This window comes from Salvelinus namaycush, chromosome 23 (genome assembly GCF_016432855.1).
Source record: "Salvelinus namaycush isolate Seneca chromosome 23, SaNama_1.0, whole genome shotgun sequence".
Classification (NCBI taxonomy): domain Eukaryota; kingdom Metazoa; phylum Chordata; class Actinopteri; order Salmoniformes; family Salmonidae; genus Salvelinus; species Salvelinus namaycush.
In genome coordinates, this window is record NC_052329.1 from 38,244,547 (window position 1) to 38,388,725 (window position 144,179).

General features: G+C 44.6%; 3 protein-coding genes across 3 annotated transcripts; 1 reads left to right on the forward strand and 2 right to left on the reverse strand.

The window, feature by feature from the left end:
• Positions 1–15,268: 15,268 nt before the first annotated feature.
• arhgap35a (Rho GTPase activating protein 35a) lies at positions 15,269–103,246 on the reverse strand. The gene is made up of 7 exons (XM_038961581.1): positions 102,587–103,246; positions 40,417–44,232; positions 36,932–37,070; positions 26,603–26,680; positions 22,069–22,200; positions 19,415–19,520; positions 15,269–19,129 (listed from the first exon to the last, which is right to left on the reverse strand). Exons 2-7 carry the CDS (start codon positions 44,131–44,133, stop codon positions 18,682–18,684), a joined length of 4,620 nt encoding a protein of 1,539 aa, XP_038817509.1. The 5' UTR covers positions 44,134–44,232; positions 102,587–103,246; the 3' UTR covers positions 15,269–18,681.
• Positions 103,247–108,743: 5,497 nt separating this feature from the next.
• Positions 108,744–114,555, forward strand: ap2s1 (adaptor related protein complex 2 subunit sigma 1). The gene is made up of 5 exons (XM_038961582.1): positions 108,744–108,923; positions 109,900–110,049; positions 110,812–110,925; positions 112,286–112,345; positions 113,023–114,555. Exons 1-5 carry the CDS (start codon positions 108,921–108,923, stop codon positions 113,122–113,124), a joined length of 429 nt encoding a protein of 142 aa, XP_038817510.1. The 5' UTR covers positions 108,744–108,920; the 3' UTR covers positions 113,125–114,555.
• A 395-nt stretch (positions 114,556–114,950) lies between these two features.
• rab4b (RAB4B, member RAS oncogene family) lies at positions 114,951–131,870 on the reverse strand. Its single transcript, XM_038961583.1, has 8 exons — positions 131,693–131,870; positions 123,813–123,893; positions 123,153–123,267; positions 122,969–123,031; positions 121,813–121,967; positions 121,196–121,291; positions 117,348–117,524; positions 114,951–117,265 (listed from the first exon to the last, which is right to left on the reverse strand). Exons 1-7 carry the CDS (start codon positions 131,706–131,708, stop codon positions 117,409–117,411), a joined length of 642 nt encoding a protein of 213 aa, XP_038817511.1. The 5' UTR covers positions 131,709–131,870; the 3' UTR covers positions 114,951–117,265; positions 117,348–117,408.
• Positions 131,871–144,179: the final 12,309 nt, after the last annotated feature.

Consider the following 144,179-nt stretch of genomic DNA (forward strand, 5'->3'; position numbering starts at 1 on the left):
AATGAATTTATTTGCAAATTATGGTGGAAAATAAGTATTTGGTCAATAACAAAAGTTTCTCAATACTTTGTTATATACCCTTTGTTGGCAATGACAGAGGTCAAACGTTTTCTGTAAGTCTTCACAAGGTTTTCACACACTGTTGCTGGTATTTTGGCCCATTCCTCCATGCAGATCTCTTCTAGAGCAGTGATGTTTTGGGGCTGTTGCTGGGCAACACGGACTTTCAACTCCCTCCAAAGATTTTCTATGGGGTTGAGATCTGGAGACTGGCTAGGCCACTCCAGGACCTTGAAATGCTTCTTACGAAGCCACTCCTTCGTTGCCCGGGATCATTGTCATGCTGAAAGACCCAGCCACGTTTCATCTTCAATGCCCTTGCTGATGGAAGGAGGTTTTCACTCAAAATCTCACGATACATGGCCCCATTCATTCTTTCCTTTACACGGATCAGTCGTCCTAGTCCCTTTGCAGAAAAACAGCCCCAAAGCATGATGTTTCCACCCCCATGCTTCACAGTAGGTATGGTGTTCTTTGGATGCAACTCAGCATTCTTTGTCCTCCAAACACGACAAGTTGAGTTTTTACCAAAAAGTTATATTTTGGTTTCATCTGACCATATGACATTCTCCCAATCTTCTTCTGGATCATCCAAATGCTCTCTAGCAAACTTCAGACGGGCCTGGACATGTACTGGCTTAAGCAGGGGGACACGTCTGGCACTGCAGGATTTGAGTCCCTGGCAGCGTAGTGTGTTACTGATGGTAGGCTTTGTTACTTTGGTCCCAGCTCTCTGCAGGTCATTCACTAGGTCCCCCCGTGTGTTCTGGGATTTTTGCTCACCGTTCTTGTGATCATTTTGACCCCACGGGGTGAGATCTTGCGTGGAGCCCCAGATCGAGGGAGATTATCAGTGGTCTTGTATGTCTTCCATCTTCCATATGTCTTACCTATTGCAGATTCAGTCTTCCCAGCCTGGTGCAGGTCTACAATTTTGTTTCTGGTGTCATTTGACAGCTCTTTGGTCTTGGCCATAGTGGAGTTTGGAGTGTGACTGTTTGAGGTTGTGGACAGGTGTCTTTTATACTGATAACAAGTTCAAACAGGTGCCATTTAATACAGGTAACGAGTGGAGGACAGAGGAGCCTCTTAAAGAAGAAGATACAGGTCTGTGAGAGCCAGAAATCTTGCTTGTTTGTAGGTGACCAAATACTTATTTTCCACCATAATTTGCAAATAAATTCATTAAAAATCCTACAATGTGATTTTCTGGATTTTTTTTCTCATTTTGTCTGTCATAGTTGAAAATTACAGGCCTCTCACATCTTTTTAAGTGGGAGAACTTGCACAATTGGTGGCTGACTAAATACTTTTTTGCCCCACTGTACACTTAGGTTGGAGTCATTAAACTCGTTTCAACCACTCCACAAATTTCTTGTTGACGAACTATAGTTTTGGCAAGTCGGTTAGGACATCTACTTTGTGCATGAAACAAGTAATTTTTCCAACAATTATTTACAGACAGATTATTTCACTTATAATTCACTGTATCATAATTCCAGTGGGTCAGAAGTTTACATACACTAAGTTGACTGTGCCTTTAAACAGCTTGGAAAATTCCAGAAAATTATGTCATGGCTTTAGAAGCTTCTGATTGGCTAATTGACATCATTTGAGTCAATTGGAGGTGTACCTGTGGATCTATTTCAAGGCCTACCTTCAAATTCAGTGCCTCTTTGCTTGACATCATGGGAAAATCAAAAGAAATCAGCCAAGACCTCAGAAAAAAAACTGTAGACCTCCACAAGTCTGGTTCATCATTGGGAGAAATTTCCAAACGCCTGAAGGTACCACGTTCATCTGTAGAAACAATAGTACGCAAGTATAAACATAATGGGACCGCGCAGCCATCATACCGCTCAGGAAGAAGATGCGTTCTGTCTCCTAGAGATTAACGTACTTTGGTGCGATAAGTGCAAATCAATCCCAGAACAACCACAAACAACCTTGTGAAGATGCTGGAGGAAACGGGTACAAACGTATTTATATCCACAGTAAACAGTAAACCCCAAGCATACTTCCAAAGTTGTGGCAAAATGGCTAAAGGACAACAAAGTCAAGGTATTGGAGTGGCCATCACAAAGCCCTGACCTCAATACGATAGAACATTTGTGGGCAGAACTGAAAAAGCGTATGCGAGCAAGGAGGCCTACAAACCTGACTCAGTTACACCAGCTCTGTCAAGAGGAATGGGCCAAAATTCACCCAACTTATTATGGGAAGCTTGTGGAAGGCTACCTTAAATGTTTTACCTAAATTAAACAATTTTAAAAGGCAATGCTACCAAATACTAATTGAGTGTATGTAAACTTCTGACCCACTGGGAATGTGATGAAATAAATAAAAGCTGAAATAAATCATTCTCCCGACTTCAACTGTATGCTGAGCAGTTGTTGGCTGCTTTTCCTTCACTCTGCGGTCCAACTCATCCCAAACCATCTCAATTGGGTTGAGGTCGGGTGATTGTGGAGGCCAGGTCATCTGATGCAGCACGCCATCACACTCCTTTTTGGTCAAAGGAGGTGTGTTTTGGGTCATTGTCCTGTTGAAAAACAAGTGATAGTCCCACTAAGCGCAAACCAGATGGGATGGTGTATCGCTGCAGAGTGCTTTGGTAGTCATGCTGGTTAAGTGTGCTTGAATTCTAAATAAATCACAGACAGTGTCACCAGCAAAGCACCCCCACATCATCACACATCCTCCTCCATGCTTCACGGTGGGAACCACATGCGGAGAACATCCGTTCACCTATTCTGCATCTCACAAAGAAACGGTGGTTGGAACCAAAAATCTCAAATTTGGACTCATCAGACCAAAGGACAGATTTCCACCGATCTAATGTCCATTGCTCAAGTTTCTTGGCCCAAGCAAGTCTCTTCTTATTTTTGGTGTGCTTTAGTAGTGGTTTCTTTGCAGTATTTCGACCATGAAGGCCTGATTCACCTACTCTCCTCTGAACAGTTGATGTTGAGATGTGTCTGTTACTTGAACTATAGAAGGTTAGCATCCCAGAGTAGCCTCTTCACTGTTGACGTTGAGACTGGCGTTTTGCGGGTACTATTTAATCAAGCTGCCAGTTGAGGACTGGTGAGGCGTCTGTTTCTCAAACTAGACACTCTAATGTACTTGCCCTCTTGCTCAGTTGTGCACCGGGGCCTCCCACTCATCTTTCTATTCTGGTTAGAGCCCGTTTGCGCTGTTCTGTGAAGGGAGTAGTACACAGCGTTGTACGAGATCTTCAGTTTCTTGGCAATTTCTCGCATGGAATAGCCATCTTTTCTCAGAACAAGAATAGACTGACGAGTTTCAGAAGAAAGTACTTTGTTTCTGGCCATTTTGAGCCTGTAATCGAACCCACAAATGCTGATGCTCCAGATACTCAACTAGTCTAAAGAAGGACAGTTTTATTGCTTCTTTAATGAGCACAACAGTTTTCAGCTGTGCTAACATAATTGCAAAAAGATTTTTTAATGATCAATTAGCCTTTTAAAATTATAAACTTGGATTAGCTAACACAACGTGCCATTGGAACACAGGAGTGATGGTTGCTGATAATGGGCCTCTGTACGCCTATGTAGATATTCCATAAAAAAATCTGCCGTTTCCAGCTACAATACTCATTTACAACATTAACGTCTACACAATGTCTACACTGTATTTCTGATCAATTTGATGTTATTTTAATGGACAAAAAATGTGCTTTTTTTTCAAAAACAAGTACATTTCCAAGTGGCCCGAAACGATAGTGTGTGTGTGTGTATATATATATATATATATATATATATTCAGAGCTATATCCCAGTAATGCTCAGAGAAGATCTCATGTCAAGTGTTAATGAAGTATTGTGGCTGCAGGTTCACCTGCCTCATCTAAAACCTATTATTTTGGGGTGTTGCTATTGGCAACCAAGTGCTAACAGTCAGTATTTAAATAATGTGTGTGAAATGCTCTCTGATGTAAACAGAGAGGTCTACTTTCTTGGGAACCTGAATATTGACTGGTTTTCATCAAGCTCAAGAGGAAGCTTCTCACTGTAACCAGTGCCTGTAATCTAGTTCAGGTTATTAATCAACCTACCAGGGTGTTTACAAACACTACAGGAACAAGATCATCCACATGTATTGATCACATGTTTAATAATACTGTAGAACTCCGTTCTGAAGCTGTATCCGTACCCATTGGATGCAGTGATCACAATATAGTGGCTATATCTAGAAGAACCAAAGTTCCAAAAGCTGGGTCTAAAATAGTGTATATGAGATCATACAAAAGTTTTTGCTGTGACTCTTGTGGTTGATGTAAAAAATATTTGTTGGTCAGATGTGATCAATAAGGAGCATCCAGATGCTGCACTTGATTAATTTATGAAATTGCTTCTTCCAATTATTGATAAACATGCATCTGTTAAGAAACTGACTGTTAGAACTGTTAAGGCTCCATGGATTGATGAGAAATTGAAAAATGGTATGGTTGAAAGAGATGGGGCAAAAGGAGTGGCTAATAAATCTGGCTGCACATCTGACTGGCTGATTTACTGCATATTTATACGTTATGTGACTAAACTTAACAAAAAGAAGAAGAAACTGTATTATGAAGCCAAGATCAATGATATCAAGAATGATGGAGAAAAAAACTTTGATGTACAAATTCAACTCTATCTTTCATCGAATCAGATGGCTTATTCATCACAAAACCATTTGATATTGGCAATTATTTTTATGATGACTTAATTGGCAAAGTGGGCAAACTTAAGCAAGAAATGCCAACAATGAACAATAAGCCACGGTATTCATGCATTGTTCATTTACTGTCATATCTTTAATCTGAGTCTAGAGGAAGGTGTTTGTCCTCAGGCCTGGAGGGAAGCCAAAGTCATTCCGCTACCCAAGCAAAGTTGATAGAGAAAGGCCGATAGCCGACAGACTAGAAAAGGCCGATATCGGCCCAATATATCGGCTCGGACGATTATCGGTCATTCTCTAACACATATGCCACATCACATTCCAGTCCCAAAATAGAATAGGGCTTATGGTGCAAACAGCTAGGCCCACAGTTTGTAACGGTTCTGATTTGAAAAGACGTGTTGTTTCGCAGCAATGGGTCTTCGCTATTTTGATTATTGATCACCTGAAAATAAAATTGTTTAGCCTATGAGAGTTTGAGATGCATGTCTGAGAGTTTATGGTCGCATTCACCGATATTGGTTTTGGCGCTAAACCTTTGTTTGGGCTCATTAGATATTCCTACTCCTTTTCCATTCTTGCATTTGTTAATTAAAAGTTACAACTACGATGTGACTATGTTTAACATTTAAATCATTGAGCTACATTTCCCTTGGAATTGAGATTCGTCATGTTTCCGGCCGCAGTTTGACAGGCAAACTGAAGTGCATTTGAGGGTAGGTTTATCCAGTGTTGCTGGTCAGGCTAATGTTTTCAATTCCCAGGGAGGGCATGTTTCTATCCTTATGTTCTATTTTTGCTTATGGTTAATTAGGAAATTGGTATGCTCTGGTTGCATTCTGGGTAAGGGGTGTCTTATTTAAACCTGGTCATTACCGTCTTGGCCTGACAAGGGGACATGTCAGCATGCCGGTGCATATTTAAAGCCTATGTCTTCTTTTGAAAGAGCGCTAGCCTACTTCTATTTTGACTCAGTTCAGTTTATGTCCCTTTCATCATTCTGCTTGTGATTTTCGTTGAACAAGCCTATACTAAATACCGTTTTTGCCGGGCTTTATATCTTCAAATTTACTGTTAACAAAAGCCCCATCCTGGGCAATCACACCATAGGCTACCATCATTGTCTGTCATCTCACTCCAACATCCACCGCGACGACCTACCTCACACAGCTGAAGATGCTAATATCGGTTGCCTGTGGTTACTGTTTGAATCTGTTGCAGACACAACCCTGGAAGAGGAGAGCCTCTGATCACAACTATAGATAATTGCAAGACACCATCCGCACCTGCCAGAAATGTACAATGACTGTTCCAACGACACAATATTAAACAAGGCAACAATAAACGTGTCGTACCCCACGAATGACGCAACGGCCATTTAAAAAAATCTGCAAAACCTTTTACCCTTTCTCTATGTCTATCTCTCTCTCCTTCTCTTTCACTTTCTGGGAGCAAGTGGTAGGGTCGGGGAGTGTGTCTGTGCTGTGGAGTGGAGGCTTGCTGTGCCCTGGAGGAAATTCTCAGGGCGATCGATGGGGCGGATTAGGACCGGCTTTGGGGCTCAGAGGCCTGGATCTGAACAGTACTCTCAGGAGGGACCAGGGAGAGCCAGAGGGGAGAACCAGGGGGAGAGAAAGGGGGAGAGTCATGGGTAGAGAGGGGAGAACCAGGGGGAGAGAGAGGGGAGTCAGGGGAAGAGAGGGGAAAGGCTAACTTGTAACTGTCAGCAGGCAGCGTGAGGGGCGGCCAGCCTGGGAATGGTAGGGGTAGGTTGATGTGAGTGGCACTCTGTGTCCCCCACATAAGTATTAAGTATTTTTTCATGACTTGAGGGAAGGTGTGGATAAAGATACAAGCCTATGTTTGTTCTGACTTTACGAGAGCCACACCACAGATGCCGTAATGTTGCCTCACAACATGATGAGCCAGGTCATTTTTGGTCTATCTGTGTGTAGAAAGTCTGTTTCTCATGATCGGTCAGCTCATTTGCTTTCACGCCATTCTCCCCTGGGTGGGCACGGTTGGAGCCATGATTGATTTCGGAATGGAGAAAGGGAGAGAGGGAGAAGAAACAGTAGAAGACCATGGGGAAATTACGGCAGAGCTTGGTGGACCTAGAATTAAACAGCATAATTAATCACGCAAAAAACAAGCACGTACTGTAGCTCATACATTTATTATTAGCATTTTTTCCACTTCAGGAAAATGCAATCAGCGCACATGTTGGGACCAACTAAAACACGCATACGACAGTTAGGCCAGCCACCCATTTTGATGGACCACTGACCCCTAAAGGTGTCCCTGTATCAGTTCGACTTAATGGTTTATTATTCACATTATCCTCTTCACTCTCCCCCCCCTCATGACATGAATGTAACTACCAGCACAAGTCCCAAAAACGTGTTGTTTGGTCTTTACTATTATGTTACGTTCCATTTGCACATTTTACACACAATGGCATTGGCCTATTAGAAAACAGTGGAGGTTCTTCAGAGGAGGACGCAAGGGCCATCCTAATCGGTGAATTTCATAAAAATAAAAATTGTGAAACATAAAAAAAGTTATCCTTTTTAGATAAAACTATACTAAATATATTCACATCAACAAATAACTGATTAAAACACACTGTTCTGCATCAAAGGTCTACAGTAGCTTCAACAGCACCCTCTAGGGTAGCACCATTATGTACCCGGAGGACAGCTATTTTCCGGCCTCTTCTGGGTACATGGGTCATGGTCCTCACACCCTTCCATAAACTTACACAGTAATTATGACGACTTCCGGAGGACGTCCTCTAACCTATCAGAGCTCTTGCAGCATGAACTGACATGTCCATCCAATCAAAGCATCAGAGAATTAATTTAGTACTGAAAGCATAAGCTACAGCTAGCTAGCACTGCAGTGTATAAAGTGTGGTGAGTTAGTTGACTCAAAGAGAAAGACAATAGTTGAACAGTTTTGAACATATTCATTTCTTCAAAAATTAAGGAGAAGCAGGAGAGAGATAGCTATATTTCGTTGTATTTTGTTCTTCTTCTTAGTTCACCTTTCAGTTACTTAGCTAATGCAGCTAATTTAGCCTACTCAACAACCTGAATCAAACAGAATGGAACGCTATTCATGTTAGCTAGCTGGCTAAGGCTATCCAACACTGGAACTCCTCCAAGTCAAGGTAAGCTTTCGGTTTTATTAATTTATTGCCACCTGGTCAATAACTGCTAAACTGCTTGCTGTACACTGCATGATTGTAAACATGGACTGGATTATGGGTTTACTAACGTGTTCGTTCTAATAACGAGCTATGCTGACTATGACGTTAGCTAATATCGTGACAATGATGTTGCGGTTAGAGGTTGTGGTATGAAGGTTTGGCTTGGAGAGGTTTTTCCACCTGGTCAGAGACAGCTGAAGTCCACAAGCGAAGGGAAAAGGTGAGAGGAGGAGAGCGCGTAAATGCGAGAAGGAATTATGCAACGGGCAAAGTGATGATGCTGTATGTGGCTGCTATGAAAATGAACTGTGTGTGCAGGTGATCAGGGGTGTAGTCCGCCGATTCTGTTGCAAAACGTTTCATAAATGGAAACAAACAGAATGAAACTGGGATGGACCAACCTGAATTTGTCCAAAAGAAACTCGTTTTAGTTGCAAAACGGAATGCTTTGCAAGTGTTTGGACTAATGATTACACCCCAGATCAGCTAGATGCAGGCAAGTGTTCAAGATGGTATTGAATGTAGAGTTGAAGTCAGAAGTTTACATACACCTTAGCCAAGTACAGTTAAACTCCGTTTTTCACAATTCCTGACATATAATCCCAGTAAAAATTATTTGTTTTAGGTCAGTTAGGATCACCACTTTATTTTAAGAATGTGAAATGTCAGAATAATAAAAGAGAGAATGATTTATTTCAGCTTTTATTTATTTCATCACATTCCCAGTGAGTCAGAAGTTTACATACACTCAATTAGTATTTACCAGCATTGCCTTTAAATTGTTTAACTTGGGTCAAACATTTCGGGTAGCCTTCCACAAGCTTCCCACAATACGTTGGGTGAATTTTGGCCCATTCCTCCTGACAAAGCTGGTGTAACCGGGTCAGGTTTGTAGGCCTCCTTGCTCGCACATGCTTTTTCAGTTCTGCCCACACATTTTCTATCGGATTGAGGTCAGGGCTTTGTGATGGCCACTCCAATACCTTGACTTTGTTGTCCTTAAGCCATTTTGCCACAACTTTGGAAGTATGCTTGGGGTCATTGTCCATTTGGAAGACACATTTGCGACCAAGCTTTAACTTCCTGACTGATGTCTTGAGATGTTGCTTCAATATATCCACATACATTTCCTCCCTCATGATGCCATCTATTTTGTGACGTTCACCAGTCCCTCCTGCAGCAAAGCACCCCCACAACATGATGCTGCCACCCCCGTGCGTCACAGTTGGGATGGTGTTCTTCGGCTTGCAAGTCTCCCCCTTTTTCCTCCAAACATAATGATGGTCATTATGGCCAAACAGTTCTGTTTTTTGTTTCATCAGACCAGAGGACATTTCTCCAAAAAGTATGATTTTTGTCCCCATGTGCAGTTGCAAACCGTAGTCTGGCTTTTTTATGGTGGTTTTGGAGCAGTGGCTTCTTCCTTGCTGAGCGGCTTATCAGGTGATGTTGATATAGGACTTGTTTTACTGTGGATATAGATACTTTTGTACCTGTTTCCTCCAGCATCTTCACAACGTTTTTTGCTGTTGTTCTGGGATTGATTTGCACTTTTCGCACCAAAGTACGTTAATCTCCAGGAGACAGAACGCGTCTCCTTCCTGAGCGGTATGACGCCTGCGTGGTCCCATGGTGTTTATACTTGTGTACTATTGTTTGTACAGATGAACGTGGTACCTTCAGGCGTTTGGAAATTGCTCCCAAGGATGAACCAGACTTGTGGAGGTCTACAATTTTTTGGCTGATTTCTTTTGATTTTCCCATGATGTCAAACAGAGGCACTGAGTTTGAAGGTAGGCCTTGAAATACATCCACAGGTACACCTCCAATTGACTCAAATGATGTCACTTAGCCTATCAGAAGCATCTAAAGCCATGACATCATTTTCTGGAATTTTCCAAGCTGTTAAAGTCCTAACCGACTTGCCAAAACGATTGTTTGTTATTAACAAGAAATTTGTGGAGTGGTTGAAAAACGAGTTTTAATGCTTCCAACCTAAGTGTATGTAAACTTCCGACTTCAACTGTTTCACTGTCTGTAACTTTGATTAGTCAAATTTGTCTCTAGACATGTGCACCTACTTTATACATTTTAAACTAGGCTAGGTTGTAGCAACCTCATTATGGGTAGGCCTATAGGGCAAATCCATGTATTATTTAGTAGCCTAAACATATTGATGTTACATTGAGCTGGGTGAATGGAATATGAATGACAGTCATCCAATATGCTGTAATAGAAATGTGTCCATCCTCCTTAATCTTAATCGGCACTGACTGCCACTGGAATTTGACAAGTGTCCATGACCCCTCTTGCTGCCACCACATATAAACCCTCAACTCCCATTAACGTGTACATCCATCCAACCATCTCACTTTCAGCTGGTCAATAGGGCCCGTTCCCAGCGAGCGCCGTCATCAATCGAGGTATCAATACCGAAATACCACAGTGACCCAGACAATCAATGCCCACCTCGGGGAGAGAGAGGGCACCAAAATGCATCAATGAGAGTGATCGGCCCCAAGTCAGGCACGGACAGCGGTATTGATAAGACCATTTCCACCTGTAGGGATGGGAGCGCGTGAGCCGGAGAGGGCCGCATCTGAATTCAATACCCTCAGCAGCTTCGAGTGAGCTCCAGAAAGACACGGATGAACGGAGATACGTGCCTCGACTGATCATAAGAGCAGCCGGACCAGAACGAAGAATCTTCTCTCTGTTTCTCCTCCACTTTCCCCAGAACTTTTCAATCACACCTTGTGACATAAAACAACGGTACGTATGCTTATACAATGACTGTCTTTTTGTTGTATTTTAAAGTAGGTTAAGTATTCTTTACCATCTCTGGAGTGAGCATTGTGCAAAGGGCCTATCTGCTGCTTTTGCAGTTTTCTGGGTTGAACTTCACGTTTCATGCTGTGAGAGAAGTAGTCGAGGTTTAACGTCAAGATTATAAATCTGATATGGGCCGTATTAAATTATATTGATCCCAATGTGCGGTATAAAGCGTTGTCTAAGAGTTAACACCCAAACATCGGCCCACGCGCTCCTGTCTCATGCTCAGAAGCAATGGGACAGACTATCTAAACGTGTGACAAGGAAGCCGCCCAATGGTAGTCTTGTGTAAGCACAGCACAGCCTGGTAGTGAGCGTAGACCAATTACCGGTATATATACCTGTGGTGCGCGGGTCAGCTGTTTGTTCATCCGCAACCGCGGGACTATTATAAAATGAATATCTGACGCCAGCTGTAGCCTGCAATCAAAGACGGCGAAACGATTTTTTCACAGGGGGTGCAGGATTTTTGGCATGATTTAGATATGTTTCGGCTTAGAATTTCCGACATTTTGGTAGGCTGTGTGTTAGTCAATTTAGATACATTAGTTTAGTCTATAATTAGATACATGCAGCTTCTCTTCTGTTACTCTAGAATACGAAATAAACCCTTGTAAAATTTTCTCTGTCATCTTCTTTTGCGGATTAAAGACGTTTAGGGACCGGGAAAAAAATGAAATGACCCCCCCCCAAAAAATACATTAAAAAAAGAAAAGATTTTCGGTGCAAAATGTCCTCAATAATTCAGCTTGACTGGTTGTAAGGAAATACAAAGCTCTGTAAATGACCCAACATGTTTCTGATAAGATTTCAGTTTGGCCTGGAAGCATATTTTATGTGGTTGAAATACCATCAGCTTTTATGATGCCGATAAAGATAGCACCTCTACAGATGGTATCGAACTGAGCATTTGCATTCTCTCAAGATGCTGAAATAAAAATCATATTTCTCCACACCTCTTCCTGAGTAAACATTTTGCCTACATTTGGTGTATAATTTTACTGCAAGAAATGCTGAATTCTGATGGAGTTAAAATGAAGGCTATCTGAAAGGTTAAAGACCTACAGTCAGTGTCCAGATTTTTAACCCATATGAACTGTAAGCTACAGATACCTTGATGTGCCATAGGCCTATTTGAGGTCTTGTGACTGTCGAATTTGTATAGCGCCTCACAATCACCACACATAACATCGCCGGCACTGCTATCATCCTCTTTCACCACTTCACCAAATCTTTCCCATTACTTTTCTGATCCTCCCTTCTCTTTATTTTAAACTCTCCTTTTGCAGCTTGTGTATGTGGCTGCTATGAAAGTGAACTGTGTTTGCAGGTGATTTTATCCAATAGAAACTCTCGTTTGCAACTGCAGGACTAATGATTACACCCGAGATTAGCTAGATGCAGGCAAGAGTGTACAACTGAATGCCTTCAACTGAATGTTGTCTTCCACATTTAACTCCTCTGAATCAGAGAGGTGAATGACAGTCATCCAATATGCTGAAATAAAAATGATCTTATCTTAAATGGCACCGACCGCCACTGACTCCAACATTGTCCTTTTTGTCTCCGTGGATTGACATGAACTTTTTCTGCCTGTTACCAACAGCATTTGGCGATTGGCTTGTAGGCTATTTGGGCATGTACAGTTAGGCCCTAAAGCTTATGCACTAATGCCAGATAGCCTAAAATAATGAAAGAAACCCCTCAATGTAGCCTATAGATATAAATTGCACAATAATTATACATTTATGGATTTTTTTAAGGCATTGTTTTCTCTTTATTCAACCTGCCCGCCAGCCGCCCTTCATCCACACAATATTTAATGTCCTTAAAACCTGGCTGCCCAGCGTATAAAACCCTGGGTTATGAGTCAACCTGTGCATCACTAATATATAAATCATTGGTGTGTAGGCCAACAGATGGGTAGGTATCAGCTGTTTTCCTTTTGAATGTGGCAAAATACACGTACTTTACTCTCAAAATCTAACTATACTGAACAAAAATATAAACGCAACATGCAACCATTTCAACGATTTTACAGAGTTACAGTTCATATAAGGAAACCAGTCAATTGAAATACATTCATTAGGCCCTAATCTATGGATTTCACATGACTGGGCAGGGGTGCAGCCATGGGTGGGCCTGGGAGGGCATAGGCCCACCCTCTGGGAAGCCAGTCCCAGCCAATCAGAAGGAGTTTTACCCCATAAAAGGGCATAAATACTCCTCAGTTTCATCAGCTGTCCGGTTGACTGGTCTCAGATGATCCTGCAGGTGAAGGAGCCGAATGTGGAGGTCCTGGCCTGGCTTGGTTACACGTAGTCTGCGGTTGTCTGGCCGGTTGGACAAACTGCCAAATTCTCTAAAACGACATTGGAGGCGTCTTATGGTAGAGAAATGAACATTCAATGCTCTGGCAACAGCTCTGGTGGACATTCCTGAGTCAGAATGCCAATTGTGCGCTCCCTCAAAATGTAGATATCTGTGGCATTGTGTTGTGTGACAAAACTGCACATTTAAGAGTGGCCTTTTATTGTATCCAGCACAAGATGCAACTGTAATTATCATGCTGTTTAATCAGTTTCTTGATATGCCACACCTGTCAATTTGATGGATTATCTTGGCAAAGGAGAAATGCTCACGAACAGGGATGTAAAATTTGAGCAAAATAAGCTTTTTGCGCATATGGAAAAATTCTGGGATCTTTTATTTCAGCTCATTAAAACATGGGACCAACACTTTACATGTTGTGTTTATATTTTTGTTCAGTATACATTCAATCTAAATTATATTTCCTGCTGATAAGTGGTCTAGGTAAGAAACCTTAGCATCACTGTCCTTGTCTCTCTTTGTGATGACTTGATTGGTTGAAACCAAAATGATTAAGTCCTATCCAGACATCCAAAAATGAGGAGGGGAGTACTAGACACCACCTCTATTCTAACCGAGTCCCTATACCCTGATCATTAATGCGATGGTGGCTCCACCTCAAGGTCATCAAACCATCCACGGCTCCCCCTTGACACCCCCTAAAGGTCAGAGGTCAGTCTTCCTGTGTGCTCATGAGGCTGCCCTTTTCAGTCCCAATCAGCAGCTCTTTTTCCCAGCGCCCGAATGAAGAGACGCGTGACAAAGGTCATGGAAATGGATTTCCTTTGCATTTGACTGGATGAAAAGGTCAGAGGAAGGGCACCCCAAAATGGCACACAACCCTGCAACCTCACGGGAACTATGGGAATTGCTGTGCCACTGTGACCTCCAAACAGACCCATCATAGGAAGAGACCAGTGGTGGAAAAAGTACCAAATGGTCATACTTGAGTAAAAGTAAAGATACCTTAATAGAAAATGACTCAAGTAAAAGTGAAAGTCACCCAGTAAAATACTACTTGAGTAAAAGTCTAAAAGTATTTGGTTTTAACTATACTTAAGTATCAAAAGTAAATGTAATTGCTAAAATATACTTAAGTATCAAAAGTAAGAGTACAAATCATTTCAAATGATATTAAGCAAACCAGACGGCACTATTTTCTTGTTTTTTAAATTTACGGATAGCCAGGAGCACACTCCTACAAACGAAGCATGTGTGTTTAGTGAGTCTGACAGATCAGAGGCAGTAGAGATGACCAGGGTGATCTGTTGATAAGTGTGTGAATTGGACCATTTTCCTGTCCTGCTAAGTATTCAAAATGTAACGAGTACTTTTGGGTGTCAGGGAAAATGTATGGTGTAAAAAGTACATTATTTTCTTCAGGAATGTAGTAAAGTAAAAGTTGTCAAAAAATATAAATAGTAAAGTACATAGTACAGCTATTCTAGTGTTCTAGGCAGTTTTCATTGGGAAAAGTCACTTGACTACACTAGAAGTTAATAATGATTAAACACCTGTCAACTGTAGAAAACGAATTACTCAGGCCCAACGCCCCATGAGGAGCATAGGCCATCAATGACGCCGGCTTCTCCTGCGAACTCGACATTGGGCAGTTTTCTGAATTTCATTCCAGGAGTAGCCAATCTTTCTGTGGAAATAAGTTGTATTAATTCCTTTCATTCATTAATTCGTTCATTCATTTCCAGAAAGCCGTGGATGGTTTGATGAGTCGGTGGGTTTGCACAGACAGACAGGAGGCAGGTTTTACAAGATTGATTTATTAACTATAATACAGGTCATGTAAGGCCTTGCTGTATACACCATTCCTATTGAGACAAATTACCATACTCTTAGCAAATAATGACAGCATTTTTTTTTGTGTTGATGTATTTTTTCAGTTTACTTTTTAACTTTTTTTTCTCAATCTTTTATACAGGTTTAATTTTTTTCCATCATTTTTATTTTATTTTTAATCTTCTTGTCTTAAATACTGAGAGTGGTCGAGCCCCCTCCCTTGCCTGGGCAAAAATCATGCACTATACTGGGCTGGTCTCTTCACCATTCACAAAATTGTTAAAAAACGTTTTATTTTATTTTTTATTATTAAAAGAAAAAAGAAAAACAATTCTATCACCATTGACTAAAGGGCAAAGTGTTAGACCCCCTAACATACAAATAAACAACCATTTGAATATAGTTTGCTTGTTTCTCATTTTAACTTAACAGACCACCTGTCACCATTGTTGCAAAGAATAAAATAAGAAATGATGCAGCCACATAAGATCGCAGAACCAAAGTCACATTTTTAATACGATTGCTTTTTTCTTCTCTCCATTTGTCGCTTTGCTTCCTCTCTCCCCCACCCTTTTTTTGCACAGTCTTTGGCTGCCTCACAGTCTGTTCAGTATTAACACATTGATATACACAGGGAATGCCACTGGCCGGCATTCAAAAGTACCAAAGTTTCCCCCCCCCCCCCCCCCATTCTCCATCTCCCAAATATTGATCCCATTCACATCTCTCTCGCTCTCTCTCTCTCTCTCTCACTCACTCACTCTCCATCTGTGAAAAGTAAACCTATAGGTAACTAAGGGGATAACTGTGGTCAGGTCCATGTTACATTAAGTGGGGTAATGACCGTGAGGATAAATGCAGTCTCCACTGTAAGCGACATGGTCTTTCTTTAGGGTTGAGTTACACAGCTCAAATGACATCAGTCCCTAACACAGACATGTCATATAGGTAGTGTATACTGACAAGAGATCATTGGGTTGGCGTCAGGGTATAACTTCAGTGATTTGCAGGGAGGCCTGTCAGTCAAGACGATGGGAGCTGGAGAGACGTGGAGACAGGCATGAGTGTGTAAAGCCGAGGGTCAAAATGAAACCAATTTCATGACCTTGGTTTCACTCTTTCTAATGTGTGCGGACACACACACACACACTAACGATCAAACAGGTTTCTATGACAACCACAGACAGGACCATGGAATTCCGCAGTCATCAACACAGATGAATAGACTGTCTGTTCTGCTCCATCCCGGAGCGTCTCTCTGGACCAGGGAACAGAGCCGTGTCAAAAGAGGGCAGGGATACCAAGTGGTGCCAACCAGGAAGTGGGATACCAATAAACATAGGATGGCACTGAGGGACTATCAACACCATTGGCTGCGTTTCAATACACTAAACTTGCTTCCTCATCTCCTTTCCTTCGTGTGCATCCCGGTCACACTCAGCTGAATGGATGTGAACAGCTATCCTGAGCCAGCCTCAGTACAAAAACACATGACTACACATCACCAAGTACTGCCAACTAGCAGTTGCACAGCTGGACACTGGACTAGTCACTGGACTGTCTGCATCATGGACAGCTGACATGAACATCTATGTTGCCATACACTTCCTCAACACCACACTCTGGAGAGTATATATCTGGAGCAAAGTGCTGGCAGCCTAGCAACACAACAGATATGATCATCCACAGGCTAATCTCAACGCAGTTAAAATGGCTTTCATAGTATAGACTCTCCATCTATGTTATATACAAAGAATTCCTATTGGGCTCAATATGTCCATTTGACTTGACATTCAACAGATAAATATGGGGGATTATGCATATGGAAAGATCTGTTACACACAAGGGGGGGGGGGGGGTAGTGTTCCGCCCATGCAGTGGTGGGTGAGGTCATAGCTGCAGTAACTATGTTGTCCACCAGATGGCAATGGTGTGTTCTCAGAGAGGTGGCTACATGACTTCACAACGCATTAAACGTGGTGAGAAAGTGTTTTGTCGCACTTCTCACTAAAAGGGCTCCCAAAAGTGCTCTGCAGTCTCTCAATCTCAATAAACTTCAGAGAGCTCTACACTAATGATTCTCGCGCTCTCTACCATATTAGAAGCATGTGCACGCACACACACACACACACACACACAGGTCATGCTCCCATGTCTCTCCAGGCTTTCAAACCCCTCATGGGTAACAGGAGGAAGAGGGAATTCCCTGCCACCACTTCCCAATGCCTCCTGGGATCCTTAAGGGAATCGTTATGGCTGTTCCTCTCTGCATTCCGTGTCGAAGAGCCCTAAATGCTTTTCAGAGTCCGTAAAGTGCATCCCTGAATCCCACCCCTTCCCGATCCCTATCCTTATCCCTCCTAATTCTCCCTGTCAGTTATTCCCGCCCTTCACAGAAAGCAGAAGGGCCAATGAGAAGTAAGCATGGACATCTGACAGGAGGGACTTGCTGTGTGAGAGTGCATGCTGATCGGTCAGTCATCAACGGAGCACTCTCCAAAACTGATCCACAGTTTGAAAATCTAAATGGAAGCATAAGGGGGAAAGAGAAAGGAAGGGGTGGAACAACATTAAACATCCGGAAGAAATGGGAGTAAAGATATCCTCTTTAATCAAAAGAAAAACGTCTCTCAGCGTTGCTTGGAGGCTCGGGGGCATGGGGTCAGAGGAGACAGAAATGAACGGAGGAGATCTCCCAAGATGCTGAGGGTGTGAGAGCACCCATCGTTCCGTGCTCCAGCCTCCCTGCAGATCCAGTTAGTTGAGACTTTTGTTCTTGGCGTTATCTCTGGTTGTAATGGACACTGAAGCGGAGGGGGTTGGGGGGGGGGGGGGTTTAGGAATGAGTCTATTGAAGTGGAAGCTAGTCCATGTGGGAGAGGTGAAGCCTGCCTCTAGTCCATTTCCTGGTAACAATGGTCAAATAAACGCTGAGAAGCTACTGGTTAGGTCCTCCCTCCACATTGACCCAGGATCAACCTGGGGGGGACAGGGCAGTCGCTGGCAATCCACAGCCCCATCGCGGTGAGTGGCGGTGAGGCGAGGAAGGTGGGGCACTGGGGAGTGGTTTTAGAGTCCAGCTAGAAGGTCCATATAGTTCATGCTCTTCCCACACTTCCCCCAAAGATACCCTGCCTAGCTACGGTCAGAAGTTCTGAAGGTTTTTTTATGTTTGGGGAGGGACATGACACATGGTGTTTCCCTGGGTGTTACTCCCTCACTGAGCCCAAATGACACGGGCTGACGACACAGGGGTGTCCGGGCGAGGCTCCAGTGGGAGGGCAGCAAAGTGTGTGTTGGAGGGGGAGGTACTCTCTAAGGCAGTGGAGAAGGGGGCAGAAGAAGTGGTAGAGAAGAGAGACGAGTCAAGAGACTACAGTGGTATGGGAGGACAAGTCGTGGCTCTTGTGGCTCAAAAGTTCCTCTTTCCCACCCCCTCCCCTGCGTCATGTGTGTGTGTGTGTGTGTATATATCTTTAAACGCAATGGGGGTTGGATAACCCCCTCTCCCAACAGTTTTTCCCTATATGTACTGCATCTCACTCACCTGCTCATCTTCTCTTTTGCTTTCCCTGTCCCTAAAACTCACTCTCTTCTCTATCCCTCCATATTTCTCACCAAAATCTCTCCCACTTACGTTCTTCTCTCACCGCCCCCTCATACCTCCCTCTGAATCTCAAACTCCTTGCATCTCTCCCTCGCTAATCTCTTTCTTTCCTTCCATCCCTGGCTCACAGCATGTGTTGTTCCGTAGGGGGGTGATGGGGGTGCAGGGGGGGCAGCAGGGCCTGAATGGGGGACTGGGGGGTGTGTGGCGGGGACATCTGGGTATGGGGCGGCCCGTAGTGGGGGATGACGGGCGGCGTGGCGGGCATAACGTAAGGGGCCGGGGCGGGTGTGAGGGACGGAGAGCTGTAGGCCAAGGAGGAGTAGGCCGAGGTTCCCCCGTGGGAGGAGAGGGTGGCGGTGGGGGAGGCGTGCCCGCTAGGGGTGTCAGACAGGGGCTGATTGTAGAAGAAGAAAGCACACTGGTGGATGAAGGACTCGATGATTGTCTGGTAGGTCCGCGTGGCCGTCAGGGCGTCCATTGTTGTGAAGTCGGGCCGCATCAGAGTGGGCCAAAAACAGATGGACAGATTCTCACTAGTCATCAGGTTCAAACGGTTATTCTGGCTCACCCTGAGGGGGGGGGGAGGAGAGAGAGAGCGAGAGAGAGAGAGAGAGAGAGAGAGGAAAAGAGGGTTAATGGAGAGACAGATAGGGAGAGAGACAGAAAACACAACGTAAATTGTTCAAGGAATCATAAAGTGACATCATCTAGAAATCTAAACTCTGCCGGGTTTGTGACTCGACTGAATTTAAAGCTGACTCAAGCAGGCAGGGTGGAAGGTCAAAGGTCGCAGGGTGGATGACTGTTACTGTAGTCAGCGCGGCCGTCACAGCTCTGTCACCTAAGCCACTCACTTGTTCAAGTGATTGATGACGTATTTGAAGACGTCGTAGTTTTCCCTGGGGAAACGGCGCAGGATGTCCTTCATGGCGTGAACCCGCTGATCCCTGTCGTTGATCTCTGATTCGGAGACAGGAGAGGTTAGAGAGAAAGAATGAAAGCACATGAATGCACACACACACACATACACACACAACCAGAGAAAGGTCCCACACATGCAGGGACAGGGAGGGGGAAGCATGGCACACACTGACACAAACTGAAATCACAGCTGAGAGTCAGCGTTGACTTAACAAAGCATAGCAGTGATCACACACACACACACAGTTATAAACCCATACACACACACAGGTCCTCTGGGTGTACTGAGCCCAATGGTAGGAGTGAGTCAGACAAGCTGATATCAGCACTCCAACACAGCCTGTCTTGTGTGTCTCCATGTGAGCGAGGCAGATGGAGTCACACACACACACACACACACACACACACACACACACACACACACACACACACACACACACACACACACACACACACACACACACACACACACACACACACACACACACACACACACACACACACACAGCCTTTCACGTTATCCAGCTCCTTCAAAACCCAGTTGTGTTCACTTCTTCTGCAGTCTACAGTCATACACAGAGTTCTGCAATCCATCCTGTAAGCGTTTGTTTTTTAACTCCTCTTTAAACAGTGTGTGTAGTGTCTCTCTCCTGCTGCAGGCTGCAGGGTTTCATCAGGGCTTTGTCACGGCTCAAGGGCCTCGCACACACAGGCACGCACACACAATCCGCTCACTGAGTTGACGGCCGCCCTCCAGAGTACAGGTACATCTCTGGGCCGCGACGCTACACCTTAAATCTCCACGACGACGGATTACAAAATGCAATGGGAGTGACAGACCGGAGAGGAAAGAAGTGCACTTCTTAATCTGACATTCTGTATCGTTTTGTTTGTCTTTCTTCACAGGAAATGTATGCGTCTTCCATTGGAGGCGCCTCAAAGAGGAAAGGGGAGGACCATCCTACTCAGTGAATTTCATCAAAATAAAATTGTGAAACATTAAGCGATCCTTTTTAGATAAAACGATACTAAATATATTTGCGTCACCAAATCATTTATTAAAACACACTATTTTGAAGGTCTATAGTAGCATCAACAGCACTCTATAGGGTAGCACTGTGGTGTACCCGGAGGACAGCTAGCTTCCGTCCTCCTCTGAGTGCATTGACTTTAGTACAAAACCTAGGAGGCTTGTGGTTCTCACCTCCTTCCATAGACTTACACAGTAATTATGACAACTTCCGGAAGATGTCCTCCAACCTATCAGAGCTCTTGCATCATGAACTTACATGTTGTCCACCCAATCAAAGGATCAGAGAATGAATCTAATACTCAAATCATAACTACAGCTAGCTAGCACTGCATAAAATGTAGTTGACTCAAAGAGAGAGAAAGACAATAGTTGAATAGTTTTGAACAAATTCATTTATTAAAAAATGAAGGAGAAGCAAGAGAGAGATAGCTATATTGAGTTGTATTTCTTTTCACTTACTTAGCGAGTGAATGCAGCTAGCTAGTTTAGCCTACACAAACAACCGGCTCAAACAGAGAGGGAAACTGTTAGCTAGCTGGCTATAGCTATCCAACACTGGAACTCGTCCAAGTCAAGGTAAGCTTTTGGTTTTATTAATTTATTGCCACCGGGGCCCACCGGTGTAACTGATAAACTGCTTGCGGCTGACCATACACTGTACTGCATGACTGTAGCGGGTTTACAAATGTGTTAGTTCTAGTAGCTATGTTGACCACTACGTTAATATGGTGACAACAATGTAGGCCGCTGTGTGGAGTGGTTGGCGGTTTGGCTTGGAAATGTTTTTTTCTCCTGGTCACAGACTGCTGATGTGTTTGCGCACTGAAGTCCACAAGCGAAGGGAAAAGGTGAGAGGAAGAAGGCAGGTAGATGCGAGACGGAATTGTACAGCGATCAACGGGATCATGCTGTTTGTATGTGGCTGCTATGAAAGTGAACTGTGTTTGCGTGTGATCAGGGGTGAATTCATTCCGCCGATTCTGTTGAAAAAATGTTTCTTAAACGGAAGCAAACGGAATGAAACTGGGATAAACGTACCTCAATATGTCCAACAGAAACTCTTGTTAACAAGAGTTGGACTAATGTTTGCACTCTAGATCAGCTAGATGCAGGCTAGAGTGTGCAAGGCGGGATTGAATGCGTCAACGTCTGTTACCTTGATTACTCAAATTTCTCTCGACCTGTGCACCTACGTTGTAAACTTTCCTTCATAGGTTGTGGCAACCTCATGATGGGTATAGGGAAAAATCTTGTATCATGTAGTAGCCTAAACCTATATATGTTACATTGAGCTGGGTGAATGGAATATGAATGACAGTCACCCAGTATGCTGTAATAGAAATAAGGCCATGCTCATAAAAAAAATAAAAAAAGTGTCCTCCATCTTAAACGGCACTGGTTTCTTCATAGAGACCAAGTAGGTTAAGCAAGAACAACCCTAATCCATTCTCACCCCAAACCTCTTTCCCCAGCCACAGCCCCCCTCTCCCCAGTCCCCCTTTCTCTGACCCCCCCCCCCCCCCCTCCACCCCACACCCCAGCCCCATGTCTTACTGAAGGCCTCCACCAGTTCAATCTGATGGCTGTAGGGCACCAGTGGTTCAGGAAGCTCAGAGAAGAAGGCCTTCATGGCCCCGGCCACCGTGTGGATAGTGAAGTCCTTCTCCACCAGGTCCAGGTTATGGTCTAGCAGGGAGACAGAGAGTGAGGGAGAGACAGAGAGAGGGGATTCGTTAGAATAAGACATGGAAGAGACCCCCTGATTTAGGATATGATCTGCAAGAGACAACAAAATGAAACACACACACACACAAAAAGTCTGCCTTAAACTCATCCGTTTTACTGCTATAGTATCACTCCGCCTGGTGATAGACTAAAATACCCGACTAAACAAACCCCAACACCAGCGCGCAAAGTTCTGCATAACGGGATAAGCAGAACCCTGCTTATCCCGTTAGAAGGAACTGCACCCAATTGGCTCCAGCTTCTCAGCGAGTCTCTCTTATTCAGTGTGGCAGCTCAGTATAAGGGACCACACGGGAGAGAGTGGGAACAAAGTTCACAGCACCAGAAGCAAACTGATGATTACAACTATAAAGCAAGAGTAATCACAGGTGACCCCTGCCCTGCTGACACAGGCTTGTCGTACAACACACAGAGAAAGAGAAAGAGTGTGAGAGAAGGAAGGAGGAGAAGGATAAGAAAATTAAACTATTAAAAACCCTTCTCGGATTACTCTCTCGTATCTATGACAAACGTAGAGAAAGAGATCTAGGGAGATGGGGGGAATAGAAGGGGGGGGGAATTGACAGTGGAAGAGAGTTAGATAGACAGCGATGGTGAGAGGATAGCAAGGAAGGATGAAAAAGAGATGGAAAAAAAGAGTGGGGGACAAAAGAGAACCCGTGGTGTACATAACAGACCAGCTTCAGTGATAACACTGGGCCCAAGTCAGTTCTGACCCATTAATGTCTAGTGCTCTAGGGTTCAGACCGGTTTCCAGACCAGGCCTCAGAGTGAGCTCCAGATCTCAGTGCTCCTAAAGCCCGGTTCAGATACAACAGCCGACATAAGGAGAGACGAGACAAAACTAGCCAGGAGACGAGCGGTTGAGGCTGTTTCCATGGTAACGGCGACTCAATGACTCGATACAACTTTGATGCAACGTTTCCACTTGTCGTAGCACGGTGTTGTAGAAAACGAGTATCATGAAATACATGCCCCAGAAACAGGGCACATTTTGTGACGTGTCAGATAAATATCAGCAAGCTAGACAGCAGCAAAATAACTAGCTAGCAGTCTGCCTGGCTAAACGCAGAACGTCAGCACACTGCTCTCTGATTGGCTAAACGTCTTTAGCTCAGATCTGACATGTTGAACCTCCAACAACCCACATGAGACGTCCTAAAACTAGACGCTTCAGATCAAGAACACTTCGTTCCATAACTGCTTAAAACCGTCTTGTCTCGGCTGTTCTATCTGAACTGGGCTTTAGGTAATAGCTGATTTGTGGTTATGGGTTACCTGTGCTGTGAGGGGTGGCTAGGTAATAGCTGATTTGTGGTTATGGTCTACCTGTGCTGTGAGGGGTGGCTAGGTAATAGCTGATTTGTGGTTATGGTCTACCTGTGCTGTGACGGGTGGCTAGGTAATAGCTGATTTGTGGCTATGGGTTACCTGTGCTGTGAGGGGTGGCTAGGTAATAGCTGATTTGTGGCTATGGGTTACCTGTGCTGTGAGGGGTGGCTAGGTAATAGCTGATTTGTGGCTATGGGTTACCTGTGCTGTGAGGGGTGGCTAGGTAATAGCTGATTTGTGGCTATGGTCTACCTGTGCTGTGAGGGGTGGCTAGGTAATAGCTGATTTGTGGTTATGGTCTACCTGTGCTGTGAGGGGTGGCTAGGTAATAGCTGATTTGTGGTTATGGTCTACCTGTGCTGTGAGGGGTGGCTAGGTAATAGCTGATTTGTGGTTATGGTCTACCTGTGCTGTGAGGGGTGGCTAGGTAATAGCTGATTTGTGGTTATGGTCTACCTGTTCTGTGAGGGGTGGCTAGGTAATAGCTGATTTGTGGCTATGGTCTACCTGTGCTGTGAGGGGTGGCTAGGTAATAGCTGATTTGTGGCTATGGTCTACCTGTGCTGTGAGGGGTGGCTAGGTAATAGCTGATTTGTGGCTATGGTCTACCTGTGCTGTGAGGGGTGGCTAGGTAATAGCTGATTTGTGGCTATGGTCTACCTGTGCTGTGAGGGGTGGCTAGGTAATAGCTGATTTGTGGTTATGGTCTACCTGTGCTGTGAGGGGTGGCTAGGTAATAGCTGATTTGTGGCTATGGTCTACCTGTGCTGTGAGGGGTGGCTAGGTAATAGCTGATTTGTGGCTATGGTCTACCTGTGCTGTGAGGGGTGGCTAGGTAATAGCTGATTTGTGGCTATGGGTTACCTGTGCTGTGAGGGGTGGCTAGGTAATAGCTGATTTGTGGCTATGGGTTACCTGTGATGTGAGGGGTGGCTAGGTAATAGCTGATTTGTGGCTATGGGTTACCTGTGCTGTGACGGGTGGCTAGGTAATAGCTGATTTGTGGCTATGGTCTACCTGTGCTGTGAGGGGTGGCTAGGTAATAGCTGATTTGTGGCTATGGGTTACCTGTGCTGTGAGGGGTGGCTAGGTAATAGCTGATTTGTGGCTATGGGTTACCTGTGCTGTGAGGGGTGGCTAGGTAATAGCTGATTTGTGGCTATGGTCTACCTGTGCTGTGACGGGTGGCTAGGTAATAGCTGATTTGTGGCTATGGTCTACCTGTGCTGTGAGGGGTGGCTAGGTAATAGCTTATTTGTGGCTATGGGTTACCTGTGCTGTGAGGGGTGGCTAGGTAATAGCTGATTTGTGGCTATGGTCTACCTGTGCTGTGAGGGGTGGCTAGGTAATAGCTGATTTGTGGCTATGGTCTACCTGTGCTGTGAGGGGTGGCTAGGTAATAGCTGATTTGTGGCTATGGGTTACCTGTGCTGTGAGGGGTGGCTAGGTAATAGCTGATTTGTGGCTATGGTCTACCTGTGCTGTAGGTGTAATTGTATTGTCACCTTGGTCTAGCGTCCTGATCGATTGGACACAGGACTTCGCTTCTGATTACCTCAGCCGGATTCAGCCTTACCGATGTGCAGTGGTATGTGCAGTGGTATATACCAGCAAGCATGCTTCATTAACCAAACCAATCTGGAGGTAATTAACAGCCCACACCACACATACTCATGGACACACACACAGAAGCTACGCTACGGAGGAAGGCCTCTCCTTCCTGTAGATCAATGCTACAGATGCTCCCAGGTTAATTAGGTGAATCCATTGGACAACAAGCTTCTGGATAGATACAACACTGCACCTCTGTGGCCTGTTTGTGCCTAGGTATGGGAGTGTGTTTCTGCGTATTGGTGAGTTTGTGTGTGTGCATAGGTCAGTATGTGTACATGTAGACACCGACTACAGGTGGCATGTGGTCTGACAGCCCTACAATAATTACACTCAGTGGCCAGTGTACTAGGTACACCCATCAAGTACCGGGTCAGTCCCCCCTTTTCCTCCAGAACAACCTGAATTATTTGGGGCATGGAAACATTGCTCAATTGGTATAAAAGGGACCTAATGTGTGCCAGGAAAACATTTCCCACATCATTACACCAGGAGGGGACCATGGACTCATACTGCTAACGCCAAATCCTGACTCTGCCATCAGCATGACGCAACAGGAAGCAGGATTCATCAGACTAGACAATGTTTTTCCACTCCTCAATTGTCCAGTGTTGGTGATCACATGCCCACTGGAGCAGCTTCTTCTTGTTTTTAGCTGATAGGAGTGGAACCTGGTGTGGTCGTCTGCTGCAATAGCCCATCGGTGACAAGGACCGATGAGTTGTGCGTTTACGAAATGCCGTTCAGCACACCACTGTTGTACTGCGCCGTTAGTTGCCTGTGGCCCGCCTGTTAGCTTGCAGGATTCTTGCCATTCTCCTTCGACCTATCACCCACAGGAATGCCCCTGACTGGATGTTTTTTGTTTGGCGCGCCATTCTCAGTAACCCTAGACCAGCGTGCAGGGGTGCACGTTTTGTTGTTTTGGCCTAGCACTACACAGCTGATTCAAATGATCAAAACCTGATGATTAGTTGATTATTTGAATCAGCTGTGTAGTGCTAGGGCAAAAAACATAAGCGTGCAACCTTCGGGGTCCCGAGGACCGAGTTTGGGAAACCCTGCCCTAGACACTGTCGTGTGTGAAAAGCCCAGGAGGCTGGCCATTTCTGAGATACATACCACACTCAGTCACTGAGGTCACTTGTTTTGCCCATTCTAACATTCAATCGAACAGTAACTGAATGCCTCGATGCCCGTCTGCCTGCTTGATATAGCAAGCCGCGGCCACGTGACTCACTGTCTGTAGGAGCAAACCATCTTCGTGAACGAGGTGGTGTGCCTAATAAACTGGCCACCGAGTGTAATTTGTAGCATACTGTTGACAATTCATATTGTTGGTGTGTGTGGGTTTTTGTATTCAATGTCTACGGTCAAAAGAGAGGTTCTGGTGACTCACCCTGGTCAAACTGCCTCTGCATGCTCTCCATCTCTGACTTATTCCCACTCACCCTGTAGATCCCTTCAGTAGTGATACCTGAGAGAGGAGACAGGAGAGAGAGAGAGAGCAGCGACAGAGAGAGAGCAGCGAGAGAGAGAGAGCAGCGAGAGAGAGAGAGAGAGAGAGAGAGCAGCGACAGAGAGAGCAGCGAGAGAGAGATGAGAGAGAAGAGAAGCGAAGAGAAGAGAGATTCAGTACACTTAACCACAACAGTACACTTTACTTTCAACATAAAAAATGTTCATCCATCCAACTCACAGTCAGAACACACACACACAGACATCAATAACAACACAAGTCCTCCTATAGCCTCTGTGTAAGGACTTCCAATAGAGAGTGCTGTTAGAAGCAGTGTTCTATGCAGAGATTGTGTAGTAATGAAACAACAGACACAGTGGAGACTATTAGTGGCCTGGCCTTGTGTCGTCGCCCCCCCCCCACCCGAGACAGAACATAAGCACTATCAATGAAACTCATAAAGCATCAGTGCAGGCTTGCAGAAAGTGTTCCGGTGGGGCTTCTATAGTTCAAGATCCATAAACATGACTTAATGAACTCTGGTCCCATTTGTTCATCATCCCTCTCTTTCTCCTCCCCTCTTTGCTCATCATCTTCTCCTCTCTCTGCAATCCATGCCTTTACCACAGACATGGAGAGGACAAGGGTGTGGACAGACAGTGAGTGAGAGAGAGCGAGAGGGAGGAGGGAGGGAGACACGGAGGGAGGGAGACAAAGACAAATCCAGAGACAGGGAGAGATGGTAGGAAAGGAGGCTCTCTGTCAAGACGAGCGACATCGATCCCCTCCTTCTGCCGATCAATTATCCACAAAAGCTTTTCTAGCCAGACTCCAGGGGAACAAGGGATGGAGAGAGAGATAGAGGGGGGAGAGGGGAGGAGGGAGACAGAGGGAAACGGAGGGGAGACATGGAGTGAGTGGAGGAAGAGAGAAATAGAAGAGAATAAGAAAAGGAGAGGAGGAAGAGACATAATACATAATAATACATGCCATTAAGCAGAGGCTTTTATCCAAAGCGACTTACAACAGTGAGTGCAAACACTTTCGCATTAGTGTCCCCAGCAGGAACCGGACCCACAACCCTGGCATAGGGCTGATATAGTTACCGCCACACCGGCAGTCACGAGGCATGAACAGAGTCACGAGTCACGACCGCAATCAAATTCCACGTGACTGCTGGAGTCACTGGTCTTCTCCAAAACACCGCTCTGATGCTGCTGCTGGTCATTAGTAGCCTACCAAACGGTCAGTCGCTAATGGCCTGTCGTTAATGGCCTGGTACTCAGGGCTCTATTGTCCCTCTAAACACTCTTACATCAATGCAAATACAATCAAATCAATCAAACACTTAATTAGAGCTCTGGCATTCAGAGTTTGACCGGAATAGGATCACCTGTCGCGCAGCGAGAGACAGCTCCTCATAGCTGCTTGATGCATGGAATGAAATAAGTGTTCCTATAGCCCAATATTGCGCAACATTTCTATAGGCTATGCTATGCAATTGCGTGAGAAAATAGAGGTTTGATGGCCTCTATTAAAAAGAGGAGGATCTAATACATTGTAAGGATTTAATAAATTGTAAGGCTGCATGATGAGACTCTAATGATGATTTGAAAAAAAGTCACTTGAAAGGCATGAGCTCTGCTTTGTTTTATTTGTGCAGGCTGTACACACTCCAATAGTCTCTCATTCACAATTTGACAAGCACTTGATAATGCCTCGAATTTCACGCGGCATCCCCTTTGTGGCTGTAATGTCACCATAAAAAAAATCCATGTCTTTTGCGGCCCGGAGTGCTGCGTTGTGCCCTTCTCCCTGAGTGTGCTGCGCAATCCGAAGCGTCTCACTCCCACGGCTCTCCGTCACGTGATCGAGTCTTTCTCACAGGCTACAAGTTAAGACAGACACATCGCGGGACGCAACTGCGCGCGTCCTTATCCAATTCTGAGGTGCGTATTGAAGATATTGGATGAACTGTCCACATTTACTTTTCGTCAGCCAACAAGATGAGAAGGCCTAACGAAAAGCAAAAGTACTACTAGCCTATGTCAATCTACTATCCCCCATAGTACAAAAGTCCATATTCTATTCTGTGCGAGAAATAAATATTCCAAACAGTCTGGGACGTGATAGATCTCAAATTAATACAACCACTAGCATCAACAAAACTTTTTTAGGCAATGTGGCTGAGGCAACAGATCAGAACGTTTAGTTTAAAATGTTGATAAACTATTAGGCTATTTATTCACATTATAAGCACAGCAATGCGCGCATGGTAGTAGGCTATAAGCACAAATGTTCCATTAGCGGAAAACACCATTATCAAAAGTGACCGCAAATTATGCATGCATTTTCACGGTGAAAATTTCAAAAACTTGAAACTCATGCGCTGCTTATATATGCCAATTAGGCTCTACGCCCTTTGTAAAGCGGATTAATGTGCTTCATTTTAAAACCTCTCTAGGCTAGGGGGCGGTATTTTCACGTCCGGATGAAAAGCATGCCCAAAGTAAACTGCATGCTACTCAGGCCCAGAAGCTAGGATATGCATATTATTAGTAGATTTGGATAGAAAACACTCTGATGTTTCTAAAACTGTTTGAATAATGTCTGTGAGTATAACAGAACTTATTTGGCAGGCGAAAACCCAGAGGACAAACCATCCAGGATTTTTTTTTTTTGAGGTCACTCTCTTTTCAATAGGATCTAGATTTCTAAGGCACTTGCTTGCAGTTCCTATTGCTCCCACTAGATGTCAACAGTCTTTAGAAATTGGTTGATGTTTTTCCTTTGTGAAATGAAGAAGTAGGGCTGTTCAGAACGAGGGTCGAGTTTAGTGTACTGTTTGTTAGGGGCGCGCGACCTGAAAGCTCGCTCCACTTTGTTTTTATCCGCTATTGAACGCAGTTTATCCCGTCTTAAATTTGATCGATTATTTACGATAAAAATACCTAAAGTTGTATTAGGAAAGTTGTTTCAAATGTTTGGACAAAGATTACAGGTAACTTATTAGATATTTTGTAGTCATGTTGCGCGAGTTGGAACTGGTGTTTTTCTGGATCAAACGCGCCAAATAAATGGACATTTTGGAGCTATAACGACGGAATTAATCGAATAAAAGGACCATTTGTGATGTTTATGGGACATATTGGAGTGCCAACAGAAGAAGCTCTTCAAAGGTAAGGCATGAATTATATCGTTATTTCTGAGTTTTGTGTCGCGCCTGGCGGGATGAAATATGATTGTCTGTGTTTGTTTGATGGGGTGCTGTCCTCAGATAATAGCATGGTTTGCTTTCGCCGTAAAGCCTTTTTGAAATCTGTCACGGTGGCTGAATTAACAAGAAGTAAAGCTTTAATTTGGTGTATTGCACTTGTGATTGTATGAAAGTTAAATATTTCCAATAATTTAATTTGAATTTGGCGCTCTGCCATTTCACCGGATGTTGTCAAATCGATCCCGTTAACGGGATTTGATCCCTAAGAAGTTTTAAGAAGTTATTTGGCCACTTTAATTGTGATACAAACCTTATTAAAACATTGGCCTATGGGCTAGGCTACATGAGGTGTGCGACTATGATTTGAACAAGTCGCAAAAAAAAAGGCATAGTTTCTTATGCTGGGCATAATTCACAAGTGATAATATATCATTCACAAGTGACAGGCTAATATTGTCACCCAACAGACTATTCTTGATTTAATCTTCTCTTTACATATACTAAATAATATATGTGTGACATTTGTTTTGATTTAGAATGGACCATTATCATGCACCTGTATAGAAACATGTCATACATGCACTGAAATAACGAATGGAGGACGCTTTTCCCCGTGGTTTGTTTTCATGCCAGCCAGGTAGGCTATACTCCTGTTGTAAATATAAGCAATGTGCTTAATATTAGGAAAGTTGAGAAATAAATATAGCAGGCCTAGCCTATAGAAATCTGATGGGATCCTCTTTTTATTAGTCGCTATCACTCTGTTTTCGCTCGCAAGTGCATAGCCTACATAAATGTTGCGCAACATGGCCTCTCATGAAGTGTTTGATTAGATTTTCAAATACATTTGCATTGACGTCAGAGTGATTAGAGGGACATTCGAGGGATGAGTACCAGGCAGTTAGCAAGTTTGGTATGCTACTAATGACCAGCAGCAGCATCAGAACTTGGAGAAGCCTAATTACCGTGAATTTGACTGCCTTCATGACTTGTGACCGCCAACAGCCAGTTTGTGTCAAGAACTGCAACGCTGCTGGATTTTTCACGCTCGACAGTTTCTAGTGGGTATCAAGAATGGTCCAACACCCAAAGGACATCCAGCAAACTTGATACGACTGTGGGAAGCAATGGAGTCAACATTTGCCAGCATCCGAGTGGAATTCTTTCGACACCTTGCAGAGTCAATGCCCTGGCAAATTGTGGCAGTTCTGGGGGGCAAGTGTTCCTAATGTTTGGTATACACCTCCCTCTGTCCGGGCGTAGCGTCGGACGGAGCCACAGTGCCTCCCGAACCCTCCGTCTCAATATCTATGCTGCAATAGTCTGTGCAGGGGGGCTAGGGTTAGTCTGTCCTCTCTGGTGTAATTATCTTGTCTTATCTAGTAACGGGTGTGAACTTAAGTATGCTCCTTCTAATTCCCTCATCTCCTCCCGGAGGACCTGAGCTCTAGGACCATGCCTCAGGACTACCTAGCCTGACGACTCCTGGCTGTGCCAGTCTCCAGTCCCGTCCACCTGGATGTGCTGCTGCTCCAGTTTCAAATGTTCTGCCTGTGGCTATGGATCCCTGACCTGTTCACCAAACGTTCTACCTTTTCCCGGACCTACTGTTTTCGACTCTCTCCTCCTCTTCCTCCCCTGCTGTGTCGACCTTTGAATGTTTGGCTATGAAAAGCCAACTGACATTTACTCCTGAGGTACTGACCTGACCTACAACCACTGTGATTATTATTTGACCCTGCTGGTCATCTATGAACGTTTGAACAAATCTTGAAGAACAATCTGGCCTTAATGGCCATGTACTCTTATAATCTCCACCCGGCACAGCCAGAAAAGGACTGGCCACCCCTCAGAGTCTGGTCCTCTCTAGGTTTCTTCCTAGGTCTCTGCCTTTCTAGGGAGTTTTTCCTAGCCACCGTGTTTCTACATCTGCATTGCTTGCTCTTCGTGGTTTAAGGCTGGGTTTCTGTATAAGCATTTTGTGATTTAAAAGGGCTTTACAAATACATTTCATTTGATATATTGGTAGGTTATATGTAAAGATTAAACTGAGAATAGTCTGATGGGTGAGAATATTATGACGTGCTTGTCAAATTGTGAATGAGAGACTGATGAAGTGTGTGCAGCCTGTGCAAGAAACAGAGCAGAGCCCATGTCTTTCATGCAACTTTATAATGTATTACAAATCAAAACATATAGCCTAATGTTTGTATCACAACTAAAGTTGCATAAATATCTAAATGAAGCTTATAGAAGGACCCGTTTCTTTGTTAACCACTCAACACAGGATAGCCGCATGTGCGGACTCCCATGGAAATCGTTTCTGAAAAATAGAATTGACATTTTATTCAGCTATGTTCAAATGTATTCTTCTGACTATAAAATAATGCCCCGGAAATTATAGGCACATCTTGTCTGCTAAATCAACTAGTATAGCTCACAGCCATATGGCATAACCAGATCAGGGCATAACAAAGACGACTCAGAATATTCTGTCCTCCTTCATATCGTGTTTTTTTTTTTTGACCTGCCTAAAATAAATCATGGATTTATTGTTATGGTGTAGGCATGACAATCACCGGCTGACAAAATGTAATGAGCGCCACAGCCCTACTCTGGCATGCTACCTTCACGCTCGTACCATACAGAGCCAGAGTGAGGCAACAAGGACAGGGGAGGAGGGAGAGAAAGATATAGACATGGGGGAGGATGGCAGTCAAAATGCAGTGGTCAGAGAGCGTGATGTAGAGGTTAACTTCCATCACCTTCTTTGTTCTGAGAGCAGCTCTGGACTGGTTTCCTTTCATCTGCAGCGACCGGGGTCAAACCAAACACGAGCACTTCCTGTGTACAGGTAGCCTACATCCTGTCTGAGCGATCATCTCTTGCGTCTACAGGACTATCCCATCTTATCACATAATCATGACAATATTATATTCGCATTACATTTTCTTCCCCTCATCTCACCCATTTCTCTTCCATCTACAGTATAACATCGACACCATTAAGTAACGTCCCAAACACATACATCCACGATAAGCATTAAACTTGTGTGAACAGCTCTCTCTCGCTTCCCAACACGCATTCATCGTTACAATTCATGACAACTGCTGTGAAAAGCAAAAACACTCACTCCACAGACAGACGGACGGACGGACGGACGGACGAGAGAGAGAGAGAGAAAGAGAGAGGGGCAGTTGGCTCCGGCCTTGACTTCCGGAGGCGTAATGGCGCAACCGTCCCCCACTGATCCTCAGCCCAGATGTGGGGTATGTCTCAGGGCCCCGTTGCCGCCGACAACAAGCAGCCGTTTTCACAGGCCACCGCGGAGACACGCCATCACTGGCTGCTGCCCTTTACGTCACTGTGGAGCTCGCTAGAACGAGGAGACGTGCCCACGCATGCTAACACACATTCATCATCTCAATACCCACAAGGAGAACACAGAACTCACTGAGTGGCAACAGAAGCACTACTCCGTACGGAGACTGAGGAAGGGATGGAGAGAGAGAGAGAGAGAAAGAGACGGTGAGAGAGAGAGAAAGAGGCGGTGGAAGAGAGAAAGTAAGATCAGAGGAAAAGGAGTGGGAGCGCAAAAGGGAAGAAGTTCAAAAAGGGGAAGACGGATAGAAAGAGAATAACAGTAGCAGGGATGCAGGTAACGGGAGTGAGGACAGAGGGAGAGACTGATGGAGGACGCGTGGGGGTGGAGAGAGCGCCCTTACACAGACATTGAGAGGGGGATGGAGGAAGGATAAGCGAGGCTGTGTATAGGAGTGCAGTGGGCTGCTCAGACAACAGTAGGGTGGGTATGTATTTTTGGTATAGGGGAAGGATGTCGGTCTGCTCCATAACGTCACTTATCCCCTAACGCCCTGGACACCTTTAGAGTTACAGTTATAGGAGAGTCCTCTGTCATACTCAACAAAAGGGGGGGGGGGGGGCACAAGAAAGACACAGGCACACGTACACACACACACAGAGAGACACATGCACACCCACGCACACCCAAACGCACATTTGACCCCTGACTAAGTTTATTATACAGCAATAATATTACAGTACACTACCGTAATAAGTAAAGACACACTGTAGATCATTTTAGTGAGCATGTTGGTATGTAAGCTCTGGACACTAACACCACTGAATGTCAGGATGCCGTAATGAACAAAAAAATGTATGTCACGTTGGCAACAACACCCTTAAACAGCCTCCGTGACTTATAAAACTGGACGGCACATTTAAGTCGGAGTGTGCATGTCAGTGTGTGAGTGTGTTTAACATTGTGAAGCGTTTCTGATGCGACTCATGTAAAGCAATTGGGTGTGTCGCCATCTGAGCGCGTGTGCATATTTTTGTGCATGCCTTTATTTATTTGTGTTTGTGCACAGACTCCGTAGTGAGCGTGTAATCAGAGGATGTGGTGAAAAGGGCTGTGTGTTGTGTTGCTGCAGTGGGTTCCTTCTCCCTCCCGGTGCACACAGAGAAAAGAGCTGAGCCCAAAGGTTGATCTAATTTCCTGCTCTGTGATATCGATCTGAAGGAGGGAGCTATCGGACAGAGGATTACCACTACCCCACTGCCTCTGAACACAGACAGAGAGAGAGAGAGTGTGAGAGAGAGACAGACAGAGACAGAGAGAGGCAGGGCGAGAGAGAGGCAGGGCGCGAGACAGAGGCAGAGAAAGTCAGAGACACAGAGAGACAGAGGCATGGCGAGACAGAGGCAGCGTGAGACAGAGGCAGCGTGAGACAGAGGCAGCGTGAGACAGAGGCAGAGAAAGGCAGAGACAGAGAGACAGGGGCAGGGCGAGACAGAGGCAGCGCGAGACAGAGGCAGAGAAAGGCAGAGACACAGAGAGACAGAGGCAGGGCGAGACAGAGGCAGGGCGAGACAGAGGCAGCGCGAGACAGAGGCAGCGCGAGACAGAGGTAGAGAGAGACAGAGGCAGTAAAAGGCAGAAGCAGAGAAAGGCAGAGACACAGAGAGACAGACGCAGGGCAAGACAGAGGCAGCGCGAGACAGAGGCAGAGTGAGACAGAGGCAGAGAAAGGCAGAGACACAGAGAGACAGAGGCATGGCGAGACAGAGGCATGGCGAGACAGAGGCAGCGTGAGACAGAGGCAGCGTGAGACAGAGGCAGCGTGAGACAGAGGCAGAGAAAGGCAGAGACAGAGAAACAGAGGCAGGGCGAGACAGAGGCAGTAAAAGGCAGAAGCAGAGAAAGGCAGAGACACAGAGAGACAGAGGCAGTAAAAGGCAGAGGCAGAGAAAGGCAGAGGGGGCAAGGAGAGAGGAGTGGTGAAAGAAAGAGACTAGATGGAGAGAAGGCCAAAGGAGGACACGATGGAATCTGCAGGGGAAGAGAGGAGAGGAAACGGTGAATTAGGGGAAAAGAGAGGGAGGCATGCAGGAGAGAAACCAAGGTGGTGGTGTGTGTCCCACTACACGATGCCCCTTGTGGTAGCTAAATGCACTCAGGTGGGCGAGGGTGGCAGCGAGAGCCTCACTGGTGCCCTGACTCAAACGCGTATCTCTGCTCCCTTTACCCACATACAGCAGCACAGATGCGTCTGACTTGAATCCGTGTGTGGGAATGGTTTAATCAGACAAGAGCTTGCCCAGGAATGCACTGCCAAAACTGTCAATAAGGCATGTCATTGCTTTGGCATCCACACACAAACACAACTACACACAGACTACTGTGATCTCCACTGTGAATTCTACACCGAATGCGCTCATTTGCTTCATGGAATCCTTTTTTCTGCTTGAGTATCAAAGGTGTTTCATATAATAATGCCCCTGTGTATTCAGACCTGTCACTTCAACCACCTTCCCGAGACACACACACACACACACACACACACACACACACACACACACACACACACACACACACACACACACACACACACACACACACACACACACACACACACACACACACACACACACACACACACACACACATACATTAGTCTCCTAGGGTGCTTGAGTAACAGCTGATGTTAGGCTGAGCATCGTGCCCTTTGTGGGCCCAGGGCAGAGGTAGCATGAGGACCATTAGGGCAGAGCGTGGCAACAGGGTTAACTGAGCCCCATCTGTGCACCCCGTTCCACAGGGAGACAGAGAGAGAGACACAGAGAGAAAGAGAGACACACACAGAGGGAGGGAGATACACACACACACACACACACACACACACACACAGAGAGACAGTCAACAGAGAGACAGTCAACCTGCTCCACACACACACGAACACACCCTTTCAAACTCTCTCACGCGTCAATGTGCACGCGCATGCGCACCCACGCAAACACACACTAACCCAGAAGCACTGCATAAAACTCTCTAAACTAATGCAGACCACACAGCACCACGAGCACTGTTATTGGTAGGTGTCCAACACAACACAGAGACTGCTTCCCAAATGGTAACCTATTCCCTATATAGTGCACTACGTTTGACCAGGGCCGCTGCTGTCACTAAGGCCACCTACAGCGCCACAGGCAAACACGAACAGCAGAACAACTCCAACAGAGAGAAGCAGAGGGGGGAAAGCGAGCGAGACATCCAGCTCTTATCACAGGAACAGCTCTGACTTAGAGAAAACGACAGACGCTTCCTCCGGGGAGAACCACAGTCCCACCAGAAACTACTGATAAATCACTGACTGGGGATTCTTAGGAGAGGGAGAGGAATATAATGGAAAGGTAGAGGTATGTGGGCTGAAAGTGAAGACTGTGAAAAGGGGAGAGAGCGAGAGAGAGAGGTAGAGAGAGAGAGAGCGCGAGAGAGAGCGCGAGAGAGAGAGAGAGAGAGCGAGAGAGCGAGAGAGAGAGAGAGAGAGAGAGAGAGAGAGAGAGAGAGAGAGAGCGAGACCTTGCTGATACCGAGGTCAGAAACTGCTTGTGACCTTTGCTCCCTGAATAGTGATGTGCCACCCACTCCCTCTATACGCCACTGTATAGATCTTCTCCACTGTCTCAGTAATCAATAGCATCCACTCAAAACAACAATTGCAGCCTCTGTGTAATATGTGTAAGCTTACCTGTTGCCTCGATATATCGGATGCACTTGTCGATGAAGAGCGGGATGGGTCGGTCAGGTGTCACCACATTGGCCAATGGCACGCCAAAGTAGTTGCTTTCTACTTTGGATAAGGAATGCCTGGGCTTGGGCCGCGGTTTCTGAGAGAGGGACGGAGGGAGAGATCGATGAGAACGAGGAGAGCGGCGTTTTCCTCTCTGTTCATTATCCATCCGAGACATGGATTGATTTTTAGACCGTAGACATGGGCACAATTTTAACACACGCATCACCATACTTTCATTCTTAACATCAGCCAACACAACACAACCCACATACGCATCCTTGCAGCAGACTCTTCTCAAGGCCTAAGCTGATAAGAATCATACATTCCTGTCTCGAGCTGTGCGTGTGATACACATCTCCGTTCCACTTTTCACCTCTCTATCTTTTCTTTATCCTCCGCACTCGCTTTCCTCTCCCTTGTCACACTCCCTTTCCACGACACTACATCCCTCGGGCATTACCCCAACCCGAAAAACATTTGTCGTTTCTAAGAGGTCCCTAACTTACTGCTGTTATCAGAATTCAATTCTATCTTGTAAGCTACTGCAGCTACTTCTGTGCCGTTCAAGCCTTTCAGACAAACTGAGCTGAGAGCTGAGTCAGAGCTCCACGGTTGGCTAGGTACTGGGGCTGGAGAGCCGTAGGACTGTCAGGCAGAGAGCAGAGCGGCGCAGCATGATACTCGGAGTGAGCCTAGCCGCCCTTGTCCGGCCGATCTGCTCCAGTTACCCCACTCCATTACCCACCACCACCGCCCTGCCCACCACCCTACATTCCCCTGGCTACAGTCACAACCCCAAAACTCTGCTTTTTCACGCCCGCCTTATTGTTCTTGTTTTATGAGGCCCCGTCCTTGCAATCTGTCTCTCCTTTTGTTTAACTGATTTGAGAACAGTGTCACCTCCCTAGCCAATTGCGCATTGTAATACACCCACCCCCTCCCACGGGAGAAGAGAAAGAACAAGATGGAGAGAGACCTCTGACAAGTCAGCCAGCCACAGTCTGAGGTGAATGTATATGAACAGGGAGAAATGGGTTAGTTAGTTTCCACTGTGTACTCACTGTTGAGGCCTAACAGCAGCCAGGCAGAGACAGGTCTGGCTGGTTCTACCCTGACCTCAGGTCAGACTTACAGGGACACTCTTTGTTGATTATAATGAACCAAATGTGCGGTGCCCTAAGGGCACGCTAGGCTACAGCTGGTTCTATAGTGATCCTCATCAATAGAGAGACAGCTGATCTGGGAACCTGATGACCTTGTTTTGGCTCCCATTAAGTAATAAAGACTCTAATGTAAGTGGAGCTGGGGCACAGGCCCCAGATCAGCCCTACGGCTGTGCTCTGCAGTAAGGGGGGTAGCTAGCTTAGACCCATTAAGCAGTTTTGTTTTATTTGTTTTGGGTGGTTAAATTAAGTTCCTCCTATACTGGTTCCGCCAACTAATTCTCTCTAGATTTGTGATGTTACGGAGCATCATTCAGGATATATAAAACACTCGTATAGTCTATGGCGTAAAGGGACATCATCACTGTGTGTGAAAACATAAATCACCTGTCCTCCCTTCTGACACTAAAGGTAATTATCACCCACCCACAGCCAGGCAGGCAGACACACAGCGACAGGGTGGTTTGTGTCTCTCTCCCAGCCAGTCTAATCATATACACTACCTTCGCTCCCACTTAGGTGGCACTTATGTCAGCCTTTCTGTGTGAACGGGAACTATGGCAGGCAGATTCGACTGACTGCGCTGGGTCAAATGTTTCACTGCAGAGTGTCTGAGGAGAGGGAGGGTGCAGTGTGTGCAAGAGAGGGGAGGGAGGGCAAAGTGAGGCTGACGCCCTATGTTTGAGTCCTATATTCCCTCAATCCCTCTTCATCAGCAGGGAGGTAAAGAGAGGCAGAGTCGGGGGAATGAGGAAGGGAAGGAGAATGTGTGGGAGGAGGAGAAAATAAACCCAGGACATGTCCCACTAGTCTCTGGGCATGTTTTGCTGCAGCACTAGAGCACTACTGAAAACATGCCGCACAGTTGGACCACTCAGCTGCCAATCACTCTCTATTCACTTCATTCAGTGAGACTGCCCCCTATCATGCTCTTAGGGCAGGTCTGACTTCATGCACTGATGCAACACGGAACTCTCCGGAGTAGAGAGACAGCCCACCCGTGAACAGGGCATGTTATAAACCTGTTGGGTTCACTCTGCACCGATCTACTTACCGAAGAGAACGTTTTAAAAACTAGCCAGCCTATGGGACTGCAACTAGGGCTGTAGCAGTAACAGGTTTGTAATTTGGGATGAGTGTGTGTGGGTTAGAGCTCGGGATGCTTTTATCTGAGATCAAACACAACTGCTGTACAGAGAGACAGTGTGGAGGGGGGGAGGTAAAATAATTCTCTCCTTTTTACTCTCGTTCATGCCCTCGTTCAGGTGACCAGTGAAAGAAATGGCAAACTAAACTGGCAAAAATGTAACTTCAGTTTTAATGGTGTTTGTGTCAAATTTTAATGAGCTATGTCCACATGGGTTAACGTTTGAGAATGTTGTCCATTTGTGAAATAATGACAGCACCACACACATAAACACATGTACATTCAGGGGAACACATTAAACCGTTTCTCTGAGCTGGAGGAGATCAATAGCTGAAGTTTCCCTCTGCTTCCGGGCCATGATTGGGCTAGTTTGGAGGAAAGTAGGACCACAGAGTGAGAGAAGGCAGAACTGATTTAAAGAGCCTGGAAGGAAACCTAGACCTCGACCATCTATAGCCTGTCAGACTCAAACCAGATGGGCTCCAGTGAGCAGAGAGACATGACACAGAAATCCCTAGGTATAGAAGTAATGAAGACTCCCTTTGGCAACAGACTTAGAGCACAGTGCTAATTACTCTGAGCTCGGCTCATATACGCACACAGGTGATGTACACTGAACGATGCAATGGGAACGCTGCTGCTAAGTAACATTTGATAAAGGTGGTAAGTGAAGACAACACTATTAAACAGATGAAACTCATTAAGTAGTCTATAATAGCTTAATAGAGATTGTGCCCGAGTGGCGCAGCGGTCTAAGGCACTGCATCTCCAGTGCTTGAGGCGTCACTACAGACACCCTGGTTCGATTCCAGACTATATCACAACCGGCTATGATTGGGAGTCCCATAGGGCGGCGCACAATTGGCCCAGAGTTGGACGGTGTAGGCCATCATTGTAAATATGAATTTGACTTTCCTAGTTAAATAAATAAATTCATTAAATTAAAAATTAAAAAGATTAAGTCATTCATAGGGGGAAATCGCAATGGATCACATCAGTTTCTCTTTCTCTATGTACAATGTGACCGGTATGAAGAATAAAAACTGAAAGTATGCAATCTGATGTGACCATATTGATGAACGATACACACAGACACACAAACACACACCCACCCACCCTGGGGCACATACCTTGGTGTTTCTGCGCAGGCTCCTGAGGATGTTCCTCCTCTTGGGGTCCTCACCCTCCTCGTTAATAGAGTTGTCCCCCTTGTGCGCCCCGCCCAGCTCCTCTGGTGCTTTGGGTGGCCCCAGCTCGTCATCACTGCCGATAGAGAAGCTAGTGCGGAAGCTGCTGAACTTGCCCAGGCGTTTTGAGCGGTCGCGGTACAGCCGCGGCTTCACCCCCAGAGAAGACATCTTCCGCCTCCGCTCCAGGGAGCTGCTGTCAGCCTCGCTATCCGAGCCATTGCCCCCGCCGTTAGAATGCTTGTTGGCGTTGCGGATGGTGATGATCTTGCCCTGAGTGCTGTCATGGGGCACCGAGTAGATGCTCTCCTCCTCCGTGGGCCGCTGTTTGATCACGGCATCCACGGGCTCGGCGTAGTCCGAGGGGTCGTAGCCACCGTCGCTGCCCGGCGCCCAGGTGACAGCAGGGGGTAAGGAGCGGCGGTTGGTCCCTTGCTGGTCCATGTAGGGCCCCAGGTTGACTTTCCGTACGGGGGGCTTGGGCCGTACCTGCGGGGGCACCTTGTTGTTGAGCTTACTCTCGAAGGTGCTGATCTCGGAGATGACCGAGAAGGCGTCGCTGGACTCCAGGTCAGGGAGCTTGAAACCCCCCAGGTGGGAGGTGGGGGTACCATCGGGGTAGGGGGGCGAGGGCTCCACATCCTCCTCAGAGTCTAGCAGGGTGTTGATGGGGCTGGGGGAATTGCAGCGGGCCGGGCTCATGTTCTCAGTGGTGCAGGCCTCTGCTACATTATCGTACATGTGTGTGGCCTCCACTATGGTGCGTTTCTCCACAACCTCCTTCAGGAAGGGCTGGAAGAGGTCTATCCTGTGCAGGCCTCCCACCACCCCTCCGGGCCCACACACTACTGTGTTAAACCTGGCCTCGATCTCCCGGGCCAGCTCCTCCCCCTGGCTCACCTGCTCCCTGGCCGCTTCAGAGTCCGACAGCTCAGCCTGACTCTCCACCACCGCCAGCAGCTGCACGGGGATGATGTCCTGCACCTCGCACAGGAACGCACACAGGGTCTCCATGGACGCCTTGCGCCTGGCCGAATACACAGCGATGTAGCCGTGCACCAGCCGGCTCTTCCGTAGGGCAAATGAGGAGTGGAAGGAGAGCAGGGAAAGGTCGATGGTGTGCCTCTGAGCCCCCACCGTGAGCTCTAGGAGCACGGACGTTCCACTGCTCAGGCTGGAGGCCGGCCGACAGTGCTGGGGCAGCAGGAGAGGCGAAAGGAGCTGCTCCACGTCATAATCGTCCCCACACATCAGGCACATGACTATCCGCAGGTCTGTCTCAGGGATGGGCTGGGAGTGAGAGTCTCTGAAGGAAGGGGGTAAAGGAGGGGAGCTGCTGCCTATGCTCCCAGGGGGCCTACGGCATTCTAACAGACCTTTTAACACCTGGTTGATCTGCTTTTCGTTCACATTGCGTCCATAGCCCACCCCAGGGGAGGCGGGGTCTAGGTAACCACACTGTAGCTTCCCAGCCACCTGCTGCCCCTGGAGGATAAGTGTGTGGGCCGTCTCCCCCCCAATGTCCCTGACGGACCCTACTCCCCGTTTGGTGACTAGGAGAAGGTTCATGGGCAGCTGAAATAGACTGTTTTCCCTTCGGCCTAGCGTGGACTCTCTGAGCTTTTCAATGCTCTCCACAATGTAGGATAGTGACTCCTTAGAGTTGTAGAGACACAGGACACCATGGGGGGTGAAGGTAGGTGTGTGGAAGGAATTGACCGGCAGCCGAACGTTGCCTTCTATGGGCCGGAGGGACAACTCATACATTTTCCCATCCAGCACGTACCGGTCGTCATTAGTGCACAAAGCCCTGATCTCATTGGCCAGTTCTCTACCCAGGCCGTCTTTACCCAGAATGACCAGGTTAATCCGATCTGCGTTCCCGTCACCCGGTTTATGGCTATCAAAGAAGGAGTATCGAGTGGGGAACTTGGAGGCTAGAACCTGTTCGATCTTACAGTCCACACAGTGGGGGCTATTTGGGCAGGTCTCCTTGGTGGGGTGGTAGACAAAGTGGATATGCTTGAGCACCAAAGCGTCCCTCTCTGCCTGTAACTTCTGCAGGGCCTTGAACCTTTGCTCCTCCCCCAACACCTCCTGGATGGCCCCCATCTTCTCCTTACTTGGCTTGGCGTCTACCTCCAGCTCATAGAAGAGCTCTGAGTACTCCAGCAGTAGCTCCTGGAAGTCCTCCTTGGCTCGGTCGATGATCTCCTTCTGGTGCCTGTTGTAGATGTCTAGGTACTCTGGTTCCTCGAGCCACTGATAGAAGTCTTCATTCATGATGAAGCTGCGTGCCTCCTCCCAGGGCTTGCCTGCTGTGATAAAGGGAGAGGCACTGAGCTTTTCCTTGAACTCCCACTTCATCTCCGCCTTTTTGCGCTCGTTTCTCAGGTGCTCCAGGTGGCTCTCATAAATCGTCTCGGCCACAGGGGTCTCCAGGAGATCCTCTGGAATCCTCTCGTCCTCCATGTTGTCTATGTGTGGCGTGGTCTCCCAGGGGGTGTCGTCCAACACAACGAACCAATGGGAGAAGTCCCGCTTGGTCTCCAGAACCTTCTGGACCCCGGACCAGCTCAGGTGGTCGATCTCGTCCAGCGCAGGGACTAGGGAAACCAGTGCCTGAGGCAGGGTGCTGAGATAGACCTTCCGCCTTCGCTCAATGTGCTCCTGTTTGAGCCTGTGGACGTGCTGCTGGAAGAGCTTCTTGGCTTTGGCCGTGCCCTCCAGAAAGACATACTCCTTGTACTCTGGGGAGGTCTGCATGCGCCGGTTTATGTTGGGCCACGTCTCATTGTGGTTCTTCACGATGCGGCTGACCTGCCATTCGTAGTGGTCTTTAGCCGAGGCGATCTGCTGGCTCTGTTGCTTCAAGGCCTCAAAGTAGGGGATGATCTTGGGTTTACCCCGGCCCTTGTCTATCAGCTGCACCAGAGTGAGGAAGGCCAGGTCTACGTTGACGTTGGAGCGTGCTGACGTCTCCACCACCTGGAGGTTCTTCTTGGCCAGGGCGAAGGTGTGCGAGTCCTTGATGTAGCGCTCCACCCCCTCGTCGCACTTGGTGAGGACCAGAACCACTGGCTTCTTGTTCTTGGCTAGCTGGTTGTAGAGATTAGTGATGAACTTCATCTGTTCGTCAAAGTTGCGGTTCATGCCCCTGCTGACGTCCACACAGAGGAGGAAGCCATCCACCATCAGCTTTCCCTCAGGCATCTGCTTCTGCTCAAAGTCCTGCTCCAGCCCTAGCTGGTCTGTGCAGAAGTACATCAGCTTTTCTGCAGAGGCCAGCTTGTTGGAAGCTGCTCTCTTGATGTAAGGCTGGAGGGCTGTGGAACGGTGCGGCTGGAACGTCTGGTCATCAATGAACTCTGTCTGCTCCACCACATGCATCCTGCACTCCGGCCCCTCCTCCAGCACCCGCCCCGTTTCCCCCCAGAACAGGAAGTGGTCATTGTTCACCACGCGTCCTCCGAAGTCGCTGGTGCTTAGCACGGAGGTGTGGTCCAGGTAAAAGTCGTCTGCGCTGGGACGGACGAAGCGGTTGCACAGGCAGGACTTGCCCACGCCACACTGCCCCTTCTCTTTCTCTGTGCCGGACAGGCCCACCACGACCAGGTTGTAGGTGGGCGCCTTCACATCTTGCTTTTTTGCCATCATCATCGAACGCAGACACTCATCCTGCCATGCGCACAAGCTCTAGGGAGGAGGCTGCAGGACAGTCTTTCCATGCAAAGATTCTTACTGGCCTTGGGTCCGACTCTACAAGAGAAGGAGAGAAAGGTAGATTTTTTAAATAAATAATATAAAAGACTGTGGGAAAGATTCATTGTCATTATTCAATTCATTATTTGTAGGCTGTTCCATGTCTCATTTAAAATTCCCACATCGTTGCTGTGTGATGTTAATAATGTTTAATCTGTGATCCCATTTCACCGCTGAATGTTTCCTGAAGAGATTGAGGTCAGAAGCAAAGCTGTTGGAATGCTACAACTTACTTAAGGCAACTGCAGTGCAGTCAGTAACTATTAACTGATGCATTCCTTCATATTAAACCTCGTTTTGACATTCTACTACCCACCATACTAAAAGTAGTTTCCTGAGGCTTGTTTGCTACATTCTTCCCTGCTTTGTACATTTCAAAACAGCAGAACAGGATCTTATGTGAGGATACATAATTATCTCACATCTAACAGTGTTGTCTTTAAGCCAGCAGCAGTTCTACAAGACGCGATGATACAGTTCTCACTAACACACAAATCCACATACGTAGAGAGAGAGACTAATTGGGCAACTAGGGAAGCCCAACTGCCTTTCAAAAGGCTGCATTGAATGTTGGCTGCTTTCCTCTCCATAAAAAAACGACAACATTTTCCTCTGGTTCCTGAAAAAAAAAGACTCCGCAGACAAATTGGACTGGCTGATGTAGCATCACTAATTATGATCTCAAATTGCATGTCTCGTGACATTTACCTAGATGTAATAGCTGTTCAATTTGGTGTCATACAGTCTGGAGATATCACTTGTAGATGTTTCTTTCCATGCCCAGAACACTGTTCTCGGAGCAAGCACATTCACCACTACACAACAGATTCTATTGGCAGAACACAGACCTACAAATCATAAATAGAGCTCCTATTGGTAGAACTGAAGGAGGGAGATAACATTCATACCATTTTGATAGACAGTCAGGCTTGTGGAGAACAAGAAAAGCACTAGACAAAGCCCCAAAGCACTAAACACAGCTGTGTACAGTAAAAGGAACCCACACCCAGTCCATGTTAATTCGTCTATGTATTTAGTAAACACATTAAAACCACTGTTAATGATGAATGAACGGGGCTTTTGAGGCAGGGTTTGGAGAATACTTACTACCCACTGAATTGAGTTAGTCATAGAGAGTCAGTGTGAAGACAGAACAAAGAAGAGAGAGAGAGAGAGAGAGAGAGAGAGAGAGAGAGAGAGAGAGAGAGAGAGAGAGAGAGAGAGAGAGAGAGAATCCAAACACTGTAGATAATATATACACACCACGACCACAGGTAGGACGGTTGTAGGTTTAATAGTAGAAAGGGGACAATAAGATGGGGGATTCAAAAGTTAGTGGAAAGCAAGGTCTATCTACCCAGACTCTGTTTACTGTAACACTACAGTAACGCACACCTACTACACTAGGTGCATAACCAAGTGGCAGCACAAAAGAGATCAATATCAAAAGGAATTTCTTATTTTTAAAAATATTTGCAGAGTAAAACATGTATGAAAAATCAAATCAAATGTATTTATATAGCCCTTCTTACATCAGCTGATATCTCAAAGTGCTGTACAGAAACCCAGCCTAAAACCCCAAACAGCAAGCAATGCAGGTGTAGAAGCACGGTGGCTAGGAAAAACTCCCTAGAAAGGCCAAAACCTAGGAAGAAACCTAGAGAGGAACCAGGCTATAAGGGGTGGCCAGTCCTCTTCCGGCTGTGCCGGGTGGAGATTATAACAGAACATGCATCAAAATGGATCAAAAGGGGGCTGGCTGAGAGATCCAGAACAACCAGTCTCTGTAACGAAGGGAGGCTGAGTGTGGAGCCTTTGCCTGGGCTGCAGGTCGATAGAGAGCTGGTTGGTGATAAGACCTGGGCAGCCATGGTTAATTCATGGTCCTACATCCTGCTGCAGGGCTCTGGGCTGGCTGGCAGTGATTAGCCCGGAGATCAATGAGCCCTTCACATAGAACAAACAGCACAGAGGGGAGTGGAAGAGAGCAGGACAACACACATTTTGCAGACACTCTTATCCAGAGCGACTTACAGTTGTAGTGCATTCATCTAAAAGCTGGAATCCTTAAATGGTGAAACAACCGCGTCCGATATTACGACAACAAAGAAGTCACGGAAAACAACGAACACTGTTTTTCCCCCTCTGACATCATTGCACGCGAGATAGAAGAGCACAATAGAGACACTGCAATTTTTCAGGGACCATGTAGGACAACACTCCTCAGCTCAACAAACAATAACAATGGTGGTGGGGCGGCCAGTGGTTCCGTTTCCTCCTACTGCGGATTACATATATAAGATAACTAGGTGAGGCAACCACATCACAGTCGTAGTAATGAATTTTTCCACAATAAAGTAGCTATCAGCAACGTCAGTGCTAGTAGGAAAAGACAAGTGAATTTAATTGTATTTAATTTTTTTTTAAATATGGGGGGGATAAGACATATGTCTTATTGAAGATATTCTTTGAAGAGTAGGGTTTCAGACATTTTGGCAGGGACCGTTGTGAAGGAAGTTGTCAAGGAAGTGAGTTTGTGTTCATACAGGACCTCCCACCCCACCTACCATTAACCAATCATGTCAATGCAGAGCTATACGGAGCCCTCCCCAACGTCACAAAAATGTGGGAGGCACACAGCGATGCGGTATGGAGCTCAATTTGGCCTCTGTGCGCCTCCGCAATTGCGTCACACCCTCCACACGGAGCCTCCGACCACATTTTCACGGATCCGGCATGAATTGGCTTTGAGCCATGCCCACTGCAGGGCCGTGCTCAGTTGATAGCATGTTCGACAATACTGACAGGGCATAGAAATTGAGAGCGTAGACAGACGCATTCCACGTGGAATAAAGAGCCATAACCATCCCAGTGTTATATGACCTTCAGTTTAACGCCGTCATCATCATCAGCGGGGTTAACTGGACCTTTACCTCAACACTGACCGGCTCCAGTGCAGACTACAGAGAGCATCGTCTCAACTAGTTACATATTAAACTGGCCTGTGACCCGCTTTGAGCTGAGCCTAATGATAGGCTATAGGAAAACAAGGCTCCCCCTGCTTTCATCCTCGCTGCCTGTCTACTTACTCACCGACCTGGTTCAGATCAGAGGCACGAGAACCCATCAGATAGACAAAAGTTAGTTCATTAGTTCACAGTATTTATCAGTCCCCCGTGTTACGTTACCACTGATATAATAGTACACTGATGACAATTCCTGGGCTGACCTGTTCCACTGTGGTAAACATGTGGCACATAACACCATGACGCAAAGAAGGCAGGCTACGCTAAATATAAACAGGGTTGTGATCTGAAAATGGTGTCGCTATGCGAGAGTGTTGCTATGGCATGTTTTATAGTAGGGCAGTTCCACAGAAAAACGGAATTGCGCCGAGACTCAGATTTCTCACTTTAAAATGTATGCCATACAAAAACCATTCAACAAACCATACAACTATGCACAAGGACTACTTTTAACAATTGACACTGAACATTTTACAAATGCAGATGCAAAGTTCGGTAACAGAATTTTGGTAAAATCTCCATCGTTTTTTTGTGTCCACGTTTTCCAAAAACTCTTAAATATCTTCTGAGAGTTAAGATTCAAAGATGTCTGCAGAAACAATGGGGTGTGAGCTATGACATGACACATTGACTTTGAAAAAAATCTATTTTCGGTTATTGAACTACAGTAAGTGAAGTGGATTTACACCCGGTAACGGAATTGTGATAACGGAATTTCACCATGGGTCCCTGTTCTGTAATACACAGAAAGGCATTATTATGGATATGAATGTCATTCTCTTCAGGTGATGTATCCTACACAAAGGTATAAATATGCAATATCCTCCTTTGGGTATTATTGTACACACTGGCTATTATTTTAAATGAGCTCTGCCCCTAAACAAGACCGAATTTGGTTGGTCCGAACCAAATCTGAACCAATCATAGACGTCTATATATAAGTTTGGACATCAAAGTACAGCACAGCACAGCTAAGTAGAGTTCAGTAGAGTACAGCGCAGGGCTTTACATTGACCTTTCGCCACTTCTTCTTCGGAAAAATAGGACAGATTTTTTACCTGTCCGAAAGCTCAAGTCACCCCCCCCCCAAAAAAGTTGTATAACACCATGGGCCAAAAAGGTGACTTATAATTGTGTTGTATGCAGCAAGGAACCACTTCCATTTTTTATTTACCTTCATTATTATTACTGCTATTGACAATGGAAGGCTGCTGCTCTCCAATCCCATGTATTATATCTCCTGCCGGTGTGGCCTTGAGCAAGGCACTTAACCCCCACGAAGTAAAATACTGCACTGATATAAAACACACGTGGTCTGTCAACCCTTCATCTGGACAGCTACTGGGTGTGCAGGCTTTCGATCCAACCCTGCTCAAACACACCAGAATCAGCGTATCGAGATCCTGCCGAGAAGCTGATTCCTTTTACAATGTTGGTGTGGTTGAGCAGGGCTGGAGCAAAAGCCTGCACTCCCATTAGCTCTCCTGGACTCGCCAGGAGGATGGTTGGCCACCCTACAACATTACAATTACAACAAATGACTTGTCTTTATAAAATAATTCACTCCTTCGATGAACCAGGGATCAAATGGCTACGGTAAGATGTTTATCTATTTGTAAGGTTAAAATAGTCAGTGTTCAGGGGTGATCTTGGTATTTAATTAGGATGCCCATTAGCTGTTGCAAAAGCAGCAGCTACTTTTCCTGGGGTCCACGCAAAACATGAAACATTAAATAATACAGAACTTTAATAGACAAGAACAGCTCAAGGACAGAACTACATCAAAAAATGGCTTAAAAGGCACACAGTCTGTTGTCATTCTGATCTAAGAATATTACTCCTGCTTATTATGAAGAAAGAATACATCTGTTTAACTTTGGTGTAAACTAAAGGTGTGTTTTGAATAATTTTTGTTGTATTAATGCTATTTAATCTCTCCTCAGACTAATATTATTCTGTTTGTCCTGTGGGTACCTTTGCTACTGTTCCACCCCTTGTGTATTGCGCTGTCATGGTGTATTTGTAAACTGCTGCTAATAGCCTACATATCAATACATACACAAACTATCTAGGTCAAATAGTTAGGCTTAGGCTATTCTAAGATTTTTTTTTATTTTTAACTTTGTGCACTTGAGAGGTCTTACAACCAGAGTAAGCAGCATTGGTTTCATCAACTGCGCACCCATATCAACTGCGTGTTGGCCATTTGCGGTTAAACACGAGTGTTGGTGGAATGTTATTTTAGAAAATCAGACATGACAATAATGCATGCTAATAGCTAAATGGTTGAAAAATGCATATATATATATATATATATTTCTTAATTTCTAAAAGATAGACTCTTAGCTTTCCTTTGACACGCTCCTTTAAACTTCACATGTTGGTGCTTATGGGTCCCTTTACATGGAAATGTCCAGTAGCAAAATACTGGAGTGCCATGGAAAAGGCTACATTAACAAATAACTATGACAGCTGCAGTTACCACAGATTGCGCTAACCGTACACACACACACACACACACACACACACACACACACACACACACACACACACACACACACACACACACACACACACACACACACACACACACACACACACACACACATACAAACATACACGGAGATGGAGGCACTAATCACCATGCACTCATTTGGGTCAGATGTATTGACTCAGTTTAACATGGCCTGTTGGTTTATGACGAATTGAGCGAGTCACTGGTGTAAATGAAGGGACCTCTCCTATAGTTTCCCCTCAGGTCTGAGGACCAGCCATCCCAACTGTTCAGCAGACGCTGGAGACATGCTGCTAACATCTACTTGACTTATCCCAGCTGCACGTTTCCAAGCGCTTCCTCGATAGCCAAAAGGAGTGCGTGTGTGTGTGTTTGCGCGTGTGTTTATAACTGCCACAATACTTGAGAGCGGATATTTCAGCAATATTTTCAGCAAAAACCTTGCTAAGAATGCCAAACAAAACCGTTTTTACTGTTTTCCAGGCTGTTCTAGTGACAGGTGAAATAAACAACGAGAACCAGCAGCATTCCATTTAAACTGTTGTGGCACAGTTAATAGCACAGAGATAAAGGAAAATCGCCCCTGACACATTAGCATGCTAACCGACAAAACTACCATTACCATTAAAAAAAATGCATAAACTGTTACTGGTTAAATAGCAACTACGAAATAAACAAAACTATTGTCTTGAGGCTTTTGCCTTAACCTTACCTGCGAGAGTATATACGACAAGACATAACCAAAGCTATCTGTAAAGGACAGAACGTACAATGCTAGCTAAATAGTAACCAGCCTCAGTTTGTCCAGCCAGAGACAGTGTTCCAGTGCAGCCTGCGTCCCTCTCTGTGTGAATAGTGCGCATGTCCTGTCACATACTCACCGCTAGCCCCTGGCTGAAGGGGATAGGTTAGGGCCTGCATTCTATCTACCTCCGACCCAGAAATACATGGATGAGGGAGCGGGTCGGCCGGGGGCGGGGGAGTGGGGTGCTGGGTCAGAGAGCTGGGTCATGTGAGCCTCGGGGATGAGGGTTGGGCTATGCCTGGCGAGGCGCATCACTTCTTCCATAATCAGAAGCACAGGAACGATAGGGACCGGGACACTGGAGAGTGGCCACCAGGGCGGGAAGTTTACTAACACGCGTGTCAGAGGGCGGCAGGGGGAAGAGACGGCCTTAACTAGCCAGAGGGCCAAGCCCACAGGATCCAAGCATTCCAATGGTTCATTACAGGGCTTCAGCCAGAGACCGTCAACAAGGCCTGACTTTGAGCCCAGTGGGTCTCCTGAGGCCTGTCAAACAACCCATAGCCCTGAGAACCAACCGCCACGAAAACTAAGACAATGTTAGCCTAAGCCTATGTATGCAAGGCATACATCTTTATGAGCTGTGCCTGATTGTTAAGAGGGGATAAAATACTTCACTGTGCACACTGACTGAGTTATTCTGATATTTCACACTAGACTATGCATAAAGGAAACATGTAAGAGAAAACTCTCTCGCAGTGGTTTCTGAGAAAGAGCTGCCGCTGTTTCCATATATCCAGGGGCTGTCATTGTCAATACCATATTTGATAAAATAATCATAAGCTCTGTGATGGTGATGACAGAGTGCTACAAGATGCCTTCTCTGAGCCCATCTCTCTCTCTCTCTCTCCCCGAGCCTGCTCTAATGCACTGCTAACTAGAGGTCGACCGATTAATCGGAATGGCCGATTAATTAGGGCCGATTTCAAGTTTTCATAACAAACGTAAATCGGTATTTTTGGACACCGATTTTTGTGTATTTTTTTTTTTTTTACACCTTTATTTAACTAGGCAAGTCAGCTAAGAACACATTCTTATTTTCAATGACGGCCTAGGAACGGTGGGTTAACTGCCTTGTTCAGGGGCAGAACGACAGATTTTTACCGTGTCAGCTCGGGGATTCAATCTTGCAACTTTACGGTTAACTAGTCCAATGCTCTAACCACCTGCTTTACATTGCACTCCACGAGGAGCCTGCCTGTTATGCGAATGCAGTAAGAAGCCAAGGTAAGTTGCTAGCTAGCATTAAACTTATCTTATAAAAAACAATCAATCAATCATAATCACTAGTGAACTTCTTTGGGGGTAGGGGGCAGTATTTTCACGTCCGGATGAAAAGCGTGCCCAGAGTAAACTGCCTGCTACTCAGACCCAGATCCTAGGATATGCATATTATTAGTAGATTTGGATAGGAAACACTCTGAAGTTTCTAAAACTGTTTGAATGATGTCTGTGAGTATAACAGAACTCATATGGCGGGCAAAAACCTGAGAAAAAATCCAACCAGGAAGTGGGAAATCTGAGGTTTGTAGGTTTTCAACTCTTTGCTTATCCAAGATACAGTGGAAATGGGGTCATGTTGCACTTCCTAAGGCTTCCACTAGATGTCAACAGTCTATAGAACCTTGTTTGATGCTTCTACTGTGAAGTGGGGGCGAATGAGAGGAGATTGAATAAGGTCTCTCCCAGAGTGCCACGAGCTGACCATGCGCTGACCATGCATGTTCATGTGAGAGTTAGCTGCGTTCCATCGCATTTCTGAAGACAAAGGAATTCTCCGGTTGGAACATTATTGAAGATTTATGTTAAAAACATCCTAAAGATTGATTCTATACATCATTTGACATGTTTCTACGGACTGTAACGGAACTTTTTTTACTTTTCGTCCGTACTTTCCGCTGGACTTGCACGCGCGTCGTGAGTTTAGATTGTGTACTGAACAACACAGAGAAATTTGGACATAAATGATGGACATTATTGAACAAAACAAACATTTATTGTGGAACTGGGATTCCTGGAAGTGCATTCTGATGAAGATCATCAAAAGTAAGTGAATATTTATAGTGCTATTTCTGACTTATGTTGACTCCAACATGGCGGATATCTCTTTGGGTTGATTTGTCGTCTGAGCGCCATACTCAGATTATTGCATGGTTTGCTTTTTCCGTAAAGTTTTTTTGAAATCTGACACAGCGGTTGCATTAAGGAGAAGTGGATCTAAAATTCAATGTGTAACACTTGTATTTTCATCAACATTTATGATGACTATTTCTGTAAATTGATGTGGCTCTCTGCAAAATCCCCAGATGTTTTGGAACTACTGAACATAACGCGGCAATGTAAACTGAGATTTTTGGATATTAATATGAACCTTACCGAACAAAACATACATGTATTGTGTAACATGAAGTCCTATGAGTGTCATCTGATGAAGATCATCAAAGGTTAGTGATTAATTTTATCTATATTTCTGCTTTTTGTGACACCTCTCTATGGCTGGAAAAATGCTGTGTTTTTCTACACATGTATGCTTGAGGATTTTAAATGATGGGATTTCTGTTGTTTTGAATTTGGCGCCTTGCAGTTTCACTGGCTGTTGACAAGGTGAGACGCTACCGTCCCACATACCCTAGAGAGGTTAACTACACATGGTTGATGATATTACTAGTTTATCTAGCGTGTCCTGCGTTGCATATAATCGATCCGGTGCGCATTTGCGAAAAAGGACTGTCGTTGCTCCAACGTGTACCTAACCATAAACATCAATGCCTTTCTTAAAATCAATACACAGAAGTATATATTTTTTAAACCTGCATATTTAGCTAAAAGAAATCCAGGTTAGCAGGCAATATTAACCAGGTGAAATTGTGTCACTTCTCTTGCCTTCATTGCACGCAGAGTCAGGGTATATGCAACAGTTTGGGCCGCCTTGCCAGAATTTTACGTAATTATGACATAACCCTTTCTTACATGGCACATATTGCACTTTTACTTTCTTCCCCAACACTTTGTTTTTGCATTATTTAAACCAAATTGAACATGTTTCATTATTTATTTGAGGCTAAATTGATTTTATTGATCACCAAGAAACTGGCATGGTCCAAACATACCAAGACAGTCGTGAAGAGGGCTCGACAAAACCTTTTCCCCCTCAGGAGACTGAAAAGATTTGGCATGGGTTCCCAGATCCTCAAAAGGTTCTACAGCGGCACCATCGAGAGCATCCTAACCGGTAGCATCACCGCCTAGTATGGCAACTGCTCGGCATCCGACCGTAAGGCGCTACAGATGGTAGTGCGTACGGCCCAGAACATCACTGGGGCCAAGCTTCCTGCCATCCAGTACCTATATAATAGGCAGTGTCAGAAGAAAGCCCATAAAATTGTCAGAGACTCCAGTCACCCAAGTTATAGACTGTTTTCTCTGCTACCGCATGGCAAGCGGTACCGGAGCACCAAGTCTAGGACCAAAAGGCTCCTCAACAGCTTCTATCCCCAAGCCATAAGACTGCAGAACAATTAATCAAATGGCCACTGGACTATTTACATTGACACCCCCCCTCCCTTTTGTACACTGCTGCTACTCGCTGTTTATTATCTATGCATAGTCACTTCACCCTACCTACATGTACAAATTACCTCAACTAACCTGTACCCCTGCCCACTGACTCGGTACCGGTACCCCCTGTATATAACCTCATTATTGTTATTCTTATTGTGTTACTTTTTTTATTTTTTTTATTTTATTTTTTACTTTAGTCTATTTGGTAAATATTTTCTTAACTCTTCTTGAACTGCACTGTTGGTTAAGGGCTTGTAAGTAAGCATTTCACAGTAAGGTCTACACTTGTTGTATTCGGCGCATGTGACAAATAAAGTTTGATTTGACATCCATCCTGTCCCCGTTTCCTTCTCCATCGATTTCTCCCTCCCAATATCTATATCGTTTATTTGCTCTCCCTCATCCCCTCCATACCACTCTCTCTCTCTCTCATCGTATCCCCTCCTCTTTCTCGCTCTCTCTTCTTCGTCCTTCTCTCTTTCTCAGGAGACCTGCCTTCCATTAGTGAGGGCATAAGGGAAGAGAACTCTCACACGGACACCACTTCCTGCCGAGGCGAGGTTCACTGGCAGAGAACGGATGGAGGGAAGAACGGAAGGGGTGTGGAGAGAAGGGAGAGATGAAAAATTCAGAGTGTGTGTCTGTGATGACAGCTCTGCATAACCAGAGCAGAGAATGTACTCCCTGTGTGCCCTCTTAATCTGCAAACGTAATGATCACGGATTCTCTACACACACACACTTATGCAGTGCAACACAAACACATGCACTGTAATACATTAATACAGTGACGCAAGCACAAATAACTCATTACCCTCTTTCACTAATGCAATGAATCCGTATTCCATTTACCAACAGGAAGTTTACACTAACACTTACTGTCCCTAATGCGGTGTATAGACGCAAACACTAAAACTAACCACAGACATTTCCATATATATCACACGCACAAATTGTTCCTAGTAAACAAACATGTACCACTAAAACTCAGCACAGGTCATGTATTCACAAATTCCAGAGGTCACCATTGTACTAGTGTCATGATGTTTTCTTAACTGTCTCACACACACACACACACACACACACACACACACACACACACACACACACACACACACACACACACACACACACACACACACACACACACACACACACACACACACACACACAGACACACACACACAGAGAGAGAGCGAGAGAGACATAACACACTGCAGTGCACACACACACGCAGGGCACCCACATCACAGGGGCAGTAATCCAGGCGGGATAGTCAGATCTCGGTGGGATTACACACACACACTGGATTACCAGGGCTCTTTGCATCTTCACATTTCCTGGATCGCAGTATGTATTAGTATGATCTGATGCTCTGCTCACGTAACACGGAACATCAAGCCAGAGATACGCTCCCCAAATCCCCTTAGGATGCTCTGTCAAACCACTGGATAACACACACACACACAAAATATCTATAATGCTTTAACACTCCTTAAACAAACAAGCCTGTAGTACATCACATCCTGGCAGGGTTCTCTGTGGAGCTCTCTGCAGTGGCTTTTCTCCCAGCTAGCAGCTTGTTTACTAGCCGAGTACGGTGTGACCTTTTCCAGGCCAAAGTCCAGCAGCTATTTCATTGGGCTCTACCCTGCCATGCCCTGTCACACAAGGCACCACACTGCGAGGTCATTTCCTATTCCTCCCTGCCTGGGGCATGAGAGATAGAGTTGGTGTTAGGGCAAGCCACTGTCTTCTTATATAGCGAGAGATAGAAGGAGAGCAGGAAATACGGCAAGGGGGGGAATTGCTTTGTTTCAGATCAGGAGATAAAAAGGAAAGAGTCTGAGAGAAAAAGATCATTCATGTTTGGTTAAAGATAGAGAGAGGTGGCTAGAAGGACGGGGGGGGAAGAGAATGACTGTTGCACAGCAGGAAGAAGAGGGTGAGGGATAGAGGAAAAGGAAGGTGTCACTGATGGTTGACACAGAGAGGAGCAGAGAGGGAGGAAGAGGGATAAGAGCCTACTAGAGAGAGAGCGAGAGAGAGAGAGAGAGAGAGGAGAATGAGGGAGAGGCTGAGCGGGGCAGATCAAAATGGCGTCACAGAGTTGAACCCTTCCACAGCATCAGGGGGGCCTCTTCGATAACACAACTAAAATGAACGCGTCAGGAACATGCACGGCGACAGCTATTAATCCCACAGACTCACCCACACACACACACACACACACACACAGACGACACATTCTACAGTGGTGAGGCCTTCCCTCTCTCCGACCACACGCGCCACGTCTGTGAGTGGAGGAGTGCCGGGGCGAAAGCGTTGGCTCAGCTACGACGCGACTCCCTACAACGACCTGCAGCTGACATTAACCCACTGCATAGCGCGCCCGCTAAACACGCTACCCAAGATCCTCCGGGTCACTGTGCATTTAAAACAAAACACCCTCAAATTGCCCTTCGTCGACACGGTAAAACAGGTTTGAGCTCCAACAACAACAGCTGCCATGTCAGCAGGTCAGACACCTCCAGGACAGAGAGACATTTGTAGGTCTCTCTCCCAGCAGAGCGTCTTCCTGCCTAACCTTTACAGCCCCAGTCCCTGTCAGACCAGCAGACACGCTGAGCTGGCATCAGCGCACATCTGAACTCACTCTGGAGTAAAGGGGTTGTCAGCTGAACCCGGTGTGACGAGACACCGCATACAGCCATTCTCCCAGCCAAACGCAATACACGGAGCGCAAACAAGCCATGCACTACACAGACAGACAGGCACAGATAACTAGTAATACACACAGGCACGCAGCTTTCACACAGCCACATAGAAAACAAAATGGGGACGAGAGAGAGAGAGAGAGAACGAGAACGAGAGAGAGAGAACGAGAGAGAGAGAACGAGAGAGAGAGAGCGAGAGAGAGAGAGAGAGAGAGAGAGAGAGAGAGAGAGAGAGAGAGAGAGAGAGAGAGAAACACACCGGTTTCTGGTTCAGGAGCTTTCCTCCGCATCGGGGCTTGTCAGGTAAATATCCCAGCATCCCCCTCCTCCTTTGGGGTAGCTCTATCTCCCCATCCAGATGCCAGTCGCCCACATGACTGTCAGAGCTTTGCAGGCTAATTGCTTGTGTAATTGGTCTGACAACACAGGTGTGGTAGAGGGGGCGTACCTCTATAACCCCCACAACACTGAGGCTCTGGTTACATCAGAACCACTGTTAATCGCTGACCTCAGACCTGCTGATCCACATCTAAATGGTAACCCAAACTATTAGCAGCAGAGATGTGAAACTGAACCAGAGTCAGGGCTAATGAGAGCTGTCGGGGACATTTCCCAGGTGGTTCAAGGAGAGAAAACTGCTGAAAATTGTTTTTTTGCTGTTATTTCTTCTAATCATTATGATTAACAGACTGCACTCCTACCAGAGTGACTTGTATCGGTAGACAGTTTTCACAAAGTGTCCACTCATATTCACCACAGCAGGCTATCTAGGTTGGGAGTCTTACCAAGCAGTAACTCTGGACTTTGAACCCACAGCCAGTTGTGGGAACCAAACATGTGTTGGGAAGTCCTGGGGGAGGTTTTAAAGAGTAACACCAATGAGTGAGCTCTGTACCTACAGCTAGGTGACAGATGGCCTTCACACACACACACACACACAAACACACACACAAACACACACACACACACACACACACACACACGTACGCACAGATTCACACATACAAACTCACGGCACGCCATATGCTCAAAGATACCAGAGATTCACACCCGCTCACACACAAGCCCCCACATTAACTATCATGCCCTCTACTTAAAATGGGAGCGTTTTAGATAAAGTGTTTTTTTCCCTCCTCCACCGAGAAACGTTCATGCACTACTGAATCCTGAGACCAATTAAAACAGAATATGACAGGAACGAGGGATGGCGGGAGAGAGAAAGAGAGAGCGAGGAGGGAACGAGTACAGCAGAATATATAAACATGTTGCGCGTGACAACACTGCACGGTGACGTCATACATACACGGGGGTTGGGTGTGTGTGTGTGCGCATCACCCTGTGGTATGTTCATATCAAATGTTTTTTTTGTATGAGACAGCTATGGGCGCCAACATGGTAGCCTGGACCACTGCCATCCTGTGTTACCTCTTGCCGTCAATGGAACAGGAAGCAATAGAGGCACCACTTCCACTCTCTACTCCATTCCCTCCACTCTACACAGGACTAATGGAGCCTGCTGCAGGAGTAATAAAGCCAGTCCACAACACTAGGCGTTAAGAAGCTTTCTGATACACAGCGAGGCCCAATACATGATGTACCAGACACAGGCTACAGGGAGCAGGACATAGGACGGAGAGGGAAAGAGAGCAAGAGGAACTGCACAAAGAAAGCAAACAAAAACACAGAGGAAGACGAGAGAGGAGAGAAAGTGAGAGGAGTGAGAGAGGAGAGAAAGTGAGAGGAGGAGGGTTAACAAAGGCTTCTGGTAAATACTTAGCATTAGTGGTTGGCTAATGGAAACACAGGGCTGCTGCGCTGACAAGCCCCGATGCGGAGGAAAGCTCCTGAACCAGGAACCGGTCTCTCTCTCTCTCTCTCTCTCTCTCTCTCTCTCTCTCTCTCTCTCTCTCTCTCTCTCTCTCTCTCTCTCTCTCTCTCTCTCTCTCTCTCTCTCTCTCTCTCTCTCTCTCTCTCTCTCTCTCTCTCTCTCTCTCTCTCTCTCTCTCTCTCTCTCTCTCTCTCTCTCTCTCTCTCTCTCTCTGTCTGTGTGTGTGTTTAATAACATTGAAGAGGCAGTGGGGCGAGGGACCTCACAGACAGCGACGGGAGGGACCAACGCCCTAAATCACTCTGCGTTGCCAAAAGATACACGCCGCGCACAGAAAGTGAGGGATGAAAAAAATGGAATAAAACATATTTATGGAGGAGAGGAGCCAAAGAAGACGGTGAGTCACTCTGCGGTGGGAAAGGCAAACGATACAAATGAAAACACCTGAACCTGCCATAGTGTCAATTAGCGATAATGACTTTTTACTTGTTGCCACAGTAACCAACTCTTGGTGCAAAGGCAGATGGCTGCAGATCCCCCCTCCCCACTCATTTTCTTCTGAGAGCTTTTCTCCTCTCGCTTGTCCTTTCCCTCTCTCCCCAAAGTGTGATTCATGTAGGAGGAACTAAAAGGCAAACAGATAAACAGCTCATTTCCCTGCTTTAATAACCCCTCGCTAAAATGGCATCCTCTTCTCGGTTCTGACAAAGAAACCAGACCTGAAACAACTGAGCTTGAACTTGAAACCCAGAACGAGGGGGCACTACGTGGGTTTCTCATGCAGCCTAACTCGCTCTCCAGTGTGTGTGTGTGTGTGTGTGTGTGTGTGTGTGTGTGTGTGTGTGTGTGTGTGTGTGTGTGTGTGTGTGTGTGTGTGTGTGTGTGTGTGTGTGTGTGTGTGTGTGTGTGTGTGTGTGTGTGCGTTTTTCTCCACTCTGTTTCTCTTGTGGTTTGTTCTCCCCTCTAGCCTGAGCAGACACAGGAGGAAGCTGACAGGCCCTGGGGCAGACAGCAGTCCAGAGGTTGGAGGGTTACGCTTACTCATCCATTTTAAAACGAGCCTCCAGACAGAAGAGACGAGCACGGCCATTAGAGCTCTGCCTCTGCCCTGCTTCCTGCCTCCTCTGCTCTCTGAGACTCCTCTTCTCCGTCTGCCGGTCGAGGGCTAGGGTTCACTCCGGCCCTGTCCACTGCCCAGCTGACTCAGCCCCCAACAACACACTCAGAGGAATGTTGTTCGCTGGGGTTAAGGGTCATCTCTGATGTGGGGTTGGCTGTGGGTGTTAAGGGAGGCTTTCACTGTTATGGACATGTCAGGGACTAACACTACAAGAACTAAAACTACAAACACTAGCCTGGGTGCCAGTCTGTTCCTGCTGTCTTGCCAAATCCGTCTGACTTTGGTCATGTCATGTTTGGCTTGCCAATTACAATGGAGTAGGCAAAAGCACAAACAGATCTGGGACCAGGCGATACAAACACCTAATGTTGTGTGAATTGTACAATTATCAGGCCCAAATCAATCAAATATCTCCTATCCCATCCTCTCCCCTCATGACTATGGCAGTTGGAGGCCACCAGCACCCATGGAGCCGTTCCACAGTGTCTGTGCAAAACCCACACTCCTCTGCCAAGGGTTGCTATGGAGCAGAAGAGGTAGGGGTGTTAAACCAGTGAAGCGTAGACACCACCACCATCACCACCACCCTGCCTCCCTCTTCATTCCTCAGCCAAGCAGGCTCACTCTGGCCTGGCTTCATGGCCAGTCTCAGAAGACAGAAGGGGAAGGGGAGAGAGGACGGGGAAGGGCATGAAAAACATTATTTTACAGCAGCCTTGATTGTGTTGATCCGTGTGGTATTGAACCCCTCCTGTTGAATTCCTTTGCATGGAGGCAGCACGCAAATGCCAACCCCCTCTCCTCCCTCCTTTCCCCTCATCTCCTATCCCCCTCAAACCCCAGTCTGTGCCTCATGACTGGCACCGCTGCTCCCCGTTACCTCATTTCCCAGGGTTCTCATCTTGAATCACCAACCGATCAGCAGAGCCTACTATGACATCAAAGGCTTCTGGAATGGAAAATAATGTTGTCATTGGATGGCGGCCGGGGGGGGGGGGGGGGGTCATACACACATTTCAAACATTGTGTAAAGCCTCATGGAGGTCAGAAAGGCCAGAGTCTCCAGGAAATCAAGTTTGAAGATTCTTGGGCAGCAAAAATAAAGATCAATTTCTATCCTGTACTCTACTAACCACACAAACACAGATCCAACTGCATCCTCCGCAGCCAGTAATGCAACACGCCGATACTCTATCGTTGATGTGATGTCACACACACACCTGGGCCTCCACCTATAAGCTCTCTAATCCAGGAGCTCAGATATAGGAGAGGCCAAAGCGCTGTCAAAGACCCCCCCCCCCACCCCCACGCACACAAACACCCCCCTAAAACTCCCTGCCATTGTCTGGTTCTATCTCTCTATCGATGAGCCCTGGCTAAGGTCATTATTGTGATTGTCATGTGGTGGAAAATAAGGATTATGCTGCGGGTGTCTGCTCTGCGCCAGGGGACTTAAGGTTCTCTCTCTCTCTTTCGCTCTCCCTCTCCCCTCTGTCTCCATGGGGATTTGAGAACAGAGGGAGTGGAGGGGGGTGTTGGGTTGGAGACAGTCAACAACTTCTAGATGTTTCTCTGAGATAAGGAAAATATGTGCAAGCTCTTTGTAAGACTTGCAGGCACACTGACCAAACAACCTTGAGCGAGTTCATTCACAACGCCAGCCGTTGGAGGGGGGGAAAAAAACAACCAAACGTGATAAAATCTACTCTGAGGGAAAAGGACCGGAAAGAATCAAATAAACAAATTAAGCCAGATAAACCTTCGCTCCCACTGCACTCTGGAAACAAAATGCCATGAATGAGAGAAGAAGGAGGGAGGGAAGAAGGGGAGAAAGAAGGTTTTCAAAGGAACTGGGTGAAAGCGAGAAAGAGAGTGGTGAGAAGCCAATGGAAGTCTTCCCATAGAGACCAAAAACCAGTTACAACACCCATTCTAACACAACTTCACTTCCCTAACATCAGTGACATGTTCTTATATGCTATCTCAACGTTCCTAGAATGTTCCAACTATGTTTAAGTGGCTATGGTAAATGGTGTGGTAACAAGCAGAGTGTGGCTGGCCCATATCCCAGGAGGGCCACTCCTCTAGTGTTGAGTTCTCCAAGGGAGCCTCTTAGCCTGAGAAAAACAGCTAGAAACCTTAGATAGAAGTGACAGATCTAAGCGAAATAAAACACTCAAAGAAATCACAAACATTTTGATTAAAATAAGTGACCGTGGCAAAAAATAAACCCATATATCTGGACCGACAGAACAGCTGAGGCAAGATAAACTAAATGGTAAGAAGATATTGCCTTATTGCAATAAATATCCAGCAGGTCGGGACACTATACCTTTCCTCCTGTGCCTATTGGCCCATTTCAGCAGTCAATTACTCGGAGTAGCCAATAGCTATCAGCCAGTCTGTCAGTCTCTGTGTGTGCCATGCACCTCATCAAGCCACATGTCCACCCACAGATTCCCGTTTAGATTCCCTAAAAAGCAAAGAGGAGCACAGCCTTATCCCCAGGCCAGGCACTAACCCGGGTAGCTATGACCCCCCCCCCCCCCCCCCCCCCCCCCCCCCAGTCCCATTGATTCCACTCCAATAGGCATATTATAATGGGGTTAGCTAAGGCACTGTTTCGCCCAGGAAGGTCAAAATACGCAGCATTTTTTCTAAATGAAATAATACACTGTTGGCTTTACTCTTCATAACAGACTGTGGTGTTTTCAGAGAACAAGGGCGTCTCACCACGAACAAAGCATCTACCTGATACGCAGACAGATGTCAGTTAAGGCGTGTACCACGTGCAAAGACACCAACAGCCAAAGCATTTAAAGCCAGCCCTGTATGTGTTCAATCAAGCCCTTATCCCCAGGGGCATGCACAGTCTGTACACACAGTATGTACACACACACAGTGGTTAAATTGGGATTTGGGGGGGGGGGGGGGTTAGAATAGCCTAAACAATCAAATACTGATGAAAGCACATGTCCCAGCAAACTACAGGTAACGGAGGGACCTAGATGATACGAGGTCATTCGACTCCAAAATGTATGAGAATACAATTATGCTGACATCGACAATATTATCTCCACCTCCGGAAATGAGCCCAATAACATATTGGTCCATAATATGATCAGGCAGGTTTGCCAATTAGCAATAAGCATTAGCACCTGATGTAGGCCATCTGATGCAGCATACTGGCTATAAATAGGCTGATGGTTGCCCATCTGCATTTACCCCATTTGGCTAATCACAAACTCAAAAAAGTCTAAACACGAGGCTAACATACTGATGACTTGAATGTCCCAACAACAACAAACAAAAAACTTGCCACTGGCACTCAGCCAACCAAGAATCATATACTGTGAATATAATGTTGCCTGTTACACCTGACCATTGGTACATTGGGCTACCGAGTGGCGCAGCGGTCTAAAGCACTGCATCTCAGTGCTTGAGGCGTCACTATAGACACCCTGGTTCGAATCCAGGCCGTAGCACACCCGCACAAGTTGTCCGGGTCTTGGGTTTGAGAAATAAGTGTAGCCTATGAGTAACACTATCACGCTTCGTGATCCTCTTAACGGTGGCCATCAAAGCTTCTTTCAAATGTGTGTTTTCCCTCAACTGCATTAAGACTGTTGTACAATGCCTGGGCATGCGTATCTCTTTCCCTGTGCGAAACTCACAACTTGAAGGCGCCAGGCTGAACAATTGAATAGGCAAACAATCTACTATGGGGTTGTCTGATCGCTTACTCGTGTTTTTGGCTGTGGAAAATGAAATGCGGACAACCATTTGTCATTAGATAATTCAAATAACCAACGCAGGTACCGGGTCTCCGCCTGGCTCTAATTTGGAGAGGTGCCGAGTCTCGGACCCGGCGTGACCCTGCCCGATAATTAAAGCTGGGTGAGAAAGGCCCCTGGAACAGGCCTGTTAACATGGAGTCCTACACCAGACTTGCAGACAGAGGTTCCTACACACCACTGACCGGTTACAGACAGACAGGTTCCTAGAGCCCAGTGACAGGTTACAGACAGACTGGTTCCCACACCAAATTGACAGGTTACAGACAGACAGGTTCATACAGCCCAGTGACAGGTTACAGACAGACAGGTTCCTAGAGCCCAGTGACAGGTTACAGACAGACTGGTTCCCAAACCAAATTGACAGGTTACAGACAGACATGTTCATACAGCCCAGTGACAGGTTACAGACAGACAGGTTCCTAGAGCCCAGTGACAGGTTACAGACTGACAGGTTCCTACAGCCCAGTGACAGGTTACAGACAGACAGGTTCCTACAGCCCAGTGACAGGTTACAGACAGACAGGTTCCTACAGCCCAGTGACAGGTTACAGACTGACAGGTTCCTACAGCCCAGTGACAGGTTACAGACAGACAGACAGGTTCCTACAGCCCAGGGACAGGTTACACAGACAGGACTAACCCATAGACACAGTTTACCGGCCGACGAGGCAGACACAAACAAGCATACAGACAGACAGACAGACAGACAGACAGACAGACAGACAGACAGACAGACAGACAGACAGACAGACAGACAGACAGACAGACAGACAGACGGAGATAGGACAGACAGACTCTTAGCCACAGTTCCAAAGTGTTGAGGAACATTCCTTCCGTCGTCTGATCTAGAGTAATCTACAGAATGTCAGAGAAGAGGGAGACAACAGAAACAGAACAGGAGTTTCCTTCTCCTCTCTTGAAGCAGTTCTGATGTTAATTGAATACAAGCATCAAATAGCTGTAAAAAAAAACAAAAAAAAAACAGGAGGTGCTCCCATTTCACATCAGCCATTAATCATGCCGCCTCTGTAGGGCAAATGTATGCATACTACCTTTTCTCAATGTGTGTGTAGACATACTGTCATTTGCCATGACGGCACTTTTTAAGGTTCCTTCACTCACAGATGTGTGACAGAGAGAGAGAGAGGCAGGGGTCCATCTCTCCCCCATCCCTGCTTACATTACTCGTGCAAGTGGACAGGGCATTCATCTGATCCAGCGGGCGTGACCACAGGCCGTCACGTGCTACTATAGGTGTGACTGGAACAGAACAGGACGTCACATGCGCACAGGCAGGGAGGCACACATACACTACATACAAGGCGGCACGTGAAGGCACAAACCCTCACACAGAAGCGTGATAACATTCTCACACAATTCATGTTTGCCAAATTAAACTCCCCCCACAAACATACAGTACATAACACACTTTAAGACATGCATGCCCACACAAACGCATCTTGCTCACACACACACACTTGCTCACACACACACACACACACACACACACACACACACACACACACACACACACACACACACACACACACACACACACACACACACACACACACACACACACACACACACACACACACACACACACACACACACACACACACAAAAGGGAGCTGGACCTGACTACTGTGACAACACTCCCATTCATCACCCTGCCTGCCTCTGGAGACAGTGCATCCCCCTCACAGTGACAGGAGTCAGAGTACTGGGAAGACACAATACAGCATACAGCATCACACATGCACAGAGCTCAGCATACAGCACACACAAGCACAAGGCACGGCCTGTGTGTGCATTCGCTACCACAGAGCTAGCGCAGAGGGGCGTGTGTGTGGTGTGTGTGGAAGGGGGCGGGGAGACATATATTATTCATTTGCATGCGATCGCATGAACTGAGTCTCTGGTGGGGAAGATAAGCAGCTTCTTTATTTCAGCCTTCTGTGTGTGTGCGGGTGTGTGCGTTCTCTCCCCTATCTGACTGTACACGGAAGCGACAGACAGAGACAAACCGAGACGGAGAAGTAAAAAGGGGGGGGGATTACAAAAAAGGAGAAGCGGAAGCTGAAACAAAGGAAGGAACTAGGAGACAGGGGATGAAGGGAAAGGGAAGAGAGGAAGGAAACCAAAATGGGGAGAGAAAGATGAGGGAGGGAGAAGAAAGGGAGATCAAAAGGTTTATCTCCCTACTTTCTCCAAAATACACCGTTGTAACACCAATGAGGTTCTGGGAGCACCCTGAGACACTCCGGAACATATATGACCCATCTGTAACACTGCTTTGACTTCTCAGTCTAGCCAATAGCACACACTATACTTTACCCCATCAACTGTCAACCTGACCCTAGAGTCTCTCTCATTTCCCCTGATATGAACTGGACTTAGTGAGCAGGGGCACAGACAAATATAAGACCGTATTTTAACTGTCTATGTTAGCCAGACATTAGTGGTCAAAAGTAGCGTGGATGGCTTTGTGATAAAATAAATAAAAAATGAATGACAGAGCGAAAACAGGTTTTTAGATTTTTGGGCAAAAAACTGAAATAACATTTACATAAGTATTCAGACCGTTTGCTATGAGACACGAAATTAAGCTCAGGTGAATCCTTTTTCCATTGATCATCCTTGAGATGTTTCTACAACTTGGAGTCCACCTGTGGTAAATTCAATTGATTGGACATGATTTAGAAAGGCACCTATCTATATATGGTCCCACAGTTAACAGTGCATGTCACAGCAAAAACCAGATCTGTGGAAGGGTACCAAAACAATTCTGCAGCATTGAAGGTCCCCAAGAACACAGTGGCCTCCATCATTCTTAAATGGAAGAAGTTTGGAACCACCAAGACTCTTCCTAAAGCTGGCCGCCCGGCCAAACTGAACAATCGGAGGAGAACGGCTTTGGTCAGGGAGGTGACCAAGAACCTGATGGTCACTCTGACAGAGCTCTAGAGTTCCTCTGTGGAGAATCATCCAGAAGGACAACCATCTCTGCAGCACTCCACCAATCAGGCCTTTACCCGATCAGACTTGAACCCGATCAAACATCTCTGGAGAGACCTGAAAATAGCTGTGTAGAAAATAACACTCCCCATCCAACCTGACAGAGCTTGAGAGGATCTGCAGAGAACAATGGGAGAAACTTCCTAAATACAGCTTGTAGCGTCATACCCAAGAAGACTCAAGGCTGTAATCGCTGCCAAAGGTGCTTCAACAAGGTACTGTGTAAAGGGTCTGAATACATATGTAAAGGTGATATCAGTTGTTTTATTTTTAATAAATAAGCTAACATTTCAAAAACTGTTTTTGCTTCGTCATTATGGGATAGGATTTTTTTTTATTTTATAAATTTGAAAATAAGGCTGTAACAAAATTTGGAAAAAGTCAAGAGGTCTAAATACTTTCCGAAAGCGCTGTATGTCTATGGGTCCTGGGCATAAAGTGTGTATGGTGTTTAACTGTGTTTAACATGGTGTTTAACATGGTGTATGGTGTTTAACTGTGTTTAACATGGTGATTAACATGGTGTATGGTGTTTAACTGTGTTTAACATGGTGATTAACATGGTGTATGGTGTTTAACTGTGTTTAACATGGTGTTTAACATGGTGTATGGTGATTAACATGGTGTATGGTGTTTAACTGTGTTTAACATGGTGTTTAACATGGTGATTAACAGGGTGTATGGTGTTAACTGTGTTTAACATGGTGTTTAACATGGTGTATGGTGTTTAACTGTGTTTAACATGGTGTTTAACATGGTGTATGGTGATTAACATGGTGTATGGTGTTTAACTGTGTTTAACATGGTGTTTAACATGGTGATTAACATGGTGTATGGTGTTTAACTGTGTTTAACATGGTGATTAACATGGTGATTAACATGGTGTATGGTATTTAACTGTGTTTAACATGGTGTATGGTGTTTAACTGTGTTTAACATGGTGTTTAACATGGTGTATGGTGTTTAACTGTGTATAACATGGTGTTTAACATGGTGTATAACTGTGTGTATGGTGTTTAACTGTGTTTAACATGGTGTTTAACATGGTGTATAACTGTGTGTATGGTGTTTAACTGTGTTTAACATGGTGTTAAACATGGTGATTAACAGGGTGTATGGTGTTTAACTGTGTTAAACATGGTGATTAACATGGTGTATGGTGTTTAACTGTGTTTAACATGGTGTTTAACATGGTGATTAACAGGGTGTATGGTGTTTAACTGTGTTAAACATGGTGATTAACATGGTGTTTAACTGTGTTTAACATGGTGTATTGTGTTGAATTAACTGTGTTTAACATGGTGTATGGTGTTTAACATGGTGATTAACATGGTGTATGGTGTTTAACTGTGTTTAACATGGTGATTAACATGGTGTTTAACTGTGTTTAACATGGTGTATGGTGTTTAACTGTGTTTAACATGGTGTATGGTGTTTAACTGTGTTTAACATGGTGATTAACATGGTGTATGGTGTTTAACTGTGTTTAACATGGTGATTAACATGGTGTATGGTGTTTAACTGTGTTTAACATGGTGTTTAACTGTGTTTAACATGGTGTATGGTGTTTAACTGTGTTTAACATGTTGTTTAACATGGTGAATGGTGTTTAACTGTGTATAACTGTGTGTATAGTGTTTAACATGGTGTTTAACATGGTGTATAACTGTGTGTATGGTGTTTAACATGGTGATTAACATGGTGTATGGTATTTAACTGTGTTTAACATGGTGTATGGTGTTTAACTGTGTTTAACATGGTGATTAACATGGTGAATGGTGTTTAACTGTGTGTATGGTGTTTAACATGGTGTATAACTGTGTGTAAGGTGTTTAACATGGTTTTTAACTGTGTGTACGGTGTTTAACATGGTGTTTAACTTGGTGTTTAACTGTGTGCATGGTGTTTAACATGGTGTTTAACTGTGTGCATGGTGTTTAACATGGTGTTTAACTGTGTGCATGGTGTTTAATATGGTGTTTAACATGGTGTATGGTGTTTAACATGGTGTAAGGTGTTTAACATGGTGTTTAACATGGTGTTTAACATGGTGTAAGGTGTTTAACATGGTTTGTAACTGTGTGCATGGTTTTTAACTGTGTGTATGGTGTTTAACCTCTTGAGCCTATGGGGGCGCCATTTCGACTTTGTAAAAATGAGTTCCCAAATTAAACTGCCTCGTACTCAATTCTTGCTCGTACAATATGCATATTATTATTACTATTGGATAGAAAACACTCTCTAGTTTCTAAAACCGTTTGAATTATTTCTCTGAGTGAAACAGAACTCATTCTGCAGCACATTTCCTGTCAGGGAGTGAGATTTCAGAAATCGAGGTCCCTGTTCTGAGGTCAGTTAATAAGTCCCCATGTAAGCCATCGGGCTACATGCACTGCATACGTCTTCCTCTAGATGTCAGTAAGCGGGGAGAATTTGAATGGAGTGGATTGCGCAATCTGGGACCCTATATAAGACCGTGGAACGGAAGTACCGTCCTTTTCAACGGTGCGCCTGGCGCAAGAAGACATCACAATGGCGTCCTGCAAACGCTTTCGTTTTAGTAGTTCTATATCTCCGGTCATGTTTTTATTCGTTATAGGTGTTAAAGACATCATAAGGTAGTTAATTTAAACCGACTTATAGCAGTTTATAGCAGTTTATTGCGATTTTCTGGGTTTTCTTTGTCATGCGCTTTCACGAGTTGGACACCTCTCCAGTGGGTGGCTATCGTTAGCTGCTATTTCGACAGGAGAAGAGGACATCTTTCAACCCAAAGACGATTGTTCTGGAGAAAGGACACCTTGCCCAAGATTCTGATGGAAGCTCAGCTAATAGTAAGCAGTCTTTATGCTGTTAATTCGTACTTATGTTGACAAATGTCAAATAATAATTCCGCCATGAATTTTGGTGCGGTCTCGCTTTAGCGCACGCTGTATGCTTGAAGTAACGTTAATTTTAAAAATGTAACCCAGCGATTGCATTAAGAACTAATTTGTCTTTCAATTGCTGTCCAACCTGTATTTTTTTAGTCAAGTTTATGAATAGTTTTCGATTAGAATAGGTGCCTCTCCAAGATGGCGCCGGACAGATTGCTTGACGTTTTGGCCACTAATCACATTGTATAACCACGATTTGTGCCGCTAAATATGCACATTTTCGAACAAACTCTATATGCATTGTGTAATATGATGTTATAGGACTGTCATCTGAAGAATTCTGAGAAGGTTAGTGAAAAAATTAATATCTTTTGGTGGTTTATACGTTATCGCTATGTTTGGCTTGAATCAATGCTGTTGTGATGTTTGCTATTGTGGTAAGCTAATATAACGCTATATTGTGTTTTCGCTGTAAAACACTTAGAAAATCTGAAATATTGTCTGGATTCACAAGATCTGTGTCTTTCAATTGCTGTACGCTGTGTATTTTTAAGAAATGTTTTATGATGAGTAATTAGGTAATACACGTTGCTCTCTGTAGTTATTATAGTCGCTTTGGTGAGAGTTGTGATGGTGGCTGCAATGGTAAACTATGATTTATACCTGAAATATGCACATTTTTCTAACAAAACATATGCTATACAATAAATATGTTATCAGACTGTCATCTGATGAAGTTGTTTCTTGGTTAGTGGCTATTTATATCTTTATTTGGTCGAATTTGTGATAGCTACTGATGGAGTAAAAAACTGGTGGAGTAAAAAAAGTGGTGTCTTTTGCTAACGTGGCTAGCTAATAGATTTACATATTGTGTCTTCCCTGTAAAACATTTTAAAAATCAGAAATGATGGCTGGATTCACAAGATGTGTATCTTTCATCTGGTGTCTTGGACTTGTGATTTAATGATATTTAGATGCTAGTATTTACTTGTGATGCTATGGTAGGCTATGCTAGTCAGCTTTTTTACTGATGGGGGTGCTCCCGGATCCGGGTTTGGGAGGAATTAGAGGTTAACTGTATGTAAGGTGTTTAACATGGTTTTTAACTGTGTGTAAGGTGTTTAACATGGTTTTTAACTGTGTGTATGGCGTTTAACTGTGTGTAAGGTGTTTAACTGTGTGTACGGTGTTTAACATGGTTTTTAACTGTGTGTAAGGTGTTTAACTGTGTGTAAGGTGTTTAACATGGTTTGTAACTGTGTGCGTGGTTTTTAACTGTGTGTACGGTGTTTAACATGGTTTTTAACTGTGTGTAAGGTGTTTAACTGTGTGTACGGTGTTTAACATGGTGTTTAACAAAGTAACAGGCTAATGTGATGCTGGTATTTCTCTTCACACAGAAGAAGTACTGTCCGTTCCTCAATAGTTTAGGGTGGCAGGTAACCCAGCGGTTAGACCATTGGGCCAGTAACCGAAAAGTTGCTGGTTCGAATACCCGAGCCGACAAGTTGAAAAATCAATGTCTCCTTAAGCAAGGCAGGGGTGCCGTAATACTATGGCTGACCCTGTAAAACAACGCATTTCACTGCACGTACCCAGTGTATGTGACAATAAAACATTTTTTGAGCTTTTTTTATTTTCACTTCAAAGAAAAGCCAGGAAACCTCCCCATGCATGTATTAAAGTCCTGCAGTGCAGGGATTCATTCAGTGTGTGCATGTGTGTGTGTGCCTGTCCCGTAAAAGAGAACACATTAACATGTAATAAAAGCTGAAGTGTGTTCTCTCTTGTACAAAGCAAATGCACGCGTGCATTTCACCCTGACACACGCACGCACACACCGAGTCAATGAATAAAAAGGGAAGGAGGCACGCACACACCGAGTCAATGAATAAAAAGGGAAGGAGGCACGCACACACCGAGTCAATGAATAAAAAGGGAAGGAGGCATGCACACACCGAGTCAATGAATAAAAAGGGAAGGAGGCATGCACACACCGAGTCAATGAATAAAAAGGGAAGGAGGCACGCACACACAGAGTCAATTAATAAAAAGGGAAGGAGGCAGGCTACCAGGTGTTGTGTTTGTGGAAGATATGGCTTTTGTCCACCTAAGCATTTCTAAACACACAGAGCTATCTTCCCCATCCGAAGGAGTAGAGGTCATTGCTCTCCTCCTCTCCTCTCGGTGGAACGGCACATTCAGCAGCAAAGCAAAGCGGCCTCCCGCATCACACACAGTAATGAGTCTAATCAAGTAAGACCACAATACAGCAGCCCTCTATGCTTCAATGAGTGGTTATGTGATATTATAAACGGGTTGGTTTGAGCCCTGAATGCTAATTGGCTGACAGCCGTGGTATATCAGACCGTATACCACGGGTATGACAAAACACATTTTTACAGCTCTAATTATGTTGGTAACCAGTTTATAATAGCAGTAAGGCACCTCAGGGGTTTGTGATCTATGGCCAATATACCACGGCTAAGGACTGTGTCCGGGCACTCCGTGTTGTGTCGTGCTTAAGAACAGCCCTTAGCCGTGGTATATTGGCCATATACCACAACCCATCGGGCCTTATTGCTTAATTATGGAACAGTGGGAATGGTCTCCATCTTTAAAACGAGAGGGAGAAAGAGAGAAGGGGAGAGAGAGAGAGAGTTGGATAGGTGGTGCACGAAAGAGATGGAAGAGAGGAGGGCGGGTAGCTAGAGAGAAAACGAGGGCCTAAGAAAGAAATGTGTGAGGTCATCTCTCCACCAAAGCTCTGCATTCATTCTGACGATGAAACTAAAATGGACGACTGAAATCTCTCTCGGACAGTTAATGCATGTTTGGAGCGAGCGCAGAGGCCACTCGTCTGAGACAAAGTGATTGCGGTTCTAAGAATAACGGCTAAGTCACAAACACCACACAAGAAAACAGACTGTCGCTGCAGAGCTTGTAATGATCATTTATAAGACCATTCGTTGCAACTAGTGGGTCTCAAGTGAGGCAATCAAGGTCTGTAGGGGAAGAGGGAATGAAAGACGAGGAATGGGCAGACCGACAGTACATTTTTGCATCCTCCATCCTACGTTTCCCATCTTTATCCTTTCCCTCCCTCACTGCTATAGAAAGCATTGAGGGAGGGAAAGTAAAGACTATAGTCCTTATGATACACAGTGGGGGAGGGGATAGAGGGGACTATGGACTGAGACCTAGTTAGGCCTACAGTGGGTAGAGATAGAGGAGAGAGCAGCCCCAGGGAAAGGAGAGTAACAAACACTCACACACCAGTGGGCAGGGCCAGGGCAGCCTTTGAGTCAGACGGGAAAGGCAGGAAGTGTGTCACTAACAGGAGAAGCACTTCCACCATGGGGGGAGAGCAGGGCAGGCACAGCCCCAGGGCAGGATCACTCACAACACAGAAAGGACCAGTACACATATCACTCCTAATACACACACAGACCCCGACACAAAAGCATGTACATACAGCGGGCCTGAAATGGTCAGGCCCACTCCACTGTATGTACGCTGTATGAAGTGATCATACACGGTTTGGTGTGGTGCCTAAATAGCCAATGGGACAACTATCCTATCAAAACCATGACCATTTTTATCATCTTCTCACTCCACCTACGCATTCTATCTCCTTGTGCTGTCCCCGCTCCCTCCTCTTCCTTCCTCCCTCCCTCCTTCTGGGTCTCTCCATCTCTCCTCCAGTCATGTCCAATTCCAGGCGGCGGGCGGGCGGCAACGCCGGTGATGGTGGGATGGGATTTGCGTCTTTAAACTTCATTAGTTCCGCCTCAGCCTGGGGCCTGTAGATTATGACTAATTAAGCAGCTTAACGTGGCTTAAAACCGCCACACAGAAAGGAGAAGAGCCTTATCTGTCAACCTGCTCAAAAGATTTCCTCATTCTTCCTTTTCTTCCAGTGGCAAGCTACACAAATTCCTTCTGCGTGTCCTTTATATGCCAAGGAGATTAGCGTCATGCTCAGGCGGCCGCTTTCGGAGCGGGCAGACACTTCGACAAGACAAACAGGGGGCGTGGATGTGCGCAACATGGCGGGTCGTCCCTGGCAACCTCCCTCTTACCAATAACAAGCAGTAACAGCCTTCATAATGACATCGTCTACACAATGTCATATTTGACAACCAAGGCTGAGGCTACTACTCACCCCCAAAGATACAACCACCCATTTAATGTCACCATTGACAAAAGGTGGTTGATAACCTGTGACATCGGAGAAACAAGCAGTTTGTGTCGTTATGACACACAGCACGTGTCACAACGAGGGACCTCTGTCTGTGCTACCTGGAATCAGCTGGTTGGTGATGGTTAAAGACGCAGAGGAAACAGCAGGACGGCTGACGTCAGCTGCCATATTTCACCCTGGAGCCGTGGCCGTGTCGGCTTTATGTGGCTGCCGGCGTTTGAAGGCGCTGTTCAGACATCAGGGGGTCAGAGGTGAAGTTTTGCTTCAGCGTGTTTGCCATGCCAGGCCACATTCCCTCCCTCAGGCCAGCTTGGAAATTAAAACATGTACACACAGGCACACACACACACACACACACCCTCGCCTAAACACAGGTAGTACCTCCGTCACCGAGACAGAATGTTTCTTCATCAATGGATTACACCACTGGGCCTGGCAAGATTGCCACCGCCTCAGAAACTGGTATGTCCTGTTAACAGGATACTTCCGGACTTTATCTACCTCCCTAAAGTCAGATGAACTTGTGGATAACATTTTTATGTCGCTATGTCCCGTATGATGTAAATTATATGTAGTTTCGCTATCCAATGCTAACTAGCGTTAGCGCAATGACTGGAAGTCTATCTACCAAAATGCTAAAAATAGTATCCACTAGTTCATCTGACTCTGGGGAAGTGGATAAAGGGCCTCATTGCCAAAATCCCGAAGTATCCCTTTAACCGTAGTTCAACACTCACTGACTGGATCAGAAGACAAGAGTTAGTAGGACTGATGAGAAGACTGTATGGATCCACATAACTTCATCTGTGAAGCTCCGTTTCAACCAACCTCTCAAATGGAAGCATTTCCTGCCATGGAGAGAAGAGAAGAAATGGCCCAGAGAGATATTTGGCTGAAAGAGACCTCACTAACACCACACAGGCCCAAATAGAAAAAGGAAGAAATAAAAACAGAGAGAGGTGGGAATGAGAACGTGTGAGTAGAATGAGACAGAGATAAAGACTCGACTAGAGGCAGAGGTGAGAAAGGGAGAGAGCGGAACAAAGGCGAGGTAGAGATGGAGAGATAATGTCAGAGGCTGACTATGTAGTAAAGAGAAAGGGAGAGAGGGACTTGGAGGGGAGAGATCATATCTGATAGGAGGGATTTGCCCATTGCTGGAACAGTAACTTGCTGAAGCCATTCTGCTGAAGTCCATCAGTCCCGATCTGCCGCCAGATTAGAGGACAAAACCCCATCCCTTGCTTCTCCTCCGCCTTGTCTCTATGAGCTGAATTTGAGAGACCTCTTAACAAACACATCCAGGAGAGAGTAATAATAGCTCTATCAAATCCTGTCTTAAGCCCCAGGATACAACACACTGATGGTGTGTGTGTGTGTGTGTGTGTGTGTGTGTGTGTGTGTGTGTGTGTGTGTGTGTGTGTGTGTGTGTGTGTGTGTGTGTGTGTGTGTGTGATCTGGAGGTTTGACGTGTATAATCAGTTTTCTCCTCGCGTTCCTTCCCTCGCTTGTCCTTTTTCAGTTTGTGTCCTGTGCCGCAGGCTTTTACAGCACACCTGCATTCTCGCTCTCTCTCTCTCTCGCTCTCTCTCCCAGCTGTGATTACGTTGCATTATTTACCATAGTACATCAGCCAGCCAGCCCCTAGAGCACAGCCCCACAGTCTCTTTCAGCCCTACAGCAGTCTGAGCCATCAACATCCCCTGCAGCATGCAAAACAACAACTCCTCCACCCTCCAAACAACACAACAGAAAATAGATGACAAGAGAACAAACAAACAAACTGCAGACCAAGCTGTGCAGACATAGTCCTGGAATCGGGTCAATTACGTCATAGAGGAGGAGTGAGACACGGCTGGCTTTCTAAGCACGCTTTTCATGGCAAATCCGAACCCCGTCCCTTTCGCTAACATTTACTAACTCAAACCCTCAACTAAGAACAAATAGTATGTGCACTTGCACTTTTTTTCCTTTCTACAATGGCCATCTAGTCATCACTGCTCCTCTGGACCTTAGAGGTCAGGGGTTAGAGGTTATAGGATCCCAGTAAGAACCAGAGGGTCTGCACAAAACGCAAATGCTCATTACGTCAAATATCCCTACATACACTCTCTCCACCCCTCACACACACACACACACACACACACACACACACACACACACACACACACACACACACACACACACACACACACACACACACACACACACACACACACACACACACACACACACAGTTCAGCTGAAACAGTTCGTACAGTTCAGCTGAAACAGTTCGTAAGAGTTTGTGCATTTTTGTTAGTTTTAGACTTTGGTAAGGTTTTTATTGGTTGTTCAGGCACACACAAAAAAAAGTGTGAGGCAAGTCTACGCCCCTTCATCCGCTATTGGTCAACAGTAGGGATTCTTCAGTAAAGTCTTTGTTGTCGTTCAACGAGAGACGACTCGTTTTCATGCACATTCTTTCATTTAGAAATACTGCACCAAACATCTTAGTTAGATGTAAAATTGCACGACTAAGATCTCCTCGGCTGAAACGTCAAAATTAATGACAGATTTCTTGAGTTATCTTAGATTAATTCAGACTGTTTTGATACAACTGCGACTCAAAATGGACAAACAGTACTATTGCCACTTTTTTCCAAGTTTTTCAAGTGAATGTCTTTTAAGGGAGTATGCGAGTACACCCGTTCAGTTCGCCTAGCCGACTTCGGCTAGTCGCCAGCCGAACTGAGGCATGCCGACGCCATTAGAGCGCAGCCCAAACCTGACAAACTCTGAGAAACAGCAAGCTGCTCCTCCCCCTCCACCACCACTTCACGCCCTTATTCCGGAATTACATCCCGACCCATGAGGACTGCCAAATCCCAAGGGGGCCATGATATCGTCCGTCCATGTCTCCTACGAACTCTGACCCCCAGTGATGGTGGGAGAGGCCCCATGGATGTGTTATTGGGCTCAGAGCTACATACGTTGGATGTGTGTGTACTAAGCATTGCACAATTTCCCAGAAACTGTTCTGCTATGGCAACATAGTGGGACTTTTTGGTAGTGGGCACTATAGGATGTAAAGATGACATAGCACGGGTATGTAACTATGTGCACTCAATGGCCCTCTATTATTAGTGTAAAACTGAGTGTAAAATGCTGTGTATCTGAGTATGTACAGAGGGCCTTCGGAAAGTATTCAGACCCCTTCACTTTTTCCACAATTTGTTAGGTTACAGCCCAATACTAAAATGGATCAAATGTTTTTTTCCCCGTCATCAATCTACACACAATACCCCACATTTCTGCAAAAATAAATAAATCCAGAAAATATCACCTTTACATATGTATTCAGACCCTTTACACAGTACCTTGTTGAAGCACCTTTGGCAGCGATTACAGCCTTGAGTCTTCTTGGGTGTGATGCTACAAGCTGTATTTAGGGAGTTTCTCCCATTGTTCTCTGCAGATCCTCTCAAGCTCTGTCAGGTTGGATGGGGAGTGTTATTTTCTACACAGCTATTTTCAGGTCTCTCCAGAGATGTTCGATCGGGTTCAAGTCTGGGCTCTGGCTGGACCACTCAAGAACATTTAGAGACTTATCCCGAAGCCACTCCTGCGTTGTCTTGGCTGTGTGCTTAGGGTCATTGACCTGTTGGAAGGTGAACCTTCACCCCAGTCTGATGTCCTGTTTTCATCAAGGATCTCGCTGTACTTTTCTCCGTTCATCTTTCTCTTAATCCTGACTAGTCTCCCTGTCCCTGCCGTTGAAAAACATTCCCACAGCATGATGCTGCCACCACCATGCTTCACCGTAGGGATGGTGCCAGGCTTCCTCCAGACCTGAGGCTTGGCATTCAGGCCAAAGAGTTACATTTTGGTTTCATCAGACCAGAGAATCTTGGTTCTCATGACCTGAGAGTCCTTTAGGTGTCTTTTGGTAAACTTCAAGCGGGCTGTCATGTGCCTTTTACTGAGGAGGCTTCCGTCTGGCCAATCTACCATAAAGGCCTGATTGGTGGAGTGCTGCAGATATGGCTGTCCTTCTGGAAGTCTCCTCCATCTCCACAGAGGAACTCTAGTGCTCTATCAGAGTGACCATCAGGTACTTGGTCACCTTCCTGACCAAAGCCCTTCTCCTCCGATTGCTCAGTTTGGCCAGGAGGCCAGCTCTAGGAAGAATCTTGGTGGTTCCAAACTTCTTCCATTTAAGAATGATGGAGGCCACTGTTTTTCTTGGGGACCTTCAATGCTACAGAAATATTTTGGTACCCTTCCCCAGATCTTTGCCTTGATGCAATCCTGTCTCTGAGCTCTACGGTCAATTCCTTCGACCTCATGGCTTGGTTTCTGCTCTGACATGCACTGTCAACTATGGGACCTTATATAGACAGGTGTGTGCCTGTCCAAATCATGTCTAATCAATTTAATTTACCACAGGTGGACTCCAATCAAGTTGTAGAAACATCTCAAGGATGATCAATGGAAACAGGATGCACCCAAGCTCAATTTTGAGTCTCATAGCAAAAGGTCTGAATATTTATTTACATAAGGTATTTTAGTTTCTTATTTGTAACAAATTTGCAAAAATGTCTAAAAACCCATTTTGTCTTCGTCATTATGGGGTGTTGTGTGTAGATTGATGAGGATTATTATTATGTTTTTCATCCTTTTAAGAATAAGGCTGTAACGTAACAAAATGTGGGAAAAGCCAAGGGGTCTGAATACTTTCTGAAGGCACTATGTGCACCAATGTATAATTCAGGCAATCTCTGGTTCAAGGGCAGGCTAGTCACAAAAAACATGAATATAAAACCTCCACACAAACAGGCAACTGACCTACACTCAAAGCAACGTGACAAACCAGACATGTTTATGTCAACACCCCATACCTCCCTCTCTCGTCATCACACCCTCCAGTCATCAAACCAGTCAGTCCCAGTGTAATAGAACAACAGGCCTAGCTCATCCCAACCAGACGGACAGCATTCTGAACCACCTTTAACCTGATTGGGTGACGAGGCCTCCGTTTTGTTCCCCTGCGTGGCCGTGACTAATCCAAGCCATAGCGTGGAAGCTTGCTAGCGCCCTGAACAGCCCCCTCCACATTTCAAAACAACCGTCCCACAGGAATGTTTTCATTCTTCAGCCATATTTCCCCCTTTTATCTCTGTGACTTATACATGACCAAGATGGTGGAAAATAACCTCAAATAGAGACAACAGAGTTCTGGTCATTTTCCTCCCTTGAAACAGACAATGAGTACGTTTACATGCACACTAATAATTTGCTAAACAAAGTATGGCAGTAGGCCGAGTGTGGCACTAGTCATGTAAACACCTTACTCTGTTTATCTTAAATCGGCATTAGGTCAAAATCGGAATAAGCATACGCCGATTAAAACACCTGGTATATGGGATGGGCTATGGGATGGTGCAATTGTTGAGAAAGTGAGCTTATGGTTGTGTGGGGGTAAGGGCTGAATGTGTGTGGGTGTATGTGTGTATCCCACAACTGTTGCGAAGGAAGAAGTAAAAGATGTTAGGGACTATAGAGGATGATCCACAGCAATATATAATACAAATCGAGGTGAGGGCGATGGAAATGCATTTGGCAATGGATCTGCTTCGGTTCGGTGGATGGCGCTGTGTGCACTTTTCAAAGGATGGATCCCAGTCGGTCCAGGGCTATGGGATACAGGGCTATGGGATACAGGGGGTCGAGGGTGGTCTGCCGGGCATTGGGATGACAACCCAACTCGAGATGAGGGCTTTTAGTGGGTGGAATAGTAGGGACCAATTGGAGGTTTACTTAGTAGCAATGCAAATATCATGGTACAACTATATAGACACTCAATCATTATGTTACTTTTTAATAGGACGTTTACAAACATATATTTTGATAAAAATAATTGAAAGGTGTGTCTCATTATGGTAAGTGGTGAAATAAGTATAGCCAGTTACAATTGTAATGGCTTAGCAGACAATAAGAAAAGACGATCAGTATTTACCTGGCTAAAAGAGAAGGATTATAATATCTATTGTTTACAGGAAACCCATTCAACAGTTTTAGATGAAGTTTTGTGGAAAAAGAACTGGGGGGGCGAAATATATTTCTCCCATGGGCAAAGAAATTCAAAAGGGGTGATGGTTTTAATTAACAGTAATTTTGATCCAAATGTGCAACTTGTCCAAACAGATCCTCCAGACAGATGGAGTCACGCATGATTCACCAAATGATATTTTGAAAGAGGAAGTAAAGTACTTTAAGAATATGTTTTCGTTTCAGGCTCCTCCATCTCCACTAACTGAAACTAATTGTATGGATTTTTTCCCTAATAATAATGTAAAATTAACATCTGTACAGAAAGACTCATGTGAAGGCCTAATTACAGAGGAGGAACTACTTGACGCAATTGGGGCCTTTAAGGATGGGAAAACTCCAGGGCTGGATGGCATACCAGTGGAAGTATACAATATTTTTTTTGATATACTCAAAGGACCATTATTAGCTTGTTTTAACCACTCCTATATAAATGATAGATTATCAGACACGCAACAAGAAGGTGTGATATCATTATTACTGAAACAGGACCCAAGTGGTATATATAAAGATCCAGTCCATTTAAAAAATTGGAGACCTCTTACACTTCAGTGTTGTGATGCAAAAATCCTAGCAAAATGCTTGGCGCATAGAATAAAAAAAGTTTTGTCAGATATTATTCATCCTAATCAGACAGGTTTTTTACATGGACGATACATTGGAGATAATATAAGGCAAGTACTGGAAACAATAGAACACTATGAAATATCGGGGACACCAGACCTGGTTTTCATAGCTGATTTTGAAAAGGCTTTTGATAAAGTACGACTGGAGTTTATATATAAATGCCTAGAATATTTCAATTTTGGGGAATCTCTTATAAAATGGGTTAAAATTATGTATAGTAACCCTAGGTGTAAAATAGTAAATAATGGCTACATCTCAGAAAGTTTTAAACTATCTAGAGGAGTAAAACAAGGTTGTCCACTATCGGCATATCTATTTATTATTGCCATCGAAATGTTAGCTGTTAAAATTAGATCAAACATTAATATTAAGGGATTAGAAATCCAGGGCCTAAAAACTAAGGTGTCATTGTACGCTGATGATTCATGTTTTCTTTTAAAACCACAACTAGAGTCTCTCCACGGCCTCTTAGAGGATCTAGATACATTTGCTATCCTCTCTGGATTAAAACCAAATTATGATAAATGTACCATATTACGTATTGGATCACTAAAAAATACACATTTTACATTGCCATGTAGTTTACCAATTAAATGGTCTGACGGAGATGTGGACATACTCGGTATACAAATCCCAAAAGAAAGAAATGATCTCACTCCAATAAATTTTTATAGAAAGTTAGCAAAAATAGATAAGATCTTGCTACCATGGAAAGGAAAATACCTGTCTATTTGTGGGAAAATCACCCTGATTAACTCTTTAATCATATCACAGTTTACCTATTTGCTTATGGTTTTGCCTACACCTAGTGACCTGCTTTTTAAATTATATGAACAAAAATATTCCATTTTATTTGGAACGGCAAGCCAGATAAAATTAAAAGGGCCTATTTATATAACGAATATGAATTCGGAGGGCAGAAATTATTAAATATTAAAGCGTTAGACCTCTCACTAAAGGCATCAGTCATACAAAAGTTATACTTAAATCCAAACTGGTTCTCTAGTAAATTGATAAGAATGTCTCATCCTATGTTCAAGAAGGGCCTTTTTCCCTTTATTCAGATTACACCTGCTCAATTTCGGTTGTTTGAAAAGGAAATAATCTCCAAAATATCTTTATTTTTTAAACAAGCCTTAGAAAGTTGGTTGCAATTTCAGTTTAATCCACCTGAAAGGACGGAACAAATAGTACAACAAATATTGTGGTTAAATTCAAATATAGTAATTGATAAAAAAACTGTATTTATCGAAGAAATGTTTAAAAAAGGTATAATTTTTGTGAATGATATCATAAATAGGACTGGTGGAGTAATGTCACACATGCAGCTAACACAGACATATGGAAATGTCTGCTCTACCCAAAATTACAACCAATTAATTGCAGCATTACCACAAAAATGGAAGAGGCAAGTAGAAGGGGAAAAAAGTAAGGAACTTGTATGTCGGCCCTATATTAAAGAACATAAATGGTTAAAGAAAAGTGTGATAAATAAAAACATATACCAATTTAATTTAAGGACCAAAAAACTGACAGCTGTGCCATATAAATTGCAAAATAGTTGGGAAGAGATTTTTGATGTACCCATTCCATGGCACATGGTTTATGAATTGATACGCAAAACAACGCCGGATTCAAAACTTCGAATTTTTCAATTTAAATTACTGTACAAAATTCTTGCAACTAATAGAATGTTATATATATGGGGGATACAATCTTCCCAGCTCTGCAGATTCTGCTGTGAGGAGGCAGAGTCACTAGATCATTTATTTTGGTATTGTCCGTATGTAGCTCGTTTTTGGTCACAGGTCCAGGAATGGCTGAAGAATTGCAACATTTGCGTAGAACTAACGCTACAGATAGCAATACTGGGGGATTTGAAAAGCCATAGTCAATCAATCAATAATATAATAATTATTTTAGCAAAAATGTTTATTTTTAATTTACAATCCGTGGAAGCTATGAGAATAGGAAGATTCAAATCTTTTGTGAAGCATCACAGCACAGTTGAAAAATATATGGCAAATAAAAATCCGAAATGGATGATGTTGGAAGATAGATGGGAAGGGTTGAGTGGAGCTGAAGGGTGGGACTAATAACAAGATAAACAATGTAGGGCATACGGGATCTGTGAAATGTGTATAGGGGCGGAGTTTTTGTGAAATAGCACAGTTACAAGTGGAAATCAAACTGGATGGACAACAGAAATAGAGGAAGGACTAAGAACAAACAAGAGAGAACTATTATAAAGTAGACTGTGTCTGTAAAATGTGTATAAGATGTATAAATTGAAGGTAAAAACAGAAATGTTTATCAGTTTACTCCAATTAGGGGATCGGTGGTAGGGTTTGCGGGGAATAATAATAAAGGTATATTCTTTAAAAAAGTATGTATGTCTATATAGGTATGTGTATGTATATATGTGTATATGTATGCATACGTGTATGGATATATATATTTACCCAAAAAAATATGGGGGAATGGAAATGATGCAGACGATTACATTGGAAGCAACATTCTTTCCGCAATATTAAGCTGATCCACCCCTAGCTGATCCATCTGCATTTATAAGAGTGCCATCAAGTAGCCTGATTTCAGATGTGTCCATGTAAAAGGATGAAATCGTTCTTGCAAAGCCTGTAAACGTTTGAATCGAACTAGCTATTATATTAATCTGACTATCCACAATAATCGCATTATTGTGTGTATACAACTGTACCCAATGTCTAGATCTGAGCTTCAGCTCAACTAGGTGCCCTCCCTGGCATGGGGGTGAACTCCAATGATGAACCACTTGCAAAAGACGGTCCTGCCCTTATCTGCCTTTAGTCTTTGGCCTAGAACCTACTCGCTAATGTGATGTTTTACTCGCTCCATCAACCAAGTCACAATTTCTTCAGTTTTCACAGGGCCGTTACAAAACGGTGGCGCTCCAAATCCTCCAAACTACACAGGAAAAGAACTGTGACGTAAGAGCTTTGGACCCTGGGAATCGGGGTACCGAAAGATCACTTCCCTCAATAGATGAGCCACATCACCTCCCCAACACCACAGGTAGCCTAAAGCATAGGCCTGTTAGGGTCACTTCCTTGGGGTAATAATGGATCTGACGTGACAACGTGTTATTTGTTGCCACTACATTGGCATCTCACAGCGATCATTCAAAATGTATTCTTGAACATATCGACAACAAAGAAGAGACTTCTAATACAGGGTATTTGCACAGGATGGTCTGAGAGACACTAAAGCGCGAGGGCGAGAAAGGGGAGAGGAAAGAGATAAGAGAGAGGAGAGAGAAGAGAGACAGTTTGAAGCGGGCGTAGTCGTGCGGCACATGACTCCTGTCCGCGGAGCGCCCCATCCATCTTCCGGGCGGCGGCGCTTGCGGTTTTATGACCGTTTTCCCTGCTGCGCGGTGATAGCACTGACATCATTAGCTAAGTGGTGGCGGGATGGCAAGACGTGTTGGGCCGATCGATACCGCCAGGCAAGCCATCCTCAAGCAGAGGCCCGCCAGCCCTGGGCCTGGCCTGGAACCGGGACAGATAGGGGATGTGGATGTGTCGACTGCTATGCTAAAGATTGGCTATGAACATCCACCTTATCTTCTACCCTTAAAAAGGATATGATGTCCTCTGTCACACAGTCATGTAATAGCCATAACAACTCTGAGCGATACGTTATGGAGAGACTTAGGTAGCACAGGGTGGGGGAAGGTAAAGACGGGTCAGCGGTAAAGCTGTGTGTGTGTGTGTGTGTGTGTGTGTGTGTGTGTGTGTGTGTGTGTGTGTGTGTGTGTGTGTGTGTGTGTGTGTGTGTGTGTGTGTGTGTGTGTGTGTGTGTGTGTGTGTGTGTGTGTGTGTGTGCTACCTAGATGTACTTATGATTGCTTTAAAAAAAATCCTGCTGTCCCTGGACTTCATTGACAACATATCAGCGTCCAATCCCTAAGTATCTGTGCTCCGAGTTGAAATCCACTAGGTAAAAAAAAATCCATCCCTAAGTAGGTAATAATTTGGAAGGTAAAAGTGCATTGAGCAAGCTTCCAGTTACAAATAGATCATCACATGCCACCACTATTCGCTAAATGTTATTTTTGTGTGTGTGCACTTAACCTGCTGAGCGTGTGCGCGTGTGCACACAAATACGTGTGTTAGGGGCAATTCCACGGTTACAGAGTGACGATGACTCACGTTTTCACTTTAGAATGTATGCCAAGCAAAATCCTCTGATTGCAAAGTTTAACAAACCATACACCTACATGCAGACGTCTACCTTTAACAATTGCCACTGAACATTCTACTAAAACACATTAATTTGAGGAACGGTGCAGATGCAAAGTTTGGTAACAGAATGACGGTAAAATCTCCCTCTGTTTTTTATGTAACCAATATCTACTCCGAATTAAGACAAAAATGTCTGCAGAAAGAATTGGGCATCAGCTACAGTTGAAGTCGGAAGTTCACATACACTTAGGTTGGAGTCATTAAAACTCGTTTTTCAACCACTCCACAAATTTCTTGTTAACAAACTATAGTTTTGGCAAGTCGGTTAGGACATCTACTTTGTGGATGACACAAGTCATTTTCCAACAATTGTTTACAGACAGATTATTTAACTTATAATTCACTGTATCACAATTCCAGTGGGTCAGAAATTTACATACACTAAGTTGATTGTGCCTTTAAACAGCTTGGGAAATGTCAGAAAATGATGTCATGGCTTTAGAAGCTTATGTTAGGCTAATTGACATCATTTGAGTCAATAGGAGGTGTACCTGTGGATGTATTTCAAGGCCTACCTTCAAACTCAGTGCTTCTTTGCTTGACATCATGGGAAAATCAAAAGAAATCAGCCAAGACCTCAGAAAAAAAATTGTAGAGCTCCACAATTCTGGTTAATCCTTGGGATCAATTTCCAAATGCCTGAAGGTACCACGTTCATCTGTATACAATCAATAGTACGCAAGTATAAACGTCATGGGACCACGCAGCCATCATAGCGCTCAGGAAGGAGACGCGTTCTGTCTCCTAGAGATGAACATACTTTGGTGCGATAAGTGCAAATCAATCCCAGATCAACAGCAAAGGACATTGTGAAGATGCTGGAGGAAACAGGTACAAAAGTATCTATATCCACAGTAAAACGAGTCCTGTATCGACATAACCTGAAAGGCCGCTCAGCAAGGAAGAAGCCACTGCTCCAAAACCGCCATTAAAAAAAGCCAGACTACAGTTTGCAACTGCACATAGGGACAAAGATCATACTTTTTGGAGAAATGTCCTCTGGTCTGATGAAACAAAAATAGAACTGTTTGGCCATAATGACCATCGTTATGTTTGGAGGAAAAAGGGGGATGTTTGCAAGGCGAAGAACACCATCCCAAACGTGAAGCACGGGGGTGGCAGCATCATGTTGTGGGGGAGCTTTGCTGCAGGAGGGACTGGTGCACTTTACAAATTAGATGGCATCACGAGGAAGGAAAATTATGTGGATATATTGAAGCAACATCTCAAGACATCAGTCAGGAACTTAAAGCTTGGTCGCAAATGGGTCTTCCAAATGGACAATGACCCCAAGCATACTTCCAAAGTTGTGGCAAAATGGCTTAAGGACAACAAAGTCAAGGTATTGGAGTGGCCATCACAAAGCCCTGACCTCAATCCTATAGAAAATGTGTGGGCAGAACTGAAAAAGCGTGTGCGATCAAGGAGGCCTACAAACCTGACTCAGTTACACCAGCTCTGTCAGGAGGAATGGGCCAAAATTCACCCAACTTATTGTGGGAAGCTTGAGGAAGGCTACCGGAAACGTTTGACCCAAGTTAAACAATTTAAAGGCAACGCTACCAAATACTAATTGAGTGTATGTAAATTTCTGACCCACTGGGAATGTGATGAAAGAAATAAAAGCTGAAATAAATCATTCTCTCTACTATTATTCTGACATTTCACATTCTTAAAATAAAGTGGTGATCCTAACTGACCTAAGACAGAGACTTTTTACTAGGATTAAATGTCAGGAATTGTGAAAAACTGAGTTGAAATGTATTTGTCCAAGGTGTATGTAAACTTCCGACTTCAACTGTATAATGACACCTTGAGTTTGAAATAGCCTCTTCTGGTTTTTGAACTACAGGTAGGGAAGTGGATCAACACCAGCAACAGAATGAAGGTAACAGAATGCCATCATGGGTCCTTGATCTGTACTATACAGAAATACATAATTACACTGAACAAAAATATAAACACAACATGTCAACTGTTGGTCGCACGTTTCATGAACTGAAATAAAAGATCCCAGAAATGTCCCATATCCACAAAAAGCTTATTTCTCCCACAAATGTGTTAACATCACTGTTAGTGAGCATTTCTCCTTTGCAAAGACAACTAATCCACCTGACAGGGAGCATGCAATTGGCATGCTGACTGCAGGAATGTCCACCAGAGCGGTTGCCAGACAACACTGGCAGGCTGGAGAAGTGCCCTCTTCACGGATGCATCCTGGTGTCAACTGTACCAGGCAGATGGCAGACAGCGTGTATGGAGTCGTGTGGGCGAGCGGTTTGCTTATGTCAACTTCGTGAACAGAGTGCCCCAGGGTGGCGGTGGGGTTGTGGTATGGGCAGGCATAAGCTACAGAAAATTAACACAATTGCATTTTTTCGATGGCAATTTGAATGCACAGAGATACCGTGACGAGATCCTGAGGCCCATTGTCGTGTCCTTCATCTGCCTCCCAGCCCCATGTCACAAGGATCTGTACACAATTCCTGGGAGCTGAAAATGTCCCAGTTCTTCCATGGCCTGCATACTCACCAGACATATCACCCATTGTGCATGTTTGGGATGCTCTGGATCGACAGCGTGTTCCAGTTTCCGCCAATATCCAGCAACTTCGCACATCCATTGAAGAGGAGTGGGACAACATTCCGCAGGCCACAATCAACAGCCTGATCAACTCTATGTGAAGGAGATGTCGCGCTGCATGAGGCAAACGGTGGTGACACCAGATACTGACTGGTTTTCTGATTCACGCCCCTACCTTTTTTTAAGGTATCTGTTACCTTATATATATTCCCAGTCATGTGAAATTCCCAGTCATGTGAAATCCATAGATTAGTGCCTAATTGATTTATTTCAATAGACTGATTTCCTTATATAAACTGTGACTCAGTAAATTCTCAGAAATTGTTGCACATTTATATTTTTGTTTAGTGTATGAATGTCATTCTTTCATAATGATGTATCCTGAATAGGTACACAAAAGGTATAAAAAATATAATTCTACACGCTGGCTTTAATTCTAATGACCTCCAACCCAAACAAGACCAAATTTGCTTGGTCCAGACCGGACCAAATCTGTACCAATCATAGTCTATGTTTCACAAGTTTGGGAATCACAGTACAGCACAATAGAGTACAGTACAGGAGTAGAGTGCAGTACAGTAGAGCATAGTACATTACAGTAAAGAAAAGTACAGTACAGTACAATAGCGTTTATTACATTATACTGTACTCGTGCGCTCTACTCTTCTGTACTCTACTGAACTATTCTCCACTTTTCTTTAATGTACTCTACTGTACTATGCTCTACTGCAACTGTGGTTTGTGACTACTACACGCACCCTACGTCCAAACTGCCTCATGCCCCAAGGACCGCCGCACAATGGGGGACAGTGTCTGTCATAGTGGTGGAAGCATTATGTTGTGGGGATGTTTTTCAGCGGCAGGGACTGGGAGACTAGTCAGGATTGAGGGAAAGATGAACGGAGAAATGTCCTGAGATGAAACTTAATGAAATTCTGCTCCAGAGCGCTCAGGACCTCAGACTCACCTACCAACAGTACAATGACACTAAGCACAGAGCCAAGACAACGCAGGAGTGGCTTCGGAACAAGTCTCAATGTCCTTGAGTGGTCCAGCCAGAGTCCAGACTTGAACCCGATCAAACATCTCTGGAGACCTGAAAATAGTTGTCCAGTGATCCACATCCATCCTTCACAGAGCTTGAGAGGATCTGCAGAGAACAATGGGAGAAACTCTCCAAATACAGTTGTGCCAAGCTTGTAGCGTCATACCCAAGAAGACTCGAGGCTGTAATCATTGCCAAAGGTGCTTCAACAAAGTACTGAGTAAAGGGTCTGAATACTTATGTAAATGTGATATTATAAATGTTTTGTTTTTAATACATTTACAAAAATGTCAAAAAAACTTTTTGCTTTGTCATTATGGGATATTGTGTGTAGATTGAGGGGGAAAACTATTTAATCCATTTTAGAATAAGGCTGTAACGTACCAAAATGTGGAAAAAGTCAAGGGGTCTGAATACTTTCCAAATGCACTGTAGATACGCTATTTTTCATGTTTTCATACATTCATGGGAATGTTTTGAAATTACGCTGAGTCGGGTATTTGTGAAAATTCTGCAGTAATATGAATAGGGAACCTGCTGTGTGTTTGGGCAATTAAGACACTGCAGTGTTGTCCAGGTCAGGACTCATACAGACTGGTGCGCCATAACCAATCACAGCTAGAGTAGGCCTATCATGCAAATAGGCCATGCCGTACAGGCATGTGCCATTCACTTTGCAATTACTGTCGCACTGCACTGGACTGTTTACAGGCAGCAGAACAGCGTGACTTTGTTTAGAAAGCAGTAGCAAAAGTCACAAGAAAAAACCTGAATATTTCTTTGCGAATATATAAAATACCATGGGAGTCTTACTTCTGGGAAATGTACAGTCCTATTGGTCAAACAACCACAAGGTAGGCTCTCTCTCACTCAGTCGCCTTTGCACAACAACAAGGATGATGTTAGCCTCAGCCAGATGAGCAAAAATGTTGCACAGGGGATGGTAGATTAACCCCCTTAACTTTTTCAGCCCGTAGTTGACGGTCAAAATTACACAGTGAATACAATGGGGAGTAGTAGCCTGCTCGGCCTCCTGCAGCCTGCCCCCAATCCCATAATAACCCACAATTAAGTGGGATTTACAGCTTGCCTGCCTGCTCAGTTGATCGATGCCAAATACATTTTGATTGACAACTAAGAGATATGCTTACAGTCGTTCAAGATTGATTAAATGGGTAGTTTAGGGAGTCACATTTCTTGGTAGCTAATCCCAATAGCAGTAGCCACCAAAGCTGAAAATAAAACGTTGGGGGAAAGGTCTGCTACCCACCCACTTGTCCAGGCGATAACATGACATCCTTCCAGCAGCTAGCTAGCTACAGTTCAAGGCTCCGTGTCCGTTTAGGTTCTAGCTAGCTAAAGGACTTGGCGAGCTAGCTATATTTTATTTTTATTTAACCTTTATTTAACTAGGCAAGTCAGTCAAGAACAAATTCGTATTTCACAATGACAGCCTATATGGCTTGATAGCTAAGTAAGTAGGCCTGCATAAATAGATAAGCTAGCTTAAGCCACGTAACGGGACTGCATAGCTAGCTAGATTGATTGTGTAGAGATTCCCAATTACTGCCCTTTCCGTATGTTTTGTCCTCAAATATTGGGTCAGTGAAACTGAAACAGTTCATCCCCTGAAAGGCTGGAGGCAGCAAACAATGTACTGTTCCCTCCTAGACTTTGTTTCTTTCATGATATGGTAAGATATGTTTTGTTTTTTAAAACTATTTTTTCTATTTTACGCACTGAGATTATTCTTCTATTATGATTTGCCATTGTGGCTAATTCAATTGCTGTCATTCTGTTAATGATTTTCCGTCACTCTGTTACCGATTTGGTAATAGAGTAATGCATTTGAATCACTTAATTCATAAACAAAATTGTTATCAGTAAAAACACTATAGCTAAATTGAGGGAAAGAAATGAAGGGCTGGGCGATATGGCCAAAATATCATATCAGAGAATTTAAAAAATGTATTTGGACGGTATGATGGTATTTTATATTTTTTAATAATACAAGTTCTAAATTTGCTTTATGAGTAGTGCGTGACCCTAGGGTGGCAACACATTAATTTGTGTCACGTCTGCTCCCGCTCTTCCCTCCCCCTGGCGCTTGAGGGCGCCAGGTTGCCCTGCATCACGCACTCCTGCCATCCATCACACACACCTGCCTTCCATCGTCATGCACATCAGCGTTATTGGACTCACCTGGACTTAATTTCCCGCCTATATTTGTCAGTTCCCAAGCTCTGTTCCCCGCTGCTGCATTGTATTGTTTTTGTCTTTGGTATTTGTTTGCTGACGCTGTTCCTGTCTCGTTCCATGTCCGTCTTTATTAAATGTTATACTCCCCGTACCTGCTTCGTCTCTCCAGCGTCAATATCATGTGACACATTTGAAGTGATTTCAAATGGGTCTTTCTCTACTCTGTTAAAACTGTTCAATTCAACCAAAAATAATTTTCAGCATTCATAAATTTCTGCATTTCCTGCACTCATTTGAGGTCATTTCCACACTGCCACATAGGGCTATGCTAATGATAGCTATCTAGAATTTGTACCAAGTCCTTGTTGATAATAGCCAGATGGTCACAACTAAATAAATAGCATAGCTAGAAACATTATAATTAAATCACAATGGATTTTAAAAAATTATGAAGCAGCTGCCTGTAAACTGAGTGAATTTAAGTATTTGTTCATCATCTTGCTAGATAATTAATGCTTTACCAAGCTAGCTAAGTCACAGAGTTTCTAAACCCAGAAGCGCAACACTGCGAGACTTCCGGGAACAATTGAGAAACAGACCAGGCCGGGATTTGGGAAGTCAATGAGAGATGTGAAAGATTCTTCCTTAGCTGTTCATTTTCTCGAAATCTAAAGGCACAATCTAGAGTCGAGCCAATATCTTAAGTAGTTGAACATGTTATGACTCCAACCTCGTGAAAGTGATAAGCAGACACCCTTTTCATTAGTTAAAAACGACATTCAATTTGACGGCCAGCACGTGCTCAGTTCGGCGCGAGACGACCGGTAGACCCAATGACATATTTCTGCTCATGAGTTTAGCTAGCCAACGTCGCCATGACGTCACCAAGTGTGATCGGGGTTTCTATTCGAGAAGCAGTTTCTACCCATCTCCACATGTACGGCCTTTGATTAACAGTCGTGTGCCTTGTGCTGCACTTACCAGCCCATCCGTTTCATATGAAGTGTGTGTGACTGCCTTGCTCAGTTAACAAGCTAACGTTATGACAATATGTCTTAAACTAGGCAATGTTTCTTAAAACTTCCAGAAGGAAAATAATTTCTGCAAAATTAAATATTCATGTTGACATTAGTTGGCAGGGTCCTTTACTTCAACATTGTTTTGATGTATTTCTAATACATGAAGTCTTTTTCTAGTTGATGTTTTTTTTGAAAGACCCCTTTTCCTTCTGTGTGACCAGAAATCAAAGCCTTTGCTTATTCCACATTTTTGGGATGGAAAATGTATCTATGCCTTCATTTCCCCAAAAAGATTGACTCCGCTTTCATTTGACACCAAATTTGACATGTTCCTATAAACGTCGCATGTTGGTGCTCATGTGTCCTTTAACGTGGAAATTACCTTAGACATAAAACACGATTGCACGCTCTGTGTGATAGGAAACCTGTGTGTGCCCCGTTCCTCCTCGTCTGCCTGGGCCAATGGAGAGTTGGTAAAGGGCAACATACCGGTCACGAGAACTCCCCAAAATGGCATCCCACACTAACGCCTTGTGACAAGGTGGTGCCCTTCCACTGTCCTGAACCACTGCTGACACTAATGTAGCGCAACGATTATCTGAGAAGATGGGGAGTGATGGAGGGAGGGAAACAAATGGGGGGAGAGATATGGAAAGAAAGCGCTAAGGTCAGAAGAGTGTCTGTTTAAGGCCTCTAGTTGTCTGTGGGCTCTTTCCCTCCTCTCCCGGCAGCTTATCAGTCTGTGATTAAACCTTTCATCTTTAATTAGAATATGGTGGAAGTGAAACAGTTCTCGCTCGCTCTCCGTGCTGCAGGTGTAGGGTTGTACCAGACAGATAGAACAAAGACAGTACATAGGAGAACCTGGATTCCCACAGATGCCGGGTACAGGTAATACAAACTAAACATCAGTAAAGGTCATGTTCTAGAAGTGTCCCCAATTTCAGAAAGCACATAGTACAGTCACCAGGGGAACGGTCCCAAATCTGGGAAATGAAGGCCCCATTCCAGTGTTTTCCCTATATTCATTTAGTCGCGGTGGGATGGTCAAATGTTTTCAGTGTAAACCTAAAAACAACTCACCAGATATAAAGTATGTGGAAACGATATTGGAGAAATGTCGTTTTTAAATAAGATCATCTTTAGGAAGTAACAATCACCAAAATAAAAAAAACTAGACCGTCAGGGAGAATCACAAATTCAAAAAATGTCGTGGCGTGGGGCTCACATTGATTTTGTTATCATGTTTGAGTCATTCAGATGGCTTATGCTGTCCTCTTATGCTATGGCAAAATGTGTGGAATTGCAGGAAATGAGCTATGAAACTGAACTGTTTTCTCTCGGCCCCATGACAAAATGTGTAGAATTGCAGGAAACTAACTATAAAACTGAATTGTTCACGCCCCATTGCAAATTGATGTGTAGAATAGCAGGAAATTTGTTTTAAAACAGAAATATTCTGTCTCTGCGGTCAAGGGGAGGGCCTCTGAAATTTTGGTTAGAAACAGCGCCATTGGCCACGCCCACTTCAGCGCCTCTCCAAATCCCCCCCCACCCTAACTTTGCCACCGCGGCTGAAAAAAATCCTAGGGGAAAGACTGTATTTAGCCCATTGCAGATAAAAGGAGAGGAGAGAGCAACTATCCTCACCTCCTCAATTAGGTCCCTACCCTCTGCTGTTGACTCCCCCTCATCCTACCCTCCTCTCCTCGCCCCCTTAGGTGGGCTTCCTGGAGGAAACCCAGGGGCTCCGTTGCGGAGAATCTCCAGTGAGAGTCAAACAACAACATGACAGACTCTCACACAGGAAATGGATGGAGAGGACTGGAGAAATGAAAGAGGGGTAAAACAACACTGCAGGGGTCTGTATCTTCAAACACACACACACCTTTGCAAAGCAAAGTACCATCTTATAGAAAAAAATTGACACATTGGCTACATGCAGAAAGATGCATTTATGCGCACGCAGGTAGGTAGACACACACACACACGTGTGAACACACAGACACAATCAAACGCACAGAAGTGCTCCGGGTTAGCCTGCTAACTCTGTGTGGGTGGAAAGCATGAGAGTTCCTCTGGCTGGGAGCTCTTCCCATGATCTCGCACTCCACTGTGCTTCTGTGGGTCTCTATCCTCTCAGAAACAAAGTGCCCCTGATAAAACAGCTGACTCACTCAGTCGCTCACAACCACAGACGGAGGCTCCTGAGAGCCCCAATAAGATATACTGGAACTGTACTGATTTACGCCGAGATTTACTTTAGGTTGCATTCGCTGTCAATCATTCACTGCTGTAGGCCAAAAAATGCTTCAGAAAAGAGGACGTTAGAGAACTCCCATTGGATGTCTACATCGCTGATCCTGCCCATTAAAGTTCAGAGCCCTCATCTTATTCGCCAGCATTACTCATAGCCTCAGCTGAATGTTGCTTAGTAATCCCCTGTGGCAAATAGCCAGACAGCAGGGTTACTGACAGTTGCCATTGATTGCTGATCCCTTAGCACAGAACTGAGGACACATACCAGGAACACAGCCTGAAAGGCCAACTGTGCCTTACATCATTGGAACAGCTCACTAAATGTGCATTTCTCTCTCTGTCAGTCACTTTTTTCCCCCCTCGCTCACCATCTCATTCCTTCTTGTTACTCCTTTCGAACACCCTCTTTCTTGATATTTTTCCTTTATTAAATCCTGCATTCTTCTCTCGCTCCTTCCCTCTCTTGTTTCATCCGTCCTTTTTTCTCTTGCTCTCGTTTCTAATCGCCTTCATTCCCCTTTCTCCCTCTGCTCCAATTGTATCTTGTCTCGAGGAGCACTGCAGCGAACAGTGGCCCACATCCTGGGCCTTCATCTCCATGGTCACCATTCATCCAAACATCATGGCCCCCTTTTGTCACCCAGGACATGGCGGGCAATTCAAACTGCCCTCACAAAGGCTGATAACCCTCATTCACACAAGAGCTCACCCATACCTTTCACTGGCATGCTCCATTCGCAGTATTTGTAATGTGGGCATATACCATCTTTGCAATTCAGGGAGGGATGGGGATTTGTGATCGATAAGAGACCTTGCATACCCTTTATTATTGATTGATGTCCTCTGAAATGTGTTACACACTTATGGGTGGACAGAAAGATTTCTAGGAAACATTGGGTATATAGGCTTCTGCAGGACAGGACTAATTACTGCTCAACCCCATAAAACCCTGAGGAGATATTGTCCTCTATGCTGCAATGTGATCTGTTTTTCCTCCCGCAACTCTGGCCTTGACCACTCAAAGACAGAGATCAAACTGACTGTGGACCAGCACAAGAACCTGGAGAACCTTTGTAACAAGCTATCGTCATCCATGAATCGGCAACGATGGAGGGGGGGGGGAAACAACATCTCAATACTCGGGTCTCAAACAAGGCAGTCATTCAGAAGCGAGCCACTGTAATCTGGCCAACAAATTCTAAAGCTGCTGCCTATAATTAGCTCCTTTCTCTATCAAACACAGGCTCCCACTTTCAATCAAACTTTTCAACATCACTTTTCCTAGTAAGACACGGGGCCGATTTAACAGCTCCCGCTCTGTGGCTGGCTGGCAACAATGTGAGATCTGTGAATGAACAGGTGAAAATCTACTATTTCATTCAGTAGCAAAGTGGTTTGAAGAACGAGAGTCTGTGTCCTCATCATCACTTAGTGAGATGTCGCACGGCTACTGTTGGATAGAGTTAAGGGTTTTACAATACATTAAGTGTGTGCATTGATTCTGCTGATAGTGTTCAGCCCACAATTCAGCTAATTAATGTTAGTCTATACCGAAGGCTGGGCAATAGATGTTAGACCCCATTGATTGGTCATTGTTAGAACCAACAGGACTGGATGTGCATGGCTGTGGGGGCTAGTAGATGGGGAAATGATGTTTCAGAACTAGTGGACCTCGTTATTTACATCATTTATAGTATAGGCCTTAATGGTCATTAGTCTCCTGAATCTATTACAGGTGTATTGTGAGGGTCAGGACCTACTAATAAACAGGGCGATGATGAGAGGTGGAGTGGTGCTCTTGCTCCTAGAGAAGTTGAAGACCTCTGATGCTCCTCTCCCCTGAAACGTGTGAGGTCTCGCATAAAAAAAATCCCCCCAAAAATCCCTGTATCGACCCAAATCAGTATGTCCCGGACTTGGTGTCTATGACATGGCCTGGGCCCTCCGCTGTGTGTGGATGAGGCGGCAGACCAGGGACTCGCGGCACAACCTGTGGCCCAGGGAGGGGCAAGGGTGAGCGGGTACAGCGGAGCGGTGGGCCTGCTGCTCGAGCAAATGGCACAGCTATTAGTGAGGGATGAGGCTTCCTGGTGAGGTGTGACTGCGCTGCAAAGGGCCCAATCAGGCTGAGACCAGGAGGTCCTGACTGCTAATACATTACCTGGGAGCGGAGAGGCAGGCTAGCTGAGCGACAAACCAAAAGTGGGTTTGTGATCGGTTCAGTGGAAGAGCAACTAACAAAAAGAGTGCCGTTGAATTTACCGGAGTAATAAAGCTTGTGACCCTTACTGAGAAGAGTTGATCGATAAATGGATAAAATGTAGAATGTAGGGGCCTCCCGAGTGGCGCACAATTGGCCTAGTATCGTCCGGGTTAGGGGAGGATTTGGCCAGTGGGGCTTTACATGACTCATCGTACTCCAGCGACTCCTTGTGGTGGGCCAGGTGCCTGTGGGCTGACCCCGGTCGCCAGTCGAGTAGGGACTCCCAATCCAGGTTAAGCGGGCGGGTGTTAAGGAGCGTGGATAGGTGGGTCATGTTTCGAAGGACGCATGACTCCACCTTTGCCTTTCCCGAGCCCGTTGGGGAGTTGCAGTGATGAGACAAGATCAGAAATTGACGAGAAAAAGCGGGTAAAATACAAAATAAAAAGTTTTATTATACGGATTTTGTAGAATTTAAATACTGGTAAAGTGTTTAGAGTAGTAACATATAGCCGCTCCATGATGCATGGGTTTGTGCAGTGTCCATTGAGAAAAGTATTTTCTATGAACTTGATTGAGATCAAAGAAATATTCAGTCATTTATTTTCCCATATAGCAGACAATCATAGACCAACATACCAGAAAATGATTCTACACGTCCACCTTTACTCTATCTGGAACAGGTTATTGTATTTGCTTCAAGAGAAAGCGAAATCTACACATACATCTCCGGCATAACCAATGATCCGGTATGGAGAGACTGCTACAGTGCCTTCAGAAAGTATTCATACACCTCAGCTTTTTCTCACCCATCTACACAAAACACCCTCAATAATGACAAAAGTGAAAACATGTTTTTAGAAATTTTAGCAAATGTATTAAGTATTCCCACCCCTGAGTCAATACATGTCAGAATTACCGTTGGCAGCGATTACGGCTGTGTCTTTTTGGGTCAGTCTCTAAGAGCTTTGCACACCTGGATTGTAAAACACTTACCCATTATTCTTTTAAAAAAATCTTCAAGCTCTGTCAAATTGGTTGCTAGACAACCATCATTGCTAGACAACCATTTTCAAGTCTTGCCATAGATGTTCATGTAGATTTAAGTCTAAACTGTTTCCCTCTAGGATTTTACCTGTGCTCAGCTCTATTCTGTTCATTTTTAATCCTAAAAAACTCCCTAGTCCTTGCCGATGACAAGCATACTCATAACATGACGCAGCCACCACTATGCTTGAAAATATGGCGAGTGGTACTCAGTAAGGGCTCCCGAGTGGCGCAGTGGTCTAAGGCACTGCATCTCATTGCTAGAGGCATCACTACAGACCCTGGTTTGATTCCATGCTGTATAACAACTGTAACAACTGGCCGTGATTGGGAGTCCCACAATTGGCCCAGCGTTGTCCGGGTTTGGCTGGGGTAGTCCGTCATTGTAAATAAGAATTTGTTCTTAACTGACTTGCCTAGTTAAATAAAGGTGAAATAAAAAAAATGTAAGTGTTGTATTGGATTTGCCCCAAACATAACACTTTGTATTCAGGACAAAAAAAGTGAATTCCTTTGCCACATTTTTAGTGCCTTGTTGCAAACTGGATGCATGTTTATTCTGTACAGGCTTATCACTATCAATTAGGTTAGTATTGTGGAGTAACTACAATATTGTTGATCCATACTCAGTGTTCTCCTATCACAGCTACAGTTGAAGTCGGAAGTTTACATACACCTTAGACAAATACATTTAAACTCCGTTTTTCACAATTCCTGAGATTTAATCCTAGTAAAAAGTCCCTGTCTTAGGTCAGTTAGGATCACCACTTTATTTTAAGAATGTGAAATGTCAGAATAATAGTAGAGAATTATTTATTTCAGCTTTTATTTATTTCATCACATTCCCAGTGGGTCAAAAGTTTACATACACTCAATTAGTATTTGGTAGCATTGCCTTTAAATTGTTTAACTTGGGTCAAACATTGCGGGTAGCCTTCCACAAGCTTCCCACAATAAGTTGGGTGAATTTTGGCCCATTCCTCCTGACAAAGCTGGTTTAACTGAGTCAGGTTTGTAAGCCTCCTTGCTCACACACGCTTTTTCAGTTCTGCCCACAAATTTTCTATAGGATTGAGGTCAGGGCTTTGTGATGGCCACTCCAATACCTTGACTTTGTTGTCCTTAAGCCATTTTGCCACAACTTTGGACGTATGCTTGGGGTCATTGTTTATTTGGAAGACACATTTGCGACCAAGCTTTAACCTCCTGATGTCTTGAGATGTTGCGTCAATATATCCACATCATTTTCCTACCTCATGATGCCATCTATTTTGTGAAGTGCACCAGTCCCTCCTGCAGCAAAGCACCCCCACAACATGATGCTGCCACCCCCGTGCTTCACGGTTGGGATGGTGTTCTTCGGCTTGCAAGCCTCCCCCTTTTTCCTCCAAACACAACGATGGTCATTATGGCCAAAGTTCTATTTTTGTTTCATCAGATCAGAGGACAGTTCTCCAAAAAGTACCGTCTTTGTCCCTATGTGCAGTTGCAAACCGTAGTCTGGCTTTTTTAATGGCGGTTGTGGAGCAGTGGCTTCTTCCTTGCTGAGCTGCCTTTCAGGTTATGTTGATATAGGACTCGTTTTACCGTGGATATAGATACTTTTGTACCTGTTTCCTCCAGCATCTTCACAATGTCCTTTGCTGTTGTTCTGGGATTGATTTGCACTTTTCGCACCAAAGTACGTTCATCTCTAGGAGACAGAACGTGTCTCCTCCCTGAACGGTATGACGGCTGCGTGTTCCCATGGTGTTTATACTTGCATACTATTGTTTGTACAGATGAACGTGGTACCTTCAGGCATTTGGAAATTGATCCCAAGGATGAACCAGACTTGTGGAGGTCTACAATTTTTTTTTCTGAGGTCTTGGCTGATTTCTTTTGATTTTCCCATGATGTCAAGCAAAGAGGCACTGAGTTTGAAGGTAGGCCTTGAAATACATCCACAGGTACACCTCCAATTGACTCAAATTATGTCAATTAGCCTATCAGAAGCTTCTAAAGCCATAACATCATTTTCTGGAATTTCCCAAGCTGTTTAAAGGCACAGTCAACTTAGTGTATGTAAACTTCTGACCCACTGGAATTATGATACAGTGAATTATAAGTGAAATAATCTGTCTGTAAACAATTGTTGGAAAAATTACTTGTTTCATGCACAAAGTAGATGTCCTAACCGACTTGCCAAAACTATAGTTCGTCAACAAGAAATTTGTGGAGTGGTTGAAACGAGTTTTAATGACTCCAACCTAAGTGTATGTAAACTTCCGACTTCAACTGTATTAAACTCTAACTGTTTTAAAGTTACCATTGGCATCATGGTGAAATCCCTGAGAGGTTTCCTTCCTTTCCAGCAACTGAGTTAGAAAGAACGCCTGAATCTTTGTAGTGACTGGGTGTATTGATACACCATCCAAAGTGTAATTAATAACTTCACCATGCTCAAAGGGATATTTAATGTCTGCTTTTTATTTTTTACCCATCCACCAATAGGTGCCCTTTTTTGCGAGTCATTGGAAAACCTCACTGGTCTTTTTGGTTGAATATGTGTTTGAAATTCACTGCTTGACTGAAGGACCTTAAAGATAATTCTGTGGGGTGCAGAGATGAGGTAGTCATTCAAGTATCACGTTAAACACTATTATTGCACAAAGAGCGAGTCCATGCAACTTATTATGTGACTTGTTAAGAAGATTTTTACTCCTGAACATATTTAGGCTTGCCATAACAAAGCGGTTGAATCCTTATTGACTCATAATTCCACTTTGACATGATGGGGTATTTTGTGTAAGCCAGTGACACATTTTTTTATCCCTTATAAATTTAGGCTGTAACACAACAAAATGTGGGAAAAGTATTTCCTGAAGGCACTGTACTTCCTCTTTTGACCTTTGTGTAACTTTCTCCTCCTCAAATAAAACCTGATCCCCCTCAAATAAAACCTAAACACCCTCTCTGCTCCTCTCCACACAGAGCTCAATATCTTCCTCCCTCCCTCCATCCATCCATTTTTGTATTCAAAGAGACTGAGATTCTTGTTTGTAATTAAAAGCCCTATAACATTTTTTTTTAATAAAATATGACAATTATTATTCCTGCTCTGGCTCCTCTCAGGGCCCCCAGCACAGAGCAGAGCAGGCCAAACCCTTCTTGCATTCCTTTCTTAGCAGGCGCTTCATATCACAGACCCTGGGTGGTAGGTCGTCTAGTTAGATCCTACTATCTGCAGAAGCAGGGCTGAGAGACAAGGGAGCCTACTATTTCATTAGTCAAACGGCCTGGAAGCACTAGGAAGGAGAGAGGATATAGTGTAAGTGTAGGCCAAGGCTGTGTGTGTGGGGTGGGTCATGTTAGGAAAGTCCAGCCCTTGACACCCAAACCAACAACTCCATAATGTTATTGTCATACTTGCTCATTCATCTGAAGCAGCATAATAACGAGATGACTAATACAGTACTCCAATAGACATAGAATGGCTGTACGAATAGGAATATGTAGGCTGTAGAGGAGGCTGGTGGGAGGAGCTACAGGAGGACGGGCTCATTGTAATGGCTGGAATGGAATTATTGGAACAATGTCAAACGTGGTGTCCATATGTTTGATAAATTCCATGTAATTAATTCCAGTCATTACAATGAGCCCTCCTCCTATAGCTCCTCCCACAGCTCCAGCCTCCACTGATCAGCATTTTTTTTTATTTTAAATAACTCCCTAATGGGCAAACTCACCAAACACACGTCATGGTTTGATAAACTTTTGACTGCGTGACCTTAGCAGAGAAACGTGGACTCATTTCAACTCAATTATCCGTGGTCACCAAATTCCTCAAACCCGCAGGCCTGTATAATGTTACATAACCATCTGACTATTCATTGAAATGAAACGAATGAAATCCCCTAATAACAAACACGGCTGAAGAACTACAAAACAGTCAGACTTGACTCATACCTCTAAAATGCAAAGAGATTGGTTACAAAACGACAGAAAATCTATCGGCCCCAATAGCCTACAATTCACCAAAACTCGTAAAACTAGAAGTGTGTCTAGCTACAAGACCGTCTCGAACTTGATAACTGGCAGACAATAAATCAACAGTGACAATTGACAGAGTGGAGAACAGGGACGGCAAGCAAACCGTGGCTGTTCGTCAACATGTCAGAGAACCTTTATAACAGTAGAGGAAACCGTCACAAATACACGGAACTCTACACGTTGAGCGATCTTGGATAGCGTATTCCACCATACCACATGCACTCTAACATAGGAGTGGCCACAATGCGGACTTGCAATCTCAGCAAAAGCGTTTCTCGTGTGAGTGCAAGCACAAATTAATGCCTTTATATTAAATGGCAACGTCATCCTATTTGTGTAGTTACATTATTGGACGCAACATTTGCTTCTGTAAGGCACTTAGATACACAATGTTGCAACTCGCGTCACTGAAACAATGATCGATATGGTGCGCAGTCTATATGAACATTCCATTTTGAAGTTCAAAATTCGTGTTCACTGAAAACAGAAACTCAAGAAATCGAGACATGCAACTTCGTAGGATTGGGAATTGTATCCTAGATTTTTCTTTAAAAGGTCATAACATTTCGATGTGTAAGACTATAAAAACTTCCTCCCGAAACGGTTCAGTTTCTGTAGGAAACAAACGTCAAAACATGTTGACGGATTAAAAACATACCTTGCACTCCAGCTGTCCCAACTAGTGGGATACTATGTACCTATTTGCATTCATCTTTGAAAGAAGACTGGCATAGAAATAAAATGTCGAAATATCTATAGGATAGTCTAGCCAATAACTTATTACGCAGTAACTAACGAATGGTATGCGTCCAGAGCTATCTTATGACATGGGGCCTTGACTGACCACTAGTCCAAAATTATCCTTGAATAGAGGGAACATGACAGCAGATCGTTGGGTGATGTAATGTAGCCAGCAAAAAGACAGGATTTGAGTTGTTATTCGTCAAAAAACATTTACACGTTTTCTGCCCATTACATAGGGCTATTACGCATGGCACGGGGACCTTATATTTCCAAATTGATCCAGACATTTTAGTCCATGAATGCTCCCTTCTGTCCATTCACATGTAATTGTGAACAAATGAAGGAAAAACGATGGAACATAATTGGAACGTAATTGACACAGATAAGTCACCCTTTGACAACCATCTATTGCAGAATGACATTCGTTTTATTTCGGCACATGAATTAAAATGAGATTTTTGGTTTTGTGCAAGAGGGGAAAATCTCACAGAAGAGCTTGGCCCTGGCCTGACAACCCCCATTCCACACAGAAAGATTGCAGACCCGTTTGCTGCACTTTTTTTTTTGTCTGAACGAGATTCACTTTTTATTACCCCCACTTCACTCCTAACTACCTATTTAACCTTGGGAAATAACTGTTATACGGGACATTGTTTTCATTGCCACACCATCATAATCAGTTAAAGTAAATTGCTTTCATTTTAAAACCGTTTAGCCAAATAAAACATTGGCAAAATGAAGTGGTACATACCATAGCATTCCTCCCTCTTCTCTCGTTCACTCCGTTCTCTCCAATGTCCTCCGTCGCAACTCGCAAAAACAGCACTCCCAACGTCTCGAGAATATAAATTAAGAAAGAGAGGAAATTCTACTCCTCTAACAGTCACATAAATCTATATATTTCCCTTTTGGACACTTGGTATATTTCTTTCCCCTGAAATCAAGTCTCAATTTTCACAAGTAGCGTATTAAGTTTTCGGTACCATCTGCATGTTGAGTTCCTCCTCTTCCCTGTGCACACAACTAAATTATCTAAATTATCTCGAAAAATGCAGTCGGACTTCAGTTTCTTGCCCGCTGAATGTCCGCTGAATGTTCGCGTTAGGAAAGAGGGGGCGTTAGAACGGCTTGAGTCGTTGTGTTTGCCTCTTGGTTCACCACGTTGTTTTGACCAATTGTTATTTCCTTTGTTGTGTCCAATATACACGTCTGCCCATACGCGTACACAGAATATGCCGTGTTAGGTGATGCGCAGTGCTCATTTAATTATTGCAACCCTAAATGTTGTGTTTCCTATGAGTATCACTTCCCAGACTGTCCAAATGTATGATAGTGTGTAAGTGTATTTTTTTTTACAGCTTCCCAATAATGGCGGCCCGGCCCTTCTCCGGAATACAGCCTCTCTCCTCCTCTGTCCTATTCGGAGAATAAAGAGAGAGAGCTGTTAGCCTACCACAGTGTAGTCTCGCCCAGTGGCGCTTGGACACAATTACAACACACGGACATTCTGTTTCTAAATAACATAATTGCTTTTATTCTCCTAATAGTTAATGTTATTCCTCACACTTCGTTTAATTTTATTTTGCTGTATTAATTATACACTTCGATTTAAAGGGGCAATCTACAATAGCGACATCAGTGTTTGGACACAAATTAATGATACACCCATGAATTCTTGAAGAATATAGCTTATACATGCCTCATGAACTTAGTTTAACTGTCATACCCCATCAGAACGCAACATATAAGCTTGTTTTACTACAATGTTTGTAAACAAAGTCATTGTAAACAAACACTAACTCAAAACATGTTCAAATTACACCGAGCGTACAAAACATTAAGAACACCTGCTCTTTCCTTGACATATCCACGTGAAAGCTATGATCACTTATTGATGTCACTTGTTAAATCCACTTCAATCAGTGTAGATGAAGGGGAGTAGGCAGGTTAAAGACGGATGTTTAAGCCTTGAGACAGTTGAGACTTGGATTGTGTATGTGTGCCGTTCAGTGGGTGAACATATTTAAGTGCCTTTGAACGGGGTATGGTAGTAGGTGCCAGGCAAATTCTATTTGTCACATGTGCCAAATACAACAGGTGTAGACCTTACAGTGAAATGCTTACTTACTAACCAACAATGTAGTTTATATATTTTTTAGTTTTTTTAAATACCTAAAAAAAAATAAGAATAAGAAATAAAAGCAAAACATTATTAAAGAGCAGCAGTAAAATAACAATAGTGAGGCTAAATACAGGGGGTACCGGTACAGCGTCAATGTGCGGGGGCACCGGTGTCGAGGTAATTGAGGTAATATCTACATGTAGGTAAAGTCATTAAAGTGACTATGCATAGAACAGAGAGTAGCAGCAGTGTAAAAGAGGGGGGTGGGGGGGCAATGCAAATAGTCTAGGTATCCATTTGATTAGATGTTCAGGTGTCTTATGGCTTGGGGGTAGAAGCTGTTTAGAAGCCTCTTGGACCTAGACTTGGCGCTCCGGTATCGCTTGCCATGCGGTAGCAGAGAGAACAGTCTATGACTAGGGTGGCTGGAGTCTTTATTCATTTTTAGGGCCTTCCTCTGACACCGCCTGGTATAGAAGTCCTGGATGGCAGGAAGCTTGGCCCGAGTGATGTACTGGGCCGTATGCACTACCCTCTGTAGTGCCTTGCAGTTGGAGGCCGAGCAGTTACCATGCCAGGCAGTGATGCAACCAGTCAGGATGCTCTCGATGGTGCAGCTGTAGAACCTTTTGAGGATCTGAGGACCCATGTCAAATCTTTTCAGTTTTCTGAGGGGGAATGGGTGTTGTCATGCCCTTTTCATGACTGTCTTGGTGTGCTTGGACCTTGTTAGTTTGTTGGTGATGTGGACACCAAGGAACTTGACGCTCTCAACCTGCTCCACTACAGCTCCGTCGATGAGAATGGGGGTGTGCTCGGTCCTCCTTTTCCTGTAGTCCACAATCACTGTTGGGGCGGTATGCAAATTGGAGTGGGTCTAGGGTTTCTGGGACAATGGTGTTGATGTAAGCCATGACCAGCCCCTTTCAAAGCATTTCATGGCTACAGACGTGAGTGCTACGCGTCGGTAGTCATTTAGGCATGTTACCTTAGTGTTCTTATGCACAGGGACTATGATGGTCGGATTGAAACATGTTGGTATTACAGACTCAGAAAAGGAGAGGTTGAAAATGTCAGTGAAGACACTTGCCAGTTGGTCAGCGCATGCTCGGAGTACACGTCCTGGTATTCCGTCTGGCCCTGCGCCCTTGTGAAAGTTGACATGTTTAAAAGTCTTACTCACATCGGCTGCGGAGAGCGTGATCACACAGTCGTCCGGAACAGCTGATGCTCTCATGCATGTTTCAGTGTTACTTGCCTCGTAGCGAGCATAGAAGTAATTTAGCTCATCTGGTAGGCTTGTTTCACTGGGCAGCTCTTGGCTATGATTCCCTTTGTAGTCTGTAATAGTTTGCAAGCCCTACCACATCCGACGAGCGTCGGAGCTGGTGTTGTACGAATCGATCTTAATCCTGTATTGACGCTTTGCCTGTTTGATGGTTCGTCGGAGGGCATAGCGGGATTTCTTATAAGCTTCTGGGTTAGAGTCCCGCTCCTTGAAAGGCACACCAGTTTGCGTTGAGATCTGCAACACTTCTGGGTTTTTTACACTCAACAGTTTCCCATGTGTATCAAAAAGGGTCCACGACCCAAAGGACATCAAGCCAACTTGACACAACTGTGGGAAGCATTGGAGTCAACATGGGCCAGCATCCCCGTGGAACGCTTTTGACACCTTATAGAGTCCATGCCCTGATAAATTAAGGCTGTTCTGAGGGCAAAAGGGGGGTGCAACTCAATATTAGGAACGTGTTCCAAATGTTGGGTATGCTCAGTGTATGATTTTGATATCATGGATGGTCAGTTCTTGTATCCATAGCTCTGTCTATGAACTTTAGAGTGGTAACATTTCTCCAGCCTCATCCATCAGCTTTGGACCAAAACAGGGGTTGGGAAAACGATTTGTTATTGTTTCAACTGCTGATTGCCCCTTTAACTGCACATACCCTTAATTGGTAGAATAATACAAAAATTAGGTAAAGTCAATTTAGGACATGAAATGAGACGCAACTTGCAAGAACTGGAGAAAAAAACTTCCGGCAAATTAGTATTTAAAAAAAAATTCATTGCATTTTAATCCATTTCCTGGAATTGACCCCAACTCTTGCAGGAGAACAGATATATCCATGTCTGGCAATTATAGATAGAAACCATTTTCACAATGTCATGTCAGTTGTGCCTTCACCACACAAATACACTCAGTTCTCTCTTCAAACTAATAAATAGCATACTTGTATTGCATTTGATGTATTTTATATAAAATGCAACAAATGCCTAACTTACTGGCTTCACTGACTTCCGTGCACAAATAATGAATGTACGACACTCCCATATCTTCTTTTCCAATATTAACGAATCATATATCTGATCCAGCACACAGGGAGAATGGGAGAGAGAGTATTATTTTTTTTAGCCATTCCAGAAAATCAATAATCTCAAAGCTCATTCCCGGTCCTCTAGACTTACTCATGCCACATCACTCATATGGCTGTTTATTGAATTGTTGGAGATAACTTTAAACCTGAGAAGAATTCAGTAGTCCTGATTATAGTCCTGATTTATATGATATTGCCTTCTCCAAGAGGATATGACTTGACAATATAAAACCACAAACACATGAAAGTTAAAGATAGAGATTACACAGAGAGAGAAATGATGTATTGCAAGCTAAATATGATTGTTGTTCTACAACTCAAACAGATGTTTAGTGGCTTGGGGACTTTGTCACGCATTGAATCTCCCTCTCTCTCTCTCTGTCTCTCTCTCACACACACACACAACAGTGGAGGCTGCTAAGGGGAGGATGGCTCATTTGATACCATTCCACTAATTACTCTCCAGCCATTACCACGAATTAAGATGCCACCAACCTCCTGTTACACACACACACACACACACACACACACACACACACACACACACACACACACACACACACACACACACACACACACACACACACACACACACACACACACACACACACACAGTGCGTACAGCAGTTTTGCGGGGCCCCCCGCGAGGTCTGAGAACACCCCCCCACACACCGTACAACATGTAGTCTGAATCAGGCTGTGACTAACTGATCCTTATGTATTCTTCGGGGTGGAAGTTCACCCATACAAAGTAACATCCAATAGGGTTGGATAACTTTATCTCTTTATTGGCAGAACATTTTATCATAATTACTTTGCTAAAAATTCTAAACAGTCCACATACTCTAACAGTTACTCTTGATCTGTGTATTAATGTTTAATGATAGGTGAACATCCTCCTTTTAAACACAAAGTTGAAAGTACAGCACTCCGTGTCAACAAGCTGCTTGCGGTCCAATCATATTAGTCAGTGAGTTCACAGCAATATTTACATGACCTCAATCACACAGAGCAAGATTAGCAGGGGTCAAAGTTTCATTCATAATCTGTCCCTGTTTTACATTTTCTCCTCTACTACTGAACTACTACTGGCCACTCACTGCGACAAGCTGGCCCAACTATACCTATCTCTCTGACCAAGACCTTTCTGAACGTTGTTTGGTTTTTAACCAAAGTATGACATTTGGGAAATGCTCTGAACTGCTTCATACTCTTCTATTCATTGAAAGCCACAACAGCCTTGGAAAACCATTGGAAAACAACACGGCAAAGTAGTCTAAGGAGAGAAGAACTGCCCTGTTTTCTACTTGGTTTCCCCCCTTTTTCTCTCTCTATCCCATCTCAACTCTTTCTCTATGCAGCTGAAATATTTCTGGGTCCCAGGGGCATGCACATTCCTCCCCCTCACAGTTGTGCAATCCCTGACAATCAACCGCCCTCCCCCCTTCGGCCTCCCTGGCCCAACGCACGGCACAGAGGAGCTGTCCAAACTGTCTGGACAATGTTCTGCAGTGGATCGACTACCCACCAGACCAGTTAACAAACTCATGGGCCCTGACTTTGCAGAAAACAGCCAAAGTGATGTAACACAAATGGCTGACCCTCCATTTTGTCACTTCTTGGTGTGGGGTTGGGAAGAAAAGAGTATTCCCTGCCTTCGGTGTGAAAGTCACAGGCTCTGAAAGACAACATGTGTTATGTTGTTTTTGTGCCCCAATCTTCCTGTATAATAGCCAATGTTACACCCTGCAAATAGGCCTTGTGGTTGAAGGCATGATTTCAGAGAGTTTGTAATGTATGTTTCATTTGGACTATGGAAAACTGTAAAAGTAGCATGGTTTCTTCCCTCGGGTTTAATAGGGTCAACAGAAATCAATGATAATGGAATAGGTCAAAATTATATGAGACATATTGATTATATATCTGGCTCTTTTTTCCTTTTCATAGTCAAGCACAGTGGTTGCCTATAATATTTTATTTTTTATTAAGATATTTTTATTATCTTTATTGAACAAGGCCAGTCAGTTAAGAACAAATTGTTATTTACAATGACGGCCTACACTATAACGCAATTTTCCATTTTATTTTAGATAATTGAATTCCTCCTAGCTTACGACAACTCACAAAAACCATAGCACTTAGCTTGAAGTGATACTTTAGCAACATACTTGAAGTGATGTCAACAAAATGTAATGTGCCATAAGATACAATAATAAGTCAAAGTGCCTGTAAATGATTAATACTGCAAAATTTGCACTTTCCCTTTCTGACTTTTTTTGTTGCTTGATTGGTCAAACCTAAACCACACGAATCCGCAGCTGACACAAGAAGGCAGAGAGGGGTGCATGCTGGTTCTAGTAGGGAAATACAATTTTCTTAACTTTTTATCGAACGATTTTACGGGTCTGATAAAACTACATTTCCCACAATGCCCTGCACCTTTCCTGTACATCCTGCTCGTGAAGATAGCGGGCAATCGGTCGTCAAAAACAATCCTATCATTTTGAGAATTTATGTAAAATCAAATATATAATCACCAGGCTACGGGAATTGATATTGTTTAAAACAACCGACTCAAAGAAAAGACAATGGTATGTTTGCAATTGGGTACATTTTGTGGCCAATTGCTTTGCTCTAACGTTAGCTAGCTAGCTAATGTCGTTCGCCAGTCTCATGTGATATGTATGAGACGCCTAGAAATCATAGCCAGCTAGATAGCGTTATATATTCGAATTAAACAAACCTATCGATTTAAATTAATCAATTAGCCAGATCCGGCTCCCGACTTTGTTTTACGAAGCAACTGCCTGGCTTGCATGTATGTCAGCAGTAACGTTAGACTAGTTAGCCACCTAGCTAGTTAACGTTAGCTATCTAACATAACTAGCTAGCTATATATATTTACCTGACAGGGCGTGGCTAGCCAGGCTAGCTAACGTTAGCTAGTAATCTAGGTGTTGTAAAGGAATGCACATCTGTCTGCACACTCTTAACCAATCAGCCATGCTCAGAAATGCACTGTTGGGCTTTGTTATAGTATGAGGTGAAACTGATGATGCATAGGAGTGATGATAACGTCCAGTGAACCCATAGTTAGATCTGAGAAGGCATATCCAAGACAAGGCTAGCGAGGGTTCAAGGTTTCAGAATGTTCAAATGGAAATGAGGTGTGTGGAACTCCTATGACTCTCTGACAAGAGAAACGGCGAAATCAAGTTCTATAACTACATTACATCAAGGCCTAGGCTAGCTTGGCTAACGTTATATGCCGAGTAGATAATATTGGGATGTAACTAGCCACGTTACTATAGCAGGGATGTAACTAGCTACGTTACTATATCAGGGCTCTCTAACCCTGTTCCTAGAGAGTCAGTCAACCCTAATCTAACACACCTGATTCTAATAATTAGCTTGTTGATAAACTGAACCAGGTTAGTTACAACTGGGGTTGGAGTGAAAACTTACAGGAGGGTAGTTCTCCAGGAAAAGGGTTGGAGACCCCCTGTACTAGACTGCAGAACATTTCTCACGCTTCATTTTCTCTCCTCCTCTGCTCCTGTCATACAGATCCGCTTCATCCTGATTCAGAACCGAGCAGGGAAGACCCGACTGGCAAAGTGGTACATGCAGTTTGATGACGACGAGAAACAGAAGCTGATTGAGGAGGTGCACGCTGTGGTGACTGTCCGTGATGCCAAGCACACCAACTTTGTGGAGGTAAGGCAGAAGGATTTGCATGATGCCACGTCTGTGCATTGGTGTGCCCTAATGTAGGCTATTCGTATCTGGCAAATGTATTCGTTGTCACTATCTGGCCATTCTAGAATGGCTGGAAGCAACCAGGGACTATAACTCAAGGTCTGGGGCTGCATTTGGCAAATCAAATCAAATGTATTTATATAGCCCTTCTTACATCAGCTGATATCTCAAAGTGCTGTACAGAAACCCAGCCTAAAACCCCAAACAGCAAGCAATGCAGGTGTAGAAGCACGGTGGCTAGGAAAAACTTCCTAGGAAGAAACCTAGAGAGGAACCAGGCTATGAGGGGTGGCCAGTTCTCTTCTGGCTGTGCCGGGTGGAGATTATAACAGTACATGGCCAAGATGTTCAAATGTTCATAAATGACCAGCATGGTCAAATAATAATAATCACAGTAGTTGTCGAGGGTGCAGCAAGTCAGCACCTCAGGAGTAAATGTCAGTTGGCTTTTCATAGCCGATCATTAAGAGCAAACAGTTTACTTGGCTTTACAGTGACGTAGGCCTAAATTGTAGCATACATTGTGACACTGAAGAGACGGTAGATAAAAGGCTATTTTCTACTGATATGCTGTAGCACTAATTGGTTAACCAAGTTTAATTTAATATTTCATTGTAAATGGAAAAGTACTGCTTGCAAGTCAATTTCAATTCTACTGTAATTATTCTTAGATGAAAAATCAAAACCACATACTGAGATGTTTGTCTGTCTTGTCTCCAGTTCAGGAACTTCAAGATCATCTATAGGCGCTATGCAGGTCTGTACTTCTGTATATGTGTGGATGTGACAGACAACAACCTGGCATACCTGGAGGGCATTCACAACTTTGTGGAGGTATATGACACTAACACATCAACTCACACGTAGACTGTTTTATTATGACATACAACGTGGGAGCTGTTTTAGGTCAATGACTCTTTGGCTGGTTATGTGAAGGAATGTGGGCTATTAAAATGTCCACCTTAATAGCTGAGTGATTAGGCATATTTTATTAGTAAACTGTCGTAACGATGTGCTCCTACAGCTCTTTGGAATACAGAGTACCACAGCATGAGTCATAATACCCAGAAAACGTAGCCGTCAGACGGAAATAGTTCCAATTGTTTATCCACCATTCATGTCTCATAGGAGATTTTAGAAACACTTAAAAATACGGGCTGTGTTTCGTGCAGGCTTACCCTGGCGTGACGTTTTGATAACTGTAAATCTCTCTATAGGACAATGTGACTTATCAATATATTCAACTATAAAGAAAAAAATAACGCTAATGTGGCTATCATAAAGAACTACAAATGCCATGACGATCAGGACGAGATTGCCGAATTGAGGCAAATCTCTGGATTATCTAAATTTAGACATGAATAAATTGGCAACATTTCTTTAAATGAACAATTCTGTTAACTGTCTGGTGCAAGTTTTAAATTGACAATACCAGTTAGCAAAGGTGTCAGCTAGAGATGACATGTGGGGATTTGTAGTTTTGCATGATGTCTACTTTGATGCCAATTAGCACTTTTGAATCTGAGAGTAAATAGAGCTGAATATATTGAAAAGTCACCTTGTCCGAGAGAAATGTACTTCATCAAAATGTCACGCCGGGGTAAGCCTACACGAAACACAGCCCTTAATTTAAGTGTTCCTAAAATCCCCTATGAGAAAAATGGTGGGGAAATTATTGGAACCATTTCCCTGTTTGACCGCGAGGTCTTATGGGTATTATGACACCTCCACTGTGGGGCTCTATTTTCTATTAATTCTTACCCAGTGTAATACGCCCCGTATAGAGTCTGTCGCCTCGCTGCAAAAGTAAGACCAAAACAAAGTGGGGGGGGGGAATCTCTGGTGTTCTTTGTTCATATTCCCAAAAAGCATTCCCTGGGTGGCATTCCTCCCGGGTCGAGGGGAAACAGCGGAACAGCTCGCACTGTGCTCCCTGTCCGAGGGACAGGCGGAATGTGGCTGTGACGGAAAACAGCTGAGATTTCCGACACTGTTCAAGAGCACCGTGTCCTGGAATGCTGGACTTCCTCAGGCCCTTAAATGACCAAGGCTTCATCTCAAATGATTCCCTATATAGGCTAGTGCACCACTTCAGACCAGAGCCGTGTACTATGGATTACACTGTATCCTAGCTATGCATTAGACTAAATTGTTAATGTAACAAAACCTGACCTCTTCCTTTTCCCCCCTTTAGGTGTTGAATGAGTATTTCCACAACGTATGCGAGTTGGACCTGGTGTTCAACTTCTACAAGGTAAGAGTAAAAGTGTTGAGTGATTTTGATTTTAAAACCAAACACTCTCAGTGCTAAGAGGAAAGACAGAAAGGAGTGGAAGAAACCCGGGGGAGGTGAAGATACAATTTCAATGTATTTTCTTTCCTTGCAATGGGGAGGTGCCATGGCAACGAGGATGGGACGCATAATTACAACAGTCAATTAGGCTCATCCACACTAGTTTGGCGGCGATTGGTTTTCCTCTACAGGAAATACTAAGCAATTAAGACTCTCTTCTGATGACCGCCCTTTAAGCAGTTATCGTGTCAATTATGTAAGCTATTTTTGAATATTCGCCCACTCGCTGAAACTTAAAGAAGCGCAGCCCACGGTGAAAGTTGCTGCGCTCTGCGATTTCTTCTGAGTCAAAGAAAGCAGAAAGCGACATGATGGCAAACATCAGCTCATCTCAACATCAACCCCCTCTCTATTAGATCTAGTGCCACCGCAGCAAGGCCTACGCACAGCTAGAAAGACACATTTACATAATGGGGTAAAGATGAATCTGAAGGATCTATACAGTTCTCCAACGCGTCTGTTTTTAAAGCTGTGTGCGCATACATGCAAGTGTGTACAGGGAGTTTGAACGGTGCAGTAGGCTGACCTCTGACCTGTTTCCTAACCTGCTTCTACCTGTCCTGTGTGTTCTGTCCCAGGTGTACACGGTGGTGGATGAGATGTTCCTGGCGGGGGAGATCAGAGAGACGAGCCAGACCAAGGTCCTCAAGCAGCTGCTAATGCTCCAGTCCCTCGAGTAGCCAACAGGGCAGCCATCTTGAACAGTCCATCACCCACCCACCATCAATGTCACTCTGGAATGGACCCCTCTCCTTTGCCAGCCTCCACCCCTTACAGAAACCAGGGGCTTATTCACGAAGCTGCAAAGTCACAGAAGGTTCAGATAGAAATGCATGGTGTAGAACAGACATGTTCTGTCATGCAGAATTGGGAATCTAGTCAGCTCTACACATTACATTTCTATTTGCAACAATGAGAGTTTCAACCTCCTGATTATGCCCCATAAAGACTGTGTATTTTGGTGATGCGTGGCAGATATGGCCCTTAACATTTCATTTCTTAACCGCCAGTTCAAGTAAAATCATCTGGATGAGTACATTTGCAGCACAGCATTACAGCTGGACGCACCACTGAAAATAAATGTTCTCTCTATGCCCTGTCTCAAGCTGGAGGCTGCACTTATGGCAGACTAGGGTTGCCAGTTATTCACCTGTGTATCCCGCCTATACTAGTGGAGAGAGGATAACAAAGATGCACTGTTCTGGCAACCCCAGAGCGGCACTAAAGTAGCTAACGAGCACAAGAAAACCCTTGTAAACTGCCTGTGATATCCCTGTCTACTTTGCACCATACTTCTGCCTGGGAGAATCACAGTTTGAGCTGCAGAGTGACTAAACCACCACTACGAATGCCCATTGACCTCTGGTGGTGGTTCACATTTCAATGGAGTGCACTTACTAATAGTGCTGTTGAGAGGTCTGGTAATGGCAACCTGTAAAGGGTCCCATCTACTGTGAGATTCTCTGGTCTTAAATAACTTAATATCATGTCAGGTTGTATATCAGACAATGCGTCTCCACTCCACATATGGTGCTGGTTAGTCACACCCAGATGTGTTCAAATTTAAATACACACTACTACTCTAAGTTAAAGGAAACAGTTACTGGTAAGAAATCTAGCTAATGGAAATGTAAAGCAGTACTGTGAAGTTTGTTTTGTATAGTGTGAAACCATTGTCGTCCATTCCAGACCTTTCCCCAGCTTCTGCCTGTCTCGTCACTGGGTGTTTAATACAACGATCCGAATTGGGGGAAATTCCATTAATATTCACTGGTTGCCTCATTCATACTACAAAAAATGGATTTCTAACGTCAACCAGAGGCCCAACAATATGTCCAACATTCCAGAGGCACTTATCTAGGTCTGTGACACCACCTTGTACCACTTCATTGTAACCATGTCCAGTCTTGCACCTCCCAACATATCACACGTTACTATTATGGTCTTAAATGTTTTTTGGGGGGATATAGTGAGAGATGTACTGCTTCTCCTCTGTCATGGAAGATGTGAGTTTAGGTGTTACTGTCTCCTGTTAGTAAACTATCCAGTCATTTTATTCCAGTCAGTGTATATACAAAAAAATCTAAGTACTAAATAAAGTGTTACAAATATCTTGTGCTTTTTATACTGTAGATGTGATGTACATTGGAAACACATTTGTTTTTGTAATGATATCGCCATCTAGTGGTATTAATCCAGCATAGCCTTCACGTTCTGGAATCTGCCCTCTGAGGTCATTCTAGCAGCCTCCCAGTGATCGATAAAATCAATCAATATATCCACTTCAGATACATTAACCCACTCTGCATGTTACTCCACTGACCCACAAACAGAAATTCAGACAATTAGACACTCAAAGCTTTTACCATGTAGACTAGCATATGAAGTCTTCCCTGATACACTAACCGTACCCTACTGTCTCCATGTGGTCTGTGGCTTCCATGGCGGCTAGGCAACCAGGTTGAAACAATGAAACGCGTGTGCACATATTTCAAAAGACATGATCCTCAAATCAAATTCACATTTAAAAAGCCAAGTTGATTTAGAATAGACCTTTAAAATGAACAAGCAACCCTTCCCTGCCCACAAAACAATCCAATAGACAAAAAAATATTATTTGCAGCATAGATTAGATGTACAGTAGTTCTTAAAATGATTCCATCACATTGGTTACTAAGCAACAACTGAGTTTCTGCTCCGTTCCGAGTCGAGATATGACAAGAGACTGAAGGCCCATGGGATGAAGTTCTTACGATGCAGCCAATAGAATACTCGGCATACACAATGCATTATTGAGACCAGGGTTCAATGGTATTACGGTCGAGCAGCATGGAGTGCAACACTACTGTTGTGAGACACGACTGACTGATTTGCGGTCAGTCTGTGGTCTGCTCAGGAAGTCACAGTAATCTCCCAAGTGTTACATCATCCCTACAACGGCAGCAGACAAATGGGTCAACATAAAATTGTGGAGGGAATCATTTTACTACAACCCTGGAGAGGGATAATAGAACAGCTGGCTGGCCGGTCAGTCAACACTTGGAGAGAATGGACAAAACCTCAGTTGTTCTTCAGTAAGGAATGACTAACTCCAATTGCTCTTTTTATTACAGTATATTTTTCAATTAATACAAATCTTACAATTCTATGGATACAGTATATAAACAATCTCAATAAAAAGTGCACTTGCAAAAAAGAAACAAAAATAACAAAGCAGACTTTTTTTTTTTAAACAGAAAATGGGACCATTCTTTCTCAGGATGATGACACAGTGGCATTTTGATAGCCATCTTCTCTACGCTGGTTCAGCGTAACAACCTGCTCTTAGTGGAGTATAAACAGTAGCATTGCTTAAGAATTAGGTAAGGGTACACGGGGCCTGAAATTCTAAATGTTCCATAACATGATTCTATACGACAGCCAGAAAATGATAGGTGGACGAGGCAAGACTTCACGTGTAAGACATGTCAAAACAAAAAGTGCAGTTGAATCTTAGACAGCAGCCTGGCCCTGTAACCTGAATATTTCCCACTAGTGACACAAACCAGTCTAGCTTCCGGTGACCGGTCTTTACATGTGAACTCAAGAGCAGCAGAGAAATGAAGAGGGCCAAGATGGGGGTACAATTCTCAAGAGATAACCTCCCCAGGGGCGCGATAGAGCCGGAGAACGAGACAAGAGCGTAGCCTTTTACGTCGCAAAGGCAAGCAGTAACATTAGATATGCAGCTGATAACGGGGGAATAACAAGTGGTCATTGGGGTCCTTTGGAAAACCATAAGACTGAACTGAAACCTCACCCTTGTGCTTTGGACACGACCCGCAGGCCTTTCTGATCGCCTCATGGAGTGAATCGATTTCCCTTTGGGAGGTGCTAGTAATGACAGTTCAGAAACATGTGGACTGGGGTGGGGGTTGAGGGGACAGTATACATCCACAATGTCAAGAAAATGTTCCTCTAAGGCCAGTACTCCACTTGATAAATTGCATGAATTGAAAACAAACCTTGGACAAGTTGTCCATTAGATTAGAATCAATACCATTTATACCCAAGGTCGAGTTACACGTGGTAACATTTAGACCGGTGGAATCAGTTACAAGTGTACATCTGAAGCCAGGAGAACAATCAAGGGAAAAGGTCGGACTAACTGAGGAAGCATTCACAACTGACCCAATGTCTGCTCATGCAACATTGGGTGTTGTGGGTAAATGGCTCTTTTCGGGGTTGCAGAGCAGTCAAGCTTGAGTTGGGGAGACTTAGGTTTGCCTGGTTATCAGAAGGTGAACAAGCAGGCTTGATAAGAAGTACAGTCCAAACAAAGGTTCAAAATCAGCTCATAAAAACATACAAATGGGGAGTGCTCCTGCTGTGATGGGTAAAACATAAGAACTTCAATCATCAAGCAACCTGATAGACTGCACTAACAGGCTGCGTATGAATGAGGAAGTTTGTTTTGCATTTCATCCTTCCTGGACTTTGTTACAGGTGGTGTGTGTACTGTGTGTGTGTGTGTGCAAGCATGTGTTGATAAAAACCACAAAAGGGAGGGTAAAAACAGGAAATCCCCTACACATAACCCCTGACAGTCATCCCAGATATGGACTCTTCTTCTTATGTTCCCAGCACAGTTCACACCACAGGGTTTCCCAGCCTAGGACCCAGGAGCCTGGGTAACCTCCCTTGGCAGGAAGTATAGTCTCTTACCAATGGTCAGGAGTTGCAGGTCATCTCCATGGCAACTGTTCAAGGTATGCTGTACGTGTGTAAGTGGTTTCAGAAGGGATAAGGGGAAGAGTCCTGCACATCCCAAAACACCTAGTGCTGAGAGGGAGAGAAATGTTAATATATTTTGATCAATTATTCTCTAAAGCCACATTTAATCGAAGCATGGCAGTCTACTGACCTTTAGGGCACGTCCTGTGCGTGTGGGAGTGGGGCTGAAGAGTGAGGGTGGGGTCCGGCCCCTAGCAGTTACACTGCTGCTTGGTCTGTGCGGGGGTACCTCTGGGCTGTCTCAGCTGCCTCAGAGAAGAATCTCCATACTGGATACCTGAACCCATCCGTTCTGGGTCCAACTCACCTGACAGAGGCAAGGCGCATTTTTTTATTTTTTTAACCTTTATTTAACCTGGCAAGTCAGTTAGGAACAAATTCTTATTTACAACGGCGCCCTATGGGACTCCCAATCACGGCCGGATGTGAACACACATACAGTGACTTCGGAAAGTATTCAGACCCCTTGACTTTTTCCACATTTTGTTTATGTTACGGCCTTATTCTAAAATGGATTATATAAGCGAAAACAGGTTCAGACATTTTTGCACATTAAACAAAAAAAAACAAAAAAAAATGTATTTACATAATAATTCAAACCCTTTGCTATGAGACTCGAAATTGAGCTAAGGTGCATCCTGTTTCCATTGATCATCTTTGAGATGTTTCTACAACTTGATTGGAGTCCACATGTGGTAAATTCAATTGATTGGACATGATTTGGAAAGGCACACACCTGTCTAAACCAAGCCATTGGTTTACGGACAACGAAGGAATTGTCCATAGAGCTCCAAGACAGGATTGTGTCGAAGCACAGATCTGGGGAAGGCTACCAAAACATTGAAAGTCCCCAAAGCATTGAAGGTCCCCAAGAACATAGCGGCCTCCATCATTCTTAAATGAAAGAAGTTTGGAACCACCAAGACTAGAGCTGGCCACCCGGCCAAAGTCAGCAATCGGGGGGAGAAGGGCCTTGGTCAGGGAGGTGACCAAGAACCCGATGGTCACTCTGACATGGCTCCAGAGTTCCTCTGTGGAGACGGGAGAACCTTCCAGAAGGACAACCATTTCTGCAGCACGCCACCAATCAGGCCTTTATGGTAGAGTGGCCAGACGGAAGCCACTCTTCAGTAAAAGGCACATAACAGTCCGCTTGGAGTTTGCCAAAAGGCACCTAAAGGACTCTCTGGTCTGATGAAACCAAGATTGAACTCTTTGGCCTGAATGCCAAGCGGAGGAAACCTGGCACCATCCACCTACGGTGAAGCATGGTGCATCATGCTGTGGGGATGTTTTTCAGCGTCAGGGACTGGGAGACTAGTCAGGATCGAGGGAAAGATGAACAGAGAAAAGTACAGAGATCCTTGATGAAAACCTGCTCCAGACCTCAGACTGGGGGCGAAGGTTCACCTTCCAACAGGACAACGTCCCTAAGCACACAGCCAAGACAACACAGGAGTGGCTTCGGGACAAGTCTCTGAATGAGTGGCCCAGCCAGAGTATCTCTGGAGAGACCTAAACATAGCTGTGCAGTGACACTCCCCATCCAACCTGACAGAGCTTGAGAGGATCTGCAGAGAAGAATGGGAGAAACTCCCCAAACACAGGTGTGCCAAGCTTATAGCGCCATGCCAAAGAAGACTCGAGGCAGTAATCGCTGCCAAAGGTGTTTCGGCAAAGTAGAGTAAAGGGTCTCAATACTTTTGTAAATGTGATATTTCAGTTAAAAATGTTTTTTATTAAATTTGCAAAAAAATTAAATAATGTTTTTGCTTTGTCATTATGGGGTATTGTGAAGGAAAAAACTATTTAATCCATTTTAGAAGAAGGCTGTAATGTAACAAAACGTGGAAAAAGTCAAGGTCTGAATAGTTTCTGAATGCACTGTATGTATAGGGGTAAGTAAGGTGACTAAGCAACAGGACATAAGATAAACAGAGTAGCAGCAGCTTGAATGTGAGTGGGTGTGTGTAGAGTCACTATAAATGTATGTGCATATTATGTGTTTGAGTGTGTAGGGCCCTGCGAGTGTGCATAGAGAAAATATAAATATAGGTCAATAAAAGATACAAGGTTAACTCAGATGGTCTTAGCTTAGCGATTTATCAGTCTTATTGCTTGGGGATAGAAGCTGTTCAAGAACCTGTTGGTGCCAGACTTGATGCACCGCTTGCCGTGCGGAAGCAGAGAGAATAGTGTATGGCTTGGGTGGTTGGAGTCTTTAACGATTTTCAGGGCCTTCTTTCCACACCACCTGATATAGAGGTCCTGGTTGGCAGGGAGCTCGGCCCCAGTGATGTACTGGGTTGTCCACACCACCCTCTTTAGCGCCATGCGATCGAGAGCGGTGCTATTGCCATACCAGGCAGTGATGCAGCCAGTCAAGATGCTCTCAATGGTGCAGCTGTAGAACTTTTGAAGATTTGGAGGGCCCACATTCTAAACTTTTTCAACCTCCTGAGGGGGGAAGAGGCACTGCCTTCACGACTATGCGAGTGTGTTTGGACCATTTTAAGTCTTTAGGTGATTTGGACAGAGGAACTTGAAGCTCTCAACCTGCTCCACTGCAGCCCCGTCGATGTGGATGGGGGCGGTCTCGCCTCCTCGTTTCCTGTAGTCCACGATCAGGTGGTATTACTGACATTGAGGGAGAATTTGTTGCTCTGGCACCACACTGCCAGGTCACTGACATCCTCCCTGTAGGCTGACTCATTGTCGCCGGTGATCAGGCCTATCCCCAAAGTGTCTTCAGCAAACTTGATGGTGGTGTTGGAGTCGTGTGTGGCCACGCAGTCGTGGGTGAACAGGCAGTACATGAGGGGACTAAGCACACACCCGTGGGGCCCCTGTGTTGAGGGTCAGCGTGGCAGAGGTGATGTTGCCTACCATCACCACCTGGGGTCGGCCCGTCAGGAAGTGCAGGATTCAGTTGCAGAGGGAGGTGTTCAGACCCCCGAGTCCTAAGTTGGGTGACGAGCATGGAGGTGACCATAGTGTTGAAAGCTGATCTGTAGCCAATGAACATCATTCTCGCATAGGTATTCCTCTTATCTAGGTGGGCGAGGGCAGTGTGGAGAGCAATTGAGGATGTATCATCTGTGGATCTGTTGGGGCGGTATGGAAATTGGAGGGGGTCTAGGCTAGGGTGTCTGGGATGGCGGAGTTAATGTATGCCATAATCAGCCTTCCAAAGAACTTGATGATTATAAGTGAGTGCTACTAGGAGGGAGTCATTGTGGCATGAAGCCTTAGAGTTCTTAGAAACAGGGATGATGGTGGTCACCTTAAAACATGTGGGGATTACAGACTGGGACATCATCTTCATGCTGAAATGCCTCAAGTTTCAGCACGATAATGCTGAGGCCCCATGTATCTGTACACAATTCCTGGAAGCTGAAAATGTCCCAGTTCTTCCATGGCCTGCATACTCAGCTGATACGTCACCCATTGAGCATGTTTGGGATGCTCTGGATCAACAGCGTGTTCCAGTTCCCGCCAATATCCAGCAACTACGCACATCCATTGAAGAGGAGTGGGACAACATTCCGCAGGCCACAATCAACAGCCTGATTAACTCTATGTGAAGGAGATGTCGTGCTGCATGAGGCAAATGGTGGTCACCCCAGATACTGACTGGTTTTCTGATCCACACCCCAATTATTTGTATTTTTTTAAGGTATCTGTGACCAACAGATTCATATCTGTATTCCCAGTCAAGTGAAATCCATAGATTAGGGCCTAATGAACTTATTTTAATTGACTGATGTCCTTATATGAACTGTAGCGCAGTAAAAAAAAATGAAATGGTTTAGATTTTTCTTCAGTGTACATTAAATCAAGAAAGACCAAGACACACACATATAGCTAGGCGTAATCAACACGAGACATCCCAAAACCAACTTGTTTGATAGTAAGATTGAAAATCAAACGGATACACCTTTTTAGCACACACACACACACAATAAGTAAACTGTTTACCTGACTCTATCTTGTTGAGGATGGTACGGGCCGTTTTGAGGAAGGCCTCCTCCACATTCTCCCCTGTCAGAGCGCTGGTCTCCAGGAACATCAGTTCTGTAACAGTCAGTCAGTCAACTCGATACTCTAATCTCAATGAAACTAATACAGGTTTAAAAAGAACTAGTGGAAATTACAACTATCTGAGATTAGAGTTGACTAAAAAGGGGAGAAAAGAAAAAAGGTGAGCGATGGAGTGCGGAAAGGGTGAGAGACAGTTGTGAAATGAGAGCCAGGGAAACGGCCTGAGTAGAGGAGAGAAGGGTGAGAGACAGTTGTGAAATGAGAGCCAGGGAAACGGCCTGAGTAGAGGAGAGAAGGGTGAGAGACAGTTGTGAAATGAGAGCCAGGGAAACGGCCTGGGTAGAGGAGAGAAGGGTGAGAGACAGTTGTGAAATGAGAGCCAGGGAAACGGCCTGAGTAGAGGAGAGAAGGGTGAGAGACAGTTGTGAAATGAGAGCCAGGGAAACGGCCTGAGTAGAGGAGAGAAAGGGTGAGAGACAGTTGTGAAATGAGAGCCAGGGAAACGGCCTGAGTAGAGGAGAGAAGGGTGAGAGATGGACAGACAAGACAGTTACCGTTCTCCTGTGCGAAGCGGGACGCCTCGAGGAAGGTGACCTCACGGTCCGCGTCCAGGTCCTTCTTATTGCCGCACAGGATGATGACGATGTTGGGGCTGGCCAGCGTCCGTGCGTCTGTCAGCCAGTTGGTCAGGGCGTTGTACGTCTCCCGGCTAGAGGAAAGACACAGGAGGGGAGAACTGATTCAAATCACGTCTCCTTAGGAAAGGCATGTTCAATAGGGAATGGGACGTTACTTTTGAAAAAGCAGAGTTGTGAACTGTGTGCTCATGACAGGATCAGAGGTCAAATAGAAGAAGTACTTGGATGAGGGGTGGGAGATGATAGGTTGAGAATATTAACAGTTTTTCAACTTACACTTTTCAATCTCTCTGTGAGCAAATGTTCTTTTTGCTCCAAATGAGAAGAGAAATATGAAACGTCATCCCTCCCTTTTCTCCCTCAAGGACAGATGGAGTCCGATACCACGTCACATCTTCCATTTAATTTTTTTGCGAAGTCCCCGATCACCATGGTGACAGCATGCTGGTGTCCATGGCAACGTGAGAACAATGAGCAGAAGGGTGTCGACTAATGTCCCACAGCGAGGCGGCTTAACCATGACGTCAGCATAGGAGGTAAGCGATGACGACCCCTCTGCCTCGGTGTAGCTCTCTCACACCACACGCTTCCATCTCTCCCTCTCCCCATATTCTCTCCTTCCCTGCTCTCTTCTCTCTCGCTCGGTTGACACTCTGTCTAATGGAGTTTTGCTTTCCGGGCTGCCTGTCTGGAGACACCACTTTATTACAGGCCCTGCCATTCTGCATCACACACTTTATTACAGGCCCTGCCATTCTGCATCACACACTTTATTAAAGCTCACCTGACAGTACACCATTCACTCCATCTTGATTATAAGACAAGCAGTGCCATGGCAACTCTGGGCTTATTAAATAAAAACTCTTGGCTTGGTGCTGCCATAAAAAATGTCTCCATCTCTGACTCAGAGTGTCTTAGTGCTCCTGACAGACTCTCCATAGGCCTGTTGAAATTCAACATCTCTAGTCGGTCTCTCCGTGCTCTATGCTAACTCCCATGCCTGTGTGTGTGTGTACAAGTGACCAGTAAAATCAGTGCGCGTTCGTCATGGGTCGATCATTGGTTCACCTACCTTGTGATGTCATAGACGAGCAGCGCCCCTGCCGCCCCGCGGTAGTAGCTACGAGTCACAGACCTGGGGGAGGGCAGACAGAAAGCACTGTTAACCAATCACAGAACCAGAATACAATCTGTAAACCAATGAGAGCACGGGTCAGCGGTAACGGCACTCAGGGTAACCAATGGGAGATCTTCACCTGAAGCGCTCCTGTCCGGCTGTGTCCCAGATCTGTAGTTTAACCGTCTTACCCCCGACGTTGACCACCCTGGACCCAAACTCGACCCCGATGGTGTGGTTGGAGTCCTGCTTGACTGCACAGGCAGAGACAAAAAAAAGCCACAATCATCACTGCACTGTTTGTTTATGTCTCATCCTTTATTAAAATGTCTGTTTTTACAGATGGCTGGCTTGTGAAAGACAACCTTGACTAAAGAGTAGGTGTGTGACTGCCTAGTTATTAGGCCTAAATTGCCAAGACTTCACAGAAACATTTCCTGGTTAATTCCCAGAGCTGATCTAGATTGTGCGTTGTGCTTGTTTAAAAAGACCAGAACAGTTCGCTTCAGAAGCCTCTTCAGAAGCCTCATCAGCATATCAGAGGGTTAAGGAGATACTGCCTCTCCCAGGTCCAGAGATTAACACAGTCAAAGAAAGCCCTTCTCTCACGCTACTGACAAGACTGGGAGTTCGAGGTCTTTATCTCATTTACACATCAGTGTGCGTGGACATCCGCTACATGAGCGCGTGTGTGTCAGTGTGCAGAGATGCATGTAACATTTCTATATTATTGTACATAAACAATGCATGTGGGTGTTTTTTTTTTTAATAGGGGGCGACCAGCATCGGCACTACTTACACTTGGTCTCAATGAACTGGTGCAGGAGGCAAGATTTCCCTGCCCCAGCACTGCCAATGACCAGGAACTTAAACAGGAAGTCTGAAATGAGAGAGAGCGGGGACAGAAATCAATACAACGCCAGCGGCTCAAACGGTTGAACTTGAAACCAATCCTTAAGTCGTCCTGTGATCGTGAGCTGCTCGCCGCCACCGAGTTGCCAACGGTCCCAAATTAGCTGGCTAATCACTACCTTGCGTGAGTGTGATGGCACGTTAACATTGATGCTAATTTGCAAAGCGACTTGTTAAAAGGATGGAGGTAAAAGAGACTTCTAAAATTAACAATGAGAGAGGATGCGTTGTCAACCACAGAGGTGTAATCCCATAGGTCATCACTCCTCGCTACGAGAGAGATTGAGTTGTATCATCCGGGTCGGTCTCCTCAGGCGTTGGAACTAATCCTGATTTCCCCCAATGAAAAGCCAAGCTTATCTGTATGGTGTGGCTTGTCTCGGAGTGTACGCTGAGTGACAGTGATAGCATCCAGGAGCCCTGCCAAAACAGTCTCCCAGCCTCTGACCTCATACCGCCCTCACCAATCTGACCAAAGGGCTCGATGACTCAATGTTGCAGTGCAACCCCTGACTAGACAGACGGGCTCCTAGCTAGGTGAGCTCCATGCAACTAGCCTGAGTGTTGCACTGACATTCAGATGCAGTGTTTCCCCTATATTCAAATCATGGCTACCACAAAAAATATATATATAATTTAAAACACTCTCCCTGACTGTCTATACGGTTGAATGTCGGAAGTTTACATACACCTTAGCCAAATACATTTAAACTCGGTCTTTCATAATTCCTGACATTTAATCCTAGTAAAAATTCCGTTTTAGGTCAGTTAGGATCCCCAGAGTTAATTATTTCAGCTTTTATTTATTTGGGTCAAACGTTTCGGGTAGCCTTCCACAAGCTTCCCACAATAAGTTGGGTGAATTTTGGCCCATTCCTCCTGACAGAGCTGGTGTAACTGAGTCAGGTTTGTAGGCCTCCTCCTGCACACACTTTTTCAGTTCTGCCCACTAATTTTCTATAGGACTGAGGTCAAGGCATTGTGATGGCCACTCCCATACCTTGACTTTGTTGTCCTTGAGCCATTTTGCCACAACTTTGGAAGTATGCTTGGGGTTATTGTCCATTTGGAAGACCCATTTGCGACCAAGCTTTAACTTCCTGACTGATGTCTTGAGATGTTGCTTCAATATAACTACATCATTTTCCTCCTCGTGATGCCATCTATTTTGTGAAGTGCACCAGACCCTCCTGCAGCAAAGCACAAACGATGCATGATGCTGCCTTCCCCGTGCTTCACGTTTGGGATGGTGTTCTTCGGCTTGCAAGCGTCCCCCTTTTTCCTCCAAACATAACGATGGTCATTATGACCAAACAGTTCTATTTTTGATTCATCAGACCAGAAGACATTTCTCCAAAAAGTATGATCTTTGTCCCCACGTACAGTTGCAAACCGTAGTCTGGCTTTTTTAATGGCGGTTTTGGAGCAGTGGCTTCTTCCTTGCTGAGCGGCCTTTCAGGTTATGTCTATATAGGACTCGTTTTACTGTGGATATAGATACTTTTGTACCGGTTTCCTCCAACATCTTCACAAGGTCCTTTGCTGTTGTTCTGGGATTGATTTGCACTTTTCGCACCAAAGTACGTTCATCTCTAGGAGACAGAATGTGTCTTCTTCCTGAGTGGTATGATGGCTGCGTGGTCCCATGGTGTTTATACTTGCGTACTATTGTTTGTACAGATGAACGTGGTACCTTCAGGCGTTTGGAAATTGCTCCCAAGGATGAACCAGACTTGTGGAGGTCTACAATTTTTTTTCTGAAGTCTTGGCTGATTTCTTTTGATTTTCCCATGATGTCAAGCAAAGAGGCACTGAGTTTGAAGGTAGGCCTTGAAATACATCCACAGGTACACCTCCAATTGACTCAAATGATGTTAATTAGCCTATCAGAAGCTTCTAAAGCCATGACATCATTTTCTGAAATTTTCCAAGCTGTTTAAAGGCACAGTTAACTCAGTGTATGTAAACTTCTGACCCACTGAAGTTGGGATACAGTGAATTATAAGTGAAATAATCTGTCTGTAAACAATTGTTGGAACAATTACTTGTGTCATGCACAAGGTAAATGTCCTGACTGACTTTCCAAAACTATAGGTTTGTTAACAAGAAATTTGTGGAGTGGTTGAAAAACGAGTTTTAATGACTCCAACCTAAGTGTATGTAAACTTCCGACTTCAACTGTAGATTTGTTTTATAAGATCATCTTTGTGAACTAACAACCACTGAAATAAAAACTAGACAACCTAAAATACCTAAAATGCCATGGCATGGGGGCCCCCATTGATTTTGTTATCATGTTTGAGTCACTCAGATAGCATAACACAGCATAAACCATGGCAGAAATGTGTAGAACATGTGCTTTAAAAACAGCAACATTTCGTCTCTGTTGCCCCCCGCTAACTTCGCCACAACTGCTGAAAAAGATCCTAGGGGAAACGCTGAGCTGGCTACATGGCGGCAAGTGTATAAGAATGGAGGCAGTCTATTCACAAACAGTCTATGTATAGCCGACCGGCCGAATACATCTGCACAACACAGATAGATGGGTTACACTGGGCAGCTGCACAGATCTAGTTGTGTGTTGGACCGGGTCTGGTACTTGACCCATCCTACGCACATGACCGTCTGGGTGAGGCCCTGACGTGTGGGACAGAGAGCGGTCCAAAGACGGCCTTTGTGCCATGACCACAGATAGGCCAGGGGCCATTTGCATGCGTAGGCCAGGGTTCCACCAAGCCATAAAGGGAACAAAGGGGAATTGAAGAGGGAGAGGCTGGCTGTGTGTGGAAAGGGGCAGCAGTAGTATAGAGTGAAGGATGCACAAGTCTCTCTCCCTCTCACATGTGAGTCAAGCTGCAGGAGAAACACACAGGCCCCTCACTGAGTTTCAAGGCTAGTTGTTACATTTACTAGGAGACTACAGTACCAGTCAAAAGTTTAGACACACCTACTCATTCCAGGGTTTTTATTTTATTTTCCAGGGTTTTTATTCTTCAAAGTAGCCACCCTTTGCCTTGATAACAGCTGTGCAGACTCTTGGCATTCTCTCAACCAGCTTCATGAGGTAGTTACCTAGAATGCATTTCAATTAAAAGGTGTGCCTTGTTAAAAAGTAAACTTGAGGAATTTCTTTCCTTCTTAATGCATTTGAGCTAATCAGTTGTGTTGTGACAAGGTAGGGTTGGTATACAGAAGATAGCCCTTTTTGGTAAAAGACCAAGTCCATATTATGGTAAGAACAGCTCATATAAGCAAAGAGAAACAACAGTCCATCATTACTTTAAGACATGAAGGTCAGTCAATGCGGAACATTTCAAGAACTTTGGAATGTTTCTTGAAGTACAGTCCCAAAAACCATCAAGGGCTATGATGAAACTGGCTCTCATGAGGACCGCCACAGGAAAGGAAGACCCAGAGTTACCTGTGTGTCTTTGTGAGACGCAGAGTAGGTGAACGGATTATCTCCGCATGTGTGGTTTCCCCCGTGAAGCATGGTGGAGGAGGTGTGATGGTGGTTTGCTGGTGACACTGTCGGTGATTTTGTTAGAATTTAAGGCATGGCTACCACAGCATTTTGCAGCATTACATCATCCCATCTGGTTTGTGCTTAGTGGAACTAGCATTTGTTTTTCAACAGGACAATGACCCAAGACACACCTACAGGCTGTGTAAGGGCTATTTGACCAAGAAGGAGAGTGATGGAGTGCTGCATCAGATAACCTGGCCTCCACAACAACCCGACCTCAAACCAATTGAGATGGTTTGGGATGAGTTGGACCGCAGAGTGAAGAAAAAGCAGCCAACAAGTGCTCAGCATATGTGGGAACTCCTTCAAGACTGTTGGAAAAGCATTCCAGGTGAAGCTGGTTGAGAGAATGCCAAGAGTGTGCAAAGCTGTCGTCAAGGCTATTTGAAGAATCTCAAATCTAAAATATATTTTGATTTGTTTAACACTTTTTTGGGGGTTACTACATGATTCCGTATGTGTTATTTCATAGTTTTGATGTGTTCACTATCATTCTACAATCTAAAAAATATTGTAAAAATTAAGAAAAACCCTTGAATGAATAGGTGTGTCCAAACTTTTGACTGGTACTGCATTTCAATTACGTTTCCAACTTTGTCAGTGCCCCGACTCTTCACCTCAACTTTCTGACTGATTTGCAGATTGGATGCTGTTGACCGCTCTGCTGCTAGTAGGCTAATCAGCTAGGCTACAAAGCAGGCCAGTCAAATAGTCAATATTGTAACTCGAGTAAATGACTCGACTCCCACTGATGAAAGGAAAGAGCTGGGGATGAGATTGCTCCTTTGTTCTTCTGTGACATTTAAACACATTAAGTTCTCCTGCAGCCAGCTATTCTCCAACCCATAAAACCACCATGGCCTATTTATACTAGCGTGTGTGGTTTACTCAAGCAACATAACAGTGAGGACACATTCATGGCAAGGTAGGTACCCACTACAGGCCTTATCACACCTTGTTTTCTGTCTCTCAACAGAAACACTTATCAAAGACAACCTGTGTGTGAATGTGACCGATGGAAAAGCCTGTCTGGGCCTTACCCCGGAAGGGAATAGGTGAGTCATTGTATTTACACCATAATAACACCACAAGTATTTTGTTGGGTATAAGCTATAGTAAACAGCAGGCAGGAATAACAGCCTGATCAGTGACCACACACACATCCTCCTGTTCTTCCCCTGCTCTGAATCAGACCCCTGTGTTACCTCTGGAGCCAAGCCATATACTATCTTACTGTGCTGGGCTTCATCAGTGTGTGTGTACACACTAAGTCAGCCATTCCCCTAACCGAGAGACTGTGTGATGCGTTTTGTGTTTAGGTAAAGAATAAAGTACAGTAGGCCCAATCCTTCACCGAGAGCCAACGTGAATTAGTGAATGCAGCTTCTCCTAGTCTGCTTTGTGTAGTCACGTGTCTCCCCCGTGACTGTTGCTCTACCCTCCTTTCCTTTATCCCTTCAGGTACTTAGAAGGAAAAAAAAGCCCATGAGTAAATCAATGAAGACTATTACAGCTGCGCTCTATGTACCATTAGTGTAGAGCACTCCACCTCTGATGTTGACCTGCTCGTGTAGCATTTCAGAGAGAGAGAGAGAGAGAGAGAGAGCAAAAGAGAGACTATATAATTATCGAGTGAGGGAGACGGATGGAGAGACACGTGTGTGGTTGTGTCAAGCAGGGGGTTGAGCAAGCTGCAACAGGAAAGCAGTGAGTATCCAAGTTGTGCTGTTACACAAACAAAAACCAATCCGTTGGCCACAGCATAAGAAAATGAATAGGCCTGGCTACAGTAAAACACTTAGCTACCACTAGACAGCATGTCCAAAGCATGTTTACAAGGTTCAAATGTATATTTCAGCATAATGACTCCAAGACAGTGGTCAAAGGAAGATAAAACAGTTTTTTCCCCCCCATTGGTGAGAATAACAAGAGCGGTTTAAGGCACCACTACAGATCCGGGTTTGATCCCGGGCTGCGTTGCGCCGCGACCGGGGGACCCATGAAGAGACGCACAATTGGCCCAGCGTCGTCCGGGTTAGGGGAGGGTTTGGCCAGCTGGGATGTCATTGTCCCATCGCACTCTAGCGATTTCTTGTGGCGGCCGGGTGCATGCACGCTGATTTCGGTCGCCAGCTGTACGGTGTTTCCTCCTACACATTGGTGCGGCTGGCATCCGGGTTAAGCGAGCAGGGTGTTATGAAGCAGTGCGGCTTAGCGGGGTTGTGTTTCGAGGGGACGCATGGCTCTCGACCTTCGCCTCTCCGGAGTCCGTACGGGAGTTGCAGCGATGGGTCAAGACTAACTACCAATTGGATAACACAAATTTAAAAAAGGGAGTAGAAAGTTCCAAAAATTATAAAATATAATTTAAAGAATAAAACAAAAGTAGAACAAGATTGTTTGTTAGTAACACACCAACGTAAATGTCTTGGATTGGCCCCATGGAATTGGACATGTAATGGACCAACAAACACCAAGCTTGTTTTGATTTTCAAATATGTAGGTTACATTGTCATTTAAAAAAGTGACATGGGAAGAGTTAACATTCAGGAAATTAGATTAACGTGGAATAGAATTAATAGAATCTCCATTCTAGCTGACAAGTCAAGCAATAGTACATGCACAGACAAAAAACAAGATGTTTGTTTTGGGATTTCTACAGTTCTTAAAAATAGTAAGGTTTTTAAACCTCTTAAAAATGAGTATGTTTACATGCACACTAATCATTTGATATTAAACTGATTATGGCAGTAGGCAGATTATGCAATAGTCATGTAAACACCGATTTAAACACCTGGTTTTCTAAGCAATCTTTCAAATTATTAGGACATATTAACACCTTAAATCAGCGTTCCAGGGGTGTATTTGATCTGAGCAAGTGCTAGCACCAGCCAAGCGAGCCTTCCTCTTTAGCGCGAGTGAAGTGTGTTAGGAACAATTTAGCAGTAGTTTAAAAGTAGTTTTCACATACAAACTGTATATGTTCGAACCGAGAATCAAATATTCTTCCCCCAAAAATTGCCGATTTCAGATGTATCCATGTAAAAATGGATTATTGTGGAAATCGTTCTTCTTGCAAAGCATGTAAACTTTTTAATCGAACTAGCTATTATATTAATCTGACTCTCCACAATAATCGCATTATTGTGTGCATGTAACTCAAAGACATCTTTGTTAAAGTTCAGAGGAAGTCACATAAACAGTATTACAGTCTTGTTTGAATTGTTTATATGATTTCCAGATATGATCTCATATAGCAAGCTAGTTATGAAGGTGACGAGGACGCTGCTATCTGTACCCTGGGGCTGTTGTGTCATTGCAAATGCATCAGATCAGGGCTATCCAACCCTGTTGCTGGAGAGCTACCCTCCAGTAGGGTTTCGCTTCAAAACTAACCGGATTGATCAACCAGCTAATTATTAGAACCAAGTGCGCTAGATTAGAGTTGGAGTGAAAACCTACAGGATAGTGGCTCTGAAAGAACAGGGTTGGAGTGAAAACCTACAGGATGGTGGCTCTGAAAGAACAGGGTTGGAGTGAAAACCTACAGGATGGTGGCTCTGAAGGAACTGGGTTGGAGAGCCCGGTCGTTCGCGAAAATACATCACTTGAGAAGTTAGCTAACCCCACCACTTCCAACTTTTCAATTCCAAGAACACATGACTAACTAGATAAATCAAAAGGAGGTCTGTTAAATTAAGCCAAAGGACTGCAAATACAGCTTCTAACTATGACTAAACTTACTGCCGTAAACTAGCCACCTAAGTTAGCTATACCAATTTTTTGTTTGTAATATTTCAATATAAGTTACTTATTGACTAACTTTAATACAAAAGACTCGATGTTGTGTACCAAAACTACCTCTTGACAATTTTAGGAAGCACACCCCGCTACTCTCTACCCACTCCTTCTGGCTACGAGACAGTGGTGACACGACAGTGTTGATTTCAAGATACGTAGTGGAAATTACGGTTCTGAATGCATTTGCAAACACAAAAAAGCATCCTGATCCCAGCAGGTGCAGTCGAAGTTACACACGTAGCTAGTTCCAAGACGGAAGAGAAAGCGAGACACTTCACTCACTGTTATTTTCTGGTTTAATTAACTAAGTAGACCAGCTGCTATTCTATGTCCCACTATGTCCCAAATAGACCGGAACTGATCATTTTTGTTCAATGGTAAGCGGCCTGAGTCAACTATCTTCATTTCTCCACCATCTTCAGCTAGCTAACTAAACGTACCGTATGTTTCAGACATGTCGGCCCCCGCTTTAAAAACGATGGACTCGGATGGCTGTTCTTCGTTGATTTCTTCGTACCGTATGTAAAGGATGTTGTGTTGTTTTCTAATGTAGCAATTACTCCTCCTTTTAGATTTCTGACTTCGCCACACCGTTTCCTTTCCTCCTCCAACAACACAACTTATTCTTCGATGAGGTTTAAAAGCGGTTGGCATCCAATAAATGTTGCATTACCGCCACCTACTAGACTGGAGTATAACTTTGCTTGAAAAAATATATAAAATATGAACTACCATCTAACACTACACTCACATTTTTTTAAAAATATACTAAATAAATAAATAAACACCATACGCCACTATTTAGTCCTACTTCAGGCCAACAGCCTGAAAGGATGGGACACCACCACTTAACACACCCTGTAACTCTTCTGACGTCAAGTCTCACACACCCAAATACATCTTTGCAGCTGCCACCACAAACTCAATTTTCTGCAACTTACGTTCCATCCCTGCAGTACAGTTGATAACCATTGCTATAAATGCTAAAAATCTTACTGAAACATATATCACTTGTTGGTTTATCACTCTGTATTGGTACAGATCTACTACTCATACCACTTCTCTTAGGATCCCTCCCCCTTGACCCATCTTCCTCTGCATTCTTCACTTTATTTTGGTGAGTAACGAAAGTATATTGCTTCCAGTCACTTAACAAATTGGTCAAGAATTTCATCTAAGGACAGCTATTGTTATTAGTGATTCACTACACTGCAGCCGTTGCCAGGGCTGGCAACTTTTGAAGAAAGCTTTTTCCCCCAGGAAAATTGCACTGTTTTAAAGCTAAATTCCTGCAATTATATGTATTTTGACATGGCTTAGGTCCATGACAAGGGTGGGAAAAAAACACAGGCCAGGTGTATTCAGAATGCTTTGAACATTAATTGAACACTCATTTGACAACTTTGGTACTTTGAGATTTTGGGGGGATGACATTTAAAGTATGCTAATATTTTATTAAACATATATTTTTAGGTGGATTGACACTTTATTCAGACAGTAATTAAATTAGACGGGGAGACAGGGAAATAGGAGAAACAGTGGGAAGGTCAGCAGGAATGCTCAGAAATACTCATATTAATGGTTGATGGCAGTGGGTAACCAAATCATAGTTTGCAGTCTCCTTGTCCATAGACTACTTTCAAGGTAAGGACACAAATATTTTGTATTTGTCATTTTGGTGAACTATCTCTTTAAAACAGGACTGGATGAAAATCCTGCTTGCTCTCCAGGAGGGTTGGCCACCCCTGATCCATGTTTCCCAATGGGTGTTTATAAATGTTTTTGTTATAACAATTCATTTCTAAATCACTCAATCTTTACAAAATGTATATCAATATTCAGGTGGTATATGCCTACTAGTTGAAGATAATGTTCATCATCTTACTCTACATAGACAAAATATGTTATCTGTTTATGATTTGTGAGTCCTCCTACCATCTCTACCTAGCACGTGCACAATACTAAAATGGCCATATTCAAAACTGTCCATGATTGGCTGCGAAAATAAATAGCCTCATATAATTCATTTTCAAAGACACATGTCGGTATATCAGACACTGGAAAAACTGGGAAGAAGTGGAACAATAAAATACTCTAAGTGTGGGGAAAATCAGGTCACCCGACCAAACCTCCCTGCTAAAACAGACTGTAGGTCTGTCTGCAATTTGGTTGCCAATGCCTAAATGCCAATCACCAAAAGAAGGGACTAATGCAAGTGTGGATTAAATCGACTTTAATACATGCTGTCAAAAGGCTGCATTCTGCAATAGGGACGGGAGTAACAGCAACCTCATTGACAACATTGTACATAAAACAGCGCTACCGTGCTGCTCTTTGTACAGTTGTATACATTTAGTGGAGAATGTTCTCTCTTCATTCAGCGCCACTCTAATCTTGAGGGGCGTTTCTTTAAAACGCGCACGCAATCCCCTTGGTCCGTTACATAACCAGACCAATCATACGCTTTAATGTGCAGCGGTTCACACTGCTGTGGCAAGATAGGACAATAATACAGGTTCGGCGCGTGATGTTAAATTGCAGTCGCAGATGCTCCGATTTGAACACTAGTTGGAGTAGTATACAGTTGAAAAAGCTAACGCCCTATACAATGGATTTAGAAAATTAAAAGCAGTACTTTTCAATGCATGAGATATGAGGTGTGGCGTGTGAGCGTGAGAAGAGGGTCAAATGCGTGTCTCGCGGCCAATGCGTAAGCGTTCGCAGCTCTGCGTTGCATGTAGATGCAACAGCTGGCCACGCGATGGCAGGCACAGATAAGGGTTTGTGCCTGAAGTCTATTGCGCTAGGTCTGAGAATTATTAGACCCAACATTGACAGGCCTGCGACAAGACATGAAATGACATGAAATATAATATGATATGGCATGACATTAAACCTGCGTTAATAACAACTGTTTAAGTTTATACTATTTTAGCATAGAATATAAACATAATAAAAACTGCTCAATGTTTTCTTTGGTGATATCTATCTGAGTAGCCATTCTCTATTATTTCCATTATATGCCCAGTCTGTATAGTGTCCTATAGGTTTGTGGGTAAGTGTGTTAAGGTAGTGTATTTTAGTCTTTCTGTTACCTTTATTTCACCAGGAAGTCTGGTTGTGTGTTAGGAGGGTGTTCGGTGTGGGGACTTGCAGGGGCTGGCAAGCAAGTTGAATCTTCCTCTCTTTTGAAAAAGCTCAACAATGCAGAGTCTTTTGAGGTTTTGATGAAGAATGCCTGCGTTCTCATTCATCACCTTGCCATACTGTCTAGAACACCCACACCCACACCCACACCCACACACACACACACACACACACACACACACACACATTCAAAGCACAGTGTGGAGGGGAGGACCGCCCAAAGGCAACAGGTGATAAATGAGAGAGCCCTCCACCACCACTGTCTCCCCTGGTTCCTCCCTGCCTTTGTTCTGCTCTGTCAGATCCCCCCGGCCTCCCTAGCCCTGTTTAAAAGGCCTTTTCACTGACATTAAAGAGAGAAGGAAGCGCAAGGCACAATGTCGTGTGGGGGCACGGATGTTTTCTTAAGGTGGTCTCTACTCGACTGCACACTGTCTGAGGTGTGGTTGGAGGGAAACAAAGGTACAGTATGTATTTTTTCTTCTGTGATCCACTAACATCTGGAGCTCTGCTACACACTCTGTCTCTTATCTCCTCTCCCTGTTCTCCTCTCCCCCTCTCCCTGTTCTCCTCTCCCCCTCTCCCTGTTCTCCTCTCCCCCTCTCCCTGTTCTCCTATCTCATTGCTGTCTCCAGGGCCAGATTAAGAAATCAGAGGCCCCTATAAGTTTCCTGACCATTTCAAACGGAATGTTTGCATTTTTGCATGTTCTGGGAGCGTACATGTTAAGGTTGCAGGGAGGTTCTGAGAACGTTTTAATATGGTTCTCTGAAAGTTTTCCTGGGAGGTTTTATTAACGTTCTGTTTGTGACTCCAAGCGTAGGTAGGGCACATGGAAACTAATTTGCTTAGGCACTAATCACGCAAACACATTTATTTTTCATTGTGGTACGGCATCAGGGGACTAATTCTGTTCGTTATCCATGGAATTAGTCCACTGCGCCACCAGGATGGAGCTAGCATGCCATGTTTTTTTTTACACTTACAAAGCTGTTAATCTATTCAAACAGACCCCGTTTAAAAAGAAACAAGCACTCATTAAGATCAGGTGTGGACAATTAGTAGCTGCGGCCAATACACCTGAACACACTTAACAACATGGAGAATAGCGAGAGTTTTGTCGATGCTGAGAACGGAATGTATATGTTTTTCAATAACATTCTTAGAACGTTCTTTGAACATTACTAATGTTTTACTATTGTGTTTTTTTATGGAACGTTTTCTTAATGTTTTGAGAACATTACTTTAAATAGAACCATGAGGAAACCTGCATATAACGTTATGCTGAAGTACTGAAATTCCCACAGAAGAAAGTTGTTTCTTAACGTTCTATGAACGTTCTGAGAACACATCACCGGTGCATGGGTAAGATGACTGTGGAAGCCTTGCCAAGCCAATAAAAAAGCCATATTACAACCTATGTTGTGATATTTGAGTTGTTTGCTCTGTAACCCATTTGTTCATACGCCACCGTGATATAAAATAAGTAATGACAACAAAAAGACAACAGTCACACAGTGGCGGAATATGCTTAGTTTAATACTCTGAAAACAAACTTCAAGATACCAAAAACAATTTAGTCCAATCAATGTTGCTAAATATCATGTGGCTGTCCATGGTACTGATTTCTGTCTGTGTGTGTGTGTGTGTGTGTGTGCCCAAGTAAAAAAAATAGAAGTATGCCAATGCCATTCTCCTCTCTTTCATGTTGGCAAAAGGGTCTATGGCTCTGTCATACAGTATGCTTTTAGTTTTTGTTTTCATAGGCTACCTAGCTAAAATGCTTGCTCGCCAAACTTCCTTGAAGTTTGCAAAAATGAACCAGCTAAGTTAGCTAGCTAGTTAATATGAGCCTACTAAGCTACATCTAGTCTACATATTGAACTTCAATCGTCTCAGGCCAGTAGCACAATATATGTGTCACGCCCTGGCCATAGAGAGGGTTTTAGTCTCTATTTTGGTTAGGCCAGGGTGTGATTAGGGTGGGCATTCTATGTGTTATATTTCTTTGTTTTTGGCCGGGTATGGTTCTCAATCAGGGACAGTTGTCTATCGTTGTCTCTGATTGGGAATCATACTTAGGCAGCCTTTTTTCCTTTGTATGGTGTGGGTAGTTATCTTTGGTAGTGGCACTATAGCCCTAGTAAGCTTCACGGTCATTTCTTTGTTTCTTGTTTTGTTGGCGACATTTACAATAATAAAGGAAAATGTACGCTCACCACGCTGCACCTTGGTCTCCTTCCGACGACGGCCGTGACCATATGAATTTATGGTTAGATCAGAATCACCGTCATAATCATTGGCCTGTACAGAGATGTCACGCCCTGACCTTAGAGAACCTTTTATTTCTCTATTTTGGTTAGGTCAGGGTGTGACTAGGGTGGGTAGTCTAGTTTTTCTATTTCTATGTTGGCCTGGTATGGTTCCCAATCAGAGGCAGCTGTCTATCATTGTCTCTGATTGGGGATCATATTTAGGCAGCCTTTTCCCACCTGTTGTTTGTGGGATCTTGATTTTGTATTGTTGCCTTTTAGCCCTACAAAGCTGCAAGTTTGTTTTGTTACTCTTTATTTGTTTTGTTGCTGGTTCACATTAATAAATATGATGAACGCCTTCCATGCTGCACCTTGGTCCAATCCTTCCAACAACGAACGTTATAGAAGATCCCACCACCCACGGACAAAGCAGCGTGCCCAGGAGGAGCAGACATCCTGGACGTGGGAGGATATATTGGACGGGAAAGGATCCTGTACGTGGGAGGAAATCCTGGCCGGAAAGGATCGCCTTCCATGGGAGCAGACAGAGGCAGCGAAGGAGCAACAACGACGACACCGGGATTCGCGGTCACGACGGAAGCCCGAGAGGCAGCCTCAAAAAACATTTTTTTTGGAGGGGGCACACGGGGTGGTACACGGGGTGGTTGACGGAACCAAGGTGGGAACCAGAACCAACTCCCTGTACTCACCGTGTGGAGTTGGTCACCGTTCAGGTGCCATGTTTTCCGGTTCTACGCACCGTGTCTCCAGTGCGCCTCCACAGCCCGGTGCGTTCTGTGCCAGCTCCCCGCACTTGCCATGCGAAGGTGGTCATTTGTCCAGGACGCGTTCTGCCAGCTCTACGCTCCAGACCTCCAGTGCGCCTCCACGGTCCAGTACATCCTGCACCGGCTCTACCCACTGTGTCTCCAGTGCGCCTTCACAGCCCAGTGCGTCCTGTGCCAGCTCCCCGCACTTGCCGTGCGAAGGTGGTCATTTGTCCAGGACGCGTTGTGCCAGCTCTACGTTCCAGACCTCCAGTGCGCCTCCACGGCCCAGTACATCCTGTGCCAGCTCCACGCACCAGGCCTCCAGCGACGGTTCCCAGTCCAGAGCCTCTGGCGACGGTCTGCAGCCCGGAACCTCCAGCGATGGTTCACAGTACGGAACCTCCAGCAACGGTTCGCAGTCCGGAGCCTCCAGTGATGATCCATGGCCCGAAGCCTCCAGTGATGATCCATGGCCCGAAGCCTCCAGTGATGATCCATGGCCCGAAGCCTCCAGTGATGATCCATGGCCCGAAGCCTCCAGTGATGATCCATGGCCCGGAGCCTCCAGTGATGATCCATGGCCCGGAGTCTCCAGTGATGATCCATGGCCCGGAGCCTCCAGTGATGATCCATGGCCCGGAGCCTCCAGTGATGATCCATGGCCCGGAGCCATATTACAACCTATGTTGTGATATTTGAGTTGTTTGCTCTGTAACCCATTTGTTCATACGCCACCGTGATATAAAATAAGTAATGACAACAAAAAGACAACAGTCACACAGTGGCGGAATATGCTTAGTTTAATACTCTGAAAACAAACTTCAAGATACCAAAAACAATTTAGTCCAATCAATGTTGCTAAATATCATGTGGCTGTCCATGGTACTGATTTCTGTCTGTGTGTGTGTGTGTGTGTGTGCCCAAGTATGCCAATGCCATTCTCCTCTCTTTCATGTTGGCAAAAGGGTCTATGGCTCTGTCATACAGTATGCTTTTAGTTTTTGTTTTCATAGGCTACCTTGCTAAAATGCTTGCTCGCCAAACTTCCTTGAAGTTTGCAAAAATGAACCAGCTAAGTTAGCTAGCTAGTTAATTTGAGCCTACTAAGCTACATCTAGTCTACATATTGAACTTCAATCGTCTCAGGCCAGTAGCACAATATATGTGTCACGCCCTGGCCATAGAGAGGGTTTTAGTCTCTATTTTGGTTAGGCCAGGGTGTGATTAGGGTGGGCATTCTATGTGTTATATTTCTTTGTTTTTGGCCGGGTATGGTTCTCAATCAGGGACAGTTGTCTATCGTTGTCTCTGATTGGGAATCATACTTAGGCAGCCTTTTTTCCTTTGTATGGTGTGGGTAGTTATCTTTGGTAGTGGCACTATAGCCCTAGTAAGCTTCACGGTCATTTCTTTGTTTCTTGTTTTGTTGGCGACATTTACAATAATAAAGGAAAATGTACGCTCACCACGCTGCACCTTGGTCTCCTTCCGACGACGGCCGTGACCATATGAATTTATGGTTAGATCAGAATCACCGTCATAATCATTGGCCTGTACAGAGATGTCACGCCCTGACCTTAGAGAACCTTTTATTTCTCTATTTTGGTTAGGTCAGGGTGTGACTAGGGTGGGTAGTCTAGTTTTTCTATTTCTATGTTGGCCTGGTATGGTTCCCAATCAGAGGCAGCTGTCTATCATTGTCTCTGATTGGGGATCATATTTAGGCAGCCTTTTCCCACCTGTTGTTTGTGGGATCTTGATTTTGTATTGTTGCCTTTTAGCCCTACAAAGCTGCAAGTTTGTTTTGTTACTCTTTATTTGTTTTGTTGCTGGTTCACATTAATAAATATGATGAACGCCTTCCATGCTGCACCTTGGTCCAATCCTTCCAACAACGAACGTTATAGAAGATCCCACCACCCACGGACAAAGCAGCGTGCCCAGGAGGAGCAGACATCCTGGACGTGGGAGGATATATTGGACGGGAAAGGATCCTGTACGTGGGAGGAAATCCTGGCCGGAAAGGATCGCCTTCCATGGGAGCAGACAGAGGCAGCGAAGGAGCAACAACGACGACACCGGGATTCGCGGTCACGACGGAAGCCCGAGAGGCAGCCTCAAAAAACATTTTTTTTGGAGGGGGCACACGGGGTGGTACACGGGGTGGTTGACGGAACCAAGGTGGGAACCAGAACCAACTCCCTGTACTCACCGTGTGGAGTTGGTCACCGTTCAGGTGCCATGTTTTCCGGTTCTACGCACCGTGTCTCCAGTGCGCCTCCACAGCCCGGTGCGTTCTGTGCCAGCTCCCCGCACTTGCCATGCGAAGGTGGTCATTTGTCCAGGACGCGTTCTGCCAGCTCTACGCTCCAGACCTCCAGTGCGCCTCCACGGTCCAGTACATCCTGCACCGGCTCTACCCACTGTGTCTCCAGTGCGCCTTCACAGCCCAGTGCGTCCTGTGCCAGCTCCCCGCACTTGCCGTGCGAAGGTGGTCATTTGTCCAGGACGCGTTGTGCCAGCTCTACGTTCCAGACCTCCAGTGCGCCTCCACGGCCCAGTACATCCTGTGCCAGCTCCACGCACCAGGCCTCCAGCGACGGTTCCCAGTCCAGAGCCTCTGGCGACGGTCTGCAGCCCGGAACCTCCAGCGATGGTTCACAGTACGGAACCTCCAGCAACGGTTCGCAGTCCGGAGCCTCCAGTGATGATCCATGGCCCGAAGCCTCCAGTGATGATCCATGGCCCGAAGCCTCCAGTGATGATCCATGGCCCGAAGCCTCCAGTGATGATCCATGGCCCGGAGCCTCCAGTGATGATCCATGGCCCGGAGTCTCCAGTGATGATCCATGGCCCGGAGCCTCCAGTGATGATCCATGGCCCGGAGCCTCCAGTGATGATCCATGGCCCGGAGCCTCCAGTGATGATCCATGGCCCGGAGCCTCCAGTGATGATCCATGGCCCGGAGCCTCGAGTGAGGATCCATGGCCCGGAGCTTCCAGAGACGATCCACGGTCCGGTTCCTCCGGTGACGATCCACGGTCCGGAGTCCCCGGCGACGATCCACGGTCCGGTTCCTCCGGCGACGATCCACGGTCCGGTTCCTCCGGCGACGATTCACGGTCCGGAGTCTCCGGCGACGATCCACGGTCCGGTGCTTCTGGCGACAATCCCCGCACCAGAGGCGCCACCGAAGCTGGCAGATCCGCGAGCGGAGCGGGGTCTACGTCCTGCACCGGAGCCGCCACTGAGGCTAGATGCCCACCCGGACCCTCCCCCATAGAGTCAGGTTTTGCGGCCAGAGTCCGCACCTTTTGGGGGGGTACTGTCACGCCCTGACCTTAGAGAACCTTTTATTTCTCTATTTTGGTTAGGTCAGGGTGTGACTAAGGTGGGTAGTCTAGTTTTTCTATTTCTATGTTGGCCTGGTATGGTTCCCAATCAGAGGCAGCTGTCTATCGTTGTCTCTGATTGGGGATCATATTTAGGCAGCCTTTTCCCACCTGTTGTTTGTGGGATCTTGATTTTGTATTGTTGCCTTTTAGCCCTACAAAGCTGCACGTTCGTTTTGTTACTCTTTATTTGTTTTGTTGCTGGTTCACATTAATAAATATGATGAACGCCTTCCACGCTGCACTTTGGTCCAATCCTTCCAACAACGAACGTTACAAGAGAATTAGTCAAAACCACAAGTCCAAATCCCCATCTCCATCCATGGCTTAGGAGAGGGCCAATTTAGCAAGCAAGCTACTGAAGGACTTCAACACAAATAGACCAGAAACAGACACGTTTGTCTGACAATGATGAGGTTTTGCTTAGGATGTGATTTGATTGGGGTGAAGCTAAATCCAAATTGGCCTCCTTTGGGGGGGGTTTTGCTGCACCAGGACAACCCACAGTTGAACTCAACGCTGATTATGATATTATTTTATACACATACTGAGGTGCACTGTTTCCCTCGCTTGGATGATTTCTCAGGTGAGATTCAGCCACTTGGGAATTATTGGAAAATTATGAAAACACAGGTAAAATATTTGGGGAAGCCTGGCTTCTCTTGGCATCCATGAATACACGCCACCGTGAGAACCTGACTTTAAATAAAACCACGAGGAAACCTGTAGGAAGCATTATCCTGAAGTATTGAAATTCCCACAGAAGAACGTTGTTTCTTAACGTTCTCTGAACAATTTGAGAACATTACTATAAATAGAACCATGAGGAAACCTGGTGGATATGTTATGCTGAAGTATTGAAATTCCCATAGGAGAACGTTGTTTCTTAACGTTCTCTGAACTATTTGAGACCATGCTCATTGTCAAACCAGTTGGAGAACATTCATAGAACATTACCAAAAATGACATTAAATATAACCATGTTTTAACTTTTAGGAAACGCTCTGAAATACAAAAAAAACCCATTATTTTGTCAAGTTGAAGTTAAATGTGCTGAGAATTTTCCAAAGCCAAGCAACTATCCTGCGCCATTCCCAGAACATTGTTGGAAGGCTGTATGCAAAATAACCATAGGACAACCACACTCTCATCAAGCTCTAAGAAACATGTGGTTCTCAGAGCATTATGTGCTAGCTGGGAGGCCCCCTTCAGGCTCAGACAGTCACACAAGATCCATGGTGTTAACAACAATGAGTCATTTTCCACTGTAGAACCACAGTGAATCAACCCAGGTGAGCATCACAGAGTACTTGGCAGACATGGCTATAAACAACAAGGTATACATTTCATTAGTCATCCCAGCAACAAAGAGAAACACCTGCTATTTAAAGAGAGACAAAGTGGTTCTTGAATAAATAGCTGTGATGATATGTACTTTGTATATGTACATACATTGCAAGTACTGTATATTGAAAGCATTGACAAAGCTCTCTGGAGGCCTGTGTGGAAAGGAACATAATGACTCAGTTCAAACCTATTTTCTGTCAGAGTAGTGAGAGGAGACACTATGTCATGAGTGGTGAGAGAACAGAGCTGCTCTGAGTTGCTCTGAGGGGGTGTATTTACAGAGCCTTCTGCTTGTGTAACACTGGGGGTCTGTGTGGCGCATGCCACGGTATCTAGTAGCCTATCTACTCCTCTTAGCTTCATCCAACTCTGCTGCTGCCGAGTGTCTGTGCTCTCCTAGCCACACGGACTGACACAGACTCCTCAGGCTACGGAGGAGCATAGAAACATGAGGAGAGGAAAATTACACCATAACAAAGAGAGATACAGTATTAGAAGTATTGAAGAAGACATGCTGGAAAGTAAAGAGCGTGCGAGCATGCTTGAAAGTCATTCCGTGGGTCACTGTAAATTGGCGAGTGAAGCCGAAAAGCCTATATTTGGAATATACTGTAAATCTGCTGTCATCCATTTCTAGTTCAACCCTTTTCCCTTTTTCTATAAGCCTACCATTTTACCACTGAGGGGTTAAGACTGGAAAGGCCTTAGCTCCCACGTCACACTCTGTGTATAAGAAAGAGAGGTATCACCCCTTTATAAAGGTCTCCTTTAGAAAATAGATTCTTTATTATCTCCTTAATCTCAATAAGACTTCCTGGTTAAATAAAGGTGGAATACAAGATTAGAGGTGGTTTATGTTTGAAGTTGGTGGTAGGAAGCTCTGCACTGCCAGAGCTGCACGTGGGACCCTGCTGTAGCAACAAGATCGGAATAGGATCAGAATAGGTAGGGTTCTGGTTCTGTCCTCATACTGATACCCCACCCCCCCCACCCCATCTGATTAGAGAAGTTGGTTTGAGAAAGTAGCTTCTACTTTGAGAATCTGACTTTTGGAGTGAAGGTCATATTCTAAAAGTGGCATTTCGTTATAGACACAACAGGAAGAAACTATGCGGGCTGTTGTTACAAGGTTTCCAAAATTTAAGCAAGGCATCGGAACCTATTGTATTTCAGTAAGCAGGAAAAGGCATGATGTTTATTTTGCTACCGCTGACTGCCTGGCCTTTTATCTCTTCCTCATATTTTTCTATTTGATCCTTTCATGTGTTTTGGGGGGCTGTTAATGGTCAACTGAATAGCAACTATTTATAGATGATAATCCACTGAATATGTAGACTTGTAACACTACAAGAACAAAGGAACACGAGGCATTTTAATTTACAGTGTTATTGCTGTCTCTGAGTCTCACCCGAAGTTCCTGCTTTCCCTTCTGGTTCAGTAAGCCCAGTGATCCTATGACATGGCCGGGCGATGGGTCCAAGAGGGCATTGAGGTGAGGGTTAAGGTGGCCCATAGGCATCAAGGACAATGGTGTACAGGGTAAACAGGGGTAAAGACAACACACAAACCAAATGACAAATTTGATAGAGTTAGTTTATTTTTTATTTGTATTTATTAAACTTTTATTTAAGTAGGCAAGGCAGTTAAGAACAAATTCTTATTTACAATGACGGCCTACCCCGGCCAAACCCTAACCTGGACGATGCTGGGCCAATTGTGAGCCGCCCTATGGGACTCCCAACCACGGTCGGTTGTGATACAGCCCGGAAAGTGTAAGTGTACCTATTAAGTCCACGTACCCATTAAGCTCACTTCCATCTTTGGATTCAAATAAAAAAGAACAAAACAAACATTTTCAGGTGTTGAGGCTTCCCTCAGACAAACACATTTTTCAGATATTTTTAGTACCTTCTCAGATAAGTGTTCATACTTTATGTAAAATTAAGTGACTCATGTGGATATATTAGCATTAGCATATTTTATGGACATGAATTAATTACTATTTATTGGCAATTA

Excerpts from the sequence above, each read along its gene's own strand:
- rab4b (XM_038961583.1), bottom strand. Across the intron at positions 123,032-123,152 it reads GCCGGACAGGAGCGCTTCAG|GTCTGTGACTCGTAGCTACT; the intron begins GTGAAGATCTCC and ends GCCCTCCCCCAG. Across the intron at positions 117,525-121,195 it reads CCTCAACAAGATAGAGTCAG|GTGAGTTGGACCCAGAACGG; the intron begins GTAAACAGTTTA and ends TGCCTCTGTCAG.
- ap2s1 (XM_038961582.1), top strand. Across the intron at positions 110,050-110,811 it reads AGCACACCAACTTTGTGGAG|TTCAGGAACTTCAAGATCAT; the intron begins GTAAGGCAGAAG and ends TCTTGTCTCCAG. Across the intron at positions 110,926-112,285 it reads GCATTCACAACTTTGTGGAG|GTGTTGAATGAGTATTTCCA; the intron begins GTATATGACACT and ends TCCCCCCTTTAG.
- arhgap35a (XM_038961581.1), bottom strand. The coding sequence starts at position 44,133 with ATGATGATGGCAAAAAAGCAAGATGTGAAGGCGCCCACCTACAACCTG. Across the intron at positions 26,681-36,931 it reads CCGATATATCGAGGCAACAG|GTATCACTACTGAAGGGATC; the intron begins GTAAGCTTACAC and ends CTCCTCTCTCAG. Across the intron at positions 19,130-19,414 it reads GTCATCAATCACTTGAACAA|GGTGAGCCAGAATAACCGTT; the intron begins GTGAGTGGCTTA and ends CCCCCCCCTCAG.